Raw genomic sequence first — 144,179 nt, forward strand, 5'->3', positions numbered from 1 at the left:
ACTGATGTTTAGTCTGACCAAGGACTTTGTGAGTCTCATGATCTGCCAGGGAGGAGGGAAAGGGGGAGGAAGCAGAGACAGGACACCTGACCCAAACTAGCCAAAGAGGTATTCTATGCCACTGCGCATCATGCCCAAGATGTAACTGAGAGTTACCCAGAAGGGCTAGGGCACTGCGGGGCTGGAGGAGGTATCGATCAGTGCTTGGGAGGGTGGGGTGAGGTGAGTTATTGGTCGTCGGGTGGTGGGGTGTCTTATTCTCTTCCCTTGTTATTTCCTTCATCATTATTATTACTGGTAGTAGCAGTAGTGATTTGTGTTATACCTTAGTTATTAAATTGTTCTTATCTCAGCCCTTGGGAGCTACATTCTTTTGATTCTCCTCCCCATCTCTCCTGGAGTTGGGGAGGAAGAGGGGGAGAGTGAGTGAATGAGCTGTGTGGCTAGGTTTAAACCATGGCAGTCAGATAATGCTTACAAGCTCGGTCAAAACTAAACAAAAAAAAAATGTTGATGTGTTGACAATCTGATCATCAGGAAAGAAAGGGAAATATGGGATTTATTATCTTAATGCAGATATCAAGGCTGTTATAGAAGAATTGCTTCATTTGGTCTGTAGCATTTTTTTTTTTCTTTCCTAATTCTGTGTGGGTAGATATAATAGAATAGACCACGAAAAACAGAAATTGATTTGTTACAATCCACTGCTGTCAATGCCAAACATAGTGGTAGTGGTCCAGATTCAAGATTTACCAATTTTTCATCTTTTGTGAAAGGGGATCGACATGAAATGCAAGAACAGGCAAGCTATTACTAAAATGGCAGCAGAAGTTTGGAATCACCACCATTCATTCCTTGCACAAAACATTAGAGAAGATGGTAATACCCACTGATTTTGGGCTGACTTCAAGAGCATGGCATGCTCTCTCATTCTTCTTATGTACTTGTGCTTCCTAAGCCTCTGCTGACACCATCAATCTGCAAGCCTTCCAGTACCACAGGCTTTATGGTTCTTTTTCTACCATCACTAGATGTCAGAGTCAACAAGTCACAGCCTGCAAAGCAATTGTGTCTGGCAGCTCTCATAAATATAGCATCTCCTGGACATGTGAGGTACTGCAGACAAGCAAGCAAACTCCTTCATATGGGGATCAACATCTGCACCCAGAAAACTAATCTGACAGGTACAACTCTAGAAGTACAGGGATTTTTTTTTGCTTGTTTTCTGCACAACAGAAAAGAGAGGAAAGGGTATTAATTGCAGTCCCAAATCAGGAGCTGGCTCTCTTTTATTAACTTTTTATCCACTCTTTCCTAATATAAAGGAAATTTTATCTCTGCCTTCTGTTCAGGAGTTCCTGTTTTCCTGATTACTCCTCAAAGAAAAGAAGGATCAGGAAACCCAAAACTTTCCTTTATGAGTGAAAATTCATACACATATGTATTATCATGTTTGAAGCACAGCTCTTCAGAAAAAGGAACAAATATCACAAGACTTGCCATCAATTGAAAATAAATGAAAGCACTACAAGCACCATGACTTGGTGTGTGGTTTTGCCTTAGAAATAACTTTTTGTGTGTGTGCTGAGTTATTCAGATGATGTCAGTATTGAAATCTACCCAATGGGAGCTCTAGAAAAACTTTCCGAGACTCATAACCTCAATTTAGAAAATTAAGATTGATCTGGGGCATGTTCCCTTCATAAGAATGGGATTTCCATTATTTTTTACTTTTGTTGGAAGAAAAATGTATGTGAAAAGAATCTAAGAAATAAAGTTACAAAAATTAGACTGAAGTAGTTACCTTTCAGTTTTTGCTTTCTTTTGCCCTATTTTAGACAATAGCTAATAGAAGTCACGTAGTTCAGGAGCTCATTTTCATGCCAAAAGCTCTAGTGACTGATGTGAATGAGTCATTTTCAGCTAACTGAATCCTAAGCATCCATAAGTTGTTGTTTTTTTTTTTTTTTAATCAAATAACCATGTGGATGTTTAGCTACCAAATATTTTTATTGTTCACAGTGGCAGCACTTTAATTACTGGACAAATGTAGGTTTTTCTACTTGAAAATACAGGTATATTTTGCACATTAATTTCCCCTCACAGTACATTTTGCACACTGGATGTATCATTTCAGTGTAAGAAATATCCAAAACCACAAATCCGGGTGCTTAATCACTTTCTAACTTCATTAATCTAATATATTTTTAATATTACAAAAATGAAAGAAAATATTCTTTAATGTTCATGTTTCATTATTCTGGTCTTTTCAGTTTTAGGAGCCGTACGTTTTGTAAGGATGCTTGCTTTTGATGTGTGTAACTTTATATATAGCTACAGTTCCAAATAATTTTGAGAAGATATTTTATTTCTAAGAATAAACTATTTCAATGCTGCAACTTTTTTTTTCTTTTTTTTTTTCCCCAAGGAGCAATCTCACCCATAACCAATCTTCCAGCAAATTATTTCCCTCTGAACCACAGATCAACCATGTATTAGATTTAATGGTGTAGTTAGATTTAATTCTAAACCAAGTGCAATACCAGAGGCAATCTGGAACTCCTGCCATTAATTGGATGCCGATTTTGTTTAATTTTAGTGAGAGTAAACTGCTGAGTACTGACAGAAGACAGAAACTACTATATGCAACATTAACCTTTCTCTTGACACACAGGAAATGTGCCTTGAGGTAGCCACTTTAAGGTATTGACTTAGAATGTTGTCATTAGAAAGTTGTAGGGGCAAAGTCCAACGCACTGTGTGTGCACAAAAGCCATGGGCTTGTCTTTTTGTTTGATCTGTAGTGGCTGGAAATCTTAACGTTGTTCAAAGAGTTAACCTGCTTAGACACATTTGTGAATTTTAGCCATGAGGGACTTTTGTTTGCATCTAGGCAATTCTTTTAAAAACCTGCTGTCTCTGAAAAGGCTTCAGCCATACAGACTTGCAAACTGTGCAACATGATGACCCACATACCCCTCACTCCAGCTCCTTGTCCTCCTCCTTACTGTTTAAAAGGGAGTGTAAGTCCCATATTTATTTTAAAGACAAGGCTTTATGACTGCTCCTGTACTGCATAGCTTTTTAGCCAATATGCAGTATTGGTCAAAGATATTTCTCCTGTCTAATTTGTCACATAAGCACTACAAAACACTCAGTCCTTCAGAGGGCTGTAGGAGTCTGAGCTGTCTAATAAATTCACCCTTTGCACAGAGAAAATGTTTCAAAATGAAATAATAAAAAGGGGTTTCTGTTAGGAAAAAATGAGATAAACTAGTGTAGCAAATAAGTAAAGATTATACACGTAGGCAACCCACTGATCAAATATTTCTTAGGGCTATCAGGAATCTATCAAGGATACTGAGCCAGTTAGATAAAGAAATTACTGAAGAGTGATTTACTGAGTTGTTTAAGAGTCATGTTAGAAAGATTATTTTGCTCACAGCAATGTGCTGGCTCTGTTTTATTTAATGATTAGTTAAAAGCTGTGGTAGAATATTGCATGTATGTGGAAGCTTCAGCCATTTATTTAACTATTGGTTATGCTTACCTCTATGCTGTCAACCTGAAAATATTAATAATGCTATCAAAAGCTTAGCTTTAGAAATATTTTCTCTACTCAGAGTCAGCATTAAAGCAATACTATACATTAAAGAAATCACCAGCATATTTTAGGACGTTACCATTTTGCTAGGAAGCTTCTATCCTTTGGACATTAGAACCACAGGACATCTGGCCAGAACAGATCTGAGAGGATTGTGCTTTGAGGCCCGGGAACCAAGAAATAAGGATAATTATGATGTTGATTTGTCTTTGACATATTCTGAGCATTTCCAGTGAGCAGGCAAAAGGACTGTGTGCTACAGAGAATAGTCCCCATCTGGTAACTCCCTGTGCAGACAGTTGCCCCTTTCTGCAGATCACTCATCTTCTGAGCTCCACAAACTCAGAACTGTAAGGAATGGCTGCTCTCAAGAATTTCCCTCCTCAGCACTTCCCTGTCTGAAGTCAATACCATCTTCCTCTTTGCTGCTGGACTCAGAGGGGAGGCTTTGGCATTGATTAGAACCTATGAAATTCTGAAATGAATCAGTCTCTTTCCATCACTACTTGGCACTTATTGCTTCCCTTCACTTCTGTGTTTAATTGTGCAAAAGAACAAGTGGAAATTTTCATTTATGTCTATTTTTTAATGGACAGAAGAAGTTATTGAAGTTATTTTTTAATTCTTCTACATCAAAACCTTATAATTTTCCTGATATTTTTTTAAATGAATTTCTCACTGGTTTCCCATAAATGTTAGTTTTCAGTCTTCAGTCTTTCTGTATTCCTTACCAGCATAAGGTGAGACCTGAGCTTATTTAAGACCGTGTTAAAAAACTTCTAACAGACAAATGTAAAAGAAAAAGAGAGAATTAATTTGCCTGTCTGTAAATGTAATTCAGAACTAAGAAGTATTGGCGTGTTTGTGTCCCACAGAGCACTCAAGTAGAAACAGCTGCCAAAGACTCCTAATGGTCTCTGATAAATCATTAAGCGAAATTCTGAATACATTTAATCTTAATTTTCATGATGTGAGTTGCTGGGTTTTCAGGGGTTACACGTGAGGAAGGCATTAACTTAGGAGCCATTTTTCTTCCAACTTCCTTTCTTTTGGCTCAGACTGCAAGGTACAATGAAGCACAGGTACAACTTTCACACTTGCAGGTGTCTGCAATATTAGTTTTTTAACTTTATACAGGTGAACATGCTCATTACTGGTGAAATCATAGGAAGGGATCTCAGAAGTTAATTGACACCAGCATTTCAGCAAATCATCTTAAACAGCAAACATACATAGTATAAGCTCTGGAATGAATGCACTCTAATAACAGATATTTCCAGGGTCTGGATTATGATGGATGTACCCAGCAGGGATAAATTACTTCTCTCCACAGCATGACTGTGCCTAGGAGACACATGCTCTGTCTTGTGTACTTTTATCTTTCACTGTACTTCACAGAATCAGAGCAGCATCAACATAAAAATTTTCTTGTTTGCTTGCCCACATAAAAGACAACATACGTCTACCCTGTTCTTTGCAACACCTGGCTATACCCACTGAACTGTATGCCCATCTTCCCAGGCAAGCACAAAAGTGCATTTCATTTTGCTGTTAGGTTCGCTCTGCTGTGTTTTAGTTATTCCCTTGGGGCTAGTATCTAACACAGGGGAGCCTGACATTTAACGGATGGTGTACATTCTGGCTTCTCAAGTCTGATCCAGCAAGCACATAAGCATAGTGGCTGAGACATTTGAAGGCTAGTGATGGGGAAGGGAAGTTTGAGACATGATGTCTTTCTGCTATTACTGTTACGAAGTAGGTATAGCTATTAAGTGCTTGTGTTTTCTTACCTCTGGTTGGAAGGCTGAGACTAAATTAAGAAAGGAAAAGCATTGCTAAAGGCCAGTGAAAATCTTGCACTTACTGAGGCCTTTTAAGGTGTGCAGTTGTCTCCCAAGAGAAATAACAAAGATCCCTTTGCTTGCAACATTTAGGCTTAGAAACTAGAGACCACAACAAAATGTATAAGAATTAATCATTCTCTATTCTTAGGAAGACATAGGTGCAATTGCAAGCCTTCCCCATCTTCTAGCTTTGTGATGTTAGTTGCTGTTTGTATCTCTAGACTTAAGAATCTTGTTAGCCAAGATAACGTACTTTCTCAGTATTGGTAGGTAGAATGACAAATAATCAGTAATATTAACCTTTCATTTCCCAATACTACATTATTTTTGTGACAAATTCCACTTTGAACAAGCTTCTAACACAAACCCTCAGTGTCTTGGGTCATAAGACATAAACAAACTTCTGTCTCAGTTAAAGAAGAAATTTTCCTGATTGTACAGCAATTATCAACTACAGACATGTTTGAACTTTCTTTTAAAGCATAGGGTAAAACCTGACTTTGCAGAAAAAAAGTAAAAACATTTACAGACATGAACAAGGTGATGCAGCCAGCAAGGAGTCAGTAATACTGATAGAGTCCTCCTCCATTCACACAACAAATAATTCAGTTGTATGTTGAGTTTTTGCAGTGGAAGAATAAAGAAAGAGCTGGTAGAAAATAGCCTAGTAACAAATGATCACCAATTTATTCATCTTAATTAACTGGAAGAGAAGCAGCTTGGGGGTTGAGGGGGTGGGGGGGAGTGTGTCCTCTCCCATTAGCACCACTTGGTGCAGCATTGGCACCAAGCGATGTGCTGGCACAGCAGCTGTACCACGATGCAGCTTCCACCCCCACCAGCACAGCTGCATCCAAGCTTGTAAGGATCTCAATTTCAAAAGGATAAACTTTGAAAAATTAAGGAAACTAGTTAATGAGGTCAACTGGATTAAAGAGCTTAGGGATTTTAATGTGGAGAAGGCGTGAAATTTCTTTAAATCAAAGGTGTGAAAACTGTCTGGAACTTGCATCTTAATCAAGGGGAAAATCTTGTAGGGAAGGACTCCAGAGCAGCCTGGATAAATAACCACTTCTGAAAGGGCAGGAGAAATAAGCAGATAGCCTAGAGGGATAGGGAGTATTTTATGTCTGAAAGGCCAGGAAATAGAGAAGTAGAGATGAGTGCCAAAAGTCAAGTTGAATTAGACCTTATAAATTAAAACAAACAGCATAAAGTTATTTTCCCCCCCTTGCTCCCCAAGCCATGTATGTATAAATATAAAAGAAAGAACAGAAGGAGAAGCTCGACCACAGTGTAATGAATAAGGGGTCAACAATAAAAGTTTCATCTATGGTATTAAATTTAAATCAAATGTATTGTTTTCTGTAAGAACAGAAGTGCTGATTATGGAAAGTGAGGACAGGCAGGAAATTGGAATACCCAGGCTGAAAATAAGGCTAAAATCCCGATGCAATTACATCACATAGGCCTAAACATTTCCATCCCCAAAATAACCAAATAAGTGCATTAAAGTACAGATACGGTGGCAGTGATCTAAGCTCATCTGTCAAGTGGAGTTACAAAGTTCCTGACAAGCAAATAGAACCCTTATATTTTAGATGATGGTGCGGACATAGGACAGCTTAAATGCTGGATGCCCATTAGCTCAATTTCAGTATTTTATAAGGCTATAGTGAAAGTCTTAAAAGGAAAATTAAAGAACACACATAAAATGGAACATGGACTTTCCAAAGGGATATCTTGACAGATTAACTTGATCTGTTTCTTGGATAACTGATTTTCTAGACAAGAGAAATGCAGGAGCTTTAATTCAATTGGAATTCTGTAAAGAATTTGATTTAACACCATTTGCAAAGTGCTTCAATGAACTTTAGTAAAATGCAGGTAATCAGACTCTCCAAAATAAGAAAGAAAAATATCAGTAAGTCTGACACAAAAGCAACCTGCTCTCCATTCCCCCCTCCTGAATCAGTTCATACTACTGGAAAAAGTAAAAGTAAACTAAACCCATCACACTTTAATTCTGTTTTGCACCGTAACACAGAGCTGACTGATACAGAAATGTCTTCTGCATTAACCAATTTCATGTTATATTTATTAATGCACTAGCTAGACACAGTATTGCTTGTTTTTTTTCTGTAGAATTAATGAAACAAATTGAAATTACATAATTAGAAAAACATGTTCACTTTAAGTGCATCATATGGAAAATAGGAGAGAAATGGTTATCTACCCCAGCACCCAAATGAATCAAGCATAGTAATAGATTGCAGAAAATCCATGTTTTTGTTTAAATGTATTAACTAGAGAGGCCAACTGAGATTACTGTAGGCAAACCATCCCTGGACACTGTCTCATTTACAGCACTGCCTTGGAGAATAACGTGCTGGCGCATATTTCTGTGTTGTTGACTATGGTTCCACTCACTCTCCAGCTGGGAACATGTGCTCTATTTTTTATTGTAATGGGTGTTTTTATACTTCTACTTTCCCTGTTTACCTAAGTGTTTGAAAGAAGTCTGTCTAATTTATGGTGGATATGGAGGATTGATTGTGCTCAGAAGAGTTCTAAACCTTTTTGGTGAATCAGTCATGTTCCTTGGTTTGAAAAGAAAAAAAAAAAAGAAAAAAAAAAAGTTTAAAAAGAAAACAGAAAAAAGACAAAGCCTCTGTCTGTGTAATGTCACTTCTCACAAAGTCTTTTCCCTTCCTCTCCCACATTACATAATAGTGTTTGATATACCTGCATTTTTAAGGCCTCAGTTTTGGGAAATAACCAGTGGTATCGTGAAATTTACCTTCTCCAGCAACAATTCCAGAAAACAGATCCCGACAGAGTTTTTCCTCTGCTATGGTCTCCCACATATGGGGACAAAACATGTGATGGGAAATCTTGAATATTTTTGAAGCACTTAAAGCTTGCTAAAACACTTTGTAATTCACTTGCTTGCTGGAGAAGCTTTGATGCAGATTATGTTTTAACAGACAGTGATTTGCAAATAAACACTTGGCAAAGCCTTGGGAGGCAGAGATGTGAAACAATCTATTGCATTAGCCACATTTTAATGATTTTCTTTTCCTGTCAGAGGGAAGCTCAGCAAAATTATAATTTCTTTAATAAATAATTAACAGTGTATTATTTCAATAAATAAATTAGTGTTTATATAGTAAAGAATACAAATGTTTTGTGCATACATTCTGACCTACTTCTCCAGTCCTTCTCGGCTGTTTCCCAAAGAATTATTTTTAAAAATTAATGATGAACATCAAAATATTTCTGTTTATAACATCATATCAATAGTAGTTAAATCTATAAAATAATTCAATCGTTTATCCTTCTTATCTTGGGAATGTTTAATCAAGCTTGATATTTGCTTTAAATTAGCACTGTCAAATGTACATTAGTATAAAATCTCCCAAATCATGAAAGATTTATAATTTGAAATGTATTTGGATTATTCTCTAGTTAATCAGCTAGACAAAAATTAGTGGTACTGTAACTAGAACAATTAATTGGATTTAAAAATTTAAAAATAACTGGCACATGCTACTTCATGTACTGCTTCACTTTGGAAAAACAAATATCTTGACTGCACCAAAGGAGTTTTGCAAACTGTTAACTAAATACTAAATTCTTTACCTTGTCTTCAACAGTTGGGCAGGGACACCTCACACTAGACCATGTCACCCAAGGCTCTTTCCAACCAGGCCTTGAACACTGCCAGAGATGGAGCACCCACAACTTCCCTGGGCAACCCATTCCAGTGCCTCACTACCCTCACAGTAAAGAATTTCTTCCTTATATCCAATCTAAACCTCCCCTGTTTAAGTTTTAACCCGTTACTCCTTGTCCTATTACTACAGTCCCTAATGAATAGTCCCTCCCCAGCATCCCTGTAGGCCCCCTTCAGATACTGGAAGGCTGCTATGAGGTCTCCACACAGCCTTCTCTTCTCCAGGCTGAACAGACCCAACTTTCTCAGCCTGTCTTCATATGGGAGGTGCTCCAGTCCCCTGATCATCCTCGTGGCCCTCCTCTGGACTTGTTCCAACAGTTCCATGTCCTTTTTATGTTGAGGACACCACAATTGCACACAATACTCCAGGTGAGGTCTCACGAGAGCAGAGCAGAGGGGCAGGATCACCTCCTTTGACCTGCTGGTCATGCTCCTTTTGGTGCAGCCCAGGATACATTTGGCTTTCTGTACTGAAGGTGGCTCATGTTCATTTTCTCATTGACCAACACCCCCAAGTTCTTCTCCCCAGGGCTGCTCTGAATCTCTTCTCTGCCCAACCTGTAGCTGTGCCTGGGATTGCTCCCACCCAGGTGTAGGACCTTGCACTTGTCATGGTTAAACTTCATGAGGTTGGTATCAGCCCACCTCACAAGCGTGTCAAGGTCCCTCTGGATGGCATTCCTTCCCACCAGTGTATCAACCGAACCACACAGCTTGGTGTCATCGGCAAACTTGCTGAGGGTGCACTCAATCCCACTGTCCATGTCACTAACCAAGATGTTGAACAAGACCAGTCTCAACACTGATCCCTGAGGGACACCACTTGTTACTGGTCTCCAGCTGGACTTTGAGCCGGTGACCACGACTTTTTGCGTGCGGCCATCCAGCCAGTTCTTTATCCACCGAGTGGTCCATCCATCAAATTGATGTTTCTCCAATTTAGAGACAAGGATGTTGTGTGGGACAGTGTTGAATGCTTTGCACAAGTCCAGGTAGATGACATCAACTGTTCCACCCCTGTCCATCAGTTCCATAGCCCCATCATAGAAAGCCACCAAATTGGTCAGGCAGGATTTCCCCTTAGTGAATCACAGAATCCCAAGGGTTGGAAGGGACCTCAAAAGATCATCTAGTCCAACCCTCCTGCAAGAGCAGGGTAACCTAGAGTACATTGCACAGGAACTTGTCCAGGTGGGCCTTGAATATCTCCAATGTAGGAGACTCCACAAACCCCCTGGGCAACCTGTTCCAGTGCTCTGACATGCTGGCTCTCACCAAGCACCTTGTTTTTCATGTACCTTAGCATGCCTTCCAGGAGAATCTGCTCCAATATTTTGCCAGGCACATAGGTGAGACTGACAGGTCTTCAAGTAATGAATCTATAAAAATATTTATATGCTACAGCTCAGTAAAACACATATGCATCAAACCACAGATGAAACTTTAAGTACAGAGAATTTTATATTTAGTTTAAGTTTAGGGGTGGATACACCTCTATTTGTCATTGTTGCAGAGGTTCCTAGGAGGTGAGTACCATCTACAGAATATGTTAACTTTGCTCTATACGTTATTTAAAAAACCTTATGTGTTTAGCATCATTAATGATCAAAATCTGCTTGTAAGTAAAGCACCAGCAGGTGGACTTCGCTGTACATCCCTGAGAAATGATTGCTGATGACTTGCAGAGTGTGTATTATGATCAGTATTCCCAGTTTCTATGATGCATGAACTGGTAGGATAGTGTCAGCCTGGAAAGGTTCAAAGACAGTGTTATGCATTTCTGAGCTGTCCAGAGGAGTTAGCCATGGAGTAGGGAGCTTGGTGTTTGACAGGCAGGCTCGAGAGAAAGAAGAAGGTTTAGATGGGGGGCACATGGCTGTTCTTGCCTGGGAGAGACTAAAGGAGCTGGAAGGTACTGTAATGGGAGAAAAGAGACCTAAAAATATCCTCTACTCTTCATACATAAGGAATGCCAGATTTTATATGTTCTGGAGGTTTTGGGAAAGATAATGAAGAAAAATACTAGGAGACTAAACAGAATGATCTTACATTTGTACCTTAATACTTGCCCCAGACCCCAGCATCTCTCATGCCAGCCTGTATATCACAGGACAGTGAATATGCTTTTGTCTATCTCACAATGCATTTGTTTAAAGGAAACCATCAGGGGAGCTGCCATTTGGGTGAGTAAGAATTCAGCCTTGGTCAGGGATTCAGGAGACCACTGTGACAGAATTAATCACTGATGTGCCACATCTTTTGTGTTCTTCAGAACTGTTGCTATTTCTTGCTGCTATGAGCAAGTATTATTATCTTTGCTCTTCTCTGAACCCCACAATCTCTTTCCTTGTAATCCAAAATGTTAAACTGATAAAACATAGGTCTCCTCATTCACAGCAGGATGTGCTTTGCTCATTCTAACAGGCTAGATATGCTTTGTGCTTTTAAATTATTTAGACCTGCCAGATAAGTCAGAACCCGTTTCATCTGAACCTTGTCTTGTACACTGTTTTTTTTTCATCTCACAACACTGCCATTAGTCATCACAGGCAATATTACAGCCCTTCATTCACCTCTGGCACTGGAAATGCTGCCTTGGACCTTCTAGAGCACGGGAAATTCTTCAGAGACCTTTTCTAGTCCTCCAAGACAGTTCAGAAAATTCTCTGGAGATCTGGGAAATAAATAAGAAAATACCAGCTGAGATAGATGGAATTTCCTATAATCACTATATGTACAGGGTAAGGCTTCTGCAGTCAGGTCTAGGTTTCAGGATGTAAAAATGACTACAGATTTTCATTTATGAAAGTACGTTAATTATTCACATTGCCAACCAGAAGAGATTTTTCTGAACCCCAAACTAAAAAAGTACCTGTAGTAATAATGGCCTCACACTGTTGAAATGGTGAAAATATGGATCTGGCTTTCCTTTCAATCATCTTCAATCATTTTTAGAACATTAATAATTATTTTTATCTTTTTCCTTGAGTGTAATAATATTGCTTATTGCTTTCTGACATCTAAGGAAGTTTGAAAGAAGTATGTAAAAGGCTGAGTTGTTGAAAGTGAAACCATGTTAGAGCCACAGCAAACTAAAATAAGGCAGAGACTCCACCAGATTCCCTTTGCACTGCCCTAGTAGTGTGCAGGAACTATAAACCTGTCTTACAGTCAGCAAGGAAATATTTTTGGGTTGGGCTGGATGGTGAGGCAATGGGAGGTATCTTACTATTGCTGCTCTCCTCTGCTTGGTGACATGTCTCCCTTAGTTGACCAGTGAAGTCTTCAATATTGAGTGTGCAGTTCAGATCATCTTCCTCTTTCTTGACTAGTGGAATTGTGTCTTGTGCATTTATAATTAATGACAATGCCTTTTTCCTGCTTCTGTGATCTCATGTGTTATCAATAGCTTGTGGACAGATGAAAGATGCCCTGCTAGGTGTCACATCTGCAACTGCAGCCGGGCACACACACCTCTGCCCTCCCTATGGTCCAATTGCAGTTCTTGCTCAGCATTTAGAGCCTTGAAGTCTAGCAAATAGTGTTGTGGATTGCTGTAAGGGCTGAAGTTGTCTCTAAGCAATCTAAACTCCTTAAAAATCCCACAGAAGAACAGAAAATGTCTTCTATTTCCTTCTAGTTCTCTACCCCAGAAAACCTGATTGGCTGTAAGTGCTGCTGCTGCAAAATGGAAAGCTGCAATCTGGCTAACCTGAAGTAGGCATGCCCTGCCTTGGATTGTGCCAACTGAAGGCACACACTTCCAAGGAGCTAGTGAAGGCAGAACTGAGGGCACAGTGTTTGTCCTGCATAATCTGCTCTGCTCACCAGAGGAAATTGTGCCTGCAGAAAGAAAATGGCTTGAAAACATTTTTCAGATTCCTCTAGAAGATGCTTTATTAGTTTTGTGGAAAACTAGTTTATACATGGATCTGCATGAGGTTTCAAAATGATTAAACAGGAAAAACCTAGCGCTAGCATGCTCAGTGCAGACTGTCATGTACTCAGATGTGCTTTTCCTCTCCTTTGCTTTCTTGAGCATGAAGGATTACCCCCTGCAGACAGGCTGCCCTTCAGCCATTTCAGCTTTGAAGGGTCCCCACACATATCCCTTCCCTGCCCTGGGGTCAGCTGCATGTGTCATGCAGGAACTTTGCTGGGTGTCCCATGCTGGCTGATACTGTGGGTGTCACTGGGGTTGGAAGACATGATGAAAGCTGAGGAAAGCTCTGGCTGTCTTATACTTCAGGAGATATACAAATACTCATGTGTATCCTCTACTGCTGGAAAAGAAAAGAAAGCTTTCAAACTATCCTATTGGTAGGATGCCATCTGAGGTCTGCTAATCTGGCAAGCTGTATTTTTCATGGCAGTGAGTTATCACGCATTTTAACAATTTAAGAGTGAAGAATGCTGGAGGTTGGTTTGGGTTCTTTTCTTCATTTTGTTTGTTTTGGCTTCCAAAAATTCAGTGATTTTTTTTAAAGGAAAGATAAAGTTTCATGTTTCTGAGATCAATGGCAAGATACAAGGGTTCAGTTTTCTTCCTTGTGTATGTTCACTCTGTGGTATGGCAAGCACTGCACCACATCTGCTTCCCAGCACTGCTGCTGCTCCTCAGAATTTTCTTATTCCTGGTCCTCTCTTACTAAAAATCTCGTTTTAGTGGGTCCCCAAAATGAGAACATTCCACTGTGTTTATTTTTTATTTTCCATGTAGAGGGAGGGCTGCACATCAGCAGCAAGAGGCTGCAGTAATAGCGGTCAGGAAATACCACAAAGCAGAAATATTTACATATGTTGTAGACACTGGTGCTCTGTCCTCATCTCAATAGCTTGGGCTGAAGACCAGGACATGGCACACATTCTCTCTCTTCCCAGTGGTATTAAGGTCAGAAAGCAAAATAGAAAGTTGAAAGTTAAGCTTTGGAAAGAGGGGCTGAGAGGTGACTTTTGATCTCGTGTTCCCACACTCCCCACTTTACAGTCTGAGCACCCAGATCTGCCGTCCTTCACTGGTGGAAGGGTTCTGTAGACCAGGGAGTTTCTACCACTGTGCTATGTTTCAGGTGCCGCATAAAGTCCAGAGCTTTCAATTGGAACTTATTCATGCTGTGACATTTGTGCTGCAGCCATCGATCAGCTATGGTGTGATTTTCTTAGTGATTTTCTGGTCAAGCAGTCCCTAGATAGTTTAAACACATGACACAGTTGTGCTTCTTTTTGCTGCTTATATGACAAGATTGTTTATTGTCAAGGATAAAATCAACACCCAAACACACAGATCTTCACAAATTTTGGAGATAAAACTTTTTTGGTCTGTGATTTTTTTTATTTCACTACAGTGTCTATAGAGGCAGGATGCTGTGTGTGTTGTCTCTCTATCAGACCAGCAGGTTTATATTACATCTGTGAGTTTGGATCTCAATTCATATTTTAAATATCACTAAAATCCAGGGCCTCAGGGCAAACTTGGGTTTGGGTTTTCCTGGTGGCCTTGCCTGTTTCCTTTTTAAGGAAAGAACAGCTCAAAATCTACATACAACACACACAGTTAGATTTCCCAGCTGAAAGCTTGACTTTCTTTTCCATCTCTATCATAGTGGCATTTTGATACTTGATTCTGTTTCTGTCATAATTAATTCCTGGGCTGTTTGCAGCAGTGAGTAGATCTGTGTGGTGTCTGGGAATAGACTGGACAGTCTGTAGAAGCTTTTGGTACTGACATGTGCTGGAAGAGCAAGTAGGATGAAGAACATCAGCCAAAAAGCTGCAGGGTAGATATCCCTGACATGATTGCTCAGCAAACTCATAAATCAAACTTACCTCAGAGCTCATACAAAACATGCTTAGTTCACAGTTTTCAAAATAAATTACTTCAGATGTTTAATTTGTATTTTGTTATTTCAAAATAATTTATGCAAAGGTTTTCAGCTGAGGAGTATGCACTATCAAATGAAAGCAAAACCTTACTTAGGTGGTTCCAGAGGAGATTGAATGGTTTCCATTTTACAATAGTCCAGTGCTAAAAATGTTTATTTCATAGTACTCTGTTGCCCATAAATTAACAAACACAACCATGGTGTTTCACTTTATTGCTCTGGGTAGACTTGGATAAAAGGCCATATGTTTCTGGCAGGGTGTCCTCAGACCAATAAATGTAATGTTGCTTTGCTCATTTGAAGCAGTGAAATTCAATTGTATAACCATTTCAGTTTTGTACAGAAGCTTTTCTACAGAAGCTTTTACTGTAAAAACACACTTTCATCCATGGGGGTACTTGTTTTGTCTCCATAAAGCTAAGAATGTCTTCCTCCTTTCTCGCAGTCTTAAAGATGATTATTACAGCTGGCTGCACTGCCTCTGAATACCAAAGCCTTCTCAGCCTTCTTAAATATTCTGCACTGGGTATCATTCATTAAGTTTTTAATTATTAGCATTTATATCTGGGTTTATATCTTTTGCATATCACTCAGCTGTTCAAAGGGAGTATTCCCATGCTGCTGGTCTGAAGAGCTTCTTTTTGAAGACACCAGCAGCCTGGGGAATTCTCCCATACGCTGTCGGTGGCCAATCCAAGAGCTGACAATTGGGTTCTGCCAGTGCACATGAAACTGATACCATTTTGGAGTCACTTTATCTGTAATCTTAAAACAATGAGCTCAAAAAGATTATTTCAATGTCTTCCTAACAAATTGTGTTTTCTTTGGTTTTTCTGCTATTTCTTATTTGCATATGCTTCTTTTTCTATTACACATTTACCTATTATGGCCTAATACGCTATATTCAACATAAGCCAAAGGTTGTTGTTATTGCTATGGCTGGGAACCTCTTGTAGAGATTGCTAGTGAAATAAAGTGCAATTACCAGCATTTGACTGGATAACATAGAAGAAACCTGTTAGATGACACCTAGAACATTTTTCAAATGACTAACTCAGAATTTCCACTACCTTCCTTCCTCCCTCCTCCTCTCCCCCCATTTCTTTGCACTCTGAAAATTAACTTAATCTGTACCTTATATGGGAAGTAAACAAATTTTAGTGACTTTTTACCTCAGTTTCAGGGTCAAAATTAAATTCCATTTTGTAAATTGGCCTTTTGATATATATCTATGAATTTAACCTCCACGGATAATCTCTCTGCCAAGTCTTGTTTTCACTGTTCTAGCATATGCAAGCTTCAAGACCCTGCTCACATCTGACATGTTCATGCTACATGTATGGGAAATCCAGGATCTTTAATGCCTACTGAGCTATTTCAATGCATATCTTCAAATATCTGCCATTCTCATCAAAATACTTAAGGCAGATGCTGGCAATTCTATGGCAAAAACAGTTGCATGTTAAACAAAAAAAGTTGTGGGAAAGAGAAAAAACAATATCTAAAAAGGACTTCTATAAAACTGAAGTTTGCACTGTATTACGTTACGATTCTCTGTCCTACGTAGTTTTTATTTTTCATTGGAGATCATACCTTGACATACATTTTTGCTATGATTAAGCCATTTTACTGTTGGATAATTTGATAGCTAGCCTTGGTGTACACTGCAGCCTTAATATAATTAAGTAAAATTGTCAACTGACACAATGTCTTTGGAAAGCAGTCTGTCTTAGTTCCACTGTTCATACAACTCCTCAGGTCCTTCCATTTAGTTTCCAATTTCCTCTAGCTTGACTCCTCAAGCCCTTGGGTATCTTTATATTACATTATCATCTGCAGACTAGAAAACCCTTTCTATATGATGGATATTTTATTCTAGACATGCCATTTGACTTGAAAAGTTAAATCGTTTCTTTGATGTTTAACACAAGGTAAGTTTCTGCATGGATGTTGGTTCAGAGGAGTTGATGAAACACAAATATGCACACCTGTATACCAAACACTCATGTGAACTTACTCTCTCTTGCCCTACTGATTCTGTCTGAGTTCTTCCCATCCTTCTTCCTAATGAAATATATTAAAACCTTAAAATTATGTAATTTTTTTAAAAATGTTTGTCTTGTAGAAAATTTTTGACCAACTACAATTAATGTCTGAGCTTGCAGAGTAGTATACTGCCTGTGTTTTGCTTCTTGCTTTCTTGCAGCTTTTTAATCTATTGATAGAGCATTCTGAGGGACAGAATAGTACTCTGTGATTTCAGGCATTTTTTTGTGGGTGTTACTGCCTGCTGCAATTGCTGTGCCTGCATAATGGAGTGCGAAAGCTCCACTGTGTAGGTGCAGCATAGGTCAGCAGAATTAGATTTTCTGATGATGAAGTTTCACCAGTTTTCTGGAACTAGGCTGAACTTCTGGAAGTATGTTGAATAGCAAGGCTCTGCTGGTTGTGGCACTTCATTTTTTGGATTTTGCTCCTTAAGCACACTGGGAACAGAAGTATAGTCAGGTAGTTTTGCCATTTTTATTTACTGTCATTTAAGTGGATCTATTTATAAAAAGTAAACCTGGATAGAGTAAACATCAGCCATGGTCAATCTTCTATGCATTCCTTTATACTCACAAAAGACACATCATTAGAAACACTCATAAGATCCAAACTTAAAGGCTTTGCATTATGTTACAGATATCTCAGATGGTTTCATGCTGCTTAGAAAGCCCACAGGGGCATCTTGTTGACCCAGTTCACTTTCTGGATTGCAGTGAAAGATGCTTGGGTATCTGGCACATGCCAATGAAATTGTGTAGAACACCATTCTTTCTTTCTTGAGCCAACAATTGCTATTTTTGTCTTCACAGCAGGTAGCTCTTCTGCTTTTTTTGTACATCATAGAGATAATTTTTCAAAAGAAAGATCCCAGTCAGATGCTAATTTCATTATTTTCATTATTACTTGTATCACCCTATGACATTTCAATATAAGTCTGAAATGTTTTGTAACCTTGAGACAACTGACACCGTGTGGCATCTTTCAAAGGAGATAAATAGAAAATTAAGTGTAAGTATTAATTTTGTAAAAATTACTTGAAATGTTGTTTTGTAAAAATGATTTGAAATGTTGTTTTAATTTTGGATCCATGCTGTTGTTTTTACCTGACTGCTTTCAGTGGCTGCAATATTAAGAGGGGAGATGTTGGAATCTTTTTTACAAGTCCTTGACATTTTTGGCAGTTGTTCAAAATCAGATTATGTAGCATAAAAAAAAATATGCACATGTGCTGTATGTTATCTCTGGTACATATAGACATCTAGATATAGTAGAAAAGAATGTATACTTCAAGTCCATACAGCAATGGTTTCCTGAACAGGAGAAATGACAACTACAGAAGCATATGGTCCAATATGTCTACTATTTCCACTTCAATATGTCTAATTCCACTGTGGTAATTAATAGAGAAGAAGTTGGAGAAAGAAAAATTTATGTACCACTCAGGATGGAATATGAACAATACTGGTATATTGGAGTTTAAAAGAGTATTAGAGTACGGGATATTCTTAACATGAAAAAGTAAGAGATATGGTTCAAAGGTAGCAGGAAGGTGAAAGCCAGCAACATATAGGAGAAAAATTTATCTCTAATAGAAACTGATTCAGAAACATCATTTACTGTGCCTAGTTAACTTACTAGTGCTTTGAAAATCTGAAACATGTATGATGCACACCATCAAATAGGGGATTTCTTAAATTACAAATGTATGCTAATTACTCACTTTAGGCAGTGGTTTGTCTGAAGCAGTAAATGATCCTAGACTTTTTGTCTTAGCAAGAAAAAAATCTTACCACTAAAATGTTGGGGACTGTTAGTCACCAGTGCAGGAATTGCCACTTTTCTAAACCTTGAATAGAAATGAATTCAATAAAAAGAGACATAATGACAGATTTATAAAAGCAACGTTCCTTTACAAAATGGATTTTCTATTCTAATGTTTCTTTACTATAATCCTTTAAAATTATGCAAAAAATTATTATTTAAGTGATAGTAAAAAATTCATTAAAAGATTAATAGTTCTGGTTTACCAATTCACTTACCAGGTCACTTAATCATTTAGTTCATTAATTCTGTAAATGTCAGACTTACCATGAACTTTAGTGATTTGCATAAATAAGGTTGTAGTTCTACGAGCAATTGTCGTCTCACAACTTCAAACAAGAACTTGGCATTATTTTTACATTTCAAATGAAAGAAGTTGTCTGTGTCTCCACACACACACACATATGTATATACAAGCTGGGAAAAACAATCTAGCTAATTGATCTAGCAGCATTAAGAATGGCTTGGGGCAGGGGTATTTATTTCCAAAGCATCAAGAAGATAGACTCCAAATAAGATTCTGTAAGTAGGACTTCATTTAGGAGCCACATTTCTGATTGAAAAAAAATAATAAAAAATAAGGAAATATGAAATCTTCTAAATCTTCATTTATTTATTTATTAAAAAGCGTTGCTCATTGGAATAGTGAGATGGTGGTCAATTGCAATAATCAAGATGACTCTAATACTGAAGTGACAGTACAGGTAAAACAAACATCCACCCTTTGCTAATGTGATCCCGACAGTGGTACTTACATGAATAATACATATTTTGTACTATTTGTACATATACACACACATGTATCTGTGTGTAAACATGTCTAGACATACAGGAGAAATACCTGTAGGAATATTGGAATTAGTCTAAGTAGCCATTAGCTGTTATTTAATCTTCAGTAGTAGCCATCAAGGCAAGACACTATACAGTACGACACAATGAACCTTCCTTTTGCATAGGTGAAGTTTTCCATTCCCTTGGTATGCCTGAGCAGAGAACATCAATAGCTGGTCATTATGCACCATGTAAAATAATTTGATGCCCTGTGATGCATACAGGCTAAGTAAGGCCATCTTAAATAATTTTTATTGTGGAATGATTTCTTCCATTACAGATTCTATGCACTGTAAAATAGCATGGGGCTGTAACAGTCACAAGCCAGTGTGTACCCATGTATCTTGCTGCAGTGTATGGTTAAATATGAAAATGAATCCTTTCTGGGAGACTAAACTCACGGCCCTCTGTATTAGTGGCATCTGTTCTGGCATGTGAATCAGCCTTGCTCTTAGTGGGTGCATGCCAAGCAAGTGCAGGTTTCTAGGGACAATACATAATGTGCTCAGACCCACTCCCACAGCCCTTAGGAGTAGATCTATTAAGTACAATTAGTTGTGTAATTAAGGGACACAGTACTAAGCCCTTCTAGCATTTTTTTTTCCTTTTTGACAACACTGAATCAATCCTGTGGCAGCTTCCCTGATATACAATCTTAGATCTATGATAAACAAAGTGCAAGGATTACAGCTAAAATGATGTGAAAACCAGGAAAACATGAGGTGCTCTTACACAAATTAGACTCATTCAGATCTGTAGACTAAATAGGAATAAAAAGGAGAACAGGTCAGTGGTATGTGTACACAAAGGAGGTGTAATGGTGTGAAAACATGGGCTTTAGAGACAAGAATCTGTGGGCATTTTCACCTAAGGCATTTGCATGTGATGTGTATTTTCTGCTGGAATTAATTACGTCTTTTGCAGTGTCAGTAATTTTGGGAGCAGCGATGTGAATTTTTATATGGTTGTGGGAAACACTCAGTGGTTGTAATACCAAGAAATGTAGAGTGGAAGTTTTGTGGATTGATCAGCTACAATGTGACTTAGTGGGGCTGTCTGTGTATTTATGGACAGAGAGGTAGGGACTGGGCTGATCTCAGTGACTCCGGGGCACAAAGGAGCCATAAACCTCCTATGTCCTTTAAAAAGTTTTACTGTGTTAAAACAGGATCTTTAAAAGGAAAAATAGTTGAACAGAAAGAAAAAATAAATAAAAAACCCAGTCAGGTAATGTGAATCCCCACAGAGCTGGCTGTGAACAGGATTGAGAGTTTTTAGACAGTCAAGAACGTTTGCTGACAAAGCAATGTGGTCCTCAAAAAATGGCAGATACCCCATAATCTGACCCTGGTTTACTTCTAGCTAAAAAATCTGGGTTTTGTCTGTTTGGTGCTTTACAATATTTACTCAAATCATTTACTAGATCTGAAACATTTTGAGGAGAAGAATACAAACTCAATCATATCAAAAAGCTTTAAGTGTTCAGTTATAACACTGTTTATAAAATACTGTAGCCAAAATAGTTTTAAATTTTCTTCTATATTTTACAGTTTAATCAATACTTTTATTGCTCAATTGGGTAATTGCCCGATTAATTCTGGAAATCCAAGATTCCAGTCCAGCTTTAAATCATAGTGTAACAAATCTGAAGATCCTGTACAAATCAAGCACAAGAGCAGGCTGTAAAAATCACCACAAAATTTGACTCAGTATGACAGCACTCACAGTTTTGTTTGAGCTTCTGGTGCTTGAGTTCTTTGTGTGTGTTCCACCTGTGTTAGCAAGGAGGTTCTTTATGAAATCATGTGAACAGTAATACAGCTGGTGAATATCACTGAGTTTGTAAATGTCTTATTTCAAATTAAAAAGGCTTAATTTTCTCAGTTCCTCAATCATCAATGAAAAAGCAGGTAGAAAGATGGTCTGACAGCAACTTCTCCTGTTAGGTAAGAGGAAACAAGTTAGACGGGATTGTCGCTTTACCCTACAATAAATACTGGTGGATAATGCCCATATTAGTATACTGGTAAGTAGCAAATTGTTAAAACCTCATGATTTCCCCCTTTTTCTATATGCTTTGAGCAGTGACATGAACATTTCAAACAGAATGGCAGAATACAATGCCAGATCCTCTGCAGTTCAAACTGATAGTTGTGATGTCCTATTGCTAATAAGCATTCATTTTCTGACTTTACAGTTTGCAAACACAGAAATCCTCTAAATTTTCCTGACCCCTGGGGCCTGTAAGAACAGCAGCATTGTACTTAAATCTGTAACTGTTTGTGGTACACTGACTTTAAACACGGCAATGACTGAGGCAATATTGCATATTTAAGAATAGATATAGTCCAGATACAGAGTTTGCACGGGAGCCTCATAGCTGCCTGCAGATGCAGCTGGTTTGGGTTGGAGGCTGCAGCTGAAAATGAAGTGTGGCTGGATGAAGTTTCTAAATATTGAGCCAGAACCCCAGCTGATGTGTACTGGCACAGGTTCACTGATGTAGTTAGGGTAGTTTATGCCAGTTAGGCTCTTACTCAAGACCTCTTCTGATGTGCTAACTTGGTACTATTAGCATTTGCTTTTATTGCTCTTCTGATCTAGGTAAAGTAATCCTGATCTCTTAAAAATGCCTTCCTGATGCAGGGGCTGTTTGTACATGTGACAGTGTCAAAGTAAAAAAATCTGTCAAAACAAAAATGTTACTTCAGTGTGGAAGAAAACTCATGCTGTCATTTTATGTTGAATTATGCAGCTGTGCTGCAAAGAATAGTAGTTTTTGGATTAAGTGAACTGTCACTTGTGGTGTGTGTTTTGAAATATGGTATATTTCGAAGGTGATGGACATAAATGTCATCAGCCTTGTGTTACTGAAAAATTTAGGGATCTCCTAATGACTGTTAATAGCTAATAAGTATGCATTATTCAATAACAATTTGTCAATAGATTATTATGGAAATATGCTTCCATCTATTATGAGATTATAGATCAGATCAAAACTCTTGTCTCTTCTCTTACTGTGGTCAGTATTAGGTCTTTCTGATAAACAACTACTCTGGCTTCCTGATTCTAATAGTGCTTTGAGATGTGAAGATTTAATAATGTTTGTAAATTATGCAGTAAGCAAACTTTGATGTTATAAATTAAAAATTGAGACCATTTACAGTTTTATAAATGTCTGTATGCTGTTTACCTTTTGTTCTTTATCATGTAAAGCATTTATCTCCTCAACATGTATTTCAGGTTGTTGGTATAAAAGGATTTTTTTTTAGTATGAAAACTGAAACTTGAAGAAAAAATGTTTGTTCTGAAGAAATAGAATATCCCACATATTCAATTCTATTTGGAATCATAGTGATACAGTGCTACAAAATAATCGTAGGATTAGAATTCAGCTTGTGACTATTCAGACTATAGCTCAGATGAAATGACAAAAACAAATGTGAAAGTTCTATGAAAAAAACATCCAAGGCTGTGAAAGTCTAAGTGCAGGGGACATATTCTGTAGTATCTGTTCCCCATCTTTCTATGGTTTAATCAAATACCATGTTAATAACTCTGATACTGTAAGACCTTTTACTAGCTTGCTCTGATGTTTTTCTGTCAAGAGCTAACTAATAGTTTTAGCTCTCCAAAGAACAACATAACAAAGATAAGGCAAATGCCAGGAAATGTATTCATTAAATAGTCAAGAGAATGCCAAGGACAAGCTCACTGTATAATGTGTTAGGAGAACATCAATATTTGAGAAAAGGAAGATGCTGCTTTGTTATAACATATTTGTGAAAACTGGAATAAGCATGTTTTAAGCAAGGCCTCTCTTTAATTATTGTCTGAGTTTCACATAAAGTCTGCTTCATCAACTGGATAAATATTTGACTGCTGTTCAGTAAATTGCATTAGTTTACTTTAACTGTATGCTCAGCCTTATTCAGGCATCCTACATTAGGCAATGTAGTGTGTAATGCATCTCTGCAGGTGACCAGAGCTATTCTCTGTATGAGGTAAATGAAAACTCATATTTTAAAAATTAAACATTCTTGCACTTCATGATTTCAATATTTAATTATAACCTGTGTCAGGGCCTAATCTCTGACTGAGTCAGGCATGAAATTAATCAAAAGCGAGGCTAAAGCTTAACAGTTCTACTGCACTGTAAAAATAGTTTTTTCAGCAATTCTGTGATTCTTACAGAAGGTTTATGAGAAAGATGCTGGTGAGCACACAGTTAGGACAACAGTTAAAACGTTAGTAAGTAGCCAAAATAACGATGATTTTTGTTAGTTGACTTGAAAAAAAACCCAGCAAAACAGTTTACTCCTGAGAGGTGAGTATGCTGAGGACATTGTAACATTACAGATGTGATCAGACAAGGAAGGAAATCTTTGACTCTTTCTAAACATCTTTCAGGAAGAAAATCCAACTACATCAACAAAGCACAGCCTTGATATTCTCACGGAAGTTGCATCAGGCACCTAATGCAGGAATAGATTATTTTGTGTGAAGTATACTGCAGCTATAGAGAGTGCAACTGTATTTTACTTTGCAAAGTCCTTGTGCAAATTAATTTGATGTAAATGAACTATTTGTAGTTACACTTTTTTGACTGATGGGTAAAGCTGGCGCATAGCAGTGAGTTTCTTTTCGATTGTGCATAATAACTTTATCTTTCTCTCCTTTTAATCTGCTTTTTTAAACTCTACAAGTTCAGCATCAAACAAAGGAAATGGTGAGGCGCCAAAAAAGGCTGAAAATAATTCTTGAAATTTCACAAAATTCAAGCTTTTTCTACAGAGTCATGAGACCGTGCTTCAGTTTACTTGAAAAACATAGGTCCTGTTGGGTTTGGTTTATTTTGGTGAATCTGTGCATTTTTTTGTGGGCTCAGCGATTCCTGGAATGGATCATCCATAAAAACAGGAAGTGCAGATGCAGCCAACAATAGTGAAAAAATCCCCACACGGGCTTCTAAAATCTGACGGAACAGCTTCTGACATTACAATAAAAAGTATATTAAAATGTTTGAACATAGAGTGTAAACAGTAACTTTTTCCCATGCTGGCAGAAAGCTGACTGGCTTCTGAAGGCAGTCAAATAGAAGGACTCACAATCATTTTATTTAGCTCAGCTCTATGTGCTGCTCAGACACAGGCTGCCTTTGTGGTTTTAGGCTGGTCATGTATAACCTCCTTGGTTTTAACTGTTATAAAACCATTTACACTGCTAATGGTTTGTCTGAGAATTAGACATACAATTTTTCTTATTATTGCTAGAAGAAAGATTTGGAAGGTGGTAGCTATACATGAACCTATCTGCTGGTTTGTTTATCAGGGAGAATGAGCCATTTTAGCAGGCCCAGATCTTGAAGTGGCACATTTTATAAAGAAAAAATAAAATTGCAGGGTTTATTCATATGATCCTGCTGCCCAGGATGGCCAAGAACAATATAGCCCTTAGTGGTAGTTTGAGAACCACCAACTTACCCCTACTTTGTTCTTTAATTAAGAATCTCCCTTGGCCTTGGAATCACACTGGATCCCCTCACTAAGAATATTTTACACTCGTTAAAGCACCTTGGCTAATTGTAACTACAAATCTATTTGCCTTGACCTAACCAAGCTGGTGTTCTCAGGGGAAGCTTCTTGCTCCCCAGACATACACAGTATGAAATAGCTGGTGTTGGTAGTGCACCACTGTCATTACTTTAAATTCAGGTGGGATCACTGCTTGCATTCCCCCAAAATCAAGTAAGTGGGACTAAATATTTTCCTTCTGTATTCAAAATCCAATCCAGTTGTACTTAGGAAGTCAGATCTTGAGAGGCCTGTGATGACTTACCATGTAGACATCACAGCCCCCTCTGCCTTGCTGCGGAGCTTAACCAAACCACGCCACCTAAACAGGATTTGCAGTCACTAACATACCTTCTGGTGAATATACTAATAATTTTAATGCCACATATTCATACTTTACAAGTAATTTAACTTTATGATAACATTTCAAAAATATACAGAAATACTGAATGAAAAACAAGATGGTAAAATAAATTATTACAAAGTATATTTGTTTTTAATAATGTTGGACAGCTTCCATTGCATGACATGAATATTACATTTAGTCATTGAGTTGAATCTGTTAAGAAAGGTTTAGCAGACTTTCTGAGAATATATTTTTAGTACACAGGAGTACAGTATAGAAATTCAGACACTTGTTGATTTAAGAACATTTTGGTCACATCAATATACTTTTCTGGTTTTCTCCAGGCTTTTGGGGGTATTTTGAGGTCTGGAATTTCTGTTGTACAGAAACTCACAGCATGAAATCTGCTTCTCTATAAAATGACTCATTAGCGAATGCAAATGATTTAAAGCAGTTTGGTGGGATTATATAAACTAGAGTAACTGTTGCTGTCACTTGAGCCTCCCCACGTTTTCCTGGAGATGCCTCAGTTGTTGACCAAGCATAGTCCACACAAACTCCTCATAGTCAGAACCACAAATCTCATGCATGCTGCTCCCTTTTCCATGTGGGAGAGATTTAGATCAAGGTCTCATCTCAAAGAAGAGATAATCCTCCATCACATTGAGTAAAAATACCAGCTTAGAACAGGCCCAACATTTAAGTTAACTCAAATAGTTTATTCTTTATTAAAAAGGATTATTATAATTTGGGTTTAACTTTTTTTACAGCTGAGAATTATAGCAGAGCATGTGTGGTTGCATTTGGTGCTCCTTACACAATTACATTTGTTAAAATTTAGTTTCATTTATTTTTATGATTCTGAATGATGTAAAAAATACTGTACTCCAAATGGTAGTTGCTTTGCTTATAACACAAGATTTATGACAACAAGGATATTGTTATACATATTGTTATTATTATGCCATAGAGAAAAAAAGATTAAAAAATAACCACTCTCTTACATTTAATTCAAGAAGGCTTTTCTTAGCAGCTTGAAGTTTATTTGGTGTAATACCCTATTTATTGGGAAACTTTAACAATTTCCTAATATTTTCATTTTTAATAATGGCATATAGGAGTTCTATAGCCCTCACTGCTCTGGAGGTTTTCTAAATATTTTCATTATCTGATAGAAAATGGCTTTCTGCTCAGTATACCATACAAATCTGACCATGAAGTTACTTACTAGGGTAAGTGAAAGGTGTTGGTCTGTGCTTTTATTGCCCTATTTATGGAGTGATTGTTAAACCCAACAGTACCTTATAACCTCATGAATAAATCATGGAATCAGTCACTGTATTTATAAAAATGTCTGATACTTCTTTCCAGTTTCCAGCGTTTGAACATCTTTGGGTGACTGAAATATGTAATTACTAACTGGTGAACAAATAAAGTTATCAGGGCTGGCTTTTGTGGCTCAAAATACTTGCAAGCAAGGGCTCCCCTGAATTAAGGAACTCTGAATGTCAAAGCTTATTAATCTGTGTTTACGCATACACACACATATTCATATTTTCATGCCTGTCTGGTTGGGAAAGAGTTTATGGTTCTTTCTGAATGCAAAGAGCCTTGCACTGAGAGGCAAAAATCTCACATTTGGTGATGTGTCACAGTGCTGTGCCTCATACCTAACCCTCCCCTTCTCCTGTGCAGTTCAGAGGATCAGAGGACATGAAGCTTATACTTATGAGCCGAGCAGGCAGCACTTTGGCAGACTCCTGGAGCAGCGAAGCAGTTCTGCCATGTGGCAGTGACAGCACTGCTGATCTCATACCTGGACCCACTGTACACTGGCTCTGCTGTGGCCCCAGCTCCATCCTGCCTCATGGTGTCAGTAAATGGGAACAAGTGGGGACAGAAGTATGGCTGCTGCATGGCAATACTACACTGAGTTCACGTTCTTCTTGCCCTGCTGAACTTTAAGCCTGGCTCCCTCTGAAGCTTGGGAAGGCAGTGAGATCTTCTTGCTAACTTGTACAGGCAGAATCAGAATTGTATATTTGTTGGGAAATGTAATGGTGCTGCCAGGTCCTGAAAGTTTTACCATGCTCCCCTCAACACTTAAATTGATATTGCAAGCTATTTCCCATTGCATTTTTAAGTACTGCAAGAAATTTACTACAACAGCAAACCTTGTTGGGTGCCACATAAACGTAATGCTGCATTGATATCCCATAGACCACACACTTGCTCTAAGCTGTGTTGGTGCTTTTTGTTTAAAACTCAATCATTCAATCAGTCAGTGATGACTTCCTCGATGTGCTCCACACAACTGGGGCAATGAGTGACAATGTCTCAATTTAAAATAAACTAGCAGTGCTGCCTCTTCCTAGGAGACAGGCCCTGAATACCCAGTGGTCCTGGAGGTCTAACTGAGCCTGGACTTGCTAGTGGGTCTTGCAGGGGGCTGGAAAGATGCTCTAAGAAGTGTCATTGGTACTAGCCCTTAGGCACTAACCAAACAACCAGTGGATCCTGCAGTAGGTACGACAAAGGTAAGACCAAAGCTATTCCTCACAGACTGCATACTCGAGTCAGTGAGAGCCACAACTTATGCTGGCTCTTATTTATTCCAAATATGGTAATGTTGCTCTTGCTTCAGCTCCTTCATACAACTGGGCCAAAGCCCATTCCTGCTGATAGTTTAAAAAGTTGATTTCATTTATTGAAAGCAAGTAAAAAATCTTATGACAGGAATTATTCTACATGTTGCTACTAGTGCAAAGGATTTGAGCTGATTAAATCTTTGTTATATCTGTGTGTGGTGCATGTTTGGTTCTAAATAATCCAGTGCTGTAAATAGGGAAATGATAAATTAGTTTTCATTTTATGTAGTAAAAGGTAAGTTTAGGTGATTTACCTTGAAGGAAGTGTAAACATTTCCATGCAAATTGGGTCAACCTGGGACTTATTTGAAGAGGATATGGGAACATTTATTTCTTTGAAAGCTGAAGATATCTAACCTAAAAAATGTAGATTCAGTGCTTCTGACAGCAACAGGCTGTTCCTTGGAGATCTTGTGAACAGTTTTTTTCTGTGTCTGACTTGCCAAGTATAATTCCTTATCAAGCTCTAGCACTTGCTGCATTGTTTTACTTCTTGTGAAGCACTTGCTCTGATCCTATTTTGAATTGTCTTATGTTTTCTGTACTATTTTGTTGTGTATTTAAGGTACCTCAAGTTAAATCACCAGGACACATCTTTCAATGTATGAAAGACTGTACATATATATGTATATATATATATATATAAGTGCTAAAATTAGCTACAGAGATAGGTAACTGGAACTCAGTCTTTTACACCATGACATTTGTTCTTCAGTTCTGGCCTATTTTCAGTCCTTTTCAGACTTGACCTTCTGTCTTTGTAAGTGAAACAGGTAGAAGTTCAGTGCAAAGTCCATATTTGCCCTCTCCCTCTCCCCACCCTAGTGTGAAATGTGTATACCAATATTAAATATAATGACCAATTGGTTTTGGAAGCATTGACAACATTCATCCTCCATCTGCAGGTATCCTTTCAGTTATAATTAATGTGTTATAAGGATTTTTAAATAGTTCCAAATATCTAAGAACAGAATGAACTCAAAATGTAGACAATATAAAGTGTATGAAAAATGAGTTGCCCTCATTTGTAGCATTCACTTATCAAAACATCAGGAATGTATAAAAGGCACTTTTGCTTTTACTCAAGTAACTGTAATAGGTACTCTAATATATATAGGTACTGTAATATATATAGTTAAAAGTATAATTTTCCATGTAAATGAGGAAAACAAATCTACTGGTAATCTCAAGCTTATTCTTATATAACTGGAAATGCATTTTCATTTAGATAACTTCAATTACTTCTTAATATTTCATTAATATTTGGAGGGCAGAACCAGTATGAGAGGCAAATACATTTTTTCTCAGGGTTCTTCATTATTACTGTCTTTCATCCCATATAAAATACCTGTTAGACAAAGGGAAAGGATGATTCAGAAACCAAGAATGGTTTACACTGTGTTTACCTTAAAATAAAGAACAATTGGGTGACTCAAACGAATATAATTTTCTTTATTAGTTGCTTCACATGGGTCCATATAATGTGGACAGCCTATTACTACTTTCTGTCTGATTGCCACCTACATCTGCAGTGTCAGTGAAAAGGTATTAAAATGAATTAACTTAGGGGCTGAAAAAGTCTCTCCAATTCAGATTTAAGGCTTATTGTCAAGACAATGTGGGTGAACTCCCGAAACTAAATAGATAGTATGTCATATGATGAAAAGAACCCTAGAAGATCTGAGTTTCAGAGAATGTGGAGCAATATTTGGACAGTTAGACACAGGATTGTAGTCTTTTTGGGAATTCCCCAAGACCTCTCAGCCTTTCTGATGTTACCAGACATTTAGAATCTTGAATGAAGTAGCATGAATCCTGTTCAAGCAAAGCTTATGGTAGGAAAATTATCAAAACCAGGGAAGCCCAGACATACAGTAGCCTTATGAAAGTTCAGGGTTTTTTCCCTTCAGAATGCTTCTGGTCACATAGTCTGTTAAGAAAAAAAATGTACTCTGAGAGATTAAGTTTGTGGATAACTTGTATTTTTTCAAACCTGTATTATTTTAAATATCAAATACTTCTCTATATAAAGTTAACATGTGTTACCTGTATTTTAAACTCCTCTGTATTAGCCATAACTGACAAATTTATTTCTCTATGTTTATGTTTTTCCTCATATTTATGGTCGACAGAAAGACAAACATATAGTTAGTTTCTTAAGATGTCTTATTATTCTAAACTGCTCTCAAAATGTATAATTTACATTCATTTTAAATAGCTGAAAGAACATTGAAATGTCTCTTACTCCTAATTTATGGAAGAGATAGCAATCTACAAAACAAACTTACTATGACATGATGTGGTTCTTCACATACTGAGAACATTCAATGAATAGCTTCATAGAGAAGCACTTTTACATCTCTTTAAGCTATGTCCTTTTGCAATGAATTTTGATTAATATTTCTGTGATGACTACAACAATCAAGTTTGGATAAAAAGGTTTTAAGGAAAAGCCTGTAATGTATGTTTAGCTATATTAATGCAGTGGCACTGCAATACATGCAAAGAATCAGGCTAAAAATTGTAAATAGGCATGAAATAGTATTTAAAGTGTGTAGTGGTCAGTCATATTTACTTCAATTTAACTTATATTTGGTCCCTATTTCTTTGACAGTCTCTGTGAGTAACTTGCTTGCCATAGGCAAGTGTTGGCTGGGTTAGAGCAATGACCCTCTGCTGCTGGACAAGGCACAGCAGCTGCTGGGGTCAGTGTTGAAGTTGGAGCTGGTGGCCGCTGCCATCCCTCAGCATGGTGGTGCCCATGCAACTGATTGTAGTTGCTCTCTTACCATTGCAGCAGCTTCTTCCCTTTGCTGCATCATTCCTGGCAGTGTTTTATGCTTTTTCATTTTCTCTAACAAGTCAACAAAGGCAGGCTTACAGACTGGACATGGGACATTTAAAGCAGAATTATGCAGTTTCATCAGTGGCCCCTAATTGGCTCCATTTTATAGCCAAATAGCAAGCAAGTAACATGCTGTGGGCAACGTTTTGCTGTTGGCTTTGGTTTTAGCTTTTTAATATATACTGGCATGAAGCATACCAGAAGACCTTACGGGCTGCCAGACTGCGAATTACTGATCTAATGGTTATAACAGAGATTTCAGAAACAGGACATCTGGTGCTTCTTCCTACCATTTTCATTGGCTTTCTGTGTGACCTTAAGTAGATCATTTTCCTTCTCTCTGTCTTAATTAACTCACCAGCTATATTATAAAGATATTAATTCCTACCCATTTTGGCCTAACTATCAATTGTTATTATGCTGTGGTTTCATACAAATGTGCATTTAATAAGTAAGAGATATTTCATAAATAAAATTATTTGAATGTATTTCTTTTGTTTTGTGCTGTGTCAGTTAGATGCTCTCTTCAAATGCGAGCATGGTTGATTGTCTCCTGTATTTTAAATGATTCTTCTGTCTGACTTAATCAAAAAGAGTTGTTTCAATGATGATTAGAACTCCTTCATTTGTCTCTAATAAGACCATTTTTAAGATTGGAAAAGCTGTTCGCCCCTCTTCCCTGCAATCAAACCTTTATCTGCTATTTGGTATCACAAGTATCAGTTTTCTTTATGTCCAGAATGCACCCAGTCTCTTTTAGTACAAGACAGGAAATGTTATCCTTTTCCTCCATTTTCTCTGCTTCATTTTCACTGAATGAATGGGTGATATATGCTCTTGTTCTCACAAAATAGGTTGTTATGCCTGAACTTTATCCCTTGTATTTCCAAGGGATTGATTGGATCATTTGTTCCGTTCCAGTAAAATTGTACAGTGTACTCAGGTTTTCATAACACCGTAATATAGCCTGGTAAATAAATCACAGGATGCTTATTTTTCTTTTCCTGTTTCAAAGTTACAAGATCGCCAGAAACTCAGGAAAGAACCTTTGCAAGGGGGTTAAGAACATTTTTCAGACTGTTTCTTCAGGAAGATTATCAATAACATCAATTTTTTTCATTTGGTTGTGGGTGGCAAATTATCAAGACCTGTCTTTGGATGAAAGAAGTAGGGAGAATGAGGCACCTGCCTACTTGAATCCACTTTGGACAGAAATATTTTGCACTATGTGGATCCTTGGCCCAGCTAGCTGTTTGCTAGATGTGCAAGTACACAAGTTTCAGCCAGTAAGCATGGTGGCATGCTGATGTTCTGAGTCAAGACACTTACCACCTGCCTAAATACCAGCAGAATTCTCTAGCTTGAGACCAAGACATAAGTTCAGACCTCAGAAATGTTCTCAGACCTTGCAGAAATTGGACACTTTAACAGAAAATATCTGGAAAGAGGCACTGACTTGGCATGTGTCTCAATGTACAGGTCAGGATCTCCTTAAGATGCAGCAGTTAGTGTAATTTGAAACAGGAAACTGAAGCCAAATCCTCCACATCTAATGTGGGAACATCCTAATCACCAGGCTTCTCGAAAAGGGGGTAGAGCTTCCTCAGTATTTCCTGTTAAGGCAATTAAATGCTGTTTGAAATAACTAAATGTGAATTGGGAGAAAGGTTAAGGGGAGAGGAAACAAGGACATTCTTCTGGGGCACAGGAAACATATGTTCACATACCTGTACCAAAGAATGCTCAATTATTTATATGAATGCAGGTCACTTGGTAGAGAGAGTAAGTGTCACCTAACAGCTGTCAGATAAATGTACTGAAAAGGGGAAGATTAACCAGGAGACAAATACATTGCTGTTGTTACTTTAGCCCTTGTGATATTGCATCTGCTTGTTTCGTAGGTGATTTCCTTTTGATAAAATCAATTCTGAAAAATAAGTCTTTTCATATTACCCATTTAAGCTTGAAATGATTTCTCCTCACCCTCTTTTTGTAACAAAGTAGAATGTCAACTTGCTATTGCATGGAGGGGCAGCAGGAGTGATCTGGTAAACTAATTTCATTCCTCTAATTTAGATTTAGTTGCAACCCCTTATTGTGGAACTGGCACTCCCAGTGAGTAATCAGGGAAACACGGTTTACCTTTGAGTTTATACCAGTATGTCTTAGGCTGAATAAATGCTAGGTGTGCACAGTATCATCTAATTGTCTAGTTTTCCCTACAGGGGTCTATCCCTGTTAGGCAAACGCTGCGCCAGCCCAGCAATGGCTTGAACCTAACCTGGGTAATAAGTGCTCATGAAATTTAGTAGCTCAGCAGAACCCAAAGCTTTTGACAATCAAATGGTTAACCCTTTCACAGATCTGTTTCTTGGGAATTGAATAAATGAGGGTATTGTAATGTAAAGAACATTTGTTGGCTGAAGGCCACCATGAGGGAGATTAGTGGGGGGTATTAAAGATGAAATTATAAAGTCTCAGTGAAAGAGATTCAGTTGAATTCAATGATAAATGACAGTGAAAGGAAGAGAGGGATATTTCTGAGATGAGCTGTATTTCCCTAAAGAAAAATACTTGTGAGATCAGATTTTAAAGAAGGAGTATTCTTTTTTTTATTATTGAAAAGGTTAGATTATATCATTTTTGAGAGCTCTGTTCTACTGAATGTAATAAAAATTGACATGAAATGTTTTAAGTTTGTTGATAATTCCATACTATTCTGACCCACTTTATCTGAATATCTTAAAATTCAATTTCACTTGTCGAAGGTATTCTCATATTATCCTGCTATATAGGCTACAAAAGGCTGGTAAATCCATAGATGTTCATGACCACTCATGCAGAAATGAAATATTTAACTACAAGGGTATCTTGTGTTTCAGAAGTTATTTGCTGACACTTCATTCTCTGATCCTTGTAGTCCACACAAAATGATTTGCACATTGGAAATATAAGTAAATGCTTTACAAATTGACTTTTTGAATATTTTTAACTGCTTCTAATAGATTTTATTAAGTGCTTTCTGCTCAAAAATGTTTCAAATGTTGTGAGTTTTTTATCATTTAAAAGCACATTGCACGTATTAATCCTCTTAAAGGATTCCTTGGTTTTCCTCAACAAAAACAATAAGAGGATAGGGGTGTACATTCTCATAACAAGACATATAAAAGCTGATGTGTATTAATTATGCTTATTAATTTAACTTTTGTTGAAACAAATATTAATTATAATGCTTTTATTATAGGGGGAAAAAAATCCATCCATACGTTACCTAAGTCTAAACAGGTAGAAGTTACTGATTTTTTGCATAGCTTGAGTTGTTATTAATATAGAAATCTAACTAATCGTCCTACTTTAACATTTAGAACAAATTACAATGTACATTTCATCAAGTAAAAATGCAGCCTCATGTCATTCTAAATCACATTAAAAATCAGTTGAAGTTGGGGAGGTGGATGTTGAACTGTCAGATTTTCGAAAGAGTGGAAAAACTTGAGATCAGATTTTCAGCCTACGAATTCAGATGGAAGAATTTAATCAGCCACTTTCCGTGTGCTTCACTGACTATCAGAAGTTCTGTCTGTCACATACAGATGTGGATATGAATGTCTGATGTGTGTTTCCCAGCTCTACCTAATTGGATAACTGCAGAACTGCTATTAGAATAGACATTTAGTAGGCAGACCCATAAAGTGGACAACAGCCAAATTTGGAATGGGAAGCTATGTATTTTCAGTGTACCTTCTATGTCAATAAACTGGTAAAAAAAAAAAAAAAAAAACAAACAAAAGCCCAACGCTGGATCAATCTTTTCATATTGGATTGGTTTCTATCATAGAAAATAGGTGTTTGAAAGCATTGCTCATTTATTTCTGTGTGCATTAAATAGCTTTTATTTTTATTTCATACATGCTGGAATGAATGGATAAAAAAAAAAGAAGATCCTTAGCAAACGCTAAGAAATGCGTTTGAACCACCTCACCCCAGAGATTTCCATTCTTAGTCACACGCTCTGGTAACCCGTAGGAAATCCCAGAATGTTACTAGCCACTGCCATGAATGCAAATAACAACGTTACAAATTTTATCACTGTAAAACTTTCTGAGCCTGCTTCTTGTGCTATGCAAAGTCTATTACCTCATCCAAGCTGGCAAACAGACTGTCCTTTATTATGTGTGTGATAGCAGTAGCATCACAGACAGTGCTCGTTTTCTTGCCATTCCCCACTACAGGACATGTAGAAAAAAGATTCATGATAGGAGCAGACACTGTTCAGCGTGATTCGAGCGTTGACAGAACAGGTTGAATAGTAACATACATTTCAAACATTATATTGTAAAATTCCTGTAACACATCTGGTCAGTGCTGTTGCTAGAAGTCCTAGCCTGACTCCACTGGGCACACTGTTTTGCCTCAGTTCAGTTACTTGCATTTAAATACAGCCTAGGCAGAATGGAAAGGCAATGAGATTTTTGAATAATTTGCTGGAGGGCTTAAAATATCTTAGTAGAACAAGATGACTATCTAAAAAAAAAAAATAATATTCTCCTGGGTGGCACATTCATGACTTCATGACTAATTTGAGATGGCATAATTTTAGATATACTAAGAAATCCTGTGACGAGGACAGAGCTGCCTCATCCTAAGATTTCAACCTACTGTCTGAATGTGAGGGTATAATGACTCTAGAAAGGGCACAATACTTGTCAATTAAATGAAAAGTGCCAGGATGGTTGTCCATGTTGCTGAGTTCCGGAAATGGCAACACATCTTGTTTTGTTTCAGATGTTACGGAAATCCAAACTTTCGTCAACTCATCTATGGAGTGTTTCAGAGTCTCTATGGGGAGATACACTTTAAGTAAAGCAGGAGATTAATTGGTTCTGGTTACTGTTTGATTTTGGGTAAAGTGTTGGGTTATGCAACCTTAAACAGTCTGACAACAAATTATTTGTGAGGATTTTATCTCTCTGTGGGATACAGTGCCAAAACTGCAATTGGAAGGATGTTTAAAGCAATGTTTATCGTATGAGCCGGGGATCTGGTACTTGGTGTTCTCCAAAGTAGTTCTTCAAACTGGCTAGCTGCCTTGGTCTAAAATCATTCTAACAGACCAGTTTACAGGAAACACAGAAAAAACAGATCTTACTTAGATTCTGAGGAAGGCAAAGTATGATGTAGAACAGCGCTTTCAGGTATGACAGAAAACTGGTAGGATTTTGTGTGTGTGTGCATGTGTTGGTTTTGGGGTTTCTTTTTTTATGTGTGGGGTTTGGTTTTGTTTGGGTTTTTTTGTTGTTTGTTTTTCTTTTTAGTATTATTTATTGACTTCCTTATACCTGTTTTGGATGAAAGAGATTTTCTTTTGAGGTCAAAACAATGAAGGTAAAAAGATGTCTAAATTAGGTGAGGCCCTCAAGTTAATATATTTAAAGTGAATTTATTGAGAGGAGAGGGGCTAAGTGGGTTGTAGGCCCTCTCCTTACATTTAGTATGACTTAAAGTGTGACTTGAGTGTGACTCACTCAGGTATGACTCATACAGTGACATGGCTGCTTTGCTGTGAGGTCCCTGCATGTCCCCTCCATCTATGCACTTCACCTTTTCAAGCACACTCTGCGTGCATCTTGAACATATTCACACTTTACTAGTTGTAAAACTAAATAAACAATGAGGCTTTTCAGGAATTTCCTGGAAATCCAAAGTGTTTCAGATTCTTAATTATATCATTTGAGAGTAGGGTGTGCCTTTTTAAACTACTGATACTACAGAGTGACATCTTGATACTGTGGCCTTCCAAATTGCAGCTATATTCATACTGTATAATAACGATTTCTAATAACAAAATTTTATGATTTAATAATGATTTAAAAATTCAGCAGCACTGAAATGCTCCTTCTCTGGCAAACAAATCACAAATCCTGGATTTCTGTTGGTTTATTACTGTTGTTCTAGGGGCAAAATGGGTTGAATATATTCTTTTACTGTCTTACCAACCACCAGGACACAGCAATGCCAGATGGTTGGAGTTTATAGCCAGCACTTTATGCACATTAAAAAATATTTAATGACACTCTAATCATGCTCAAGAGTAGCCTGGATTTAGAAATAACGTCTAAGCCGCCAATCACCTGCAAACAATGAATAACCCCCGAGAAAGAGTGCCAGAAAAAACAAGAGATTGTGTATACCTTCCTGGAATTATGAACAGATTTCTGACTTGGTGGAAATTCAAGTAGTGTTGAAAGTTGTGGAAAGGAAAGGTGTAGAAGGGCCGTATATATAATAACTCAGAAACACAGCTATATTATTAGGACAGAAATGTTTAAGTTTAGCATGACAAGAAGTGTGAAGAAATTGAGTTGAAATGTAGCTAGATATGGAGATGGTGTCTCACTGATATTTTTCACCTCACGCCTGGAAAAGGTCTTTAGGAAGTTTAAATAAGAAGAAAATGACACAAATATTATAGTACTTGAGTCACACCAGATTTGAAGATGACATTTTCATGTCTTCTGAAAGCATTAGGGATCTTGAAATTATAAGTAAAGAAACAAGTGCAGAAAAATACAGACAGTAGAGTAAGGATAAAGTGTGGGATGTAGAAAATTAGGCAAAATCAGGTTTGTATCTTTGGGGTTTTTTTAAAAGTTATTTGTGTACAACTTGTTTACATTCAAATAGAGAGAGGTCATCAATCATGGAAATTGCTTCACGTTTCCCAAAATAAGAGCCTGTTTTCTTTACTTGTAATTTTGCCAAGCCTGAAACATCTGTTCTAAAATTTCCCATACAGACCAAATTTTTGGAAAATTTCAATCCCAATAGATAAGTTTCTTCCAAGAACAAGATTAGACTGAAAAATGTGATGACTTATCCATGGCCACAATGGAAAATTGAAAGAGATGAAATAAGCCTGCACCTTAGAAATTATAGTGTAGTGTCTCAGTCACAAGGTAGCTCTTTACAAATCTATGTGATATGTATGTTTTGTAATTCAACATGATTTACTGAAAATCTGTCCTTTTAGAGTAGCACTTGCCAAAGTTCTTTCTTTATATTAACCCCTCCACATTTTAAACATGATAGTCACATAAAATTGAAAGAGCATAACCAAGTATTTATGGTATCTTGGCTATAATATTTTGCTAGTTACCGGGATGAGGTAATATGGAAGGTAGAAAGGAGGGACCTGATTTTGAAGTTTTTTATCATGTATATCTCATTATTATTAATTACGAGATATAATACAAATACATTTTTAATTGTACTGTGTTGAAAAAAGAGAAACTGTCAGAACATGATAGAGCTGCACAATTACAATCAGGCAAGTTTTTACTATTCTCAAAAGAAAGTTACACCAAGACAGTTCAGTTCAGTTGTCAGAAGAGCCATCTAGAGTTCATTGTTAATAAAATTGGAGAGGAGCTTTATGTAAAAACCAAATTTAGCCCCCTCTATTAGAAGGAAACCTGGATCATGAGCGCAGCTTCACACTTTGGGCCCATTTCCATAAAATTCAGAAGTTTCCCTTTCACCATAGGAACTCACTGAGGCAGCAAACCCTGATCATAGTGTCTTTGCAGAAATAACAGTCTCTTGGAACAATATTCTCTTAGCTCCCTTCAGAAGCAATTAACTGCTGCAAGTACACCTGGAGCTTATTAAGTCTGGGAGAGGCCTTAAAGCGACAGTTCACATTTCACTTCAGTCTGGTAAGAAATCACATAAAAGGGTGATTTTAAGAAGTCACGTAATGCTTATTCCATATTTCTGGCAAGCAAAATATTCTATAGGTGCTTGCTTCCTTTGGCAAGAGAAACCCTATTTCCAGCTTAGGAAGGTTCATATTGTATGAATATTTCATTTCCCTTCACTTTAACTGGAGAAAGTGTACAGTAGGACATTTTTAAAGGCTTTTCTGATTTTCCAGCTGTGTGATCTATACAGCCACATAAAGATCTATGACATCTGCTAAGACTGCCTGCTTTTAGAAACGACATAGGTTTAGCTATGATCATGGGCTTGTCAGGACCCTGAGATTGCTGATTACGGGACCACAGTATCAAGCTATTAAGTGATAATGATACTTGATGATATATGTTAATTAAACCAACCAAATTAATGACAGCTGTGTCTCTCTAAATATTCTCCTTTTGGCTTTGAGTCAATTCTCAGAACAAGGGTGATTTGGAGGAAAGTCTACTAAAATTATTTATCAAACCTCTGTTTAGAAAGTGCATGTAAATTCTCTGCTGAAATTTGTGTCCCCCAGACTATACCCATTCACAAAGGGTGGATGTGAATTTCCTCTTCTCTGAGAAAGTGAATAAACCCAGGAAATTCTTTGGAGAAATTAAAAGCAATTAAAGAATAGTGAGGGCTCTAGCTTTCTTTCAAACCAGGATAAGGTTTCTGGATGATCCAGCGAATGGCAGGAGTAAGCACATCTGAGTATCTGGTCTCAAACAGACAGATTTCATATGCTGATCACACCAATGACATTCCTGTCACACTTCATCTGCTCTAGGTAAAATCACAAAGATTGAGATAACCATGTGGTTGAGATAACCATAAAATAAACTTTTTGCTTTGGTAAAGCCGCATGGAGCTGAGACAGCTAGAATCAATCTAACTGAGATCTAGCAGAAAGAATAAAATACTGATTTATAATATTAAAGAACATAGTCTAATATTAAACACTTAAGTGAAAGCATAATGTGTTTCAGAATGAATGTGCCAAATCAATGCGGTTGGCTTTATTAGTTAAGAGAGGTTATAGATAACAAATCAACCTCTTCCTTGAAGATGGATGAGAATTGACTTGTATTTCACTCTTGTTCCATAGTTTCTCTTGCAACTGGCAAGGAGTGTGTATACTTGTTTAAAGACTAGTGATTTTTTTTGGTGGTCTAAAGGCTCCACATAAGGTCCAGACAATGCTCTGTGAAGTGAAAAAAAATCATGATTGAGGAGCCAAGGACACACAGATATATATGAAGTTTGGGTAGATAGCCTTTCATCTGGCATTCCCTAATATGTGAATGTCTGAAACACTGGCAATTCAACTTTAATGTTCTTTGAACATATTTTAAATAGGCACAATATAAATGATATTCCCTTCAATTGGCACTTCTCCTGGGACTTGCATGCCTTAGAGCATTTTTAATAACTTACAGACATTATATGAATGTAATAGAAAACTGACTATTCTTCCACTCACCAAGGAGCATTTACCTTTATAAAAGTACCAGGATGTTTTGTGACTCTTTTTTCCAAAAAGCAGCTCCAGCAGGCTGAGTGCAGAAAGAAAGACTACTCTGACCATGGCATTCTTCCTAGGTAATCTGTCAGACAGGGTGAAGACAGTGAGACAGCTCATAATATACACATATATGTAGAACAAATGAAAATATCAATCTGGCTCAGAGTGAGATACATGTTCCTGTTATCAGTTACTTGGCACGAGATCACTCTGAATCATTTCAGAACACTTTGGACAAAACGGAGTCAGTTTGGGAACACTGGTGGGAGTGACAAAATGGGCCTTAACATTAACATTGGGAGGTTACTATCAGAACATTACTGGTAACTTGAAGAGTAGCATCAGGCCTGTATATAAATGTTTTCTCATCTGTTTATCTGGTGTTTTGATAAGTAGCTGAGCACTGCCTTAACGAAAAGGTCCTGGCAGTAGTGCTATGCTGACTCTTCAATTCACATCTTCTCAATATCTATTGCATCCTAAATTTTGAAAGGATTTTTTGTAGTTCACATTTTTTTTTCAGTGGTGGTGGGTGTTGTTTGTATTGATCCTTGTTACTATTTTTTCTTATTTTGATTGAATCACTTGTGGCACTAAGGGTGGTAAAAGTCTGAGGGTGTTTTGCTTGGTGGCATAGCACAGCACCCATTAGAATTAGGTAAAATAAAACAGGGTAGTAACAACAAGTAAATGATTTCATAGTCTTTTTGGTTTTTATTTATTGAGTAGATAGTTTTTGAGACCTACTTAGTATTTTAAAAGTTCATTGTGATAGTGTAAACAGGAATACAGTATAATACTTATACATAGGATTAAAACCAGAAGTTGTATAGAAAAAAGAATGCCATGCGAATAGCATGAGAGAAATAAGAGAAACTAAAAGAAAAATGCTTTAGAAGCCTGCAAATTTATTTTACTACAATTTTGTGAAAAGTGTGGATTTTTGTGGGATTAGGTATTTTACAATTGAGATAGAAAGCAAGAGCCTAAATATTTGACAATTAACTTTATTGATTGTATATATTTTTATTTATAAGTTTGAAGTGAACTTTTCCTTTTGGATGTGTTCAGCTGCAGTTAATTCTTAGAAAGAAGTTAGGAAAGAACTTAATATTCAACTGTAGCAGTAAGTTTACATTTTCCATGTATATGTTTCTTTCTTTTTGCATTAGGTTTGCTGGAGCCCTTTCTTCCTCCCCCCCCCCCCCCCCCCCCCCCCCCCCCCCCCCCCCCCCCCCCCCCCCCCCCCCCCCCCCCCCCCCCCCCCCCCCCCCCCCCCCGATTAGTTTATTTCTGTTTTTGAAAGAGACTTTAGCAGACAAGAAGAAAGCAGTTAAGATACAGTCTCTGTGAAAGCAGTTTCATGCAGTAAGAAGTTATCTTTTAGCTTGCATTTTTGTACTTATGCCAGGAAGGAAGAGGATGTGGTATTAGGCTTTGAAGATTATTGCATTCATTTTGTCTGCTCCATGCAATGTTTTGTAGCTATCTTGAAAAATCATATACAAAATAAAACTGGTTTAACATTTATTTGGGGTATTATTTTTACATCTAAGAGTGTCTAGCAGACACTCCTTCTGTACCAATGGATTTTCTTCCCCAGTCTTAAGCTTTAATGTTTCTGGAAGATGTTCTCCAGATAAGTATTCAGGCCCTGCTTCTGCAATTACACCCACGTGGGTGATATCATATCAAGGCCCATTCACTTCAAATGACTTGCAGGTTCTTAATATTTTCAGGTAGATGCTCAAAGACATTGCTCTGCTGCTGTTGCATGTGTCCAAGTGCCTGTCTATAAATTACTTGACATGTATTTCTGGATATTACAACCACAGTCCTGGTGGTGCCAAACAGGCCAACAGTTAAATAACTGAAGATTTCACAAATTCATTCTCTTGCCTCTTACATCTAATCATGTTGAAATCACTGAATTGTACTTACCATATAAATCCTTTCATGAAAGTGACCTAAAAGCAGGTTGCTTTTGTTCCATGTTCCTCTAAGCAAGGTGCCATAGGGAATGCTCTCCAAAGACCTGAGAGACTGAAGAGTTTAAATCCTCAGACATGGGATCTGAGTGTGGCTCTCCTGCAGGTGGATGTTTTAGCTGGGCCTAGTGTGTTAGTTATACTCACTACTTACTACTTTTGGCTCTCTGATTAGTCATGGGGATTATCCTGTGTTAAGCACCTAAAATGTGAAGACTGCATACATCTGAGAACCTCAGCAAGGGAAAGAGTCAATCAGTGTCCAGCCACAAGATGAGTGGCTCCCCGCCTGGGAATGCTGGTAGGTATCTTTATTCACATTTCCTACTTTCAGTAATTTCCCTGCTTTTGGTGGATATTATGCTCACAAACCTTTCTTTGGGAGCTTCAAGGCATCAAGAACCAATGTGCCTGTAGCAGGGTTACAGATTCCAGCAGGGTAATTAGGTTCAACATTGCAACTATTTACTTTGAAGTCCATTACATGGACATAGCCTTGTTAGTTTATCTCTGAAGACTGGAGAATGGAATACAAGGGTAATTATCAAGAATGGTAGAAAAGACAGCCCCAACAAATAATGTCAGGAAAATCAGGAGGTCTCAAAATAAGGAATCGACCTTGTACTGTATAAATAATGACAAACAGGGGGAAAAAGGTTGCGCTTTTATTTTGAGAAATGAGACAAAGGACCTGACAATACTCACAGATAAATAGAAGCATAACATCCACAGCAACCCCAACTGTCAGAGGTCATTCTGGAGTCACATTTTACAAGTCACAGGCTTCTAAGCTTTCTTTGGTAATATTTCAGCAAATAAAACAAAACTGAACTTCCAAGATTTCTCACTAACCATAGCAGCTATTCATCATTCTAAACCTCTACCGGCATTTTCAGAGCTTTTCTGTCACAGTCACTGGAGTAGCAGGAAATTCCTGTATGGAGCTTGTCTTTTCACCCAGCAGTTCCAATTACTTCAGTCCTTGACTGCCGCTTTGACAGCATCACTTCTGAGCTATCCAGCAGCGTGATAAAAATTAGGAAACAACAAAAACAATGTGTGGCTTTTGAATAGGCTATTTCTTAAAAACTGCTTGAATATGTTTCAGTTAATTACCATGCTCCATGGTCATAAATGGGAGCAGATTTCACCATTTGTATTTCTTTCATCTGTAGTCAAGCATTTCTTCTCCAAGACCTGTCACAATAAGTGATACAGTTTCCCTGTGTCTTCGTTACAAGGCAGAGTTGGGTTTTTTTAACTATTCTTGGAATTATCCTATACTTTATAATGAGTATAAATGGATTTTTAAAAATAACCAAGTATTGCAGAAATTGCTTGCTGTTTTCATAGACAACACTTTTGTATTTTAAGTGTGAACGACTTCATGTACGTGTATAAAACTCTTTTTAATGTATTAAAAATCAGAAGTTGAAAATAATACAGTTTCTATTAGAAAATACTGTTGTTGTTTCACCACACCTTGCCATTAGTTAATACTCCATATTTTCAGTATAATCATAGTCTTGGTATTTGAAACAGGTCTTTGGGAACAGTTTATACAATAATAAAATTTATTAATGTACTTGTGTCCACTGAGCTTGCAAAGACCAATTTCCAGCAGAGTCTGAATAAAACAATGACAGTTCTGCTGAATTCTGTGAAGCCTTAAGACTGAGTTTCCCTTTGTTAAAAATCAAAATGTGTCAGAAATCTACTGACTCAGAATAAAATTGCAGGTTACAATTTCACCCTTGGGCTTAATCAAACATGTGGTGTAATATCAAATTTATTGTGTACTTTTGCTTTAAGCTTTGCTGACATTTCAATGCCATCAGCTGTAGAAATGTCGAAAAATGTGATTGTCTTTTTCTGCATTTGGATACGGTGCCACAGTTCACCTTGGCTTTAACAAGTTTCATGATATTGTCCATTTTTTTAAGCTGATAGAGGCCATTTTAAAGATCATATTTGTGTATATAAAGAATCTCATATCACTAAGGTTATTATCATGAAAAATACTATACTACTTCACATGCTTCCATATTGTTTATTTTAAAGTCCACAATTCTTGATTACCACATTTATAAATGCAAAGATTATGCTATGGAATACGATAAATATATAAATAATTTACTGGCTATTCCTTTCCTTTCAGATATTTGTTACATTTCAGACCCCAAAGCATGGGGGGGGTTTCATCTTAATCAAACTAAGAAATAAATCCATACAAAATGTATGCATTCAGTGTCATATTGCGAATTTGCTTTGTTTTTCAAGCCGATAAAAAGCTTTCAAGTGACGAGGATACATACATTATGCCCACACATAGAATCATAGAATCATAGAATAGTTAGGGCTGGAAAGGACCTTAAGATCATCTAGTTCCAACCCCCCTGCCATGGGCAGGGACAACTCACACTACATGTACATTGGTTTAGCATATGTGCATATAAAAAGACAAAAAAATAAAGCAGAGGTTTTAAATCTTATTTGCTTTTTATATTAGTTATATTCATCTGCATTTGGAATTATTTTTGAGTTTTCTGTTATTAATTTCTAATTTTTTTTAGGCATCTCAATTTTGTGAAGAAGTCTTAATGGTGCTTTGAAGATTACCATCTTGCATTTGAAACAGAAATACAAAAGTAATTCTTACTCAGCAACCCCCTTTCTTTGAGTACCTCATATGCATTTGAAAAGAATGTTTATACACACTGGTGAAGTAGTGTGTAAACATATTATAACTGTATTTTTAAAACATGAAAGTTGAGACATGGGGGCACTATATGGTTAGATCCACAGATCTAGGTATGTAACTGCATCTCTGTGTTGAAAGTCCTCTCAGCTCACATGTGGAGGCTGTGGCAATAGCAGCCCTCAGAAGTATGGCAAACCCTGCTAGTCCCAGCTGCCACTAGAACAGGGTACACAGGGGTGGTAACTGCTTACACTGGTGTTGCCTCTCAAGACTCTTTGTCATGAAACCATTCACTCACCTGCCATCTAATCAGAGCAGTGTTTATACTCTTTTTAACAGGATTTTACACCACGTAACTTACCTAGGCACCTGTTTTCAAGTATGTCCAGTTATGGTCGTCTCCATACTATTGACTTAGAGGACACCCATCTGCTGCAATATTGCAACTGAAAAAAGTGTTCAAGCACAGTGTTACTATAGAACTGATGCAAAATTTGCTTAAGCGCACAGCATATTATGCCATGACTGAGAAAATGAAGCTCTCAGAAAGCCAGTGATAAAACTTCAAAGCTATGTTTTCCTCATATTTTGTTCCTAATGCCCTTTAGGAAATAAAATGCTTTATTTTCTTTCTGTTACTATGAAGTCCATATGAAATGCTACTTATTCAGTGCCGTGTGAACATCAGTGATTACCTTTTAACATAAGTGCAACTCAAAAGATTATTACACTCTGATTAGTCCTTGTTATTATTGTTTGTTTCTAGGTTCCTGTTTTTCTGTAGACCCTGATCTGCTGCCTACAGAGAATGCTGGATAGCATACAAAACAGAAATGAGCTTTAAGTGACATTCACACCTCCTAATCTGAGCTATTTGCAATTATTTTATAATCTTACAAGAGAAGCATTAACAGCTGATTGAGACTACACATGCTGCAGGTAACAGACACAAGAATAAGTCCTGGAGAGCCAGTGTTGCAGGTCTGGCTGGGATCCTCCAAATTGTAAGCATATTAAATATGCTCCCTGGTTGGCTAAATTCTGAACTGCTTTTAGGTAGTACACCTAAATACTATAATAAATAAATGAATTTGTAGCAGTGAGTACTGATTGCTATCACCTTATCCAACACCTGTGTTCGAATTCTGTCTTACTTATTAAGCAAATAAATGTAACACCCTGTGAGGTACTGATCATACTGTACTTATATTTTATATTTCTTTAAACAAACATTCCTTTTCTTATATATCCCTATAAACAGAAATAACAAGTGCTTAATTGTGCTTCATGTTTTATTTGCTATAGTTTTCTTTGCAAACAAGTTTATTTAAGGTCTTTAGATACGCAAATATACCTCAATTTTCATGCTATGGATGGAGCACAGGACATTACTACCATAGACACAAAGTATAGTGACATTTTGATTTTGAGGTGTTCATTGCAAACATATGTTATTCCTATTAATAGTTAGCTTTTGTTGTGCTAAGATCTTTAAAACCATTCACATTTGAGGAGGCAGGGATTTCTAAACCCTCCTTTCTTTTAAGAAGTCCACTAGCCCCACAGATTAGAATTCAGTGATAAAATGGAGCATGATATATGGGCTACACCTATGTAGCCAAGCTGATCATCCTCTGTTTTGCTTGAGGGTCAAATTTGTCTGATTAGCAACTCTGCATATAATAAGATCCAGCCTCAGCTAAAAGTACTTTTGGCTGAGAAACTCACGTGTGAACAAGAGAGAAGTTTATGCAATTCTCAAAACCTGACCTGCTGTCAGAACATGGAAGCAGTCTGCACTAGCTTGAGCTGAGGGCCACAGGGTCCGTGAGACCCCTTCCTTTCTGCCCTGATGTGTTCTGTGAGGAGTGACAGAGCAAGGAGCTTACAGCCAACAGAGACAAGCAGGCACTTTTTCCTGGACAGTGTGCTAGCAGCACTGTAACTGCTCTTTGCACTTCTGTGACTGAGATTTGTTTCCCAGCACATTTCATATTTCATGTGGCATGCAAATGAATTAATCTTCAGAGTGCTCCTATGCAGTAGGTAAATGTTCCTGTTAAATAAAAAAAAACCCAACCACCCAACCTGTCAGAAGACAGGAGCCAGGCGGTGACAGGAAGGCTTCTGAAATTACACTGCGGCGGGGCTCAGGATTCAGGAATTCTTTTCATTCCTGGTATTGCGTTGAGGTCATCTCACTCTTTGATGTAGCCTAGAAAATGAAATGAGCTATTAAAATCTGGATACATTTCCCCACTAAATTAGAAACATTTACAAGTCCAGCATTGCACATAAAACATAGATAGCACTTCTCGTGATAAAACTATCGCCATTTGTATGTTTTGTATTATGTGGTCTCTCTATTTGGCTTGTGGTTTACTTCATTACATAATTGTTACATCTACTTAAAGGTCAGCCAAAGTAAAATTATATTTTGTTGGAGGTCAGATGTAAACAAATGTTTGATCTTGCCTTGCCATTTTTCTTAGGCTTTCTGCAGGGTTGTAGGGGGGTAAGGCAGTTACAATGTGCCAGTACTCATAAAAGGAGATATATTTTAGAACCTGTATTGTATTATTTATAAATGTTTCAAGGTACCTGAAAACCTAGGTTAAGAGCTATCAGATCTCAGGAAGCTAAAAAGGTAGCTATTTTACACTCATTGAGTTCTGCACAATGCAACCATGTTCATGAGCAACTGGACACATTAATATTTATCTACCATGCCATTTTTCATCACTGCTTCCCCATCCTAGGTTGAAACTAATCAACTAAACTAAGAAAAGAAAGCAAGGAATTCTTGCAAACCTTGCTCTATATCTAAAATCTAACCCCCAAATATAAATTATTGAACACTTTGTTTTAAGAACTTAAGCATTTGTTCACTGCATTTTTACTTTAAACAGATGCTATGGATACAGATGTAGTCTTTTTGCATTTACATAGTGCTCGTGTTATTAAAAATATCCACATGAGAAAAGGTTACAAAGATGATCCTTGTAAGAAGGTGAATCAGATAGCATATATTGTAATATAGAGTACTTTTTGCTGTAGCTGACTGACACGTTTAGAAAAGCCGATACTTTGATGAGAAGATCAACTGCACAATATTCTCCCAGAATCTTCTCCAGAGTCTCAATGCAAACTAACATAAGCATGCAACACATGTGTCAAGAGAAATAAACACACATTAAGCCAGACATTCATTTTCCTCAAACTAAGCTCTGAAAGCATATGCAACAAAATACTGGGAAAAGGTAGAAATGCCAACTTTACAGCAACAGTCACATTTCAGATAAAGAAAAGCATTTATATGAAGTTGTATCCACAATCCCTGGCATAAAATATTAATAGTTCTAGCTATACCACTTTATAACTGAAAGTGTTCCTAGGGGAGAATAATTTGATTAAGAAACCCCTGCTGTTCAACAAGTATATAGTATTTGTAATTAAAAATGTTTATCTGTTGGCTAATACATACGAACATTGGTGATATATGTTTGATGATTGTATTCAAGTGTGTGTACACATCTTAATATAAAGAAGCTTCATATAAAATTGCAAAGGGCTACTGTTGAGCTCATATACCAAGGCTGATTCATGATCTTATTCTTAATAATTTGATTAACTTAAAATACTCTTCCTGTTTTTCGTGTGAGGAGAACTCTAGTTAACGTTGTATTCTTTGCCCTCTTTTCTTAAATTAGCCTGGGAGGAACTGAATAGCATTGTACTTCTCCTCTCTGTAAGCTGGAGGTTAGGGATTTTCGTTTCTTGCAGGGCACCTCTGCTTTACTCTGCCTTACCCCCCTACAACATCCAGAAGAGGTGGCAGAGCTGCTTTTGACAATGTGATCCTTGCTACCTCCAATGTGAAAAGGGAGCTGGTTGTGGTCAGATGTGGGCAGCAAGTTGTGATTTAGAAAATAGTTCCCAACTAATGGATAAAGTATTTTTAAACATGCTCAAATGGCTCTACAGCCAAGCTGTTATAAATGAATAGGTCTTTTGTTGTGAGCCTTGATTTCTTCCCTCCTTCCTCCCTTTCTCTGTCACCCTCCCTCCCCCCTTTGTCAGGATGAGTCAATATCCTTCTAATTGGGTGTCCTTTCTGGACTTTTTTTCCAGGTTTTAGGCATTAAGAAAGTTCAACTCCTTAAACACATAGCCCTGGTGCCCAGGAGCCGTTTTTTTCTTTTACAGATTTATTGCTTCAAGAGGTATTCATTTCAGAAGGCTCAACAGTATTGTTATGGGGTTTTTTACGGCACACAGAAAATGTAAAAGGATCTCAGCTGTACTTCAGTGAAATGGCATTATCATCCCAAGAATGAACAAGCTGATTTGTTATGTCCTTAACAAGAAGCCAGTCAACTTCTAAATAGTGTTGTGGGATTGTTCTGAAACCGTGGCCCAGTATGCTTTCAGAGATAACTACCCTGCTAGCTCAGTGGTAGCTCTTATTTTGTCATCACATCCTTTCTGGCTGCCTACGGAAAGCAAAAGTGGGTAAAGACATCTCTGGCCATATGTGAGATAGGCGAGACTTGAACAATGATAGTTGGGCAAGATTGAAAATCTAGTATTGGTGCCTCTTAATGGAGCCTCCTGACATGGTCCCATGGAAGACAATTGATAGGCATATTTGCTGATTTTCCAAATTCTTGTCCTGAGACTATTAACAAATAATCACTGCTTGGAATTCATTGGTAGCTGCCATCCCAGCATCTCAGGCGAATATAACCTTCTTGGGAAGCAAACATTGACATTCTTCTTTCATAGAAAATGAAAAGAAGACATGCAAAAATTAAGTGTTTTGCCTGTAGACACAGTGAAAGTTTGTGGCAGATTTTAGAAGACAGTTGAGGTTTCCTGCATTAAAAAAAAAAAAAAAGAAAAAAGAAAAAAAGGCAATGGTAGATGCAGAAGAAACTGTGTTCAAAGAAATGCAGCTTGGGCTTGAAATAGAGACGCACTGAGACCGTATTCAGTTTGAGGCTAGAGCGAGAGTGAGATTAGACAGTTCTTTGTGAAGAACAGAATATAATGATTGAACTGTATAAAGCATTTATATTTAGTGATGGTCTCTTATATGAACAAAATCTAGTGTCTGAGTTAAAGAAAAAGAAGTTTTTTTCAAATTAGCATAAAATCTCATCATGTGTGGATGCGAAGGAATAGTCAATGTTTTTTTTACTGACTTTGTGCACTTTTCCCTGATGTTGTCTACTCTCTGAGGCAGACTGCTCTAGGAGAGCCTCCGAAGTGACTCAACATGGCAGTTCCTCAGTTCTGCCTTCCACTGTGTGAGACCACATGTGCAACGAACAGGAGTTACAGAGCATCTGTGAGCAGATGGGAGAGAGAAATCAATGTCCCTTTGTACCACTGTGTTCCTCAGTCTTCCTACATCATTTCTCTCTCCCTTCTGAAGTTGTCCAGGGAGAAGAATCTAGATATTGAAATTAGACATCCAGCCACTGTAAATAAAAATACTCATGTATTTTATTGTGCAGTAATAGTCCATCTCCAGCCATTGCCAGTATGCTATTAAAAAAGACTATTAAGCATGTTAAGCAATTCACATTTCCTTCTTTTCATGTCTGAGAATCATTGCTAGTGGATATAAAGTGAGAACTTCAGAATGCTAAAGACAAAAAACTTCTGGAGCAAATGAGGCCTTCTTTTCTTTTTCTATATAGCAACCAATGAGAAGGAAAAACACATTATATTTCTTTTCTTACAGTTAAGGAAAGGCCAGCTTGCCTGCAGAAGCAAAGTTACCTGCTTTCTGTGTAGTTTATTTGACCAGACTCTCCAAACCTGCCTGCCTAACTCTTCAGTATCTTCCTTCCCCCTACCTTCTTCATTTTCACTAAATGAAAAGAGGGTTGAATTTTATGCAGCTTTAGACTGATACATAGGAGTTCAGATGAACAGGATGAAGGAGAATGATGATTAGAAATGTCACTAGGCATATACCAATTGTTTTCCCCAGTTCTGGAAGTCACAAATTACAGCCTAACATTCTTGGGTTTAGCAGTTCATTTGCAGAAGGCATTACCTGGGTTTTACATGAGTAGTACTGATGCCTTCTTGTTAAAAAATAAAATAACCAAACATGGCTGTTACGTGAATGGTAGATTACTGTAGGGATCTGTGAATGATTTGAGTCTCTTGGTATTCACTCTCTAAATAAATATGAAGTATCACTGCATTGGCCCTTTACATGTGATTCATGGCATTAACTAAAAAAAAAAAAAAAAAAAAAAAAGTCAGAAAAATAATCCCCCAAGCCCTTAACTCCAGCTTCCTCTCCAAGCTCTTACAAGGGTTTTCCACCAGAACCTCAATTTTCTAATCCTGAAGTGGCTTCTTCCGAAGACGTCATTCCTTACTTCAGTTATATTTTTGGAGGTATAAATTAAACAGGCCTATTCCCATGAGACGAGAGAATTGCAGCCACTCTGGACTTGCCTCCAACATGTGTTAACGGGCCAGTTTGGAAGATGGTAATAGTTACTCATTTACAGTAGCAATATGAAAATGAATCATAAATCCTGACTCAAATCATGTACATTCACACCCCAATCTTAGCTCCCTGTTTCTACACAGGTGACTCCATAATGTAATCATTTGCCCTTAGCCCTGCTTTTAGGGAGAGAACCATCTTCCTTCTGAATTCTATATATCCTTTACCTGCCCTTCATGGGACACAAGCAGGGTGTCTTGACCGCAGTTACATACAGAATTTCAAACCTTCTTTTACCTAGAAATATCAGTCCTTTTAATATTGTTTTTTAAACGTACTTCTCCTACTGGCTGATGGGAAAAACGTTCATATGGCTGGAATATTCCAGCAATAAATAGCTCTTGTGATTATCAAATGGTTTGGCTCCACTTCAGCATTTAATCACCCTCAAAAGCCATAAATTGCCTCATATACTCCTCCACTGTGAACACTGTCTCTTAATCAAACTGGATTAATAAGTTTAAGAGACATTATCCATTTATATGTGAATTTTGGTAGGTCATACGAATAATGAGACAGATGTACAGGAGATGTAGAGAGCAATATAAGTTGCAAGTCCATAACTTGAAGCTTATACAACATGCAGAGAACAGAAATATGTGATATTAGCAGAGAAAGTTCATGGTCACTTACATTCAGCATGAAAATGTTTACATTATTTCTTGTTCCTAATGGTGTCAAAGACAAGCTTAGACGTGTTGACAGGGGTAGTTTTCAGTACTGTCTGTTACTTGGTACTGCCTGTATTTTTACTCAAATTATCACAAACCTAAAGGTTGTCTCCAGAAGCCCTTCAAGTATTGATTTTATAGTACTATGAAGGAGACTGCTTAATGGTTTCATTATTTTAATTTCTGAAGTTTTAATTTTGGTATCAATTGCCATCTACATGTTATTTATTCACACTTAAATCGTCCAAATACTTGCTTATTCTAGGTGCTATAAGCACCTGATACCTGATAACTATCCATAAATGTTTATTGTACACATACCTTACCGCTGCTCATTAACTGTATTAGAAGTTTTTAATTGCTCACATATCCCAAAGTACTAAAACTCAACTACATGGACTATCACAAAGTACAACAGAAGCAAACCCTGTCCATGCATGGCAGCGTGGAGTGTGCATATTTGTGTTTTGAATCATAAAGTTGTAATGAAATATTTTATGACAGGATCCTCTCAATCCCAATTCAACAGCTTCAGATCTGTGACACCACGATGCAGTCTCTGCTAAACTAAATATAACACTGACTCGGTACAGTACTGTGTGTATTCACAACTGGAAGCAAAAGAGATAGGTTTTCATGGGTATTGAAGGTGTAGCCTGTGATTTGCAAAGATAAGTGAAGCATCATAAATTGAACAAATTTAAATCTGATTTTGCAGAGTATTAGCACAGGTGACTAGTATAACTTTTGTGGTCTTAATAAAGCCACATCCCCTTTAATTGTTTTAGTTATATTATCAATCTCCTAAATTGTACATGCCATTCAGAAAACTGATTCTCAACCATGATATTTTATGAGATCAGCTGTGGATTTATAAATAGCCAGAATGTTTTAAGATTAAACCAAACCCCAAAGATGGAAAGGACTTTAGTAGAAAGAAATGAGTCAGAAATTAATGAAATTAAATATTCTTCATATATTAAAAAATATATTGTAGTATTGATTAATGAATGGAGCAGCACAACTCTATCCTGTTGCTACCATATTGTCACTTCAACCACCTGAACTTAGAATTTTCACAAGTTTCAGAATTTATCTTTGGAACTGTCATCTGTCATACTTTATGAAACTAAGTGACAACTGTATTTCTTTAAGTACATTGATATAATTACACTTTTTTAAAACCCACTTCAGGGTTAAAATAAGTCCTAAAACTTCATTAAGTATTATAAGGTAAGAACACCAGCTTACTGCTTTGTTTCTAGAGTACCGTAGGTTTGCCTTCCTATTACTTTGTCTCCTTTAATAAATATTGATTAGGATTAAATACTCTCTAATGTATCTTTTTCTATTCACGAACTCTAGGCATCCACCTCCACAAATGAGGATAAATGTATAATCTCATGGTCTACTGTAGCATATCCTTTACGCATGCACATTGTACATTAACTATGGGTGTCTAGACAGATACTTAGACAAACATTAATGTACATGCACAGCAATCTCTTCTGTATTTATAAAAATTCACTTTAATTTGCCAAATTCCCAAATTGTATATTTCCCTGCAAACTACAGAGCAAATAAATGCAATATTTTACAGTTTGCTGTACCCATGAGTCAAGATTCTGATTTTGTTTGCGGCAATGTGATGGAGGCCAAAATCACCCCATTGTTTGCAAGTTCACTCATTTACGTTAAGAAAATGAGATAAAATATTTTCTGCTTTATTTTAAACAGTATTATACTGTCTCCCTTTGTCATGGGAGCTTGTTGGTACTATTTGCCACTTCTCAGTACACAACAAATCTTATCAAGGAGAATTTCAAGTCTAACAATATATCAGAAGCTGTTATAAGAAAGTTGTCCTTTGGCATTAAAAAGAAAAAAGTAGCATACCTTTGTGTTTCATTGTATATTTCCCTGCAAATTACAGAGCAAATAAATGCAATATTTTACATATTGCTCTACCCATGGGCCAAGATTCTGATTTTGTTTGCGTCAATGCACCAAAACTACCCCATTGTTTCCAAGTTCATTCATTTACATTAAGAAAATGAGATCTTTTTCTTCAAAAAGATCGCATTGAGATCTTATTTTTCAAAAATATTTTCTGCTTTATTTTAGAAAATATTACACTGTATCCCTTTGTCATGGGAGCTTGTTGAAGTGCTGATAACTTAGATGTTTTGTCAGATTAAGGGTTTTTGTACTAATTCTTCATATATGGCACCAATGACTACTATAATTTTCACGTACTCGTGAATTATTTAAGATTTTTTTTTAATTCTTAGCATCTTTGGTCCCCTTACAATGTCAAGCAGAAGCAGATACTTAGTGAATATAAGCCTTGAGTGCTCTTTCACATAAATTTCCAGTTGTAAATGTTACTTTTTTCCTCAAGAACATAAGACCTTGGTGATGCTATGGTGTTTTGAGACAGCACTTCAATAATCTTTTTCTAAGTTTTATATGATTCTTTTTCAAAATTATCCACAAATGGTACTACAAAAAAAGCAAGATACAATTCTGAGGAACAGAATTTATTGTTTTGGGCTGAGAGTGTAGGGTGACCATAGGAGCAGCGCTCATATTCCCAGCTTCAGAACAAAGTGGTGCTGAAGAGGAAAAATGGAGCAGGGTGTGATACCTCCTGTCTCCATTGGAAATGACAAATATATGAGACATAATGGCAGTAGCATTTTTGCTACTCCCTTGATTTACTCCTTAATTATGTTTTTGGTGTAAACCAATCAAAAGTATATTTTTTCTCTTAAGAAATGGGTATCAAATCTTCTTGACACCCACAAAAAGTCTGCTTGAAAGTTTAAGCAAACTCTGGAGATTACTGGATCAAGCTCAGGATTGGTTTACCAGAACTCCATTTAATTTTTTTTTTATTTTACTAATATAGCAAAATCAGGCAAAATTCAGGGAACTGGTCAGAGATTCAGGACTGAAAACAACAGAGAATCTGCACTGAAAGCACCCATGCCACAGCTGCTTAAATTTCACTTGGCTGTAGATCACTGTTAGTAGAACTTTTATTATAATAGAACGTATTAAATTGAAAATCCAAATAATTTAATGAGAAGATATGAAACTCACTTTGGAAAACCACAGAAAAGTATTTAATTTGTTTTTGTTGATCACTGGTGATCAAGGTAATTTGCAGGCTGGTGGCATTTGTATCTTGAAACAATCTCTGATAGAGAGCAGCTAATATATTAGAATTATTAAAGAACTGAGTACAAACTATCTTATTTTTATTTGCAATCACAATAGAAAAAAAAGCTCAGACTTAAAAAATAACTGCTCGTATAAGTTTACAAGAGCCTGTTTATAACTCTTATAATGTAAAACAATGTTAAATAAAATTATACTTTAATATTATGACTTTTAAAATATTTGAAATAAACCACAGAAAAAGGAAAAGAGAAATGAAGGAATTTGTTCACTGTAATAGATTTCCTCACTAAACTAAAATGTAACCATTTCTTTTGAAAGGAGAACACTAAAATTCCAGTCATTTTATGCTCACATACACACACTCTCTCCCTCTGATATGTGGCAGATATTACACATATTAATGCAGAATGTAACTATGTCCATCATTCAGTGGGCAGGACTGCATCCCTATATATGTGATACAAAAATACCAGCTACATGGGGGATCTTTTGAATCTAATTTGCGTTTTCTGGTTTTATTAATATTTTAGCTGAGATGTTATTATAGTCGTGCATAAATATTTGCTTCTTGTATGGCTGGTAGTTTATACTTGCCATGAATTGCCAGAATGCCTATCTGAATATTTTTTTGAAGTTAATATCTCTGTGGTGATATCAGAACTATAAAATACATTTCAGTACTAGCTATTAAAATAATACATCTGAAGGTAATTTTAAACTAATAGTCGGTGTGGTCACAAGTAGTCCTTGAAATGGTATGGTGATTTCCTCTTGTGTCTTTCTAGTCATTTCAGCAAATCTATAGGAGCATGGGAACTGGGCAAAAGCCAAGTTGTCCTTAGCTTTCCTTTTGCTTCCTCAGGAAAAAAAAAAAAAAATAAACCTATGTCTGGAGCATAGACGAAGAATGATACTAGACCTGGACCAAAGATTTGGATTACTTTCGTTCAGCTAAACAAGAAACCAAGGCAGAAACTATTCTTAAATTCCCTGCTTTAGACAAGTAAATGTGTCTTTTTCCACCTTTACTTGCACAGGTTGCCAGGATGTTCATCTGTCAGTGTAGAAACACAATAACTTCTTGATCCAAATGAAGTTTTGAGATCATGTTATTTGGTAACTGTAATGGGTAATATTAGCTCTGCCTCATCTAGACGATTGTATGTCCATAGCTGGCAACACTCCTCCCTGCTTCTCCCCTGCTTGTGTCCGTCTCTTCCCTCCCTGCTCTCACACCTTGCTATTTTAGGTAAATATACAAACAAATAAAATCATCATAGTTAAAAATACTAGTACAACTGACTGAGGGTTTTCCTTATGTTTGTTTTTCCAAGGACCTGTATTTTACAGGTAATATCCAAATGAGCATTTAATGCTAAGACTTTTGTCCAGTCATTTATGTGGATTCCAAAATGAAAAACTAAGAGAAAACAACCAATGTTTTCTTTAAATTCAGGTATTAAAAGAGAACACCAATTATGAGATAGAACAAAGAAAGGAAAAAAAGACCTCATGAAATACTTCAAGAAAACTGCAATTCACGGGATTGTTGCAGAACTGTGTATTTTTTAGTTTGTGAGTTGTGAAGATATGGGTGAGAAATGACTCTGCAAGATGGCACAGTTGTAAGAAGCATGAGAAAATAACTTCTGCTTGTACGTATAGCAATGACTTTTTATAAAAGATTTGATTGTGCATTCAGTATTATGGACTCATAATATGAAAATGCATTCTGCTGTTAATACACATTCACAACACACATGTTAGTGGTTCCAAAGGAGCTGTTACAATATATGCTCTGAATATGTGTTAGGAATAATACACAATATGCAACTAAGAGCATTCTATATTGTGTAAATATAATGTAAAATACCCAATATTTTAAATACTCATTCACAGCATATTCTCTTGCAGCTCTAATGGAACAATTACACCGTTTATTATGAACTCATATTGAAGATGCTCAAAATTAACTAATTTTTTTATAGACCTCTGGATGTGACACCATGATATCACACAGCAGTATAACATACAGTCTTCCGTTCTGTCCTGGTTTGAGCAGTAGCAGTCATTTTTCTCCTTCTTGGTAGCTGGTGCAGTGCTGTGTTTTGACTTTCAGGCTGGAAACAGTTGCTGATAGCAAGTATGTTTTGAGTTACTGCTCAAATGTTTGGTTTTGTCCAAGGCCTTTTTCTGAGCTCATGCTCTGCCAGGGAGGAGGGGAGGCCGGGAGGAAGGAGAGACGGGACACCTGACCCAGGCTAGCCAATGAGGTATTCCATACCATAGCACATCATGCCCAGGATGTAACCGGGAGAGACCCGGAAGGGCTGGAGCTCTGGGGGGATGGAGAAGGTATCGGTCGGTGCTCGGTCGGGCAGGGTGGAGTGAGTTATGGGTCGGTGGCTGGTGAGGTGTTGTATTCTCTTCACTTGTTGTTTGCTTTATCATTATTATTTGTAGTAGTAGTGGCAGTAATTATTTGTGTTATGCCTTAGCTATTAAACTGTGCTTATCTCAATCCGTGGGGGCTACACTGTTTGGATTCTCCTTCCTAACTCTCTGGGAGTCGGGGGAGCAAGGGGGGGGATGAGTGAATGAGCTGTGAGGGTTTGGTTCTAAACCACGACACGTTCCGCTGCGTTATATATTCTATTTGTAAAATATGCTTGTTTTAGTAATTTAGTTTTCAATATTTTGGGGAAGGATTATTCCCATTCTTTTAATATGGAAATATTTTTATTTTTGTAGAATTTTAGATAGAATATTTTTTCAAATGTCATTTGATATTGGCAATTAGTTTGATACTGCTGAGAAAAGGTAATGTAAATTTCATGAATACTTACAACCATAAGGAATGTGCATAAAATACTAATGTAGAATAACACCAGATCCAGATACTGCTCAGTTTGCAAAGCAAAAGGAGACTTGTTAGCTTGAAAAGCAAGTGAATTTTTATTTGTTTTTTTTTTGCTTGCCATAAATACAGCCTTTAGGATTGTTATGACTAATTGATTCAGGTAAATTCATTAAGTTATTCTAAATTTACTGTCTCTATATAGTTTGTGTTACAATACTCTGAGTTCAATTAGCCACACTTTTTAATCAATATTTCCTTAAACTTGCTGTCCAGTTAAATTAAAAGATTCTGTCATTCGTCCTTTGCCTTTGCTGATATGAACTTTAATGTCAAGACAAGTTCCAAATGATTATGAATGCAGTAAAAAACAATACATAGTTTGAATTTTTTTTTTGCTGAATTTCAAGATTCTTCTAAAGTCCTAAATAAGTCCTTTATTAAGGTGTAATACTAACTGCAAAGTGAAAAGCTAGGTAACTAAAGGGAAAATATGCAAATAAATTAACTATTGCAATCCAGCACACTTAATTGTAATTGAATACTGGATATTTCTTCTTGACTTATTTGTAGGAAAGTAATGAATTACTAGTTGACACTTTGTTGTGATGAAACGTCACTTTGCATGCCTCAATATATGATCTGTTACTTTTTCATGTGAGATCTATTACCTGCTTGAGTGAGCTACTTGCTTGAGCTTGCTAAGGAATAGATGAAACTACCATAAACCATGCCATGTGATGTGTTTTGTACTAAGCAGGATAAAGCTTGTTGAGCTGAATTCATCTTCATGCAACTCCTTGGACTGCATTGAAGTTACATTAAAATTATTTATGTCAGAATATTTTATTTTGATTTACTTCATAATTTATAAGTTTTAATGAAATCTTTACCATCTGTGTTACAAAATATTTTATAGAAACAAAATATTTCTTATACTATTGTACTCCCAATAAACAGAAAAATAAAACTGGGAAAAATGCCTTGTCATATTTTAAAATTCATGTTTAGACTGAGTTTAATTCTCAATTGCCACTCAAGCCAGCACAAAGCAGTCATTAAGCCTCTTATTCCCTTTCTCCTCACTGTGGATTCCATCCTGTGGCAAAAAAAAAGATAAAAAATCAAACCTAGACAAAAAATCAAACCTAGACAACAATCATATATGGTAGAAAGACTTCTTCTTGTTCCCAGGGCAATACACAGCATTACTAGAAGGAATTGCTGCTCTAAAAGAGTATGTATTTCTTAATTCCATTTCTGGTTATGGGAAGAGTTAAACCTATATGTGTCTAATTTCATTTTAAGCATCCTACTCTTTGTTACTGTTTGTGCTTTCTGGAGGTAGATTTCCTTGGACTAGAGGGGGTTGGTTGCCCTGTTAGGACCAGCTGGTGCCTTAGGCACCATCAATCCCACAGCACTTCAGTGGTTATGCTTCCATAGCTGCGTCCAACTCTGTTCTGGCATGGAAAAATAGATGGTTTGAAACAGGATGTTTTGGAGAGAGTTCATACACAAACTAGGCCGTGAACACCAGGAATCAAAAGTACTCCAAACCAGGCATGGTAGTTACCATCAAATTCCCTTTTACTGTGTTTGATGCATATACTGCATGTATTTCTGCTTTTGATTGAAATTTAAACCAAAACAAATTTGAAAGCTTCACTGTTAATACTGTTATTTTATAATATAATTGGTTTAAACTCCAAGTCTTTTATTTAGCTCTTTCAGCTATGTCTTCCCATCTCAGTATTGCTGCACTATAAAATATTTAGGAAAGAGATCCTGCCTTGATCCTCATACCAAAAAGATCTATGAAGTTTAGAGTAACACACATATGTCAAAAATGTATATTACAAAGTTGAAAATCTTGCTCTTAGACATAGCAGAAGGATAACTTGAACTCACAGGTACTAAGGTAGAAGCAACCAATCACAGATTTACTAAATATTACAGCCCATCTTTCAAAACCATTTAAGTGATCCAGGGTGTTATGAAGGGTGTAAAATATTTCCAGTTTCCTCTGTTCCTGATGCTGGAAGGCAGAAGTGAAAGATAAGATAAGCCTTGGGGAGCGAAAGATAAATGTTATGGTGGGGAAGAAAACTGGGTACTTACCCTTGCACTGATGTGTAAGTAATAGTTACAATCACTTCACTGTGTAAGTAGATTTTTTTTATAAAATCTTTTTATTTGAAGAGTTATGCACAAATTTTCTTCAGCGTTGCTGAGATGACCAACTCTGCTATCCAAAATTTCCTCTGCAAGAATCCATCTGATACCCAAATAAACTTAAAGACTAAAAGTTTGCCTTGAAAAATTCAAGCTAGAAATATACCTCGTGTTTTTAGTAATATGAGTAAATAACCCTTGCATCAGTTAATTTTGTGATATTGTAGGTTTATTTTAAGTAAGTGTCTTGTGCCTTTCTAATACATACTCATGTTCAGTGACAAGTCTATTTTGGTTGGAGGTAATACCTATCATATGGCTTGCATGGGACTTCAGACTAAAAAATAGCGATGACCAAATCTGTCCAGAAGAATATACGATTATATTCTGCATTTTGTGCACTTTTAATAGGAATCTGCTATACAGATTTTATTTTTTTTTTCTTTTTAATAGGGAAAAAAACTCAGAGGTGGTTTTGTTTGTTTGTTTAGTTTTGGTTTGGGGTTTTGTTTTCTTTTTGGTGATGGTTTTGTGTTTTGTTTTGCTTTCTTTCAGAAAATTTCTACTTGCCTACAAACTATATTTATTACCTATTTACCAGTAGTTGAGCTTCTATTCACATCTATCCCCAAATATGCCATTAATTGTCTAGAAGACCATACCTGAATTTTATAATCTAGCAATGATTGAGCATATTGGAATACATATGTGCAACAGCTTGTAACTTCGTTGCTGTAGTAAGATACAGCATATCTCTTATTTATAGCCTGCCTGAAAGGCTGCTGATGTTAACGTCTGAACTACCCACTTCCTAAGAATCTTCAGTAACATTTTAAAATTATATAGATCTTAATGGAAAGTAATAAAACCATTATTTTAGATTAGCTGTGTACTTGCTCAAACTAGGTTGTACTGTCAGGAAGTGCTGCATATTTGGCTTATGTCAATGGACTTTAGTTGTCTATTGTATCTCATTAATAGTGACCACATCTGGACCCATCTTTTTACAATCATCACAGTCATTGTTATGTAATTTTTTTTTGCATTGCATAATATCTTTAATGTACTATTTCAGTGAATTGTGCTTTTTGTATATTGAATTATCTTACCTTTTTCTAATCTGATTTTTCCTGGGTTATCTCCCACTGTATCAGTTGCAATATCAGCTGGATCCTTTTCCATTCACTTAGCTGTTTTAAATTCTATGCAGGCAGCTACGCAGTTGAACTTTGGCAGGGTGAGCTCATCCCATCGTCTTTTTTAAGAAGATAAACTGAATGACATGGATGCAACCATGTGGGTTTCATAGATAAGGTTAAAAAAACACCAAACACCAACCCTGGATGTTATCTGGTCTTCATAGGCATTGATTATCCAATGAAGTATTTTGAAGGCAGGGTGTGGTTGACTAAATTTTTACTCCTCCCACTGTCATCTGCTACGCTTACAGTTTCAGAGGGAAAAATACAAGCTTGGATATTGAGTATGAGTCATAGCCTCACTTCTGCTCCTGACTCACTTGGGAGTTTGAGGTAAGTCATTCTACCTTATGTCTCAATCGCTCTGCCCCAGGACAGCAAGGAGAGAAGGAACTATGGAAAGTTATGCAATGTTTTCGTAGATGAAAAGTGTAGATATTGAGACCAGTTATTATTATGCAGTACAATAATAATTTTGGTTGCCCAAAATGGATTTTTTACATAGCTTCTTCCCCAAATAAAACATTTTTCCCCACTTTGTAATGAAAAAGTTTAAAGAAAGATTATGCTGTACCAAAGAACATCTTAGGTTACTGAAATACTTAAAAATGATTGTATTTCTCGGAGCAAAGCATACGCACCTTTCATCACTCTGTTCTCTTTTGCATCAATAACAACCAGTAATAAAGCTACAGAGTGGTGCAAGTTGATGAGTTATGAAACGAGGCCCTGACGTGTGTGGAGTCTCACACAGAGCTGTAAATTGTCTATAACTTGGCTATTTTGTTTTCCTGCTTTTGTTTATTCAAAAATACTCAGCTGTGCACTTAATAAATACACATAATAAAAAACATAATTAAAAAATCTGCTTGGTAGTTTTAAAGAGTAAGTTTAAACATGGACACACTTCGACAGAGAAAGTAATATACTGTGATAGCATAAGCAAGGTAAAGTTGGCAGCTCATGGTGGGTGGATACCACCACCCACATGAGCAGTAATTGCATTACTCTATGGTGTGGGCAAGAACAGAGCATGATGCTGACAATAAAATCAATCAGTGCCATGGGAAAGAAATACATTTCCCACGTGGAGAAAGCACAGGTACCACCACCACTTGGCAGATGATAGCAGAGGGAGTAGTTTGCACTTCAGAGCTTACTTTTGGAAAATGCTTGTTCTGTTCTTCGTGTTGAATGTTTCAGTACGCTCACTTTAAGTCCATTTTCTAGGCACACTTGCACTCTAAGGTGTAGGTGAGGGTTAGGTTGTCCTGGACCCGGTCTCAGAAGGGGAGTGTCAGGCCGGGGGCCCGAACTCGGGGGCTCTGTCGCTCCCCGTGCCCGCTGCCCCCGCTGCGGAGGCGCAACTGGTTGGCAGCAGTCAGTCGCCGCAGCGGGCAACTTGTGAGCCCGCGGCTGCACGTTTAAGTGCTCCTGCACCGCTGCCAAGCGCTACAGCTGCAAACCCTGTCCAGGCATGAAAGCCTCCCTTTCAGATGGTTTTTTCCTTCTTCCCTGTTTCTGCCTGACGGGTTTCGGCCTCCTGGGGGAATTTCCGTGGCTGGAGGCCCGCCTGGGGGCGGGGGGCAGCGCGGTGCTCGGCCGGCCGTTCTCCCCCAGGACCCGGCCCGGCCCAGCCCAGTCCAGCCCAGTGCAGCCCGTTTGCCTGTCACTGGCGGGCAGCAGGACCTGCGGGACCGCCGCCCCGAGCCGCGCCAGCGGGAGTGGGATGTTTCATTGTCCGGAAATGATGGAGAAGGAGTGACTGTAGCGGCGGGGGGACAGCGGGTGTGAGTGCAGCGTGTGCGCGCCCCTGCACAGGGGGAAGGCCCGCGGGCGCGGCGGCAGAGGCGGCAGCCGCCGGGGAAACAGAGCGGCGGCTGGAGGCGCGGAGGTCCCGCGGTGGGGGCGCGGAGGAGGGCCGGGCAGAGCGGGAGGCCATGCAGAGGTAGGGCGCGCCGCGCTGCCGCTCGGCTCCGACCGGGTCCCCCCCTCCAGGCCCGGCCCCGGACACCCCCGGCCGCCCGGCTGACAGCCGTCGGCCGCCCCCGCCCCGCAGCCGCCGCCCCCCGGCCCCGCGGGTGCTCGCAGCGGGGGGCGGGCGGCTTGCCCGCCGCCGAGCCGCAAAGTTGCCGCCGCTTCGTTGCTGTCCCTGCTCAGTCTCAGTCCCCCGCCCCCGAGCCGCGAGTTTTCATCACGAAATACATTAACGAGTGCTTTCGTTTGCTTGTTCCTTCAGGGTCGCGTGTTAGTTTTGTTGGAGGGGGGTGCAGGCTGTCTGTTACTCGGCGAGAGAGCTGGCAGATGTCCCAAGTGAGAGAACCTCTTCCTCCGGGGCCTGAAGGGCCAGAGCAAGCTCCGACTGAAAACAGCGCTTTGATCTCTCTCCCTCGAGGTAAGTTGCTTTAAAGTTTCTCTGTAATTGTTGCACCTTTTATTTGAGTGATACATTTACGGATTTGTTTTGTGGGTTTTAACCCCTCTCTTTCCCCTCCTCCCCCTCCCTCCTCTCTTCGGTGTAACTCTGTAACACCTCTTTAGAGTTTTAACCAGAAATTCCTATGTAGAAAAAAAAAAGGAATAAATGCCCTGTTGTCAGCGCTGCTTTTCAGTACTTGAAAAACTGCAGTCATTCAGAGGCAGATGCTGCTCCTTAAAAATCACTTTCTTGCTTCTCAGCTCTGTGTTTGCGTTTAGAAGCTCTTTCCTCTAAAGCTCTTCCAGGTCTTGCAGTAGGATGAGAAAGATTCCAGGAGCAAGAGCCTTGTTCAAGTTGGAGGTCACTTTGCTGTTTTGTTCTTAGATTACTTTGTGATGCTGCAGTTGAAGCCAGCTTCTAGCAGTGTAAGCTTGTTTTGTGCCAGCTGTTCAAAAGGTTGTTTGAAAGTACATTCATCTTGAAGAGACGTGCTTTAAGTTATGCCTTGTTTGCATTTGCACAAAATACATTGATATTCTGATCACCTTTATATAGGGAAGCCTGACAAGGTGTAGTATAGGTTATCTGCAAGGTAGGGAAGTGTGTTTGCTTCCTGTGTCCTGGTCTTGAGAGATGAGACTTACTTTTTTTTTTTCAGTTTACAACTACAGTTTTGTTTTCCAGAATTCTGACAGGAGTTTAAAAAGTCTCTGAAGAACAGACAAATAAGCTTGTTCAAAAACTGTGACTTTATTCATAACTGGTTAACTGGAACAGAGCCTGGTAACACAGTTGTGCAACTGTGGATTAAAGATGCAGTCTTGTTTTTGTAACTTGGGAAAGTCAATAGCTATGTGAAATGAAAACTGAAGACTCATTTGAGAAACCAGAAAGTATCCGTAGCTAAATAAAAAATGTTCTGGCAGGGATACATTTTAAATTGGCTTATACTTATCTTATTGTTGTTTGTTTTTTGCCTTAGAGGATGACTCATAACTTCTAAACAGTAAAAAAAAAATATTATTAGATACAGGAGATTAAGCATACAGAACTGATCTGTTAGAATCATGTTTTTGTCAGAAACATCAATGTCTGTGATACATGTTTGTTTTCAGTGTGTTGTTTTTATTTGACATGTGATCAGGTGGCCACCCTGGTTACATTCTGCATGTGGGCCATATATCGAAGTTACTGAAGTTGTAAGTTATCAAGCTAACTAGCCTGGAAAGTGGTCTCATTCTTATAGTGCCACTTTAAACTGAGTTTTCACTATGGAATAGTCTTATTCAGTACTTGCTGTTCTTTTTATGAAAAGTAAGGAAACAAATAGTGATCTGTCCAGAGACAAGTTATGTGCAGAAAATCTCAGTGACACAATTACAGCTCACAGCTGTTGAGGTGGAGGATTCTGAAGTTACTTTCTCAGGGATCAGTAAGGTACAAAAAAGTGTAATAAATTGATTCAGGTTTGCTCATTGGCCACACCTTTCAAGGCACAGGCTCAATTTTAAACCATGTGTGTAGTTCATAGAAAGACAAGGCTGTTTTTACAGAATTCATCATTCAAATATGTAATTTTTATTCTAATGAACTTAAGTTTAAGGATAGCTGTGGTTATTTGTTGCTTTTTTCTAGCTTAAGTCTGTTGGGGAAATGGGGGTGGAAAGAGGAAGAGGTGAGTTCATAACATTTCCAGTCTATATTCCAGCATTTCTGTTGTCAGCTTTGCAGTGTGTGGTTACAGAGTAAGGTAGTCCAGATATTCCAGGACTGGAGATCTAAGATAGCATGTCTGGCACTTTCAACAACCCCTACTCTCCCTATACTATCCCCAGAACATCTAAAACTACACTGACTTTTCTAGAATTCAGCAATAATTTTAAAAGATGTGGTTGAAATTCATAGTATTTCTGGAAATAGGCTAGGGGTATTTGGAAAATTCTGCAATAATTTAAAATAATTGCTACTTTACTTAGATTTACCTCCTATTTATGTGATGACTCCATATATTTACGGTGAGGTACTTCAAATCTGTGTCCACCTAGAAATAAAGATTACTTAATCAGAAAAAACTGGCTTATGTTGTAAGTATAATAAAGTATTTATTGCATTCTAGTGAGAAAGAATTTTTGATTGATACCAGCATGCTGTAGTATGCTTTCTATATTTGTTTAAATGGTGTAGATACCTGAGAACAAACTTCCCTTCTGTAGTTCTGTGAGGTATCATCAAAACTTCCAGAACTTCAAAGTGCTTCTTTTGTTTGCTATCATATAAATTCAGATGCTGAAGCCAAACTGTATTCTTCTGTGAAAGGAAAAGACACTTCAGTTGAATTTTAAATATCCAACAAATAGCTGTCCCACAACCTAATAAAAATCAGACAAAAGTAATAGGACTTAGGCAGATTGCAGGGATATGCATCAGTTGTGGATATAGTGAAAATTCTGGGTTGAGACATAGTTTGGTCTACAGATGTGGCGTGCTCTGGCTTTCGCAACTTAAAAGACTTTTCTACTTTAACCAGCATGCCCTCTCAACATATGCACTGTCACTGTTATTTGTTAGTTCATTATTGAATTAATGCATAAATATTCCTGAGATGATTGGATTTTGTCCCACCACAATTATGTGTGCTATGAGAGAGATCAAATGAAATCATGGTGTCTTCTTTTGCGGCAATATCAGTACTCAGTTTCAGTCTTTAAACCATTATCTGTGCCAATGGAGACTGTTGCTCTAAGGTACAGGCTACAGGTTTAACCTGAAGTTTAACCTAATTTCTGCAAACATTTAGTTAGCTTTTTCACAAACTTCCAAAAGTGTAGCTCTACTTGTGCACCCTTGTTCAAGACCCTGGTCATGCCGTTTCTCTTCTATAGCTCCATAGGCCTTGAAATCAAATTACGACTAGTTCATTGCAAACCTGTGTGCTGTGCAGTGTAGTCAGTGAATAGTGTCATCTCTACATTCAGACCACTTCAGTTTTGCTGTAATCAAGTATTTTCTTCACTGGTAGGTACCAAAAAACAAATGTCCCTAAGCAAGGAATTTGACAATTAGTGACTTAGCCTCTCTGCTTTGCAGAAAATGTTTCACATGTTAGAGGTAGTATCATGATTATTGCCTGGACTATGGGTAGACTTTTTTCATTAAGTCTTCTGTTTTTGAATAATCTGTGGAATACAAGAGAGAAATTCAGTGAACATGGAACTATTTAGAGAATCAGGCCATATTTTTGACAATGGAGGACTGTCATCTCTAAAGTGTTGGAAATGCTTTTACCTTTGCTTGTATGTAACTGAGTGTAACCTAGAATAATAAGTGAATAATATTTAGCTTTCTCACTACTATTTACTAGTACTACAGCTACTACCCTCTGTTAATGAAATTGAGCCTGATGATTGCACTTTAAGAACTTCCTGATAACTCAGTGATGGAAATCCAGTAGATTTTTTTTTTTTAAGTGGTGTGGGGAGGAGGATGGAGAAGTCCAGTAGAAATATTAAGTGTCAAGTTCTGTAAGTGACAGTTCTCTTTAGTACAAATCATGTCACTGATGCTGGAGGGAGATGCAGTTCAGATTTGGTGTCTGAAGAAACCATATTCAGCAACTAATACTTCCATTCAGAAAAGTACAAAAAGCATGTACTCCTCTTCAAAAATGTGATTCAAACCTCTTCATGTTTTCTTTGCTTAGCTGTTTTCAACATGAGGAGCACTAAAGGAACATACTGACTAGATGAGATGGGGTGACAGAGGACTTACTGCAATGCACATTTGGGCATTCTTGAGGCAACGATTACTATCACCATAATTACTGCACTTTACCAGCAGTGCCTCAGTGTTATGAGTAATGGATTTTTATTTTAACGGTTAACCAGTGCACTCACATTGCCCAAACTTACTAAATACTTCCTCTATATTTGTCTTACTACTTGCAATTTGACAAGTAGTTCAGTTGTCTTACTACTTGCAATCTGACAAGTAGTCAGTTCAGTGAATCTGTTTTAATTTGTTTCATCACTGTCTCAGTACTGAGAGGTTTATTGAACGTTACTGACTAAAATACCTAAAACTTGCATAAATATCTAACTCTGGTTTGTCATAAAAATACACTTCTGCTTTCAGTTTCACGTTCATGCTGTTCCAGTTAAGTGATTCATGTCCACATGGGTGTGATAGACTTGTATTTCATCGAGTTGACTGTAAAGGTCTTGCATCAAATTTGAAATATTTCTGTTCCATCTCATAGGCTAATTTTTTACCAGAATAATTCTTCTCAAATTCCATTCCAGTCCTTCAGAAGTTAGATTTCTCTTTGTTTTAAACACTTGTTTTTACCTAGTAAGTTGCATCCAGCAAAGAGTGTGTTATGCTAGTGTTTTCATTTAGATCAGCAATGCAGTTTTTAAGTGAATCTCCTGTTCGCCCCCGGTTTGGTTTGTATTGTGGAGTGATCCTGGGGAGTGACCTGGACTGGATTCCTTTTGGACAATATTATCTGAAAGATGCACTGCAGAAATGTGCCTAATGCACTCCAGCCACTAATAAGCCTGCAGCCTTTAAGATTAAATCTGAGAGCTAGTCCAAAGAAGAAAATCCCCTGTATAATATGGAATGTGTCCTTAAAATCAACTCTTACTGTACAGGCCCACTTTTATTGGGCCATGCTGTTGCTAATACCAAATATTAGCATGCTAATATTGAGCCAAGTGTTGCTTAGAATTTAATGAGCAACTAGTTTTGTATACATGTGAAACATTTTGGATGATTAACATAAATTTATAACTGACCACATGACAATTAGTGTGATTATTTGTGAAGTTTTTGCTTCTGTATTTTACTTTCTTACTGCTTTTAATCAATTAATGCAGAGTACCTGTGTACATATTGCTAGTAATTTTTAATTTATCGTGAGTGAAATTTGTCTAGGGCTGTCAAACCTGTAGTACATTCATAGTTGTTGCATATCTTGCACCTGGAAAATTCGGTGTGAGGAAGGGCTTTCCAAGAAGTTCAGTTGAATTGCTCTAATTTTAAGAGACTGATCTTTTTTCAGTGGTATTTTGAGGCCACTGAAAGTTGCACTAAGACATTTAAGTGAAAGTCATTGAAATAAACCAAATTAGTTTTAAACCAAGCAAACATCTAAATGGATGCTTTCAACTCCATAATTTATAGATTATTAGTATTAATTAGTTTGTACAATCAGTCATTAATGAAATGAGAACATTTCCAGCAGATCATGAGCTGCAATAGTTAACTCTGTTGCATGAACAGTGCAGCTGAACCTGTTATGTGAAATGCCTAAAAGTTTTAGGTTGCTGGTGGGTGTTGCTGTTAGTGGTTGCATTGTGAAACCTGGTATTACTGTGATTCTTTTGTGCTGCTACTGTGAACAGTGGAATTTTCGGTAGGAAAGAGCATCCTCAGTGGTTCCTTGCCAGCGAGGTTATTAATGGACAAAGGAAGTGTTAGAAGTGCAGTGTTTGTCACGTGCTCTTCAGTCCCTCCCAACTGCTTCTACGCTTGAGACAGAGAACCATACTGCTTCCTTTTGGAAATATTCCTCAACTTCGTTCCTCATAGGTCTACTTTTATGTTTGTTTGGGGGTTTTTGTGTGTGTTTTTTGTTGTTGTTGTTTGGTTTGTTTTTTTTTTCTTCCTGGGTTTTGTGGGTTTTTTTGGGAGGGGTTTTGGTTGGTTTTGTTTTCGCTGTGATTTCTGTGCTTTGAAGGACAAAATTCCATTTGGGATGGTTTGAACTTTGCCCATGTATATTTAAATCTGCCTCTGCTTGTTCAGGGACAACTCAGGCCTTCTGAGGATTCATGTTACATTCCAGCAGCTGGGTCAAATTTAGGTGCATAAATAAGCTTTGCCCTGTGCCTCAGCCATTCCTTCACCCTTGAGCAGTAAAACTCTTGGGCTGTTTCTGATTCTGCATGTTTGCAGATCACAATGACTACGCTGTCATTCTTCTTATTCCTGTCTCCTTGATGAGAATGATGCACTCAGGTTTCCAGAAGCCTTTGCCAGCAGTTACTTTTGATTTACTTGTTTGGTGCTGTCCACCACGTTTTTGGTGAACAGAAGATGAATGTATCATAGCAACAGAGCTTTCTATTGTTGCAGTGACAGGATTTTTAACTCATTTTACATTCACAGTTTCCCTGTGTCAATAGACAAACTCTAAACCTGTTTCTCAAGTCCAGTTTATCATGTTCCTAGTCAAGCAGTCTTATAGTTCACATGCTTGGAAGAGATGGCCGAGTCAGTACATAGGCTTATGTGTTGTGTAATGAATATAAATCAGCTGCCGATCATACTCTGCGGACATGCAACCCATTTATTGTGGGCACTTGTTTCCATTTTTTTGTGTGTTCAGAGATTGAATATTACATAATTACTGATGCATTATGATATGTTTCAACACTGAGACCCATGTCTGAGTCAGCTCAAGAGACGTAGTGAGGTATTTGTCTCTCCAAGTGCTTGTCCATTCATACTTCAGTTTCCCCCAAAGACCTGAGCTCTTCCAGGTGTGTCCTGCAAGTGTATATCCATTACCTATATATTTTGTACTTTCTATCAATTTTGTTTGTTAATTTGACATCCACTCAACGTCCCTGCAACTTTATAAAAGCATAGCAGAAAGGGTTGGAAAGGATCTAGAGAGATTGCCTTGTATACTCTTCTTGCCTAACTGTATCTTTCTTAACAATTCTGGCTATTTGTTAAATTTTCTTTTTGAGAGGGCTATTGCAATAGTAGGCTTGTTGCTGACCCAGACTACCGACAACGTTCTGTTAGTCCAGTCTTATAGAATGTATCTGTCATGATGCAAAGAATTGTATGTTACAAGAAGCATATGCTCTAAACTAAAATGGGAGCTAACAAGCAATGCTACAATAGTCTCAACAGTGAAAACAAATTTTGATTCTATGAAATACATGTATTGCTGTGTAACTTTAAAAACAAATATAACAAGATTATTGTAAAATGAATGCATGTACTTTAGAAGTGATTTATATATACTTTAATAATTCCAAATAAAAAAAATAGTTCACTTATTTAATGAAATAGTAATTTTGAGATGTGATTAAATTCTTTTTTTTTTTTCACTAAGTAGCTTATGAGTTGTCTGTAAATGATTTGGGCTGTTAACCATCTCAGTTCTATACTTTGCCACCATGTTGTATCTCTTCCTTATTGAAACCTTAAACTTGCATTAATCTGTATACAGGCAGAGTTTGTGCTCCTGCTAACCTTCAGGATAAGTACTCTATGTGGGTGTACACCACTTCTGCGGGTTTTTTGGCTAGAAGGTCTGTTAGTTTAGGAGTGGTATGTAGCCACATGGGTTACTGGTCTGGGGGTGATACCGTGGTAGGTAAAAAGACTATGTTGCTTTTGTGACGTGACTTGCGGTTTTGAAGAGAGATTGTATTTCTGCTTCAAGCACTGCCAGACTCAGAACATAATGAGTCTTTTCTTTCCATTATTTGAACTGCTAGGAAGAGCATCTCTTTTTCTTCTTGGCTCTCAGTTTTGGAGGTTAATCACATGAGAGTGGAGGGGTGTACTAAAGGAAGCAGAAGCTAAAATACTAAGGAAGTATTACATAAAAATCCATAAGGTTAAGCTTGATTAAAACAGAGAAGTGGTGTAGGTTTCTGTTATGCACATTCATGGGGAAATCTTCATGTGAATTACATAGATCAAAGAATTAGGTATTCAATTAATGTTGATTGTTATAAACTTCCTATCAAAATGGGTTGGTGTTCAGTTGAAGCATTGGGTTTTTTTTACTTTTTAATGGTGCCATTTACTACTTTCTTGCTAACTGTTAGTATAATGTACAATTGCATGTAAATTAAATAATTATACCTGTCTGTTTACCATATCGGGCTAGAATAATAAAAGTACACATGAAGAATACATGTACAACCTTTAAGAAAAAAAAAAGAGAAAGATACTGAACCAAAACCAAGTAACCAAGCAAAGGAATGAAAACTAAGTCCCTGTGAATAATGACTGTATTCTGCACTCCTTTAGATTTCTTGGATAAAAATGTAATCTGGAACGCTGAAAGACCCATAACATTAACATTAACATTAATGTTTCCTTAGGGCTATTTGTTGTTTACTACATGAAATAGTATGGCTCTGCAAAGTCATATCCAAACTGTCCAGTAACTGCAGTTTTTGTACTACCACTGTCTAGAAGATATTGTGGTAATCTTTGTGACGTTACTGCAGTAAAGTAATTTGAGAGCAAAATCCCTTAAAACAGCTCATTTAAACTTTCTCTATGTGGAAAACAGAGAGTTTTTACAATAACTCTCTCCAGGACACTGCTTATTTTCATTCAGTCTATTTCAACACACTTTTCAGATATTTTTATATCTCATTTACACCTAGTACATAACTGCACAGGGAGAATCATCATACTTCAATCCAGTTGGATTTGTATCTGATGCCTGTCACAGAGCTTGAAAACATTTCTTAGGTTTTTAGTTTGTTTTTTTCGGGTTTTTGTTTGAGTTTTTTGGTTTGTTTGTTTTGGGTTGTTTTTTTTTTTTGGTAGGATGAGTATCTATGTATCAGCAGGGCAAGATGCAAAGCTCACTGAAGTCAATGGGTATCTTCCCAACTGCTTTAGTAACTACGCCAATCCCAGTGAAACCATTCATTTCAGGACAGGCTTGAGGAAATATAGACAAGTTGTTGAAGAAATGGTGAGGGGAGGGAGGGGTGAGATAGAAGTACCACAGAGGTAGCTGGGTCACACATTTCAGAGGTGGAAATTAATAGAAGGGGAGCATCAGTGCTTGAAGGCACATGCTACTATACATACAATATGGCATATATTATTTTGAGTGATGTTCAATGCTTCAATTTAATAGGGTGGATAACAAAGACAGAAAGTTAGGATTTAAAATCAAACTGCTGTTGGCTATATAAAGAAACTAATCTTCAATATGTCGCAGTAGCAGTGTTTTTCCTGGGTCTCAGGACTGGAATAATTGCTTTGTTAGAGGATGTGGTGTCATTATGTTGTGATAAGTGATTTATAAACACATTCTTGTTTGAAACAAATAAATAGACCTGACAGACTTTTTCAACAGTTGCTCATTTAGATATACTGTAACTATCAAATGTTGCAAGTATATTAGAAAAAAAGCTTAAGACCAAATATTTAGTGTTTTACAGATCCCTCGAGTAAGTGATATAAACTGATAATCTGTCACTGTGAATAATGAACAAATTCCAGATTTGGAAGTGTTTCTTTGAATGCCCATAGGAAAAACCTGTAGCAATCAAGATCAGAAAGATTTGTGTATGTGAATTTGAGTGTTAAAACATTAATGACAGTCAGAATGAAAACTGTCACTTACCTTGGTTTGAGAAAATGCAGGTCTGTGTGTGTTGACTGATGAAATCATCAAAACAACAAGATCTGCTATCTTGTGAAAAAAAGTTGAAGAATCCCTCAAATAACCTTACCATGGAAATTTCCCTGCATCTTGTATGTACTTGGAGAGAAGAAACAATTTTTCCTTTCATCATAGGCTAAATGTTGACTTTTATTCAGAAATGATTTTAAAGGCTATTTTTTCAACAAAAAAAAAGTGATTGTGTTACAATAAATTTTCTGAATATTTGTACTTAGCAGTTTTGAAGTTTCAACAATATTTGTCTTTAATTATATTTCCAATTTTAAATAATTGAAAACAGATGTTTGTGAAATTTTTGAAGATTTTATATGCCAGAGCCACATGTATGTGGGCAAAAAAAAATAATGGGTTTTTTTGGGGTTTTTTTGTTTGTTTGTTTGTTTTTTTTATGTGGCAAAGCAATTCAAATTTTTATCTGAAAATTTTGTGGAAGGTAACTCAACATAAAGAAACTGAACCATAGCATGTGGTGGCAAATGCTGGTATTATTTTACATGATTAGACATGACTAAAAGACTTTCTTATAGAAAATTTGCTTTGATCTAGACAAGAAAACAAATGGAAAATAAGCTTTATTAGGAATTATTTCTAAGGAAGCTACATGAGGGGCTGAGATGAGTTATATTTTATTCTTTCTTGGTTTAAATTTCCAAAGATGAGTTTTGTTCACATAGAGGAAAAATACCATAGAAACTAAAACCTTAAAATTTCTTTTGACTTAGAAAAAACAGACCAAGAGAATACTGCGGCAGGAGATAAAGACGTAAGCCAGCCTTCCAGTAACCAAAGTATACAGCCAGAGATACAAGACCAGTCCATCTGGGGAAATCGCACTGATGGTGACCTCATCAGAAGTAAGTGTTTCCAGAGCAAATTGCTGCCACTTAGGCTTGCTTTTGCAGTGTAAGGGGATACTGCCTGTTGACTCTGTTAAATGTGTGTCAAATGCAATTGTGTTGCAACTATAATGCATGCCTACTGAATTTATTTCCCAGAATGACTCCTGTCAGCATGCATAAACAGAGAGTTAAAAGAAAGGTGTGATTTGAGTGGTCCAGTAGAATGTAGGCCTCTGTAGCATCTACATTTTAAAGTCTTATTGTTATAATCTTCTCTTATTATTCATCAAGGGATCTGTGTATTTAGTAGGCACATGAACTGCAGAATGCAGCTGTGCTGGGTGTCACCGCCCTTGATTTGTCAGGTTATACATTTAAGTGGCAGAGTAAACTATGCTGAGAGCAGTTGCTTCCAGATGCACTCGATACTGGTCAGGTGTAAGTTTAGGAAGAGTTTTTAATCCTAAAGCAATTATTAATTTCAAAACTAAAGAATGCTGCAAGACAAGGTTTAGGCCTAAGATACGGAACTGTTTTTTTAATTAGTTTTTGAAAGTCCATGTTCCTAGTGTATGTCTTAAATGCTTTAAAACATGAAAAGGGATGCAAGATTGTTCTCAATTTTGTCTTGACTTGAAGATCTTATGTTGTCCCAAAGATCATCCACAATTGCACCCTCCCAAATCAAAAATATTTCTGTCAACTGCCAGAGCTAATGCTGTTTTGAAATTCTGTGAATGCTTGAATGTTAGTAGCTCAAGGGAGGGGCTGCATGAGAAATTGTTCTGTAATTATAGGGTGTATTCAGAAAACAAATGGACTAAATGCTGAGCAGTGAGCCAGCTCTTGGAGATCATTGTCTGACCACACACTTTGGGGTCAGTATGTCTTTACACTGCACATGTACTACACTGTACGCAGCAGGGTGAATTCGTATTTCTGAACCTGCTGTTGTCAATACTGGTGATTTTCTATGGAATCAGCTTTTTCTTTTTAGGTTTGTTTTGTTTGTTCAGTTTTTAGTCTTACCTACACATTCAACATGTGAACTTTGTGTTAGCATTTGGAGTTCTTTTCAAACATTAGTTAATCCTTTTTTTCTAAATAATCCTCATAAATACTTATACCCTTAATGTATTGAATACTTATCTGAACACTCTACAGGAAATTAATTTAGCCTGTCAGATATTTATCTCACAATTTAAGAATAATTCTTAAAGTACTCTAAAAGAGGGAGAATTGTCCTGAACAACTTCAGAGTTTACTTAATCCCAAAAAGTTATTGTTTTAAACCTAACTGCCCCTGAACAAACAATTGAGTTGTGCTTGTGTTGAGGACATGGGAAGGTGCATATATAGAATCTGCTGCTTTTGGAGTGGCTTCTTTCTCCTTCCCTCTTCCTAGAACCTTCCTTATTTCCGGAACAATGGGAAAGCAGATTTATTTTGTAAAAGCTAGCAGCATACCTGAACTATCGAGGAAAGAACCAAGGATAGTAGGATAGTGCTGTGCTTTCTCTAACCCATTCACCACAAGAACATATTGTAGTGGCTCTACCGGGAAAGAGGGAGAGGAAAAGATCATGTTTTTCAAGGTGTAGTAGAAGTGGTAAAGTGACTTGACAGTTCTATGCAGTTGTATGTGTCTTGTGGTGTCTGTGATGGGAGACTTATCTGCTGCTGTATTGAAAAAAATATCAGGAGTAAGGGCAAAGGCAGGGTAAAACTGAAGTGTAATGTACTGCTCCAGTGTGTACAGCTATGCTCCTCCTGGAGTCACTAGTAGTTTTACCTTTGATTTTATGAAAAGCAAGTTTAAGTGAAAGCTGGAAGTTTCTATACCTCCTGGTCTTAATAACTAAGTTTTGTGTAGTAGTGGCTTTATTATGAGATATGTATGAGTAGCTTCTATGATGCAATCCTGTCTTTGTTTCAAATTAATGATTTCTTTTAACCTTTAATGTTAATGTTTTCTAGATGGAAGAAAAAAATGATAAGCTTAAAACAGCTTCTTCTTTTTTGGAGGCTGTGGCTATGAGTCGGGAAGTCTGTTCTGCTTAAAAGAACTGAGGAACACTGGCTCAATTACAAGTACTTCTTGTAGTTTGCAGGAGTTTTACAACTCAATCTACTACATAACTCAAGTTTGAAAGATAGAGCAAGTAGAGCAAAGAGAAGCTTGTTTATCACAATATTACTTAGGCATTTCATCTAAAATAACAAGTATCATAGCTCAGAATGGCTGTGATTCAACCTGATCTATTACCCCACTAGACTAAAGTTTGCAAAATGCTGCATATTGAAAGAAGCTTGAGGTTAGAAACAAAATGTTTTGATCATTATGGTCTATTTAAAAACCCTTTAAATTGTTTTAGAGAAGGCATACTTAAATTTTCTCAGGTATTGACAACCATCCACTGACCTAATGAGTCAGTTTCTTTTTTTCCCATACAGATTGTTTTCCACCCCCACAGTTGATACATATGCCATTTGTTAGCCTTATTTTTCACTTTATAAATATTTCCAGTATTTTATTTCCAAGGTTTTCCTTGTTTGCAGCTGTTTTATCCTGCTGTTATATGGAAGTAGATTAATCAGTCAGTTTTATTGGCACACCAACAACGAAGTCCAGTGTTAGAGGCTCTGTAATGACTTCATTATGTATGATTTCTCATTTGTACTTGTGAACTCAGTTTACCGGGCAACATCAATAAAATAAAATGCTGCTCCCGTTTTCCACAGTAAGATGTTTTCAGTTCACCTTGCCCTGCCCTTGCAGTCATTTTTTCAACCCCCCTTTTTAAATTTCTAGATTATGAGATTTCTCCAGATTAGCCCTTTCCCTCCTCCTTTAGGGCACCCCTTCTCTGCCCCCAAACGGAAAAGCTCGTAATACCCTGGGTAAATGGGTAATCTTACGGGAAGCTTCAACCAAGGAATTAATTGTTTTTGAAGAGAGCTTGAGAGTCAAAAGGTTACAGTATACTACTATATAGGCAGGGAATAGCTAAATGAGAAGAAACTGTTATATTACCTTTCTGTATTAATTGTTAATGCACTTGCATGACTGTTACTGGAATACTGTGTTCAGTTGGAGAAGGGTCAGGGGAGAACCACAAATATCTCAGGAATGACTGGAGTAGTTGAAAACATGCCTTATTGTGGAAAACCTCCTAGAATTAAATCTGTTTAGTGTTAACAAGGGAGTAAAGAGGCCCTTGTCTAGTCTTTAAGAAGCATGATACCACAAAACACAGAAATATGTTAAGACAACTCATCAACTGAAGCAGACAAAGGGAGAACTAGATGTAATGCCTGGAAGTTCAGTTAGACTAGAAATCAGGTGTACATTTTTTAACAGAGAAATTAAGTGCAGGAAGACCTGCCAAATATGTTGTGGTCTTAGATGTGTTAAATTGGCTTTATTCTTCACAAGGTGGCTGCTGTTATCCATATCCTTCAATTTTAGAATCTGAGTAAGGGAGATTCTCTTTGTCAGAGTGATTCCTCCAAACTGGTATAACCTCTACATTTTTCAGCTTAGGTATTCAAGGCAACATTGAAACCTATTCCTTTCCATTCACAGATACACAGATATTTTGTATTTTATTGCAGGCTGTAGAGGTTCTGCTTTTCAAAAGAGCTCAGCCTTAGAATCACTCCATCTGCTTTTCCTTCTTTGTCAATGCATTTTAAATATCTGCAAACACCTTCTGTTTATTTTCATTGGATGATCTGGTGGCTTGTAGTGGAGATGTTTCCTTTTGTTATCACTCAGATTTGGCAAGTGAGGAAGTGTGGATGTTAAAAGATGCAGTTGAGTAACTAGTGGCTATAGAAATGAAGCCATAGGTGGTTTTGCTTCTACATGCCCTGCTTTATTCTTTGGGAAAGGTTAGGGATCATTTTTGCTCCTTTTTTCTAAAAAAAAAAAAAAAGCTATAAAGGTGGGTTTCAGAATACTTAGGCAGAATTTTTACAGAGGGTACTAGGTTATTGTCAGTGTGTGCTGTTATGCAGGGGAAGAAATGTTTAGGAGGGAAGAAAATGCCAGTCTTGAACACTATTTGCTTGTGAGGATTTAATCTCCTTTCTGGTTTTCAAGCAGGACCTTAGCTATGTGATATTTAAGAAAACAAAAAACATCTACCATAGATTCAAATTGTCATTAATAATTGATTAATAATAATCCAATTCTCAAGATTAAATACCTAAAATATGCCCATGTTTTACAGATAGAAAGGTCATTGCTATCCATCATTTCCTAGCTTCAATTGCCTCTCTCTCCTCCATGAAACACCCGCCTGATAAGAGTGGTTCTTCAGAGAGAGGGATGCTTCATTCAGATCAGTGAGGATTAAACAATTTTACGTGTTCTTGTGCCCACTATTTTATTATGTTCTTCCTTGAGTTTTGTTTTATTTAAATGTAAAATTAGATATTCTAATATTTTTATGTTTTAATTTTTGCTTTTAATTTACTATTAAATAAATAATGACTTTATTTAGTTTTAACATCTGGAGATTCCCTTTTCCCTTTGGCTAAGTGACTGATTTCTGTAGCTTAAATTACACAGTTTGGTTTTGGGACTTTTTTTCCAAGAAAATGAAGATAATCTGCTGTTAGAACAGTTCTTTTTGTTTGATATTAATCCATATTTATCTTCTTGGCTAATTTATGGTGCAGAGTCATCTTATAGTTATTGTGATTTCAGTTGCCTTTTTTAATTCTATCTATAAAATATTGCCCAGAGCTTGAAGTAACTTAAATGGTTCTCTTGAAAATTAGAATGTATGATAGTCTTCTTGCAGTTTTACTGAGAGTGTGAGTACAGAAATTGTGCAGAATAGATGGATGGAAATTACTCAAAATATATTGCTAAATTTGAAAGGTGTATTCTTTTAGTTAAAAAAGTGATTTGTGTACAATGTTCCAAATATGCCCAGGTATAAAAAACTACAAACCTATGAATGTAAAAAAGTTTAATCAGTTCAATACTTAACTACAGGAATTCAGTATTTGATATTTAGATCCTTCTTTTAAAAGGATAAATCTTTGAGGAATCTGGCCATTAGAAGAAAGAGAGGTGTGAAGGTTTTCCCTAAGTACTCCTCCCAGAGAGATTTGCAAATCCTCTCCCAAGCGTAGAACTAGCTTGTGTTACTTCTGTTTCTCCCTCTGACCTGGCAGATCTCATACTACTTCTGTTCCAAAAGTCCTCAGATAACTCCACTCATGTCTCCTGAGGAGCCCGATGCTTTTAACTTCTTCCCAACCAGCTGTAAATGACAACACAAGCATTTTTGGAAACATTCTCTGAAAATACTGTGCATGAGCCTAGTCCCTTAGCACAACACAGGACATAGAATGTGATTTATTATAATAGTTTTGATACTGATTTTGCTGGGAAAGAAAGAGTTAATTTTCTTCATAGCTGCCTACCAGGGTTATGCCGGGGCAAGTTTTTAGCCACTAAATAGTGAACTGAGTTTGATTATATAAACTGGAAGAAAGTTACCTGTGTTGTAGAGCATATTCAGAGTATTCATATTCATGCCAGTCAAGATAAAGCATCTCATAAAGGTGGCAGTGAAAATTATGCTGTTTAACAAAATTTTGGAATTCAGTTGGCTTACAGGCAGGTCAGTGTGTTGTGCATCAGAAGCACTAAGGCCCGTGAAAGACCTATGGATTTACTCCTACTGATGATACACCAGTTGAAGCTGAGGAGAAAAATGAGCAACAGTACTTTGACAGTGGGCTGAGAAATACAATTGAAAGATCAGAAGCTAGTGTTGTCAGAATACCAAGAGACTAAACATTTTCAGTATTCCAGATAGACTAATCAGGGTTTGCAGCTGGTGCACACATACTCAACTGGAGCTTGTGTTTGCTACTGTTCATCTGAGTCTTGATGATTCAGTTGGGCTTGTTTAGATTTCCCTCCTCTTTTTTTTAATGGATAAAGATGACACACTCTTTCCAGTGTCTGCCTGGAAGACTTCTGCAGAAAGGTAGGCCTTTTCTGGTTGAAAGTGTATCCATCTCACCACTTTCACTTCCCCTAGGAATTTCTGGGATCAAACCTCTCAGCTGAGAGGGAATTTCACGCCTTATTGTTGCACAACCATAGCATTTTAATTTAATTTTCATTTCACCATCTCCTGGGCAAAGGGGCTTTTTCACAGAGAGCTGTGTCCTTACAGTTAGTCTTCAAAGACTTGGTCTTCAGTGTTTGCAGAAGATGTCTGTGGAAAGACCCACGTGTTGCTGAATTAGTAGCCCCTTATAAACAGAGCTGCTGCGGGACGCAGATGTTTTCTGTGTAACCTCTTCCCTTCAACTTTGGGTTGAATGTTTTGAAGCAATACAGTTAATGATGGACTCCAAAGGGTGAGGAATTTGTATACTCTGAGGTGACTCCGTGTGGAGAAATAAACTTACTGTTGTTGATCCATGTACAGAACAGAAAGACTTCAGTGAGAATTGCACCAGATGACCGTAAGATAGGTGCATGTCTTCTGCATATCACTAGTAGCTAGAATTACCTGAAGCCTTTCATTTTCTGTGTTACCTTACTTCTGACTTTCAGAACATCATCTGAATTTATGGTCTGACGGTGGGGAAGTCTGAATGGCAATAATCATTGGTAGCAGAAAAAGGCCAAATTCTTAAAGTAGTATGAAGATTACTGTGCTTGCTGTGTTTGAGCCTGAACTGTATCTTAATTTCAGAATGTTTTCCTTTGTTGTATTGGTACTGTCTCAGAATTAATGTGCTGCTTGGCCTACATTGGAAAGAATATTTATGTTCTTTTCCTGATTAGTTCCTCTTATATGGGAAAAAGTACAATACATTTGTAGTAGTTTCTTAAAAAGAAAGAGTAATAAAATTCTGACTGTGTTCTATGTGAAATATTACCCTACAAAACCAATGAGTCAGTGCGGTTTCTGTCTGCTATTTTCTGTGCTAACGGTATTCAGTAAGCCATTTTTAGCAAAGAAAACACCAAATTACAAAGTGTGCAAAAGTATCATCATGCAACTTGTACTTTTAGGAACCTACTTCTGGCAAGGATGTCTTAAACTTATAACATGACAAAAACTCTCTTAGTTTTTCTTAGAATTTTATTTTACATTTGCTGTTGTGTGTGTGGAAACACCTGGAGTAGTTTATACAGCTGAAAAGTAGTAGTGTATATTCTGTGTACATCAAAATGATTAATTCCTCAAAATTTAGAGCATCAAAATAGTTTTTAATCTTTCAAATATTGTATTTGCTGGTAAAAAAAAAGTAAAAGATGAAGAGGGGCTTATGGTCACAGCAGAAGGCTTAGTCAAGTAATTATGGTTAAATATTTTTCTTCTTTAAATAGCTATCCAGAGGAAAGAAAGGTCTGAATACTACTTGTTCTGCATTCTGGTAGTATCTGCAGTGCCAAAGTACCCACAAGTACCTTTCCCTGAAGGTATTTTTGTAAAGGACAAGGAAAAACAGGAGCTTATGACCTATTTGTGTGGTGTTGTGGTGCTAGTGCTGGTGTTTTTTTGTTTTCCCTAAAAAAAAATTATTCATTATCCAAACCCAAAGAATCCCTTTGAAAAACATTCAAATGTCAAACAGCTGTGGTCACTTGGGCTACTTCTAATACTGGTTTTGTTAACTCATTATACTGATGAGGTAGGCCTCCAGAAATAGAGGTTTGATTTAAGAGAATAATGAATTATTTGCCACCTGAGTCTTAACTATTTTTAATTAAATAGTAGTGTTTTGGCATATGAGAAACAGGTTTTTGCATGGAAACTATGCTTGTAATTTTTGATCATGAATTGCAAACCCATGGTATTCTGACATGAGAGGTTTCAAATTTGGAAATTTATGTCGACCCATAAAATTTAGAGGCTCACATTTTTCCTTTTAAACCTGTTTCCCTCAAATTCTATGCAATATCTCAACCGTCATGTTATTAATCTGAAGCTATAAATATTATGATACTTGTTTAGAGAAAATTGTAAGATTTAGCAACGCTAATGTTAATTAGAGCAGAATTTCAACTAAGAGGTTATTTCCTCTTGCAGAAGTTCCTCAAGCTTAAGTGAGTTTTATTGATTTATAGCTCAGACTTAAGGTGGTATAATGTTTGCATAAAATGTCACGAAGTTTACTTTTGAGACAAATCAAGTAGAGCAACCTGTTAGGCAAGCCTATAAGCTATGTGGCCTATGAGTCAGATTTAACTTTCAGGACAAGTTTTTTGCCCCTGAGAGACAGCATAAGCTGTTTGCCCATTCCTCAGCAGAGCAAGAGCAAGTCTGCCTTCAAGTATGGGTAGCTCTGAGATACATCTTTCTTCAGAATGTAAAGCTCTTAGCCAGGTAGAAGGCATGTACCCTTTTTTCTTTATTAGGACAAATTCATGATTTAACACTGCCAAGTTAAAATAAAACTCACATTTTAACAGAAAAGCAATGAAAGATTATTATGTTTACCAAAATTGGCCGTAAGAGCAGTGTCAAACCAGACTGAACATCTTTTTGGTCTGCACAACTCAGACAATCAGGAGATGAATGAAGAATACTCTTTTTGCTTGAATTTCAAAATAAAGGAAGCAGTAAGCTTTGATGAGAAGATTTGAGATCATCCTGATTGGGAAGGATTGTCTGAATGATTAAACTGAGTTTTTCACAAGGTGATATAAAAAAAATATATATTTGGATGGCACAGCGGGATATGCAGCTAACTTTGGGGTAATGCACATGTACTTGTCATATATGTGATTTTATTAAATTACATCAGCTTAACTAACGATTTAGTATTTCCTAGCTCACTTTGTAACTATAGCTTTATAAAGTATTTCCCTACCTTGGTATATATTCTTTTTATTGTGTGCTGACTTTTTAGTGATAATAGTCCATAGCATATTTGTGATGTAAAATCAGTATTGAGAAATATTTTTATATGGGAATAGGTCTTTCAGTGGGGCTATGCACTAATCATTCTATAAAGTAGTAGAGTATGTTCATGCACCTGAGTAAGTTAGAAAGGTTGACATGTTTCAAAGCAGTCCTCATCACAGCCATTTTGTGAACTGTTCTGTCCTGGATCGAAGACTTAGGAATTTGAAACTAGTATGAGTTTTGTATTTGCAACAAATAAGACAGTGTTTGCGTTTGGAAAGGTATCAAAGGGAACAACCAACACACAACACCATTTTAAAGGAGGAATTCTAATAGGAGTTACCTTCCCCCCCACCTCCTCTTCCTGTTCCTTTCCTTTGACTGTTACTTCTTCTATTTCTCTATCTGCTTGATTTTCTGATTTCCATCAGTAGGGTAGTGTTATACCTGAAGAATCTTTTCCCTACAATTTAATCAATAAATTCAATCTTAATTTTAAATAATTTATTGTTTGTTTTCGTCCATTTGTGTATTGCATAGTATCCACTACTCTAGCTCTGTGAGAAGAGCAGCATAATGGAGAGACCTCACTTGCTGTTCTGTGCTCCCTCCTTGAACCTGGCAAAACAACCTCTTTGAAAATAACCTGGCAAAAGCTCTCTTTTGTTATAAGGTCTGCATCCACACCAGGGATTCTGCTAGGACAGCTGCAATAGGATAAGAAATTTAGGTCTCATTATCAATAGTTCATTGGATATTAGTGGAACAGGTCCTTATGGAAAAGGTGAGAAAAGTTGTCTGGTAGCACAGACAAGGTTCCTGTAGAATAATCCATTTTGCTCTGGAAACTTGAAGGCAGAGTTAGATACCCATTTCACAATGACTGTAACATAATGGCATGTGAAGGTTTTGATCAGTAAATAAAGAATTCTTTTGAAATTATGGTAATTTTGGAATAAAGTATATGGATTGCTGATATAATAGAAAGGGAAGTGGTGGTTATCTTGGTAGAGTCAAACTTGGAAGAGTGTTTATTTGATCCCATTCACAATAAATGGTTCTACATCCCCTTCCCCATATTTATTTTATAAAGTAAAAAGAGAAGACTGACCCATCCCTAATATAGTTACTATCTCAAAGCCATCTTTTTCTTTTCTGTTTGCATAATTTTCTGTAGTCCCCCTTTCCCTCTTTTTTTGTTTGTTTGAACAGTCCTTTTTCCTGTTTCCCCACTTTTTACTCTATTACAGTTATGTACTTGCAAGCAATGACAGCAGGGTTGTTTTTAGAGGCTGACTGGAAATGTTTTTAAAGTGCCTCAGTATAAAGGACTGTTCAGCTTCTGTGTGTTAACATCAACATTTAAGTTATTTTGTAAGTAGCAGTGAACCTTCTTATTAGAATGATTATTTTGACTACTGGAAAATTAACAGTAAATTAAACATTATGAAAAGAAACTGTGTATTCAGGGAAAACAAAACAACTGTTAAATCTTAGCTTCTGGAGTTGTGATAATGTGAGATTTAAATTTTTATAAAATAAACAAAAAATTAACTTGGTCTTAGTCTGTAGTACTGCCAAAAGCTGACAGTTAAGGACTCGAAATTGACAATGCCAATAAAAAGGATATATTTAAAAAGAAACTTTTGAAGTTTTTTGAGTAGTTTGGCTTGGCAGTACCGTACTAATCAGAAACAAGGAATTTTGCCTTAATTTATATATCACTAATTAAATAGGGAGATGTTTCCATTGTGAGCTGTTAATTCTAGCAGACTGAGAAAATGATATTGCCTAATAAAATATACCTAGTTATGCTAAAGGAACAGTAAAGAAAAAGGTGCTGGAATTAACTGCAAGTGTCAGGGCTATCATAGCAGTGCAAATAAAATGGCAAATGGCATGAATCTTTAGTAGAGTGGATAAGGGTGTATAAAAACCAGTGCAGTTCTGTCCTTTTGGCAGTTATTTGAATGATTTCCTAAGGGCTTTTTTGTTCAGGGCCAAGAAATGCAAGAAGTGAGGCTGAGATGTTTCCCAAGCATGGAACAGCTGCGTAGCACAAAGGGATGGAGGCAGCAGTTTGGCTCACCCATAGCCAGCTTGTCGAGCTGCTGTTGCTCATGGTGACATGAATGCTTTTGTAGGGCTGAAGGCTTGTGTAAGCAGTGACGAAAGGTTGTTTGCATGTGATGTAGTTGCTGTCTTTGCTATAAGACAAGGTTTGCTGCTGCACTTCGGATCTTTTTTGGGTAAGAGGAGCTTGTTGCCTCAGCTGTGACTTTTTAAAGCTTTTGAATTGTAAAAAGACAAAAAAAGTAACTGTAAATTCTAAAGGTTGTTTCTTTCCTATAAAATCCTTAAGCTTATTTGCAAAGTGGTTTTATATGTAGAAATTGATACTTGTCAGTATTATGAGTAACATTAACATAGCACAGATTTCACTGCTGTGTCTGTACTCCATTTATTTAAAGAAATAAGTAATGGTGATTAGTGGAGAAGGATTGTCTTTACCTCTGCAAAAAAAGGGATGTCTTCTAAATAAGACAAAACAAGGTTTTCAGAAAAAAAGATACCTGTTGCAAGAAGCACTGATTCAAAGCATGGGCCTTGTCCAAGTGTAAATGCTACTCAACTCTTTTAAACAGAGGGTGAACTAAATAAAAATTCAGTGGGCCAAATTGCATGGTTTTATAAGTTAGAAGAAATATTTTTCATATTTTTAGTATAGAATTAAAATTATTCCATATGTAATGTTGAACGCCTTTAAGCATGTTGAAATAAGAATACTCCCTTTCTGTATGTTAGAGATAACCACTTTTCTGCTGCTATTCAGGCGGTTCTGCAGTATAAGGACTTGCAGGTACTACTTGCCTCTATTGAAATAGTTTGGGCATAATAATTTCATAGAGATTTTTATCTTGTTTCATGAGTGGAGTGGAGAATCAGAATTTTAACTCAGTTGTGGGTGAAAGAAAATGGTTTTACAGATAATTTCTTCCCTTTAAGACAATTTACCTCTCTTCAGATAATTCGGTGCTTTTTCCTTTGCATTAGTGCATTTGTTTCTCTGAATTTTCATGCTTGTAGCTGTTGGTCACTGATGTGACACTGTATTTTTGTAGCAGGGCAGATTTGTAACTGTGTGGCTCAGATATCAGAATTTTCTTGTGAATTGTTTGAGCAGCTTATGCTTTGCTTCCTTTCAGGAAACTAAGTGCATCATTTTTACAGGAAGTTCGGTCTTCACCAGGCACAGACAGCAATCTGACTCTTGCACTGCTCTAAGGGATGTGCGCGTGAGCAGCAGGCAAAAACTCATTTAGCATTTTTTGTTGTTTTTTTTTTTTTACTATATTCATGTAATGGAGGTCATGTATGAAAGCTTGGCCAGGATGGGTGGGTTTGTCCAGCTGAGTCAGAAAGAGGACTTCCTGTGTCATTTTGGTAGAATACAGTAAATAAGAAGTAAGTAGAAAACATTTTCCTGTGTGCTAAGTCTTGGTGACAATGATTAGGTGTTAAGCACATTCAGCTTTGAATTGAACACACTAATCCCTTAGTTGATAAATTTTTGCATTCTGAAATACAACATTCCCTTTCTTCTCAGTATATGAAGCTACTGTTTCAGTGTAAAACTGTTTGTGGGGTGGGGAAGGGAAAGGGCAGTGAGCTGTGATGCAGAGATGCAGCCTTCAGTCCATGGTTGCTTGCAATTTTGAATCTAAGTAAGGAAAAAAGAGAATTTAGGTTTCTTAAGGACTCTAATAAGAAGACTTTGAAGGTGTATTCTCAAGAATCTGCTTTGTACAGCTTGCACAAAAACATTTGGGGTGAGATTGTAACATATCTCTTCAAGTCACGCCAAAACAGTTTGAAAAAATGAAAAAGAGCTCTCCATTCATCTTAATGCCAAGCTGGTGCATTAGTGGCATAAAGCAGCCCAAGACCCAGCTTATGATAGCTTTGCCTGGACTTCCTGTGTGTTCAAAGTCCTCTGGTGACCTGGGGTCTCTGCAGTGCTTTGGGATGGGAAAGCCCCATTCATCCCACTTGTGGGCATAGCAGCCGGGTGGATCGGTGACAGGACTCCTGCACCCATCTCCTAGACCCTGTTTGCTATGAGGGAATTCCCTTAGCTGAAGGACATCCATAGCAGAGACTAACCCTTCTCAGTGTGTTTAATGTTACTGGTGCAGATGCATGTTGCTTCTCTTTCTGATCATCCTTTGCTTTTTCAGGATGGGGAAATAGCTGGACACTTGCTGCACTCTCTGCTACATTTCCACATCGTTTTTCTCCTACTGACAATCAGTCTGTGAGCTGTCCTGTCTCTAATAATGACAAGCTGGGTCATGAAGAGTTATTGTTATGGACCTGAGGTCCTCGCCCTGTTTTCTGACACAGAATTTCCATTTTCCATCATGCTGCTATTGCTGCATGTGGCTGATTTTTGGCTTAGGCTTCAGGAGCCTCTCTGACCTCAAGCAGAAGGGGAACTATTACTTCAGTGCTACATCACTGTATAAGTATAATGTGTTTATTTTATTTCATTGCTTATCAACTAATGATTTCTTATTTAATCATTTTCTTCTGTAAAAATTAAGAAAATGCTTCTGCTTGAATGGTATTTTACTTGTTATTTTTTGGTTCTTCTTCTCTTTTCTGCCCTCACAGACTGAAAGTGGCTCAGCTCACTGTGGGGATTTTTTTTCCCTTTCTGTCTCCTTCCCCTCCAGTGCTGTCTTCTTCTGGGTGGTTGCTATCTGCTCTTTTTTCTTTTGATGTTTTTGCCCTACTCTTGTTTTAATAATGTAAAATCCCAAGTTTTAGCCTGTTCCTTGTGGTTACTGCCCATTTGCTTCTCCTGTTCAATTTTCCTTGCAGCTGTGCTTTCTGTCTTTCTTTCTTTGGTTTTCCGATACTTGATGTCAGTGGATGCCAAACTTAAGCATCAGCTCTAGGTTGCAAGAAAGAATACTAGAGAGAAAACAAATACAGCAAAGGGATCAGAAACTCAGTTATCAATGTATGTATTATTATTTTTGTACTGGTATTCTGTATTTTCCTGCTACCTTTTTATATTACCCACTCTTTGTTGCTGTCATTCTGATTTTACTCCTTTTTTTAATTTTATTTCTGCATCTTGTTAGTTTTGTTAATAGCAGCTATTGGTTATTACTTAGAATTATAGAGATGACAAAAGGCAGAGCACTGAGAGCAGGTGGTCAGATTCACACATGAAGTTGAACAGTTTTTGGAATCTTCTGTGAGTGGAGGACTAGAAATCAAGGGAGCTGTGAACCCGAAGGGAAATGCTCATTCCAGCATTTCCTTTTATGTTCTTCTAAAAGCCAAGTAGAGCCAATGTTTATGTATATTTGTATGAGTTTAACTGAACACTGTAATCTCATCATCTGAAAACTCAGTGTATACGGTCAGTGGAGAATGAATCTGACCTTTGAGTATTTTCTGACTCAGAGGCAAGCAGTGAACTGGTTAGGCTGAGAAGCTATTTGAATCACCATCTGATGCTCTTTACTGCAGTGAAACAGTGCCCGTTTTGTCAGTGGTGGCTGGGGTTTTGAGGAAGGGAGCAGGAGGTGCTGGGGCTAAGAGGACATGTTTGTGCACTTGCCCATGTTAAGGCTGTTAATGACATTGAGGTTATCTCTCCTGCCTGGTACATCCTGCTGTGCTGCTTATGAGGCAGTACCCAGCAAGTGATATCCTGTTGTTTGTAGCTTCTCTTTGATGTTTGTTATTTGATTTGGGAACCAGTAACACAATGGTGAGGGGCATCAAACCTGATCCAAATATCTGACTTAATGTCTTAAATTCCATGAGACACCAGTGTGTCTTTATGCAGTTGTATAACCATATGTTGTAATAGGTACTAATTGCATAACTGCTGTAATTGTCATGCCAGCAGCTTGGATTACCTTTTTTACGTCTAGTGGCTAATTAACCTTCCTTTGAAAATCAGAGCTCCAAAAGCAAAGCATTCTGCTACTCGGTGAGATGTGATTGTATTGGATTGGCACCCCTTTGTATCCTCTACTGTTTGGGGGACTTTCTTCCCATTTATTAAATTACTGATTATATGTGTTAAAGAAATAGATAAAATTCAGCACTTTAGAAATTAAAAAAAAATTCTCTGATTCTTAATGTGTTTATTATTTTGTTCTCAAATCCAACTTCTACAAGCCACTGTATACTATAAAGCAAGATTTAACAAAAAAATCCAGTAGATTAAGATGCCTTTTAATAAGCTACCTGTGTAGAAAACGTAGGAAGTAATAGCTAGGCATTTCACCTTAAATAAAAAAAAAATCAGCTTCAGTAGTAATTAACTGTGTAAGCCAACCTAAATATGCCAGTGGAATGTTGGAATGGTGACCATGAGTTAATCTGTGGTTGCATATCTCTGTGCAATGATCACTGCTGTAGTTAGTTGTAATGCTATAAGAGATAACAGCAAATATACTACAATTTTTTTTTTCTAGTCCTCTAGCAGAATGTATGAGGAGAAAAAAGGACAGACAAATTTGCAAGCAAAAAGCTTGTGGTAAAATTTCCCGCTTCTGAATGCACTTTTATATAGAAATTTATTTCCCAGGTGTCTAGGTGCCTATTACCTATAATGTTCTATTTTGTGTTTGGCTCTTTTCTTGGATTTTTCATGGCGAGCTACTACTGTTTGTTCTCAAGAATTGAAAACTGTATCCTAGAGTAAGAGCTATACACTACTTTATGTAGATGTGGCTTAAAAAATCATTGCATTGTGTGAAACATCTTTATTTCTAATTATATTGTGATCTAGCAAGAATTTCCAAATTATCTGCAAAGTTTATCATAGATGGCAATATTTGCAGTCTCACAAAAAACATTGCTAATGATGGCAAGATTTGTGTATGATAAAGAGGGAGAATTCACTGATAGTCTAATGGTAATTAGAAGACAAAAGGATATTTGGATTTTGAGATAGTTGTTAAGAGATAGGTAATTAAAAATGTTAAGCATTTGTTCAGTTCAGCAATGATTAAAAATTTGCTGTTGATAATCATGAAGAAAAATCAGCAGGCATCTCTTCCTTTTGCAAAAGCATGTCAGGAAAGAGGATTTGTAAATAGAGAAATTCGCTCCACATTTTCAATGGGAATGCCTATCAACTTTGTAAACCTCTGGCTACCAGCGCTTTTCATGCTTCACTGTGGTAACTGCTTCTTTCTGGGTATGTCAAAGACATCTTTATACAATTCGTGCAACCCTTCAAACAGCGTGTAAGGTCCTGCGGTGCTTCCAAAGGAAGGCACTGCAGGTGTCTTTGCACAGATTTAAGAGTAGTCTTGGCACCTTTTTGTGCACTTGCATTGCCTTCTCAGCCCATAAACACACACGAACACAGGCGTTTGCCACCCGCATCAGCCCTTCACCAACTGAGAGCTGACGGGATAAAATGTCTTTTCCCTTTGTCCCCTGCCAGCCCCCTATCTGTTATAGCCAGTGTTCTCTGGATGTGTTCTCAGACATATTTTAACAAAGTGTTCTCAGTGTGGGTCCTGTAAAACTTGTACCAGCAATTTTACTACAGTATTTTCATTACAAAAGACATCCTGTTTCATAATAATATTTTGTATTCATTTTGAAGGTGTCCTCATGTCTTACAAGAAGCAATTCTAAAAGGGTGGTTGATGCTGTTAGTTGGTACTTTGTTTTCCTTGTAAAGTCAGCATGGTATAAAAAATTCAGTGTAAAAAATTGATTTTAAAAGATAGATTGTACCTTGATGGTACCTTGTTATTTAGTTAATGTATGCCTTCTGTGATATAGAAGCTGCAATATATGCTATTTATGTCCTAGAAAATATTCAAAAATAATTGCTGACAAAAGCCACTTCACAGGTTGACTCAGAGCTACATCTTGTAATCTGAATGTTAATATTCGGGATAGGTAGGCAGAGAAAACTATTGATGTAGTTTGAAGATCACGTAGAGACTAGTCAGGATTTTGGTTAGAAAAGTGGGGAGGGAGAGAGATTGAGATATTTGAGTTCTCTCAGCTTCACTGAAATTTTATGCTTATTGAGTGTATGAATGCATATGATTTGTAGTATTTTTGAAAAGGTAAGATTTTTTGCTAGTCATTTGGAAATGTTGCCTTTTATATCTCAGAAATTGATATCTTTTCCAGAAGCAATTTGGAATCACCTTAATTTTACTCTAGAATCCAGGCAGCCCCTGGTTTTACTGTGCAATCCACAACTGTCATTTGCGTTCTTTTTCCCCTCAAGCTTAGGTTGGTGTTATGAAGAAGCACTGATAAAAACCAGAGGCCTGATTCCTGCTTCCCTTGCACATGGTCTCCTCTGTGTGATCCATGCAGAGGGAGTAGGAGCAGCTACCACTGAGATCAAACAATTTCCCCAGGTCAAATTAGCATGTAGATCTTGGCTTTCAACATTAATGGACCCAAACAGGACCTCTATATTTCCTAAAAAGAGCTCACACCCTTACTGTGGTTTCAGCTGTTTTGGGAGGCAGAGGAGGTTTGAGGATATTTTCAAATTAAATGATACTTTGAATTTTCTCAATATTTGAAAATATCAAAGTTTGTAGTTTGTTGGGTTTTTTACACCCAGGATTTGTGGATTTTATTCCTCCCTAGTCCACCTGTAAAAACATTGCTTCTGTGGCCTGATCTGATGTCATAAACTATTGTGTCATAAGTGAAGGAAAACAGTGTTTGTACCTTTCTGGGTGTACACTCAGATGACTCAGGTTGTAAACTGGAAAGTATTTTCTCCACTGGTGGCATTGGCCAGACTAGCAAGCTCCAGGGGCATCTGTTTCAGCTGCCTTGGATTTGCTTTTCATGTGATTAGGCTACTAATTAGCTGTCTCAATTCTTCTCTCCCTCCTGATGTTTTCTTTTGATTCACTTTGACTCTGAGGAGTCTGTATTGCACTATGTTTGTTTTCGTGTTTTGTATAGAATCCCTAATGATAGCTTAGACTGTCCTCTTTTGGTTGAGAGTTTCCATGTGTTGACATATATTTTTCTATTAAATGCCTGCATCAGGATTTTTTTCCTAAGAATAGCTTTTGAAAGGTGTAAATAATGTATTGTCAATGTGGATACATATGTGCATATTCATTTAAACTGTGCTAAGAATTTTACAGTCTGAATGGGAATGTGCAGAGTTACTTTAAAACCGTCAAGTGAATATTTGGTACTCGAATATTTTTTACCAGATAGTAACCTCACAATTAAATTACTATGTAAAGTCAGTTAAATAACAGCAAAAGTTATTGTATTAAGGCCCACTTTGCAAGGAAACCAATGACAGGGAAGCAGTGAAACACGCTAATAGATTATATGCTATAGCAATATATTGCCTTTTTATTGCTTTTCCACAGGCAGCAGATTCATGTACAGTTATTACTAGCTACATTATCTGCTAGTTTTCTATCAAAAAAGATTCAGTCTATTGAATCATTAATCCAATATTTATCATTCTTATTGAAAATTCACTAGTGTTAGCACTGTATAAAATATTGACTTAAATCTACTGGTTTTGCTAAAGATTAAAAACATATTAACCTAAAAAGCACAGTATTTCTTAGGACATTTGGAACTATTCATTGTGGATGTTTGAAATGGCAATTTTTCTGTGTTGCATGAGGAATGATTTTTTTTTTAAATCTCCAACATACAGTAAGTGACCAGTGCCATCCTGATTTGAAGATGCTGAATGTTCATCCAACTCATATTTTAAATTTTGATGTGTATTGCATTAGTTACTGAATATCAAGAATAAATTTTTTGCTCATACATAGAGTATAAAATGGGATCTTTTGTACCAGCACACGGCCTGTTTAGAATGATATAACAGGCGCTGAATGTTCACATATCAAACAAAATGCCATCTTTCTGTAGAAAAGAGGTGTCAAAAAGTTTCTTTGTACCTTTAACGCATGTGATTATGTAGTACAAAATGCAGAGTTTGTAAAATTTCTTGAATATACAGGCAAAAAATGAATAATTCAAAACAACTCATAAGTTCTACATTCTATTGTATCTTTTATAACGCAGGCAGAAGATAGCATTGTGTTCCCAGTAGAGCTGAATTTGCACAAGTTACACCTCGGAAAATGCCAGATGGTCTATGGTCTACTTTTGAGAGCTGTCACATATGTAAAGATTTGAAAAAAGAAAGACAGCTGAATGAGAGCAGTGGATCATTAAAGAGAGAGTGAGAGTCCCTGGGTATCACTGTGTTTTAAGAATCATTGTGTCGTTCCCCATATTACACCCTTTTTTTTTTTTTAAGATATACACAACCTTTAAAAAATAAGGTAAAAATATTTCTGTTTTAAACGGAGTGGTTGGGGCTTAATCTTGGAACTGTCAATTGCTTTTGTTCTTTATGCTAGAATGCAGTCATATGGTTCCTAATTGGTTTCAAGTGTGTTTTAACCATAAGATTCAAGTCTCCCTAGTGCAAAATTATCAATAAAGTTAAAATAAATTTAAATTGAGATAACTAATCCATTTGGGGTTTTATTCCATTTTGATTTGACCTGCATATCACATGTGAATACTGTAAAGCCAGTCAGCTAAAAAGTTGTATGTTAATGCTAAAAGACTAAAGTAAGAGTACTTTGGGAACAGGATTATTTAATAAAAGGATTAAAAAGAATCCTCACCAAAACACCAAAAATATCCCCCAAACCTTTAGTAAAAATAATAATAAAATCAAAAGCATACAACTGTTTAGGTTCCCCAAGACTTCCCATTCACCCATAGTTTGACAGAAACACACCTAATTTTGGAGACTGTATTTTGGATAATTTGTCACGTAACTGTATTGTAGCAAAGCACCAAAAATACACAAACAATTGTAAGCTGTCACCACCAATTTAGCTGGCTTGGAAAAGGTCATAACTGTCAGTTTTAGAAACTTATGTCCAGACATGCAGAATTTTTAGTATGAGCTATTGTTTTTATTTATTGAGGAAGGTTAATCCCTCCCCAGTAATGCCAGGTTATTGGTATAACTGCAGCACTCCACAGCTGGGAATCAGGCAGTGCAGTGTAAGGAAACATAATTTCATGCAATGTGAGGAAAAACTGTTCTAAATAGTACATTTTACATTTGAGTGGGGTAATGAAAAAAAAGCTATAGGGAACTATGAGTATGAACACTGAATTTCAGAGCAAAAGTTTTATTCCTGATGTTGCCAAAGTATTAATTTTTCACTGTGGTTAAGTCTACATTGACTATTTTTAAAATGGAATGAAAACCTTTTTAATTTTAACAAAATTGGTTGTGCACATATGTGGAAAGAACCTACACAAAGGGTTCCTGATAGTATTCTTTTAATGAATCCTATTCAGGTAAGTGAAAACTCCCTAAAAATCTGATTTGGGGCTTTTACAAAAGTCAGGAAAAGTGAACAGAATATATACTACAAATCAAATTCCAGAGTGAAGAAAGTGCCTTGCTTCTGCTTCTCTTTGTGAGTTCTGCAAACACTAATGCAAAAGTGGAAGGAAGGAGGAGCAGTTTCAGTTTTGGCAATAAAAAACTTTTTGGGCAGCAGTTAGTTGTTCAGGTGTCAGATAGCATTGTGCTCCTGCTTGGTTAGATTGGAGGTTCATGAGCAATTACTTCTGGTAATGGATGGGAGTAATCTTTGTCTTCCCTGCAACATTTTTTGAAAGATTAAACCAAAAATGTTTTTCCCAGCCCTTCCTTTCTTTCCTGCAACACAAGATTATCACTTTTATAAAGTTCTATCAGGGTTCCTCTGACCTAGATAGATGTGGTTAGTCTAGATTATTTTCTCAAAATCCTAATTTGTATTTAAACTGTTATGAAAAGTATCTCTTATTGTCTGTCAATGCAACCAGGACCTAAAGTTTAAGATTCATATGAAGATTAATCTAGACAAGTTTATGATAGTTGGAGGAAGCAGTCTGAGAATGGTGTCAGCCTCCTTGATAAAAGGGAAGCATTTAGAGTTTGAAGGCAAAATCAGAACTCAGAGTCTTTTTAAAGACCATGTTGGTTTGCATGTCCCAATAGTATTTGTTAAAAAGTTTTGTAACTTTTACCTGAAGTGATCAGTGGAGATGTTTATTTTAGAGGAAGGCAAGTATAGTTATCTGTACATATTGTTTTCTTGGACACAGTGTAATATACATTCAAAGCTATACTGTGAAATCACCTGAAAATGGATGCAAATCATTTGAAAAGAGAATGAACTGCAGCATTGTTTTTCTTTACTGCTGGCACTATTCAATCTCTCTTCATCTGGGTGTCAGTAGTATCTGTACTTCTTCCTTGACATTAGATTTATAAGTAGTTGAAGATTGGGCTGTCTGAAAAGACCATGCCCAAGCATGATGCAGTGGTGATTAAGAGAGGTCATTGGGATGAGCCTTTGTTTATAAAATATTATTGTGTTACTATGTGTATAGTTGAATTAGTTTTCAAAATCTGTTTTTTTCTTTTCTTTTTTTTTTTTTTAATATGAATCTTCAAGTTGAATCCTGCATCTTTTCTTTAGATGCGGACTTCAAATATATAAACAATGTATTTTTTTCCATTCTCCTTTATGATACGGTACCTCAACAAAGAACAGCTATGTTTCATTCTCTCTCTTTGAAATGGATTATATACTCTTGGAGTCTTAGCCAGGCCACCACAGATTCCTGCTTTGACTGGTTTTGTACTTTTTTCCTTTAACCATTTCGGTTTGTTGCCATTAAAAGCCCTAACTGGCCCATTAATGCAATTTTAAAAATTGTCATTCTGAACTGAGCTCTGGCTTGCCACAGCTGTGTGGTGTTTGAATGTGTGTTTCTTCTGGTTACTCATTCTCTCTTCCACAAAACCATATTTAGATTTGTTCTGTTCTTCTCAGCAATCCATGAGAGGCTTTTTAGCCTGTTGCAATAGGACAAGGAGTGATGGTTCTAAGCTAAAAGGGGGAGGTTCGTGCTGGATGCAAGCAATAAAATTCTTTAAAATGAGGATGGTAAAATACTGGAACAGATTGCTCACAGAGGTGGTGGATACCCCATCCCTGGAGACATTCAAGGCCAGGCTGGATGTCGTTCTGAGCAACTGATCTATTGAAGAAGTCCCTACTCACTGCAGGGGGGTTGGACTAGATGACCTTTGAAGGTCCCTTCCAACCGAAACTATTCTATGATTCTATGATTCAACACCTTTTTCTCTCATTCTGTTGCATTTCCCCCATTCTTTGTTTGTCTTCCCTAAAGAAAATTTATCTCAGTTTTGCTACTTTTCTCCTATTCTTGTTTTTTTCCTTCTTCAAATTGCTTGCCTCATTCTCCCTGTGTAATTCAGAGTCTTGCAAACCTTCTGTGTGGTGCTGAACTTAAATTAACCCTTTCTTTCTTTTATTTTAAGCACAACCTCAACGCTTGCCTCAGCCGAATACTTCAGCACTGGAAAGGGGTGAGGAAGAAAGTGGCAAAATTCAAAATGGCCACGCGGGTCTGAGTAATGGAAGTGGAATTCACAACGGGATCAAGCACATGCCTGCGGACAACAGAAAACATTCGGCTCCTGTTTCAGAAAAAATGCACAGAAAAATTCAGTCCACCTTGTCTGTCAACAGCAGTGGCAGCAAAAAAAGTAAAATAAGCTCTGCATTTTCTCCAAAGCCAGGTGCTTCACCTGAAGGTAAGCAGAAATTCTTGTTAAAAAACCCAAACTGAATAAAAACTAGCCAAACCGTGTTCTCACTAATAGTTACACAATCAACCAAAAATAATTGAAGAGCATGACTCATGCTCCAGAAGCAAATAGAAATCATTATGATAAAATACAAGTTACTTCCTCAAAGGAAAATATTGAGTATCTGAAGGAATTTGAAGCAATGGGAGATTTCTTGCATTCAAACACTTGGACAACATAATCTGATAATGTTTTGATCACTGTAGTTAGTATCCTGAACTGATAGACACTCTTGTCAACATTGTCACATATATACCAGAAAAACAGAAAAGCACTAGTTCAAAGCATAGGAAATGTTTAAATCCATTCATGGCAGGATCCATGCAGGCAGAGTTTGCTTTTAAAAATGTTGTGTTTTGAAAATGTTATATTAGCAGATATTCTGACTAGCCATGGGGTCTGAACATTACATTTGGAAATGTGCTTCAGTGTTTTACATGCGTTATGCCATATTTAGGCAGTAAATAATTTGCATGAAAAAGCTTTTTACTCCACATGCACAACTTAAATAAGCAAAAGTAAATAATTTCCTGTCATGCAAAAAGCTGTGGTCAATGGCTTAATGTCCAGCTGGAGACCAGTAACAAGTGGTGTCACTCAGGGATCAGTGCTAGGACTGGTGCTGTTCAACATCTTTGTCACTGACATGGGCAGTGGGATTGAGTGCATCCGCAGCAAGTTTGCTGATGACACCAAGCTGTCTGATTCGGTGGATACGCTGGAGAAAAGGAATGCCATCCAGAGGGACCTTGACACGCTTGTGAGGTGGGCTGATGCCAACCTCATGAAGTTTAACCATGACAAGTGCAAGGTCCTACACCTGGGTGGGAGCAATCCCAGGCACAGCTACAGGTTGGGCAGAGAAGAAATTCAGAGCAGCCCTGCAGATAAGGGCTTGGGGGTGTTGGTTGATGAGAAGGAAAATGAACATGAGTTGGTAGTGTGTGCTTGCAGCCCAGAAAGCCAACCGTATCCTGGGCTTCATCAAAAGAAGTGTGACCAGCAGGTCAAAGGAGGTCATCCTGCCCCTCTACTCTGCTCTTGTGAGACCTCACTTGGAGTATTGTGTGCAGTTCTGGTGTCCTCAACATAAAAAGGACATGGAACTGTTGGAACAAGTCCAGAGGAGGGCCACGAGGATGATCAGGGGACTGGAGCACCTCGTGTATGAAGACAGGTTGAGAAAGTTGGGTCTGTTCAGCCTGGAGAAGAGAAGGCTGCGTGGAGACCTCATAGCAGCCTTCCAGTATCTGAAGGGGGCCTATAGGGATGTTGGTGAGGGACTCTTCTTTAGAGACTGTAGTGATAGGACATGGGGTAATGGATTAAAACTTAAACAGGGCAAGTTTAGATTGGATCTAAGGAAGAAATTCTTTACTGTAAGGGTAGTGAGGCACTGGAATGGGTTGCCCAGGGAAGTTGTGAATGCTCCATCTCTGGCGGTGTTTCAGGCCTGGTTGGACGAAGCCTTGGATGGTTTAGTGTGAGGTGTCCCTGCCCATGGCAGGGGGGTTGGAACTAGATGATCTTAAGGTCCTTTCCAATCCACTACTCTATGATTCTATGTTTTAGCTATGTGTGTGTTTTCACTGCTTGCAGTTACCATAATGGTCCCAGAGTTACTGAGCCTCCCCTCAGTCTTCCCATTAGCACTAATACACTGAATGGGCTTTGCTCCTGCATGTCACAAGAAATGTGCAGAGGCTTTACAAATTTTATTGGTTTGAGGCAGGCATAGATGCAACTGCTTACAAAAAAACCTCTGGGAGGTGGGTACTGACACCGTTTCTTAGAGAACTGGGAGATGGTATTGTTCTGTGAAATGAGGAGGATTCTTTGCCGAGATAAAAAGGAAGAAGGGTCATGACTGCACATGGTGGCCTGAATGAAGCCTACTGATGTCAGTGGAGTGACTTATTTTGACTTCAACTACTTCAGTCAAACCTACTCAGTGAATTTATGTAGTAATGTCAAGAACAGCTTCACTCAGACAGTGCCATGGGCTGGTCCTCCTTGCTGTGGTTTATTTTTGTATCTTCAAGAACCTACTGTTATTTTTCTGTTGCACTTGCAGTCCTCTAACATTTCTTTCCAAAATCAAAACTTCATACATCCTATATTCCCCTTATCTCTTTCTGTTATGTGAAAACCAGTTTGCCCTCCAGCCTCCAGATATTTTTGTTACATATTGCTCCTTCATGCAGTATCAAAAAACTGTAAGTGAAGAGACCTAGATCTGCTCACAGGACTGGTACAAAGTGCAGGCCTCTGAATTTAAGAAATTCAGCCTCTGAAAAAAATATTACAGAGCTCTAAAGAGATGGTGCCTGCCCTGTTCGTGCCACTGTACAGTTATATATAAGAAACACTTTTTCTTCTAAAATTATAGTGGACTAAATACAGTCAGTGAGGTTTTTTGTTTGTTTGCTTGTTTGTTTTACAACCTTGGCAATGATTATGTCAACTTGCCAAATGATTGAGGAGAAAATTAAGATACCTTCATTTTAGCTCTAAATTCTCATGTCTTATTTTAATAACCAGCACATGATTGTGTTAGTTGCTGAAACTGTTAGTATATTATTTTCTATATACAATAAGAAGTTATATTTTTAAGGCATATCTGATTACAGTATAAATAATTAAATTGTATTGTCACGCTAACTTACACTTCCAAAGTACAGAAATGCAGGGTAATCCTTACTTTAACAGGTATTTTCTTGAGTCACCTAATAGCTAAAATTTAATATATTCAATGTTATACATCTAGCTTTACAGTGTTTTCATTTTTGAATGGGGGAACTTGGATATATACTCTGAATAGCTTGGCTGATAATGTCTGCTGCTCTGAGTTTTCTGTTAACCAGTGTAGTGAAGGACAAGTTCTATCATGCAACAATTGAAGTATATTTAGAGTATTTTGATATGACTATAAAGGAATATTTGTTTTAAAAAAATATCTATTTTTTTACACTTATGTTTACTTTACTGTTCTCTGGCAGTTGTATATTTGTGTCTGCACATGTGCATGCAAACATGTACATGCACAGTTTCTTCAGCTTTTCGGTAATTTACCCTGTTGGGCTGCATGAGGGAACAATAGGCTATAAGTAGTGTTCTTATCAAATCATTACCTTTCAGGAAGTATCAATATATACGTAATTTGTTCTGTCATCCCTCAGTTTTTTGTTAGATGCACAATCAGTGACTGGCAATGGTCAGTTGAAATATGTAAAATAACACAAAGAAGAGCACTAAGGAAAAAATAATGTCGATTTATCTGTAGCTTAAAAATAATTTATTAATCTAAGAAATGTTAAATCTTTATGACTACTTCTGGATGGCTACACTTTAAAAACTTGTTATAATTAGCCAGGTTATTTGTTCAAAGGAGCTCATTTGCATTTAAACCAGCTATATATATGTACTTGAAGAATGCATCTAACTATACTAAACCAGAAGAATACCTTAGTAAGTCCCATGACTGAGGATTGCGTAGACATTATTTCAAAATGATGCACATATTAATTTGAACCTAACTTCGAAAGCTTTCTTGTATTATAAATTATAATTCTGTGACCAAAGAGGCATTTTTCTGAGCAGTTGTCTCTTCTGATCCAATGACGTTTCTGTAGAAACTAACAAAAAGGTTTGCAGGAGTATAGAAAAGATAAGAAATTGTTGGAAATTATTTGCAGTGTTGCTTTACTTAGCTTTGCTTTAACTTGTACCATGTTAACCTCAGAAGCTGAAGAGTTACTGGGTTAAAGTTTACTTGAAGGTATGCATTTCTGTGCACATCTCTACAGTATAATAACTTCCTTGCGGGTTCTTATGTAACCTTATGCAGAAAGAGAAAAGTTATGTTCATTTTTATACTGTGAGTACTGAATAATCAATCACCTGAATTAACTCAGCTACTTCCATTTACTCTAGTGTCCAAATTATTTTAGTAGAAAGAAATACAGATAAACCTTGACCCTTGCAGTTATTCCAGTTCGCTTGTAATTTTGCTGTTCCTTATGCATGACCTTAGATTTTACAATCTTAATTTTTAGGGGGTGGGGTGTTGTTTGTTTGGGGTGGATTTTTTTTTGGGGGGGTTGTTTGTTTGTTTGTTCCTAATAACCAAACCTGAAAACACATGACATATTTTTACTTCATCTGCCTGCTCTTCCACCATGAGTGCTCTGCACTCTTGCCAGTCAGGAGAATAACTGGTTTTAAGTGAAACAAAACAGACAGAAAAAAGAAATAGATTATGCCCTCAGAAGGAAGAAAAGTGAAAATTATGGTTGTCAAGCTGACTATAGAAAACATAAAGTATTTTTCACTTTCTTGTTCCCTTCCAACAACTGAATTCTTCCTGTATCTTCTTAAAAGACAAGATTTCTGGAGCACTACACTTATTTGTAATGCAAAGTAAGTCCAGGTCTCGTAGTTCGTGTTTGTTTGAAAGGTTAGCAAATAGAATCGTAGAATGGTTAGGATTGAAAAGGACCTTAAAATCATCAAGTTCCAACCCCCTTGCCATGGCCAGGGATGCCTCACCCTAGACCATAGCGCCCAAGGCTCTGTCCAGCCTGGCCTAGAACACTGCCAGGGATGGAGCATTTACCACTTCTCTGGGCAGCCTTTTCCACTGCCTCACCACCCTCACAGCAATGAACTTGTTTCTTATATCTAACCTGAACTTCCTCCGTAGAAGTTTAAATCCAGTATCCCTTGTCCTTCTGCCACAGTCCCTGATGAAGAGTCTTTCTTCGACATGCAAAAGCATGTTGTTTCATATACTGCAGTCTTGAGGATATATATCAGAAAGCTAAGTGTTCAGTATTATTTTACCCAGGATAGCACATCTTCTCATGAAGGTTAGTACTTCTGTTGGTTTTCAGAGTGCTAGACAGCCCTAATGCAAGCTTGAAAAACTCCCAGGACCCCACCCTATCAAAATCCCCCACCATAGTTAGCAACTCTTATACTAATTGTTCCAGCTGCAAACTCTTCCAAGTGTTGTGAGCTTTTGGAATTGAAGTTGCATTGGAAGTGCTTAAAATGTAACAGGAATTTTGGTACCAGTAGTATTGAAACTTTGAAAAATCCCTTTTTAAATGAGCCTGTAGTGTATGGAACTGTGTCAGCATTCCAGAATATGCTGTTTAGAAACACTTTCACATCCAGTGAAGTTTAGGAGGGTGTGAATGCACTCACCAACTCTTCTCTTCCTCTGCGTTAATCCATATTGTCCCTGAAGAACTCTTACTCAGCTCCATAACTTACATTAGAAAATTCCAAAGGAATTATGAATAGTAGGAGTGTCTCTCCTGAAAAAACAGTTTTTAAACACTGTTTCAGTTCTAGCAATTTTTCAAAGGGACTGGATAGGTTTTAGTGCATATTGGGAATAATTATTTTTTTTTTTTTATTCAAGGAAATTTTAAAAATTTTAACTATTTATGTTGGAGGTGTCACAGTTCTTCCAGAACTCTGGCTGGTAAGACCTCTAGGAGAGAATTGTCACTCCATGGCACCTGCCATGTGTAGTGCAGAGAAGCACCTTGAAACCTGCAAAAGCAGTTGTAAACAAGTTAAAAGGTGGCAGTCTACCTGCTGTGTTTGGAAGCGGTGGAACCTCTCTGAAGCAACTTTAACAGGGGAGGAGTTCTAAAGGAGATAGCAGCGTAGCAGCTAATAGTAAATCTACATGTTAGGAAATTAAGAAAAATGGGTAGCTGAATTACATACATATACGTATTTGAGTAGTGGAAGGTATAAGTAGTAATGACATGCAGAGTTGGAGGAGCAAATGGAAGAAACTGGGAGTGGGACAAATGGAAGAGGTATTTAAATGGGTGGAAGGGACAAAATGAAATAGGTGCTAATAGTTTTATAAAAATGAAAAAAAGTTTTCCTACCAAAACCTTTTGAAGCTTGATGTTACGCATTTTTATAACAAAAGTAATCATTTATTAAGGTTAGTGATGGAAAGAGGGAACACAGATTTTAATAGTTTTGAAAAAGCTCTTGTTTCTTCTGGTCATGTTGCTGTGACCTCACAAGTTTAGTTATCAGGATAGTTCCCACCACTCCAGTAATTTGTGATAATTTAAGTTTAGGGTGGTACTTCACATATTCAAAAAACTGAGAGCATACACAATTGTTGTATTCATCTGCAAATGGTAGCTTGTTAAACTACTATGAGCAGATCGTGAGCCTGCCTCCTGTATGTACAGAGAGTTCTCCACTTTATTCCTTCCAAGACTCTCTAAACCAGACAGACGTTAGAAGACATCTTTGTTCCAAGGATTTTTTTTTAAGATAGGTCTTAGGAAGTGTACTAAGGCTAGATGCAGAATGTGTGAGGTAGATAAAAGAAAGCCTGCAGTGTAGGGGTGATGTTCTGGGGAAGGACAGGCAGTGAAGGCTTGCAGCCAGATTGAAGATGCCACCTGTGCTTTTCCAGGAGCAAGTCCTGAAGCAACTTTCCTCAACCTGCTGGACTGTGTATCTTGTGCTGCTGAACTTAGAGATGCAATGAACCATCTCACCCAACTTGTAGGGGTTTTTAAAATCCATTGCTTAAAATTCAACTTTTCAGGGTGCATTTGAATAAGACATTTTTTTCCCCTTTTTAGTATAATGCAACTTCATCTGTTCTAAATGTTGAATCCAAGCATGAGGTTGGTGGGCACTATTTAACTCACGGTGCTGACTACATTCATTTATTAGAGTATCCCAAGTGATATTGATGGCTTAACTGAAGACGAAGCAAGTCCACCAAATAGCCTTTGTGTTAAGCCACAGTCTTAAGAACCACTAGGTGCATATAGATGGCAAGTAATGGATAGTTATCTTAGCAAGGCAGCAGACCTCTGTTTGAAATAGGAGCATCTTATTTTGGTTTATGTAACTTTGTATAAACTCAAAAATAGTTTTCAGTCAACTTTCCTTTTAGACCTATGATTTTTTTTAATTACTTTTTTCCTTCTTGAGTGCCACAAGAGCAGCAGTAGGGTTTTTTTATATACTATTCTGTCATTGTACTGGTATTATTTACTGAAATTTGGTATAACTGCGTTATACCACGTGTCGCCTAACATTGCAGAAGTATCTGCTGATCATTTCTCTGTCTGTTTTTTTTTTTTTAACATATATACACTTCTGAAGTCTATCCCATAGCATTAAGTAGCATTTAGGCAGCTACCTAGTATCCTGCAAATCGCTCTATTTGGGCCAAAATTTCCACTGTTATCTTTTAGAAATTGATTCAAAGTGGATTTGTATCTAAGCATGAATTGCTACACGGGTTTTATTGTGGGACAAGATTGTATCAGTACACAGCTGTCAATCAGGCAGTGGGCAGATAACATTATAATATGGTCAAACCTGTGATTTTTAAGAAGGCGTTTTGAGGAGTTGTATGTTTTAAGCCTGGCTAATATTTTTGTTTGCACAGAGGTCTTGGGAGGTGATTTTCATGTTGTGTAACAAAAGTGAGTGGAAAACAGGGACTGTAACATAAAAAGGTCTTCTCACAGTATCCAGTCTGTAAGGTCTAGCTAGCACCTAACTAGTCTCAGTATTTGCAGTGATGAGCAATGGCAAAGAAAGCTTCTAAGGAAGTCGTAGATGCTGGAAATTGGCCATTTTTTTTAGTATATTTGTATGTTTGAACTGGATAATTTTACTCCTGAAGTTATAGCTGCATTGAGAATTTGGTGAAAGTTTCCACGTGTTTTGTGGTGCAATTTGCCTCTTCAGGCAACATTCTAATTTTCATGATCAGTAGAGATATTCTATTTTAAAATACCAAAATCTCACATACACTATACTTTGTAAGTGTATTTTCCTCTGTCTAAATAGATGTAGCTCTGTTATCTAGAGGTAAGTGTACTCTATATGACATGTCAGTTTATTCTTTCTGCATTTCTTACTTTTCCTTGAGCATTTTCCTGGGTGGGAATGGGTAGCAGACACTGCATGCAAACCCTGTACATTACAGGAGCAGTGGTGTGATGGTGTGTGGACTGCTGCTTGGGAAGTTTAGGCCTCACCTCAGTGCAATGCACACCTTTAAGTCACTTGTTTGGGATGATTCCTTGTACGCTGGCTGTGCCACTCTGGCTGTGGACTCTCCACTGTCGGTGCGGCATGTTCATCCCTGCTGCTGCTGCCTGTAGCACCTGCTGGGGCTTCTGTTCTGGGCTCTGCAGGGGCTCGCAGTAAACCGCCGCTGAGGACCTCAGGTGCCACTTTGATTGTGGTTCTGCCCTTCCTGGTTCTTGCTGTGAGACAGCAGAGAGCCTGGAGATTTGTTTTGAGTTGTCTGAACTCGGTGAATACAGTTAGTAAGAAGCTGACCAGGGTCACCATCCTGTAAGTGAGCTTATTTACTGTTGCAGACATGAAAACCTTTTATCATATGTGACCTGCCTGCTTGGTATTGAAAGCTCATTGGGTCAGTTTGTGACAGTTTGGTGTCAAACATTACAAAAGCAGCACAAATCAGCCTGTGCGTGTGTTTCTCTGTACATTTTTCAGTTTAACTTCCTTGTCCCTTGTACAGTTTCGATGGTCAATAGTTCTCGTGAAAGTCTGTTTCTTAAGTAGAGCTACACCTTTTCATAAAAATGAAGAGGAGGTGATGAAAGGGAAGTTGGAATAAAAGAGATGCTCATCTTGGTATTTAAAAGGAGTTAGAGATCAGGGTAATGTCTGTGCAAAAATTTTGGAACTAAAGAGTGGTGTGCACAAGCAAATATTGAAGGACATGGACAAGATTTAAATTTAGTTGTTTAGATTGTTTCTTTTGCTTAAATGAGCATAGCTGTCACAGCTGAGTGTCCTGGGTTCAGCTGTAACAGTTATTTTTCTCCTTCTTAGTAGCTGGTGCAGTGCTCTGTTTTCAACTTAAATCTTTGAGCCATGACACTGGAATAGACTGGGGCCCTCTGGACTTTGATTAAATGTGTGAAAACAGTTTTAAGGGATTTTAGCTTATTTCTTGTCTGGATGTTGTGTGTCATAATATTTATAACCCAAAGTAGATGTTATGTGTACTGTATATATACTCTTTGGTTAAATCAGAACAAAGTAGCTGGATATGTATCCAATATAAGCAGGAAAACCTTGTACAAGCAGATGTACTATTTTGGGGTTATAAAATCTACACTGTTTGACACCGCTTATCTTTACTTTTGTATAGTGCTGGTCTGTAGTGCAGCATTCCTCCATTCACTAGAGAAAAGTGTAATAATAGAAGAATTGAAAGACTATGGAAATTTGAGACTTGTGGTGTAGTATGGAAGTCCTAAGGAAAAGCTTATCTTCATTAATGCTAGGCTTAGACTAAGTTCTTTCTCTATGGAAGTATTTAATGTTATCAACAGTACTGCATCATGAACATCAAGGCAGATGGAGTTTGGTCCTTGATAAAGGCACACCTGTAATTCTTAATTACATTGGTATATCTAATGGGAAAAGAAATATGATTCTTCTAACTAATTAAAAAAAAGAATGCAAAGAAATTAATAATTTTAAGCTAGCATCTCTTTATAGTTTCTTTATCAGAAAATATTAAAATACACTCAGAGTTTACAGAAAACATGTTGTCAGACATTAAGATCACCTAATTTACTTTTTTTTTCCCAAATACAGAAATTAAGTTTAGTTCCAGTTGGGTTAATGTGTTCCACCACTCAGTCATGTGCAAAGGCTATTAGAATTTTGATATGGCAAGGTCAAAGAGTGGAAGTTAAGTATAGTCTTTATTCTTAATATGTTAAAATAGTGTAGAAATTTAATCTGTAATTTAAAATAGACTCTTTGGTCTTAGAAGCAGGAAAGAATTATCAGAAAGTCTTGTAAAAGCAGTGAAATATATTTTAGGGGTCTCCAACATGGTAATGAAAAACCTGAGATTATCTTTTTTGGAGTGAGGTTTATAAAGCAACTTCTGTGTGGTTGGATTCCACTGATCATGATGCTCTGCAACAGCAATGAAAGGAAGTGTGGTTTAGCTGCATAATTTTTCCTGTGGAACTGACAGGTTTCTGTAAGAATATGGATACTAGAGAAGGATGTGAGTTTTGTGTAGCATGTAGATTGGTTATTATTACAAAAAAAAAACCCAAACAAAAGCCAGCAGTGACTATCTTTTCCTTATAATTGCTGCTGTAGATAAGAAGCTAAGAAGTAAGAGTCATACGTGGAAGAAATTATTCTTCCACCCATTGTATCCAAATATTTAGACCTTTAAAGTCATTATTCTAAATTCAGCAAGTTAGGCAGGACTAGGTAACTATGCTTTGTCATGGGTTAAAAAATGACTACCTGGATAGCTGTTAAAAGTCAGTAACATGAAGAACATAAAAACAATATTATTTTGGGTTTGTCCTTGAAATGTGGATCAAAGTTTATGTTCATTGTAGAAATGAGTCATTGCAAGAATGAAGAAAGCAGTGAATGGCATCTTTACTTTCTGTTAAGTATTTGTGTGGGTTAAGTCAAGTATTGTTGTATAAAGATTTCCTGAATGTAAAATTAGTTTTGCCATCTGGGGAGAAGGAAACAAAATAAACAGTTGGTAAATGAATCCTTTTAGTGTTTCAGTCAGTGAAGAAGAGATGGAAGGAAAGACCTACTGCAGTTTTCATCATAGCACTAATGGCCAAAATTTCTTTCTCTGTCTTGGGCCAGTTTTCATAGTTTTTACCTTTGAAATACCTTTATTTAAACCAGCACAACCTCTCTTGTAAGTATTGATTTTGTTGGCTTTTTAGATTAGGAAGGTAAAGTTTTTTTTGGGGTCCAGAAAGTGCTTTCTGAGTGCAGTCCCATTCATTTAATCTATAATTCTTTCTCTTGCCCAATAATAAATATGTGCATTATAATTTTTGTGACCATTTATTTCTCTCCCTGCAATTTTACATATCCCTGCATGAAGCAGTCAATGTTTGCTGAACATAATTTTCAGTACTAATACACATGAAGTTTTTTTTATGGTCCTTTGTTTAAAAACAATATTTGTAGAACAAAATTTGTTGTGGCATTGTCTTCTTTTAGCTGTATTTTAAAGATGCAGAATAGTAAAAATCTCAGTTCCTCAAATATGAAGGCTTCTTACATAGAACTCTTGGCTTCTTTATCTTTTTCCTTCATATTAAAAGAAAATCTGAAAGGAGATTGTACCTGAACAAATTTAACACCATCTCCATGACAACCAGCTAATTAATCGCTATCACTCTGGCTTTGGTCCTCTTCAGTGAACTGATACTCCTCAGCTTTATTTCATATCTTCTGCATTTGCTATGAAGGTCATTTATTTAGTGACAGTATTTCTTTGGGAAAATCAGCCTTTTAATACAAGCAACAACTTTCTTTAAAAACAGCTCAGTCTTACCTGTAGTTTCCTCTCAGTTCTGATGCTGCACAGTAGTGTGGAGTTTCTGAGGTTTGTTTGTTTCTGTGGGGGTTTTGTGGTTTGTTTTTTTGGTTGTGGGGTTTGTTTTTGTTTGATTTTGGGGGTTTTCTCCATAGTTTTGTTGTGGCTTTGTTTTTTTTCTTTGCTTTTCCTGACATTCCCATTTTTTTTTCAGTTGGACATAAGTGCTCATTTTGCATATTGTGACTGTGAGCACATTTTGCAGTAAAGGTATTCCCAAGGTAACCTGTGATCTCAGTGATCTAAGTAATGTGGGAAGTAAAGAAATGAATCCTCAATAGTGTGATGTTTCGAGTGGGCTAAGATCTCAGGTAGTTATTTTGCTGTTTAGGACACATTTTGCATGTCTGAGACTATCACTGCATTACTTTAGTAGTTGTGCTTGCTCATATAAAGTCATTGATACGCTATCCTGCAGTGAGAGTTTCTGTAATGTTAGAGGTACTTTGAATCAATCAAGTTACTTGCCACAGCTACTGCATCATTTTTTGACATTTATAAATCTGTTTAGGAGTCCTGGTAATTGTATTACTGTTGCAAGTAATTGCAACCCTTCCCCTATGATAACAGTCTCTATCCAGCCTGTGAACTGTAAAGTCAGACCAATTACCCACATAGCTCAATAGGCTCTTTCCTACTGGCCTCTCATAGGAGATACCTTTGACAGACTGTAGGGACAGGGAAAGGATGAGCATGGTGCAGAATATTTTCCCCTGCACATTTTCCCAATCTTCAACTGTCTATGGCTAAAAGTTAAATGCTAGTAAGCAGTAAAAAGAGGGAAAGCTGATGCTAGGGAAGAGCAGTAATTCTCTATCCTGAACATTTCTTGTATTTTTAAGTTTTCATTTTCTTTCTGGAGGACTGTTCACTGCCTCTTACAGATTAAATATGTTTATACATGCAAATTTATACATATTATGAGCTTACTAGTGAAGGAGAGTGAAAATAACTGAGTATATCCCTTACTCCTGCAGTTTCCTTTTCAGTGGCATATGTTTAGTTGCAATCTTTCTGTTTTCTTGTCTTGTGAATGTATTAATTATTCGAAGTTATTTTATATATTTACTCTTTTGGTGCAGACAGTTTGTGAGTCACCTCAATTATCCCACATAATTTAATAGTACTTATGACAGGTGGATGTTGATGTTCAAGTGTAGTTATTGAAGATTCTAGTACATTAAAAGAATTACTAAGAGATTTATGTTGAAAAGCAATAGAAAAATCTGTTTTGATTGAATGTTTTACATATTGTTGAAAGTACAGAAATACATATAGCATGTTGTTATGCTGGTTTAAGGTGTGCAAAAAATGTGGCAACTCCCTTATTTTCGTCGTAAGTTGCAAAAGAGATTCAGAAGAGCAAGATGTACTGGGAGAGTTTGGAAATATTTTAGATAGATTCCTTCATAAGCTGATATTTTTTTTAATCACTTTGTGGGCCTGCAGAAGTTACAACTGAAGATAACAGATATGGATATTTTACATAACAAATGACTGGAGAAACAGACCTTAGCTGATGCTTAATACTTGAGATTTGCATAAAGTGAAGTGGCAAAAGGAAACTCACACCAAAACTGAACTGGGAGATGAGTTAGGCTGCGAAAGTGACCTTGGAGATGGGAAACATCTTTGTGGTGCTAGATTATGTCTATTCTGAAACATTGTTTTTCAGCTACTTATTTTCTATATTGTTCTATATCTGGATTTAGAATAACATGTTAATGATTTATTTTTTCCCCCCTTTTTTGTTTTGTTTTTTTTTTTTTTGTTCTGCTTGTTTGTTTGTATATGACATGCTACTGAACTGGAACATATGAAGATTGCTGTGTTCACTGTATCCTGGCTTGCTTGTTCTGTGAATTTCTCACCCTCTGTAACATTGTTCTCGGACAAGCATCCTGTGGCATCTGCACATCGGAGGCCTGCTGCTGCTGCTGTGGGGACGAGATGGGAGATGACTGTAACTGCCCATGTGATATGGATTGTGGTATAATGGACGCATGTTGTGAATCTTCAGATTGCTTAGAGATCTGCATGGAATGCTGTGGGATCTGCTTCCCATCATGAAATATTTATCCCTTTTTATTCTCTATAAAACTGGAGAGCTTTTCTTTAAATACATTTGAGGAAAGACAAGGTAAGATTTTCACACAACCAACTGGTATTGCACTGTTAATTCCCTATATATATTTTTTTTTTAAACCAGTCCTCAAATCGGTATTCTAACACAAATCATATAGTTTTGTATGTGAAACTCAAGCTACATTCCAGCTTCCTTTTGGCTTTGCAAGTGGAAGACTTTATTGAAACCGAATTATAGGCCTGATACCACAGGCTGCATGAGGGCAAAATTGCCATTTGAATAAAATGACAGATTTTAGTCAGAGAAGAGATTACAGGGCAAAGACTTAAATATTTGCCTTTACGTAGCTTAATGTTTTAACGCGCAAATGCCTCCATGCATAACATGCCTTTACGGGCATTCTGAAAAGCAAAATAACTTTATTTCAATCTCTTTGGGTTGAAATCAACTTTGCTCTCTTCTTTTAAAATTAATCCAGATGTCAACAACAGAAATCTACTGTTGGTTTTGCTTCAGTAGTCACGTTAGCAATATTTCTTTTGGTTTGAATATCTCAGTATTGATACTATGGGAAGATTTGGCAAACTAAAGTCAATGTAAGTTTTGCCATGGGCTAGAGTAACAAGATTTCATTGTTATAAATCAAGACAGAACAGAGAACTTATGTTTTTCTTCACTACTAATATTACTTGAAATGCTTCTTTTTACAAAGAGTCTTTGTAAATCTGTATAGACGTGAAATATATCCTTAGACTAACAGACTAACCAATAGACTAACAAATCTGCAAGTTTTGGATATTAAAAGGAAATTATATAAGGTCTTTTCCAACCCTAACTATTCTATGATTCTATGATTATCAGAATTTAACTCAAGAATCTAAGCTTGATGTTAAGTGGCCCTGTCAGTGTTTGGGGTATTAGAGCCCGTCACATAATGTAGTATTTATTTCTTCACTCTTTGAGAAAGATCTGCAGAAGATGGCAGAATTTAAATGGGGTATAAAGACCAAACTAAACTGACTTGATCAAGAAATTCTGTCATTGAACATAAAAAGCAAATACAAAAATGTTTATTCTCAGATATGTTTAAAGTGTTATTTTAAAATAACTGTGAAAAAAGAAAGAATGCTAAAAAATGTATGCTATCCTTTCAAAATAAAAGGATTGGGTTTTAAAATGTTTGAAAAATACAGTTAGGATCTGATGGCAACTTTTTCCCTGTATATGATTAAGGTTTTATGTGAAAGATCTCTGCTTGTTATTGTAATTGTGAAAAGAACTTGGTCCAACACAGAAAGAGGTTTATGTCATTCCCAGATTTAGGGAATAATGGTACCATTTTCTTTACCACTTGCTAGTTTCTTAAATCTATGTCTGTAGCTCTTCAACTTTTCAGTGTGAATCACCTGCACATCTTGATCTCACATACTTAAACTTTCTGTCTATACTCCAGATGTCCCATTTGTAGATTGTTGGATCTCATAAATTTAGGCCTTGTTACAAGAGTCATCAAGAGCCAATAGCATATTTCTGTAGAGTGAATTGACCATAAATGTCTCTTTCCACTGTAGTGAATTCAGTTTATGCAAATGTGACAAGCTAAAGATCACAGGAGTGTGAAGCTAAGTCAACAAATGGTCTGGTATGAACCAAAGCTTCTCTCCCTGTGAACACTGACTAGTAGTGCCTACTACTGCAAGTTATCACTGAAGGTAACATAGCCGAATCCTCAACTATACTAGGGAGCTGGGAGGTGTTACATTTTGCCTTATCATCTGCAATATTGTGATGTATTCTCATACAATGCAGACTTACTTAGAGGGTTTCTTACCTGTTTTTTCTTAGTTACTCCAAGAATTGATTCTTACTATGGTGTTTTGGTTCAGTTTTTTTTGTTTGTTTTGTTTTTTATATACTGGGCCAGATTCAGATCTATGTTGCATAAACTAAGTGCATTTTCATTAATGTCAGAATTTTCCATTGGTTTAGCTCCAGCTAGAGAGCACAAAGATATTATGGTAATAGGCAGGCTAATAAGGAATCATATAGTTAAATTGATAAATTCCCTAAGCTCAGAATCAGGCCCACAGGGCTCAATTATGACTCCTAAAAGTCTGAACCACACTGGGAAGGGGGAAGAGGTGCCTTGGTTGAGTGGCAGTGCCTGGAGGCATTTCGCCTTTGTAAGGCATAATGCCTCTGGGGAAATTGGGGGCATCACAGTGAGCACTGGGACTTGATGCACCTTGGAAAAAGTGAAGAGAGTGCTTCACCCAGTGTAGTTCTGTGGTTGACACCGTGGTGGTGGAGATGTGCTCTCTGGGGCTAGGCAGCAGCATAAACTGTCCTTCCTCATGTCCTTCTGGTCATGGAGAGATGAATTATGGCTGTCCAGTTGTGCTTTTGAGGATGGGGAAGAAGATTTCAAGTGTCCTGTCCTGCCCCAATACCTGTGCCCTGCCAGAGCAGTTTCATTTTTGTGCTTGGAAAACTGCACGGTTGCATCAAGCTTTTAATGAATACCAGATGCGAATAAAAATATTTTTACCACAAAAAGATACAGTTAAGAAAAAATGAAAATGCCAATCTTTGTAAAAGTTTATCTATACAATTTGCCCTGCACAAACCCTTGTTTTTACTTACAGGAATTCAGAGGGTTTTTTGATCTATTGAAATTATGAAAACCTTGGAAATGTCTTTGCTATTAAGCATTTACTTCCAGTACTGTTAAAATACAAACAATTACAGGAACTTTATTGATGCCTATATGTGTATGTGTACAGCCTCTCTCTCACACACATGCACACTCACATATGCAGATATATTACTTTTCCCACTTCATTTGTGAAATACTAGGAAGTGAAAATAGTGTTGTTTAACCCTCATAGTGAATAGAAGTATCAAAGTGTTACAGACAATTGAAAAAAAAAAAAAATATGTGATTTCTTTGACATTTAAATGTAGTCTGCTACTGTTTGTCATAGAGATATTAGCAGTTTTGTAAAATGTATCTTTGTAGCAGAGAATATTAGTATGTAGTTTAAGTAATTCCTTTCTATATTTATATTCTTAAATGCTGTTTTGTGATTTTCACTCTATAGGCAATCTTGTAAGCACCTTGTGTAATTAAATCAAGCAGAATTAGAAGGAGTCAAATGTGAAAATATAGTTTGAATAAAATTTAAACATCAGAACTTAACTGTCTATTTTATGATAGTTCTTGTGAACTTGTACAGTGTTTCAGTAAATAGTTCTGTAAACTGGCCCATTTGAAAAAATGGTAACTTGCTATTTGTATTGTATATCAACTGGATGTGCTATTCTCAAACACTATTTTGAAATAAAGATCTTTATTTTGAAACTTTGAGAGATCTTCTAGTCTTGCCCTGTTACTTGTCTGAATTATAATTTCATGTCTTATTTGTGATTCTATTTTTTTCCTGTTACAACGTTTCCTGGAGGCTTTGGTCTTTGGTGGTTTGCACAGATCATGAGCCAGTGTACGTGAGTTGTCTTACAGGTGGAGCCAACTCAGGTACTAGAAGATGTGCTAGTATGAATCACCAATAGTAAAATACTTTGTCAGTAAAAGGGCAGAGTCATTCCTTAGTGAAGTTGTGTTAGTGAGGTGAAATTCCAGCCATGATTGCATTTTATCAAAATTAATATTATTTTAATACATCTGCAGCAACAGTATTCAGTTTACTAAAAACAAGCTGAGCAACATTGTAGTCAGTATTGCAGTAGACCTGTTAAGGTCTAATGGCCTATGCGGCCTATGAAATGAAGACTTACACACAGTACCACTCTTTTAAAGTAAGGTTTGTTTTTAAAATTGGCTAATTTAGACACTGAGTAGACTGTTTCAACTGTGATTTAAGCAAAAGGTTGGTTTGGGGTTTTTTTTTCGATGTTGGTTTAAGCCATGTGTGAATATTATGCTACTTTCAAGCTGCAGAAAATGCATGTTTACAGTCTTTTGCACTAATTTGTCTGTGTCTTTTTAAAAAAGTTATTGACCGTTCTACCATGACTGTATATACATGGGTGCTTATGGGGTCTAAAAGCATTCTGATATTTCCCCTCTGGGCATTACAGAGGTAAGATATTAAAACTGATAGAACTTTTGCTTGAGTGCATACCGTGAAGTCTTGCCATTGAGATTGTGTGCCAAAATTATTGTGTAAGAGAACTAACAAATGCATAGGCAAATAGCACCATTTGAGACGACTTATAGGTGTCCAAGCCAGTATCAATAACATGTAATATTTCTATAAAAAAATGGCATCTGTGAAGAAGGATCAGGAGCATTTGGGAGCTTTTTGAATAAACAATGACTCTATTTCAGCCATACTACTCGTGTTAAGAACTGTTTGTTGAATTTGGTGAATCACTGCTTTTCCAATCTTTACTGAAGTTTTTCTGAACTTTTTTTTCCACACTTTTTATTTTTTTTTAAATTGTCTTAGTGACTGCAATAGTTGATGCATGTTCTGTGGAAGCAATGCCAACTGAATTGGTGTTTTTCCACAGTAAACTTCATTTTGTTACCAGTCTTGTAACTTTATGAAAGGCAACACATGTATCATAGAATGAATCATATATCTGAAGTCTTACTCTTGGTCCCAAACTTAGATTAGAGAAATATCCCCCTGGTATCTTCTGTCCTTCTCTTTGTCTATATATGAGTGTATACACCCTGTGTTGAAAGACTTCAGGTAGTGAAAATGTTGACAGTAGTAACTCTACAGTCCTGCTGACATTAATCTTTATTTCCTATCTCATAACCTTTCTGCCAGTTCTTATCACTTCCAAAGAGAGCAAGGGGAACTTAACTCGATTTTAGCATCAGGATATTGAAAGAAGTTCAATCAAAATAATACCCTGCACCCACTTCCATGATGCACTTGTTCACTGTGCTCAGAACACTCGAATACGAAGTTGATTGATTATATTATATTCAGCCCCCTCATAAGCACTTGCTTATGCTATTTACCAGTGATTTGGTGCTAGTGACATAAAAGGGTGGCCTTTCTCTTCTTTACAAGTCTTTGATATGATGGGCTATTTCTGCGATAGTTGGAAAGAGAGAACTTTTTCTGATTTGCCATTCTGCAAAACAGGCAAATGTTAGTTTGATTAGGTGATCTTTATATGGTTTTAGTATATCAGTTCCCCTCACTTAAAACTTAATTTAATAAAACACTGTATGCAATTCTGGTTGTCTCCTTTATGTATGTATATTATAGCAATTGTTAGTACATTACTATACAATGCTCATTAAAATGGGATGTTAGATGAAAAAAATGTATATCTTTTGTACCTGTAATAGTATCTTGCTAATTTTTATTCTGATATGCATATGCTATTTTAACTGACAAAATACTCCACTATAATTGAGGTAATTGAGGCTCTTTATATCATCTCAGTAGGCTATGTAATTGGTGCCCAAGCACTATACAATTCCTCTTCAATCAGTGGTGTAGGCTTCTGCAATTTGTCTCATCTCCAAGTTGCACGAAGTGACCACACTGTGAATGCACTGCACTCCAACTTGCGTTTCAAGTGGAACACAAACTCCAAAGTGTTTCACATTATAGTATTTTTCCACTATGCCTACCTTTGTTTCTTAAGCTTTATCACAAGGTGGTTTGTTTGTTTGTTTAGTTGGGTTTTTTAAATCTTTGGTGTTCAAAGGGCTTTCATTATGGACATCTAGAACAATGCAAAGATGTATATTACACTGCATGTTATTTCTCCATCTTTTCTGTGTTCACGGCTATATGCGACTCCTAGGTCAAACAGACTTGTTAAAGTGATACCTTTGGATCATTAGAATATATCTAAGTAACTGTAGCTCAACAGTGGTTTATATCTGAATATATGCAGTTCAAAATATATTCATTCTGTCTTGCTCATTCAAATAAAAACCTCAAAATTTCTGCTGAGATGGACTCTGCAGAGTCTTGGAAACTGGCAATCTTCAAAATAGTTCAACTCACAAGACTGGTACATTAGTTTAATACGTTTTACAGTGGCATATATATTGCTAGTTCTACATTATCTGCTACTGATAAGAACAAGCCGGGAAAAAGAAATGTATTACACAACATGAATTTGCTTTCCTCCCTAGGAAACACAACTCCATTTGTCTGTTTCCTCATGTGAGGAGGAGACACCTTGATTACATATTTAATGTAGACTAACAGCAGTGGTTCAGAATCCACAATAACTTCAAGGTCATTACAAGTAGCGTGTGAAGGATAAAGGGAAATACGGTGCAAGTATTCTGTTACTGTTGACAACTGCTGTCTCTGCATCAGTAATCTGCTTTGCAGCTACCAAGCTTTCTTGGGGTTAAGTTTAAAAAAATGAAGGTATCCATGACTGAAATTTTATATTCAGTCTTGTTTCTTCAGAAAGCATAATTAGACATATTTACACAATTACATTTTAGTAAACTATTATGCCAGTTTGACTGTAACACATATTCCAGTAAAAGTACATTAAACAGCAATCCAAAAGTAATTTAGCTGCTGAAAGCATTATTTTCTATCTAATTATTCACAAATTAATGAATAAAATTATATTCCAATCACTGAAAAAATGAAGCAATGGTGAGAATCAGAACTACAGATTAGTTAAAGCTATGCAATGCATAACAGAATTAAAGCTTTCTTTTATTCAAATTCAATGCTTAAAAAAGAACAAATCCATCATCTTGAAATTTGACTTGTAGCTTGACATTAAAAATAATATGAGTAGAATTTTCAGTGGGGTAAGCACAAAACTAGTTCAAGTAGTGTCACTCTCAATTAATGTACTCAGGTGGTGTGCCCATTAAAATTCCCACTTGTGGGTTCAGCTCTCTATGCAAATGGGGTCATTACCTGGAGAATTTAATTGGGTATGACACTGGGAGTAGGAATTTTCCTTTCAAAATAAACCTACTTGCACACATTTTCACTAGAAATTTGATTGTTACATATACTTCATATTGTTTGGCTCTATAAATATTTACCAAAATTGAGAATGTCTTCACTTATTTATTTTTTTACAGGTGATTCATAATGCATCAAAATGACTTTTAAATTGTTCCATGTATTGGGTATGCAAGTCTTGTTACAAAAACCTGTGGTGAAAATGTATGTTTTGGTGTTAAAATTATATTTTCACATGTTTCAATTCCTTTTTAAGCTGATATTTTTATAGTATCTGAAACCAGGACTGTAGTATTTTTGTAGTTAATATACATGTAAATGAAAAAAATGGCTATATTATACTGAACTTGTATCTCACATTCTGTTTTGAAAGGACAAAAACATACTGTGTTTCTTATTAATACTAACTTCTAAATTTTTCTGGAAATTATTTTGCAGAATCATTTGTATAAATAAGTCTAATACTGAAAGATATTATTTCCAAAATGCATACACAAATATTCTGGCAACACAAGTACATTGTTGGAAGGAACTTCCAGAGAACTTCTAGTTCAAAAGTCTAAGCTCCAATAGTGTCTAAAAGCATATTCTTGAAAACCTACAGTGAAGGGGATTTGGGACCCTATCTTGAGATAGTCTGCACTAGTGCTACGGTAATCTTACAGATAGTTTTTGTCCTAACATCCCATTTAATCTTATGTTCATTTCTACAAGTAAGACCGATGTATTCCCAGTGGATGTGTAGGACAGTCACTGTTCCCTTGTCATGATTTTTCATAACCTTTCATACAGATTGTGTAGTCCTACCTAATTTTGTCTTACTTAGTCCAAAGAAATACAGCCCAGTTTCTTCAACCTGTCTTCTTCAGTATGACATTCATTTCAGCCATTATAGACTGTGTGAGATATGCTTCTCATTTTAAAGTATCACAAGACTGAGGAAATAACTTGTGAAGCAACTTTCTCTGCTAGTAAGAAACGTCGGTGTTAGACTTTTGTAAAGGAAACAGTCCAAGGAATCAGCATCATGATCCCCTACATAAACACTTGAAAGATTTTAATGGGATTTGTACAACACTTTTTAAAATTTCCCAGGTGGAGAACCATAAGTGTTGTCTTAACAAACAAACACACAAATTAAATCTACCATGTCATTAACACTTATCTCCATTTGTTACTCCTGTATTTTTACTCTGTCTCAGCTTTCGGCTTCTTGTCACTTTTGTTCAGAACTCTGTTTACTAATCCAGTGTCCTCTGTGTTTTCACTAAAACTTCCTTTCCAGTTATATTGTTTCTCATTGCTTCTTTGATGCCTATGTTCATAAATATATGTTAATAAATATGTTTTTCTCTCTGGTGAAAAAATCCCTCCAAAACACCAGAAACAAACAAACAAACAACAACAAAAAACCCTAAAACCTAAGGCCCTGCACAACAGTGGGGCATTTTGCTTATTGAACTTCCCTGAAATTTGTGGTAGCCTTATAAAATGGTTTTAAGACCTTGGGCAAGAGGAGATTTAATTTAACTGTATTTCCAAATGTTGATGCTACCTTATTACTCTTCAGTCTAGAAGTATTTCTGGCAGAACTTTCAGATGAATCAGTAGCTGATGGAACAATAAATTAAATATGTCCCTTGTTAATAGCAGGTTATTTAGAGAAATCCAGATCTTATAGGATGGACCTCTTCTAAGCAAATATTTTTTCATGCTATGAAAGGGAAAGGAAATACTTAAGAGTTTAATTCATAGGAAAAGTATTAATTTTAAACACTTTGAAAAGATTTATGATGATGAACGTACTGAACAATAGTTTTCGGCAGAAATTCTGTGGCCTTTCCTGGTGACCTTCTGATTTTTAAATAGATATGCAGTGAGTGGAATGAGGGGAGAGTGTACTTAGGAAACCAGTTTCAGAAGACTGCTTTCAGAATTTCTTGTTCTGAAAAACAGAAATAGTCCAAAACAGAGCCACAGAAGTTACTTAGAGGCATAAAATTGCTTTTAAAAGTGAGAATTGCAGAGCTTATTCTACTCAAGTATATCCAGCAGAAGACTGAGTTGTGACTTCATCACGCTGTACCAGTAACTTCACAGGCACAAATTATAGTGTTCTGAAGCACCAGACAGATGCAGAAAGAGCTAAAATCCAAGGCTGAACAAAAACTTATGTCTAGTTTCTTACCCAAATATTAAGTGTGAGGATAGTAACGAATAGGGCAAAGTACAAAACCCAACATTTGATGACCAACCTCCTGATAGTCTTAGCTCACAACTGAATGCTTTTCTGCTTACCTTTCAAAGGCTGTGGCTATATGCATACATACATATATATAGCATGTATAGAAAAAATTAAATCTAATAAATATGTACAAAATATAGAAAATATATATAATCAATAAGCATTGAACTGGATGGAATTTTATTTATGAATATATGAATCTGATTATATGAATATTTCTTCCGTATATGAAATTGTGAAGTAGTACCTCATGGTTTTGTTGTCTGACAGCAGTAATAAACAATTTTAATCGTTTGAGTGAGGTTTGTAAAATTCTTATTTCTGTCAAATATTAAAAAAATAGAAGGAAATGTTTTTCCATAAAATTCTCATTGGCAAAGTATCTCTATATACTCTAGGTATATAAGAAAAGTTACAACATTCTGGGCTATTTTTATCACCGGTGTTTAGAGAGATTATCTAATCAGGAAGTGACGTTTTCAGATCTGTGCTCGGCAAGTAGGATACATGCATCAGATAATGCAGGGACAGATCTCATGGGCCTACAAGGTGGACTGCTCCTGTAACAGATTCTACAACATCTCTGTGGGTTGGGATTTTATTTGGTGGGGTTTTTTTTTCTTTCTTTCTTTCTTTCCTTCCACTTACTGGTGGGAGCATGAGAAGTATCAGTATATGTGTCTAATCCATTGAAACAGACTTAGAATTATAAAATAGTTATGGGTTAGAAGATCATCTAGTTCTAACTCCCCTGCCATAGGCAGGGACACCTCACCCTAGACCATGTCAGTCTTGACTGAAATGGTGCTTTTTCTTTGCTAGTGCACGTTCTCCACAACACAAAGGTATATGTCCTCTGTCATGATAGCTCTCTGGGTTGATGTGACAGTCATGGATGTTTCCCATACCAACATTCGGGTATGGTGAATGTAGGTTATAGTTCTGGACTAATAATTCAAATAAAGATTAATTTCTATTGTAAAAATGTAAAAAAACATTAAATGTTAATTTCAAGGGCAAAGCTAAATTGAGGTTCTTAAGAAAACACTTTAAATTAGATGAATTACCTGTAAAACAAACATCATGCATAAAAAGTGAATTTACTTAGCATAAAAAAGTTAATAAAATAGGCTGTGAAAGGAAGATGAACAGCGGTGTTATGATAAATAGTCCACTCACACTGAAATAAAGCAGGAAAGTTCATCTATGATATAGAAGTTTATAGAAAATTTACAAGACAAAATGCATTCCAGTGTCTTAAACGAAGGACGACTGGGGCTTGTGTATTGTGAGCTGTCAGTAGGCTCATCATAACCATTACAGATCTACTCTGAAATATTAAAAGAGCAAAAATATAGAACTATAAGGTCCCGTTCCTCTGGGCTGGGGGGAAGAAGTGGATACTGACTTTTTTTGTATGCTATCCTTTCCCATGCTGCAATGCAGGAAATTATAGAGTAGGTAGAAGGGTCAGGCGTGTGTAGAGACTTTACTGCGTATTTCTCTTCCCCACACCTTAGTTAGAGGCTAATGCAATGCTGTGTTACATAAATACAGCAATAGTTTTGCATTCCCTAACTCCAGGAGAAATTTAACTCACAAACTATACCATTTGGTTTGTTTTCCTGTTTGTTTTTTTCCCTCAGGCTACTCCCTCTTGTGCTTCTGTGGTGTATTTGAGAGAGTCAAATGATACAATGAAAAATGACCCCTGTGGAAATCATAAGTAGTTTGTTAGACTGTATTGTGAGACATATGTGGATTTCTCCAATGACAGAAATGAATTTTCCCCATTTTATACTGTTTTCCAGAGAGAAAAGGGATTACTAATCCACTGTGATGTATATACTCGCATGTGTGCTTATCTATTTTCTTATTCCCTGCTAATAACTTTTAGACCTGTTGTTCCCATTTATGCCATGAGAAAAATGAGAACAATTTATAAAAAGAAAAACCTAACAAAGGAGAATGAGGCTATTCTTACCTCACTGAGGGGGCACTTGCAGAGTTTTCTCAGGTTTTATAAGCTGTCAGAGAATACACATAAGGGAGAGTTACTGAAAACGTTTAATTGTGGAAAAACCTATAGCTGAAGTTCCCATTTTATTAAATGCAAGGAAATCAAGCTGAGAGACTGAAATCACACAAATAAAAATTAATTCTGCTCATGAAACAACTTGGTTTTTGTGATATAAGCTTGACTTCTGTAAATAGGAATAGTTTAAATTGCTTACAAAATAATTGCTCATTCTTTGTCTCCTGTTTTCTAATGTTTGCTTTCAAAAAAGTGGTGGTATTCCCTTTTAATGATTATGGGGTTTCCCCACCAAATAGCTTTCTAAATCCATTGCTCCAGAGCTGACTCCAGGAAGAAAACTAAAAATGACTGAAAAAAATAATTTGATATTGGCTGAGAAAAAAAGTTTGAGGGGTTGCTAAAGAAAGCATGTTTTTATTAGTGAATGCATTTGTTTATTTTCTTTTTAAAAATAACAACTTTTGACTCAAGACTAAATTTTTAAAGTTTTAATTCCATGTAATATACTGAAACAACTTCTTGCAATAAAAAATCTCTAATAAGAAAAGAAAAATATATGCTGCATAATTACGCTCCCAGTTAGCATCAATAAATATTATATGCGTAATTTTTACAAGTAGAAGTAACACTGTGGTTGTCACATTTCACTGCACACATAGCTTGATTGTTACAGAGTAGACATCTAACAGAAACGTTTCAGTTTAACATGATGAGTTTACTGTATCCCTGTCAGAAATCACATAACAATGCCAAAGAATCTCTTTGAATATAGGTTGAAAACCAGAAATAAGTGTTTGATGAAAGTTTTCAAATTCTCTCAAAATCCAGTCATTACTGGTTTTACAGCTGGGCACATAGGAATGCTGCTGCTCTGTGGGGGATTCTTGGAAAGTGAACATTACTTACTTAATCAGGGTAGTGAAAAGCAGATCCTGTTGACTGTAGGTGCCCTGAGTAGTCTATCAGCACCCCAGCGAGGATGCTGGCGTACAAAGGGCAGGCAATTTGCACAGAAGTGTAAAGACTCTTTGAAGCCTTTTGTTAAAATGGGAAGGGCACAATTTGTTTGCACTGTCTGTGCTGACTGTACATCAGATGCTTGATGTTTTGCTAATGATGTATGAAACACTGTATGTGGCACTGCTTGGGTTAATGTGCTTGTTGAAGCCTTGTGTCTGAATTATTGGGGCCCAGTTCTGAGCTCCGATAAACAATAGAGGAGAAAATCAAAGAAAGCACATGCTGTCTGGAGGCTTAATGGAAATTCTCTAGGATCCTGACATTTCAAGAAATAGTGTATCAGGAAAGGTAAGTACTCCTGCATCTTTGGTAAAAGATTCTTCAGTGTTGTATGTGGTTTAAATAAATGTAGGATATCTCACTTTTTTCTCAGGTTAGATCTTTTTGTATTTTCAATAGAGGGCAAAGGTGTTCCAGCATATTTCAAGCAGAAGATAAGATATGATCCTGGGATATAATTCAAACACCTAATTTGTATATTTTATAAAACTATTATTTATGAAATGGAATTACAAATGTGCATCTGCACTGGCATAGGCCCTCTGTCTGCCTACCTGTATGAATATTACCATAGCCTTCAGGTAAATCCTGGAATTAAGGAGGTTGTATCATTACATAGTCTTCTGTAGTGGATTTTTAAACCATGAACAATGGAACTGATTGCTCATGTAGATACAATTAGTGTGAATGGCTACTTCCTGACATTAATATGTTAACAGACATGCATTGTTTGTTCCATTATAATTTTCTATTGCTAAGCTTATTTCAAACACTGAATATAAAGTTTTGACAGTAGAGCAGCAGCCTGCTATGGCATGGGAACTTCTGCCTTTGCTGATTTGTATAAAGAACTTCAGTGTTGAAACCAACGTTAAAGGATTTATTTTTTTATTAAGGTGTTGTTTTTTTTTTTTTTCTCTCCTATTACAGGAGGAACCTGAAACTCCCTCTTCCTTTCCCAGCTCAGAAATATGCCTCTGAGTGCTGGGACAGATGGTGTCAGGCAGTTGAAGAGGAAAAAAACCCAAATTAAACCAAACCAACCAAACAAACAAAAAAGACGCACCAAATAATGCAAAACAGAAACCAAAACCAAAAGAAAACCCTCAAAACCTCCTGAGAGGTGGTAGCCTAGAAAACCGGAAACCATGTTCAAAAAGAGCCACAGGGAGAATATTTTTTGTTCCTTCAGTGAGATATGTGGAAAAGCACCTGTCCTGCGAACTTTGAATATCTACAGTCACTGAATTTATCTCCACAAAATGTATTGCTATGTGTCTGTAAATGTTAATATTTGTACATGCATATGCCTTCCTCTCTAACTAAATATTCTTGCTTGGAGTGCCTATGGTTCATGTCCTACACTGTCCTGCTTGTGTGAATAACCCAATGTGCTGACAGACTGACAAGACGCCCTGTTCTGCTAGAGCTGAATTAGGGCTGATACACACAGTGTTGCCTGACAAATTGAGTCAGCTACTCTAAGTGATTTTGCCTGTTTCAGAGTACTGGGAAACTCAAAGGGCATCAAGTCAAATTGCACATTGATCGCAGTTTGCCCTGTAGCCTTTGCACACAGAAAGAATCACACACAACATTTAGAAGATTAATGGAAGAGACTGCATCAAGGGAATATCACATGTAAGCATGGAGAGGTTGGACATCTCTGGATCATAGTAACATTGCAACTCTAACCATCCAGGAAAGAGCAAAATTTATTTTAATTTGTGCTTCCTAAATGAAAGACATAGATTTCATCACCCAGTCTGTAGACTTTGTAATTCCCAGCTTAGACAGACCGTAATTCGCATTTGGTTTGGGGTTATTTTTTCCTCTTCAAATAAACAAAATGTCAAAAAGTATCACAAATTAGAGTGGTCTAGAATTTTTATATATGGAAATACAAATCTATATGTACTAATGTTAATGAATTGTCATATATTAGATTATCTTGAATCAGGGAGATCACTGATTTATTACTTTATGATATGTAACTATGTAGAGTTTGGATGATAAACCAGTAGCTGGATACCTGAAAACACAGCTTTTATTTTTGTGCTTTGGAACCACAGAGGCTTCTTCCTTAAAAAGCAGTAGCAAAAAATAACTTTAAAAGTCAAAAAACAAAGATTCTCATATGAACTCTTCTGATATCTGACATTTAAAAGACAATACAAGGTACTGTGCAACTTACAATGATATGCCATTATTTCATTTGCACTGCTTGCCCTAGCTGAGGCCTCCTCCTCCTCCTAGTTTTGCTGATCAGCAAATTTTGCACCAACTTGCAGCATGTTTCTCAGACGTGTACCATAAGCATCACGAAAATAATTTTTAATAGCCTCCATGTACTGGATCTCAGTTTATTGATCAGTAACTTATATACAAAGTAATCAAGTTCAGCACAAATTGCATTTCAGCTTTTCTGAATGGTCTCCCTAGTCATTTAGTCCACTAAATGATCTGATTTCTGTCTGTTGTCAGGTAGATTCCTTACTTGTTCCACATTTTCTTCCAGGTAGTTATTAAAAGCATTTTTCTCAATTTCATTTCTATTTCTAAAAAAACAGCCACTTGGTTTCTATTCTTGGTGTTCTCTAACATGAAACGTGTTCTATCACTTCTGTAACAAGAGGCAACAACAAATGAAACTGAGGGATTTATATTGTTGTGTATGTACAGACTTAAGGGTTGTTTCCTTAACACAGCAGTGTTTTGGACACATTCATTCTCTCACCAAATGTTTACAACTTGTCACAGTAAATATTTCTGGGAGAATATGCTGCTCTAAACTCTTTCTAAAGCAATTTCTGTTTGTTTTCTTAGGCTGAAAGATTTTTTTGTTTGGTTGGTCGTTTCAGTGAATTCCTTCCACAGTAGGAAATAAAAATATGCGATTTTTAGTAGCTTTCTTCACAAGATATAGAGGTGGTTTGGATTCAAGGACTGATAGTCTTTTTTTCTGGACTTAAAAATCTAATGTATCCATTGTTTAAGGTCAAATGTCTCAATAAAATCTTTCTGTTGAAGTGGCTCATTAGATTTTACTTTCATCAGGTCCCTTCTGCATCTTTTTCCCCCCCAGCTTTCTAGATTTCAAAAATCCCAGTGATGGTATTTGAGTTTTCTGGGAATTTCTGCACTGTGATGCCTATTGTGAACCTATTTTTTTTTGTAGTTCTGCTTCTGAGCTCCCTCTGATCTCTCTAATGTACAGTGCAGTACTGTCTTCCCTAGTCACTTCTCTTACCATTTTCTTAACTTCTGTTCCTTATACAAGAGTAGCTTGTGGAGCTATGCAAGGGAATCATTCACAATAGTAGCTAAAGTGCAGAAAAACATTTCTAAGGATTCCACATAAATGAAGGATTATGAACATTTGTCCTTTCAAAGCTCAAAATGAGGAAAAATGAAGATCTCACCAAGCCTCCAAAAAAGCCTTCCACCTTGACCTGCCAAGGCAACACATAAATACAGAAGTTTTACCCATCATAAATGCAACGTTCTTCTGCAGGAACTGCTTTACTTAGGAATTTATTAAGGTCACGGTGTGTAAACAAAAGGACTATTGGACCAAAGCCAAGCACTTGTAGATAACTGTGTATTTTAAACTTGAACACCTTTTCTTTCCTTACCCTCCCTGCATGCACCAGCAAATCACTGTCTTTCATACAAAGCAAATACACAGCAGAAGTAAATTGCCGTTCTCCCTAGGAAAAATTATATCTTAGTTTTGAATAAACATCCAATTGAATTGCTGAATTTGATCCTTTTGTTCAAAGTTTTTTGAAGTTTTGCTTTTTGCCTTCAATCGCAGTTGTGGCTGCTGAAGCTTCTGTGAGCCAGGGGACCTGTCTCCTCATGGGCCTTATAGCATGCATCCTACCAGCTGGCACGCAGAGAAAACCTATTTTTTCTTATCCTTCTTTTCCCCCTTTGGTTTCCTTGGTACATGTGCTTCGAAATATTTACTTTAGATGTTGTTTTGATTTCTTGTTGTGGTTGCTTTTGGCTTGAGCCAGTTCACTTGCAAGGCAAAAAAGAGATATTCAAAGAGATTATAAAAGAGGAAATATTTCATCTTGAAAAGTAACCAGTGCGCCTCTTCAAGTATTTGAATCGTGCTTGCAGACACAAGAAACAGCTTATATTCCTGCTTGTATCTGTCTGCAGGTCTGTCTCCATAAGCTTGATCATAAAAGGAGAATTCACTTTGTTTTCTGTTTAATACCAAACATTTGTTTCTTAACACAAAATTAGTACAACCTAATACTGAACCTGCAACTTTGTTTTGCTAGATGACCTTAAGGTCCTTTCCAACCCTAACTATTCTATGATTCTTTAATGTTGTATTCACATATTAAACTGTGTTAACTTGGTAAGACCAAATCAGCCGATACTTAGAGATGAAATTTTAACCTGCTACCTCCTGTTTTCTTGTGTCTTGAGATAGAGATTTAAATTGCAGAAGTACTATAAGAGGTAGCCAAAAGAAGAATCCATCAAAACCCGGGAAATTGTCCAAATTCTTTGATTTTACAGGTGATTTTAACAGGAATATTTGTACTATTTTGACACCAGAGAAATTACATGTGTGAAGCAGCCACATTAATCTTTCCACAGCACATGAAAAGTACCTTTCCCACTAATGTTTTAACAGTGATTTTGGTTTTGCTTTTTCCAATGTAATGTTGCTGTGTCTCTGTCTCTAATTTGTCCTTATGTATTTATTTCTCAATCCCCTTTATCACACTGTGAAGTGTTTTGGCCTGTCTTTTTCATGGCTGTTTATGACAGTCTCTTGTTGAATTGGATACCACTTCTGTCCTTGTTCTTTTCAGCACAGCACAGCACAGCCAGTCAGCCAGTCTTGCCAGCAGGAGTTAACTGGATGTTGGGTACATTTCCAGTTGAACAAAAAAAACCCTGTTCTTCCTGCAGCCTGCATTTCAACAATGAGTAAAGAGAAGCTTCATAGTCAGCACTAAATAAAAACACATGGTTTCCTGCAGCTGGAGTCTTAATCTTGCATTAGAGTTCCCACAGCCAGTGCTGCAACGGGCAGCTTTTAGAAAGCTAGTGGTACTTCAATTGCAAAACGCTCAGTTAAACCTGAGTTTATGGCTGCTCATCACAAAACTACTGAAAGAGAAAGAGCTTTTGCAGCTTCTTGCTTTTGGAACGCTGCTGGAAATCAGAGGAGCACAGTCCTGTTATTTTATGGGAGACTACAGTTTCTTTAATGAAGGTAGAAAACCAGTCTAGACTTTATTTAGCAGCTTTGCACTCCATTTAGGTAGCTCTTCCATCCGTCTGTCCTTGATATCTTCCTTTCTGAAATTAGCTGAGCTCTCCAATAGTGGAGTTATAGCTTGTAAAAATTATGCTAATCTTGTTGTATTAACAGCTGCATGTTTTGGTGTTCATTTCCTATGTTGTTCTTGCGGAAGGTGTCATAATCTTAAATTCTCATCTGAAAATGTTATGATCCTGTCACTTTTTTTTTCTCTTGACTCACATTTCAAAGAGATCTGCTTCTTTTTATCATCCTGTCTGCCTTCCCATTGCAATCTTACATTACTATATTGAGGCAGACTTTGATTGTTTTGTAGTTTGCATAGGTCCTTGTGTAATATGTTCACTTGCTTGTCTAGTAGCATGTTCACTTGGTTGTCTAGAATGCTGCATGTCAGTGAGACAACCTGCACAAGCCTAATCTCATCTGCCTTGGTTTTTTTTAATAGCTTGCATATTTTTTCTGATGTGCTTATAAATTGTCTGAGTGTTTGGCTGAGCCCTTTCTGATAATATGTTGTTCACCAGGGATTTTTATAAATACATTTCCCCTTTCTCTTCTTTCTTTTTCTGAAGAATAATAATTGTATAGAACAATCTTCCCCAATCTTCTACATCTTCCCAGTTGCTCCCTAGCCCCTCCACTGACATGATTTTACCACAATGATAAAAAATTTGGTGTTTGTTATACTACTGATAGTTGGCATACAACAGTGAAAGTTATTTTACTGTTGCCAACAATGTACACTCTCTTTAACGACTTGTGTTAAGTTTCAGCATCTCTGTGTACGGATTTATAGATCTTTTGAAAATGAACGTGTGCTTGTTGTATTGACAGAAGTGAATTAAACTTTTTTTTCAGCTTTGCTAAAATGAAGAAATCTAAAAACTGAGAAACAAGCGTGAATGGCAGAATCTGTTTCACTGTTTTTATGGGCAAATACAGAGGACTGTCTCCTTGTTGAACCCATTAAACTGACTTTTGGGGATTGAAGACTGGTGAAGTTTATTTCTGATCACACAGTCTGATGATTTTGAGACTTGTTCTTTATCAGAAACATGAGTGAAATGAATTTACATGTATTTCCATGAGTATTTGGAAGGAATTTTTGAATTATATAAATAAGAAACAACAGTGCAAGCTTCCAAGAAAATATTTTATTATTTTATTTTATTTTCATTTTCCTCTATTTTCTTTATTTTTGTTTTATAGTATTACCTTGCAAAAAAAAAGGGCAGAATTTCTGGTTGCTGTGTTATACTTGGGGCTACTGATGGGAAATGGGGAACAGTCAGCAAAGTTCCTGTAAGGAGAGGAAGGAGAGGAAAAAGACCTAAACTTTCATTTTGGCTGCATTCTGCATAGCCTGAAAGCCTCGGGGAAACTTGCAAGTGTTATGGTAGGTAGGCTACAATGTACTGATCCAGTCTGAAGATAACCAAAGCACAGCTGAGGGTGGGGAGTCTTGAAACTGATTAAAAGTAATCACAGCCCTGTGGCCCGAGGCATGCAGAAAACAGAACCATTAATGCTATCCGGGAATCCATATAATGTCCTACATAGCAATTGCCAGTAAAGAGAAGAATAAATTTCTCTAGTCTTCTTCTTGAAGCCAGGGAATTTCTTATTTCTGCTGGTGTGGCGAATGAGAGTGTTACTCTGAAGTGTCTCAAGTGTCAGCCCTGATGCTGGTGGGGGAAGTGATGTCTCCGCTACAGAGAGAGCTTTCTATATCCAATAGGTGCCTTGACTTTCATGTTTCTTAATTTATAATCCAGTGTATACCTATCTTAATTCATAATCCAATAGGAGCTATACTGAGAGATACCAACACCTTATTTTTTTGTCCAATATATTGTAATATATAGAATAACAGTGGGAAGATATTGCTGAAAAGTAATTGCAGTAAGATATTTCTATAATGGTTATACAGCACCTGCTGAGAATAGCTCATACGCTATTGATTTCAGTAAGAATATTTGCTGTAATAAACACAGTAGAGCTCTATTTTTAGTTTAATGTAAAAATTTATATAAAAAAAAGATGAGTTACATTATTCAGTTGTATCTCTTGAATTATCTTAACCATGTGTGGTTGCTCTTAAAATTAACCAATTTAGTATTTTCTAAAGAGCATCTGGGGAACTGTTTAATATATACAAATGAAAGCAATGTAATTGCAAACAGGCAGAAGTAATATTATGTAGTCACAGTTTAGAAACTGAGCCTTGAGTATCTTAATATATGCCTACATAAATTACTAGTATTAGTTTGCTTCAGCACTTATCTCAATGGGATGTTTTTGCTTCAGCACTTTTATCCCACCTGTTGGTAAACCTGTAAACCACCTCCTTCACATTTCCTCTGTGATGTTTTTTCCTTCTCATTTACATCAGTTTCAACATGTTTTTAATAAAATCCCTCGTTTCATGCAAGCATGAAAATGGACAAAATCACAAAGGAAGATGAGAGCATTTGGAATAGAATTTAAGAAATAAAATTATTAGAAAATAATAGGAAAGATATTTCAGGAATCTTAAAACTAAGCATGTTTATGTATGCATTTAAAATTATAAAGCTCAGTCCCTGTGAAAGGTGTTTCAGCACTAAAACATGCATACATGTACACTATACGTAGGTCTATGCATTGTGCTTGGTACACAATGTAATTCTGTGTGTGCTGGGATGCAACCATTTCTAGTGGCTTTAACTGACTTTCATAGATGCTGTAGGTAGTATTTAACCACTTATTTTTAAGGGTTAAAATTATAGAGAACAATATCTTTTCAACATACGTGACCACTGGTTTTAAAATAATGGTCATATTCATAGAAATCAGGGTTTATAAACACTTAGCAGTCATAATTCCCATACAAGTGTCATAAATTGTTACTTTTTTACATTATTGGGGGTAGCTCAGATAAGGGGTTTCAGACTAGAAATTTTTTTTTTCTCACTTTATTAAAAATACTGAATTTTCCTTAGTTTTTCAGTGTCATACATTTTATAGTGCTTCCTTATTAATGCCTTTGTTTTAAAAATGGGGCAGAGAGACTCCTGATCTCAGCAAATATCTTAGTGAGTATACTTTTGCTTTGGGGCAAGCACAACTTAATATTCATAAATCTTGGAATGCAGAGGCGGAACGTGAAGAGAATCGATGTAGATTCTGAGGCATTAGGTATTGGGGCTAAATATCTGATGTGAACAACTTATCAGAGGATTGGCAACATTATTAAAGTATCATGTAAGAGCCAAGCTATTTCTAAGTTTCAAAAAAACATAGAAAGATCTCTAGTACTAGTTGACATTTCAATAAAATATGGCTAAGATGAAAATACCTCACATAAAGAGATTTCAACAGAGTAGCATAAAATGAAACAATAAAGTTGAAACCATTGCAATAAAATAAAAACAGGTCTTTCTAATGATGCTTGAAATCTGAAAATCAATTAAAGCTAATTTTTAAAATGACAAGCAATAGTTCATGTAATAGCAAATTGAGTGTTGCATGTGGGGTTTAAAAAATATTTATTTTTGATTGATGAAAAAGTCTCAGTAGATGCCCATTCCATGCACTTCTTGCTCAATAGCTGTATTAACAGGCATTGTCTCATTTTGTAACATGGATAAAAACTTGAAGGTAAACATAATAGAAAATAGTCCATAAAAATACACATCCCTTTAGCTGAAGCTCTGAATTGTACTAAAGATGACTCAAGAGGAAAACAGGCTTTGTTACATATCAAAGACTAGGAAGTCAATGCTGTGGCAGATCAATGGCAAAAGCCAGTTCCCGTGTCAATAGACCTTTGTAAAAAGCATTCTGCCATCAGTTCTCTCTCTTCGATAATAAGGGGAGTCTGTATTCAGCATTGTGGGTGATAAGGACATGGGATGGTATGGAGATGGTGTGGGGCAGCCTGGACACCAGAACCTGGTCTAGAGTTGTGCACAGGACACTTGATTACGAGGTTGCCTCGGCTGCTTCAAGAGCCACTGGGATTTTGTCTGGAAAAAGCTGATGATTGCATTTCAGTGACTTTGGGAATGTAAGCTGGTTTTTAGTGCATGATGTGTGTCCCCTATGATGTTTGATTCAGAGAAGATATGTATTAATTCCAAGTCATTTATGAGGCACCTGTCCTGCAAGCCTATATGTAGGTGCAGCTATTAGCTTTAGCACAGTTCATGCCTGGGAACTTCTGCATTTAATGACCTATGACAGCTAGGCATTTTTTTTTCATTGGCATTTTAAAGAATTGTATTGAAGATGAAGAAGAAGGAACAGAATCCATCTTATCTGTGCTCATTTTGCAGGTCTAGATGCAATGAAAACATTAAAACCTTTAATTTTCTCCTTACTGAAGTCAGCAGATCCTGCTCAGAATGCTCAAAAGGTCTGGCTCTGTGGAATAAAACTGTGCTGTTTTTACTCAGATATTTCAGAGTAGGGGTAAAAAAACAAGACTTCTGCGAAGTGCAGGACTACTGTATTTTACCTATGGCTCATTGATGCTAGCTAGTGTAAAGTTTGCCAAATTTCTGTTCTTTTGGTCATCACTGGTGATCTTTTTCTAGTAATATCAGGCTTTTATTTCTTTTCTTTGTGCTGATATCTCCTCTTTTTAATTTACTTGAACTTTATAAAATAATATTTGAATACATGTATACAAAATAAAGGATTTTTTTCATGTTACCTACCCCTCAGAGATTTATAGTTTTAAGATAATAAACTGTAATTACTCTAGCGAAAGCTGTAAATCACTGAAAATATATAGGTGAAACATGACACTTAAATGTGTGCAGATAGCTGTTTCACAACATCAGTAAAGATCTTTTTGCACTTATCTCCAAACAGGGAAAGCAAAACCTACAAAGTCTGTTCTCATCGGATTTGTTCTCATAGGGCACAGCTAGTGATACTGGAACTATGACTTCATCATGTTTTTGCAGCACACTAGGAGTATACCTGTCCTGAACACTTCTAAAACTTAAAGTGTTAGTAGATTATGTATGTATAATTTGGTTTTAAAAATACTGTCTAATGGAGTGAATACTGTAAAATTTGTGAAGGAATTTGAGAGTGGTTGAAGATCTCTGCTTTAAACAATTTACTGATAACTAAGGTGAAATTTTGTGCCGTGTCTTTAAGGTGCAACTCTCAAACCAAAATGTGAGAAAAAAATCTTTACATCAACACTGGGCTCTGCTGGGTTAAGAGTGTGGACACAGAAACTGAAAGCTTTGGAGTTACGGTAGCAATGTATTGCCTCTCAGCTAGAGGCAGTGGTCATTGGGCCATAGGTATGATTTTTGTCCCACCTCAGCTACTACTGAAAACCAGTTAGTATTAAATCTATTACTATTGATCATATACTAATTTATAAGTGTTTAAGAGCAGGTATGACCTCTAAAGACTGTCCCCACTTCCCTGAGAAATAATTATAGCTGAAATCCCTTATGGACTTTGTTCCTGCCCCTTCATTAGAGGCCTCCATCTTTGAGTCCTCCACCAGTGTTTATATACTACAGTAGCAGTTGTCTTACACAGTCTGCATCACAGGCTTTCCCTTGTAGACTTATTTAAGGCTATAAAGCTCTTTCATCCTGTCACAACAACATTAAAGAAAAAAAAAAGAATAATCTGTGCACATTGAAATTTCCACAGGTGTATTTTAAAGAGAGAATAAAACATACTAAAGTTGTCCTCAGTCTATAATTTTTAAACCTCCCTAAAGTGAGTATAATCACATGAGAGCACTCTGGAAGAAACAATTTTTTCTTTGTGAGACGAATTATCTGTATTTTTACAAATGTATTCCGTATTCTCACTGTGGGCAGAATCTCACAAGAATTATAACATGAGATTTCACAGAATTTAGAATTACATGGGGAAGAATTTAGAAAAAGTGTATGAGGAACACAGGCTAAAATTCTTGATATTTCCACTGCAATCAAATGAATGCATGTATGATAGAAGAATAGTAAACTTCTTCAGTACTCTGGTCAAGATGATAACAACAGGCTTTCTGCTTTTTTGCAAGTAATTTGAACAGTGCTTGAGTTGTTTGTTGATGAATACTTGTTAGAATAATAGCTGCTTACTGAATTTAACCCTTGAATATATAACAGAATTAATAATTCAACAAACATGGTCACACCTCTCCAAACCAGTTAAACTTTTCTGAGAAAAAAAAAAACCAACCAAACCACCACACAAGTTTCAGTAGCTTCATTTTCATGTATACTGTCACAGGTTATAAAATCAAGTATTTTTTATGTTTTCAGCAGTGTTTGGTTACAAAATCTCTTATTAAAATGCAGTCTTCTCAGCTTCAGGAATACTTCAGATATCCTCTGAAGAAGAGCAAGAAATTCCCTTAGTGGCTCCATAAAGATGAGGACAGGGAACACTGTGCAGTTCAAATAGCAGATTACCAAATGGACAAATGACAAATAAATTACTTAAATTATTATTATTATTATTATTGTTGTTGTTGTTGTTCCTTTTTAGAAACTTGAGCTACCTGCACATGTGAACACAATTTTGTAAGGTAAAGAGTGACTTCTTGGTTTATCAGAAAAGCTCATGTGGGCAAGAACGACTTGCATAGAATCATAGAATCATAGAATGCTTAGGATTGGAAAGGACCTTAAGGTCATCTAGTTGCATGTTTATATAGAAAGAATTTAGCAGTAAATTTCTAGTGAAACATTTATATTTGTTAATAAAACTTGTTTTTCTGATATTAAGAAGATGTTTTTCACTATGTGGGAGGTTATAGGATTTTTACTGTTCCTTTAATTTTTTTTCTGTTTTCACCTGTATTGTTAACAAAATTCAATCTTTAAATGGATTACCAGACTAATCAAAATGAAGCAATAATGAGTAACAAAGTAGGGTAGTATCCATAGCTGTCTGAGAAATTTGGCGTACATCTTCATATATTTTTTTTAATACATAACAAAATATATTTTTCTTCTAGAGGTTAGCAAGAAAAGGTATATAAAATCAGTTCAGCTTGTCACATTGTAACGTGTAATAGCTTAAATAGCCAAAACATGGCTTTTTGGACCATCAAGTTTCCTGACAAAGATACTGGTTTTACACTAGTTCAACATGACTTACACGTATGTGTATTGTGTTGTAATGTATGCTTATCTCTTATGCAGTATTTTTTTTTAAGTGTTAATTTGGAGCTGTGAAGATTTAAGGTGTTTGTGGGCTATTTTTTATTATTGACTTTTTTTTTTTTTAATTTTGAATAACATATCTTTTGACCAATCTTTGTTATGCGTGCTGTGAAAAACATCATGACCTAGTAAATAAAAGATTTCTATGCCTCGTATTTCCTGTACATGCTTGTGTAGGTTATTTAAACTTTTTGGTCATCCTAGTATGGTCTGGTCTACCAGCAAAATTCAGAGCTTAGTTTGTAAAACCACGATTTGTGTGAGGGAAATTCTATGACATTTTAGCGTCACTGAGGTGTTAAGTGTGTTTATGAAAAACACTAATCTTATTCTCTTCAAAAAGTATCATTCCCAGGATGCACGTATTTATTTAGCAGATAGAAAAGTGTAGAAGACTTTCAGAACAGGGCCAGTGAGACAAGTACTGCGACAAGAAAAGCTTTTGGTCTGGAGAGTGCAGGAGGAAATAAAGACCTGTCAGTCAACGCCGGACTGCCACCTGGTGCTCACAGGGGTAGGAGCTGCCTGCCTGGGCTCTTATCCCTCACCTTCCAAATTAATTGAAGTCAGCATGAGAACTTACCCATTTACTTAATTGTTCATAACTTTAGGACTGTGTGATCCAAATTATCACATTTCTTAACAGTGTAATAATGTAAAATGACAAACTTTGTTAAGATTAAATTGTATCTTTAAATTATTTAGAGGTCTTAACTGTTGATTAAAAAAATCACCTTCATAAAACATGTAATTGCGTTTTTACACAAGAAAATATGTACATTCTGACTGTGGCAACACTCTAGAAGCTAATTAACTGTTTCTGGACAATTCTTTTGAAGAAATACGTGTGGGCATGATTTTACTTGGTATTAGCTGTCTCAAATTGTTTTCTACAAAATGGATAAATTAATAGACTAAATCCTGTATATATTTCAGATTTTTTTTGTTCCTTTCAGAATCCCATGGGCCAGATGGATACATCAAATCTTATTCTTTTCACATAAGCTGGGGTTCTTATTGTTTAACTTCAGCCACTCTGGTAAGGCAGAAGGGATATTTCTGTGGTCTTCAGAAGCAGTGGGACACTTCCAGTGGGCAATGTATCCTACCCAAGACTGGTCTCCTAAGACAGAGGAAAGATTAAATCAACTCTAGAAATGTCAATTTCTTGTCATTGATTATAGCCTGAGAAGTCAGATTAGGAAAGTAAAGTTAATGAGAGGAATTTCACTTGAACTTTCTTATTTGGCAAATTCTACTTTTTTGACACAAAGAGCATGTCTCAGCTTTCAGCCATGACTGGCTGATGCTGCATATTAATTTTCAATGGATTTCCCTCCATGCTGTGAAATAATCATTTAATAAAGCTTCCAGGGGCAGTGTGAACCTTAGTAATATAGCTTTAATAGATCTGTTGCCTGGGAACTTAAATCAAGGCTTAGGCCCAATGCCAGTATTAAGGTAAAGACCCCCATAGGCAGCCTTGTCCCCTGTGTAGGACTTAGACAATCCAAATCTGTTCTGGTAGTATTCTTCTTAGTGGGAATGTTGACAGTAGAGCTTAGTACAGACCTCTGCCAGAGACAAAAAACAACATCCCAGTTTGGAAGATAAATAAAATGTGCCAAATGATAATATTTTCCACTGCTGAAATCTTTCTTGTACGATTTGGTCCCAGACATTGGAAGAACTTATGGAAACGTACTCTATTAATTGCTTGCAATATTTTTCAAAGAATACATTATTGTTTTTTTAAAGCACTCTCACCATTATATTATGTAAAAATTGTATATATATATATGTTAAAAATCTACATGTCCACAATTAAATGTATCTAAAATTAGTTCGTAATAGTTCACTCTATAAAAAAGAATCTGGTAATCATATGCTGGACAGAATGAATAGTTATTACATTCTCCCATACAAAACATGAGATAGGCACAAGAGGGTTGTGTCCTTCACCTTTAACTAATCTTCTAGCTCTGCTCCTGTTGTTACTTAATAATTTTGAAAATTCTAATGTAAATTCAAGTAATATGTAGTATGCTTTAACCCTGCAAATACTAAAGTGCTTTTCTAAGTTATGACCTTGGTACAGCTTCTAGCCAAGGAACCAGCCTTTGCTACCTAAAAGGCCTGGAAACAGGTCACTCTGAGATTTGGAGGGTATTATGTAAAAACAGCTGTAGTACCACACTAGGAGTTGATACTTTGTGCTTACCTGGTGCCAAGGCCTATGCTGGAGAGAACATTTATTTCACTGCTCCATTTTAAAACAAGAAAAATAGTTGAATCTTTGGGCTCCCTGAATATCAGCAGTTCCTCTGTGATGAGATTTTGTGCAGTGGCTGCAAATAGATTAGAAAGATACATTAAAAGATTATTATATGCTTTCCAGCATTTCTGCAATGTAAAGAGGTAGCCAAAGAGTTCATCACAAGTTTTTGATGGAATAGGTCCCTTAATAGTGAGGCTTTGAATCAGTGACTAGGTCCACCTTTGCTTAAAAGGAATTTTGCACCTGTATTGCAAGGTGGTAATCATCTTTAAATTCTTTATGTAATATTTAATTTAGTCATTAGGATACATATGAAAGTACAAAACCAGAAAAAATAAAATCCATTGTTATTTTTAGCACTATATTTTAAAATATTTGGACAAAATATTTCCTGGTCATATGCATCTATAATAACAATTGATTTGAGCAGCATGTAAACAATTAAAAGTTCAATAGTGTGTCTAGAATGCCCAGTCTAACATAATTAACTAACATAATTAGTCTGTATTTCTTGTGGAAACACAAATTCAATAGCAGTTGTTAGAAAAGTATAAACCTTGGAAGAAGTTTCTAATAGGAGAAATTTTAAGATCTAATGGTATCATCTTGAAAGACTGTACAATTAGATTTGAGGTGTAGGACTGTCCTATTGTTGACAGTCCATCAATTACAAAATACTTTAGTGACATTTTAATCAATGACAGATAAATTTTAAAAGTCCCCATGACCTTACTGGTCTTTCAAATCTTGGGGAAAAAAAAGAGCTAATCTTAATCCTTGATTTCCCTTTTGGCAGCTTCTGCAAGTGAGCTGGAAAGTGTCTGTTAAAAAGGAATAGCTCAACTGAAACAAATTCCTCTTGCTTTTGTCTCCAAGTGAACTGCACTGTGGAAGAACATGAAATGTAAATGCACTGCCTAAGAGGTTTACAGTAAGGTACAGTCTAAGGGTGACTATTAACATCTCCATTGTGTAGCAAATACTCAGAATGGTAAAAGGCTGTTGTTCAAGAAACAACAAGTAAAACAAAGCTCTAGTGTTTTTTAAAGATTCTCTACAGAGATCTCTAAATTTTTCATGTGAGTTGTCCTTGTAGCCTTGTTAAGAGCTTATTAGAACTGCATGAAGAAACTGCTAGTTATTCAGGTGTATGAAGTTATATGCAACAAAAGTATGCAAGAAGAGGGGGAAACATCCATATATTCTATAGTGTTATATATAGAATATAATTGATATGCTCTGATCTACAGAATAATGCTTCAATTTAGCTGGAGAATTTTTCTTCAAACCTTTATGCTGATTTGTACCCGTTTATGGATCAAACTTTCAAGTGAATGAGCCTTATGTAGTCATGTTTGTATAAAACATTGTATGTTTACAATTTTGCAAATAAATATTCCATTTAAGGGGTTGGATAAGGGGTTCCTCTAAAGCCCATGAAGTTAATGGTAAAGTAATCCATATCAGTTTTAGTGGATATTAGGTGAGGCCTTATGTGCAAATATAAATAATATCCAGCTGAAGTTGAGCATACAAACATTTAGGTAACTCTTATTTCATTTGCCTTTATATATCTGGGTTCCTGGACTGGACTTCCGAAAATATTGCAGATGGGATATTCTGAGTACTTCATATTGTGGTAGATAAAAACAAAGCTATATTGCGTATCCTGGTTAATCTCTCAAGTGCTTTACCTTTGGGGTAAAGGATGAGCTGGATGATCTGTCCAGATCTTTGCTACCATTTTCTATTCTTTTTTAATTGTATAGATGTAGGAATAGCTGATTCATTATATTGAAAGGTTTTAAAACATAATTGCTGACTTACACTTGTGAAATTTGATTCATTCATCTCTTTTATTCATATTTTGATGGGAAAATACGACAAAATTCTTTCACTAAGGTTGCAATTTAAAGAAAACACAGTTCAAAAGTGAGTTTCTGCAAGAAATTTGTATGTCTACACTGCAATGTGGCTTAAAGAACAATTACAGATGGAGTCTTTCTACTAGGAGAATTTTAGGGTCATAAAGTAGACTTTGTTGTCATTTACACTAAATCGATTTCATTGACTTCAAAGAAGTCAGCATAAATTTAAAGTGTTTTATTTGAGATGTGAATGCAGACCACAGGCTTGAAATTTCACATATGATTTCAGATAAATTAATTAGAATTGCAGGAGTATATCAAAAAGTACATACATAATTTTGTTATTTACTTCACTGAGCTGAACATGGAAAGTGAATCAAAAACCCTATTCAGAGCAAGATTGTTGTGTTGTTTTCTTTAAAAAAACATAACTTTAGCTTTGATAGCTGCAATTCTGTGGGAGCTACATGGAAGTACAGAGAACAGGACAAAAAATTTCAATTTCTTCACTCTTCAGAAAATGGTGTGAAAGTCTCCTAAATGAGATCCAGCAATCAATCTGTGAAATAGCATGGAGGTGTGGACAAAAGAGAGAAAACACAACTTCCTAGGCCAAGGGAAGGCTTTTTTTCATTTCTTTCCTTCCACTAGAACAGCATGCGGCTGAAGACCAGAGTAGACATTGGTCTCACCTAGTATTGGAGAACTATATCTGAATGAGCTACCCCAACATCTCTGGGAGTCCATGGAGACAAATATGTGCTTTTGGGTGCAGTATATGCAACCTATTTTAGAAGATGGAACTCCTGCTCTCACTATGAAGAGTGTCTTTGGTTAGAGGAGTGTGAGAAGTTGTGTTTCACTATTTGTTTTTGTTTTCAGCGGCCAGCTGAGTTTGTGACCTAAAGCCATTTCTTTATTCATGGAAGAGATCTTTTTTTTTCCTAGTAAAACCAGTGTTTGAACCACATGCCAGAAAGCTGGAATTCTGCCACTCTGGTGCTTTTAGTGTGGAAATCATCTTTCCTGTCTCTGTAGTAAGAAATGAGTAACTGGATTGCCCAGATACATTACATATTACATTTTCTAGGGATTTTCTTTACCCAGATTAACTAAGAAAGGCTACTATTTTGTGTATAATATCTTGATAGTGCAATCCTGCATTCCTGGTGAAGGAGACTTGGAACACAGTTCTTGTCAGATATTATGATAGGATTTCCAAATAAAAAATATTTCCATTTCTTACATTTTACTTCCTTTTTGAAACTTTCCATTGGAGAAATTTTCTGAGAATTCTGACCACAAATGTATTTCAATGATTTTGTTACAGTATCCTGATCCGTGTTGTATCGTAATCCCAAGGGTAAAAGTCATATGTGTTTTAATCGAGTAGAAAATAAATGACAAATGAAACTTCAAACCTAATTTATATAATAAAAAATGCTAAATTCAGCCAACAACAATGATTTTATTGTAAACATTGATTGTTTTGTACAAATGTTTTGTTCAAGAAAAGCAACTCTTAAAATAAAATTTAATATACTTAAATTTCTTCTGATGGAAAAAGCAGTGCATTGTTTAAATAACTGTTTCATGCTTGCAAGACGAAGTTTTGAATTTTCAATGGAAACTCAGAGTATTTTAATGAAAATTATTCTCCCAAAGGATGAGAAACACTTTCCACTTGTCTGTAAATTTCTATTTTCTAAATAAAAAGAGAAGCCATTGTACAGTTTATACGAAGTGTGAAACAATTTTCTTCTTTTCTAACCCACTCAGACTTCACTGCTGGAAAAGTAAGTAGTTTATTAGGCTAGGTTAATTTAGATTAATCAGACTATTTTACAGTTAAAGCTGTATAACACATCTCAGGTCTTAACTATCCCTCCTGGTTATCACAGAATTTTAACAAATTTGCAGTTATTATCTCTTCCAGAAAATCTGATCTACCTATCTTCTCAGCTCAGAAGAACAGAAGGTTGTGGATACTACATACCTGTTCATGACTGGGTTATGTTTCTGGTTTGTGTTGCCTCCCTGCTACTGACTGCTGCCATTTACATTCTTCCGGGCACATCAATTAGGCCATGTTTTGCCACAGACATGTTGCAGACTGGAAGTTTTTAGAGGCCCTGTGCTATTCAAGCCAACGGGTCTCTTTCTTTAGGAGAAACACTGCACTTTCTGTTCATTAAGTACCTACCACACTTTGATACCGGACAATTGGGTGATGATAAAACCACAAATTTCACTAGGCTCAGTGAGGAAGGAAAAAGATGGTTCTATAGTATAAAAACAAAGGACACACTGGAAATATATAAAAGACATACTCCAAGAAATATGGAGGCCAATAAGAAGATAGCCATGGGTTTCAATTTCTTTTAGATATGGCTTAGGCAGATACCATAGTATTGTACATTGTGTGTTTTTTATTATGCTAAACATGGATTTAATATAGATGACACAATGTAAAAATGTATATTATTGCCTGACGTTGCTATTTCTTTTTTTTTTTGCTTTGGTGTGGGTGCAGTATTGTCCTCTTCCTTTAAAGCTAGGATGGCTTATAATCACTAATGCACATATATCTTTAACAAAACTGAAGCACATCTCAAATGTGGTTATACATGAAATCTAAAAGCCCAACTAGTACTTTGACCATGAAGGCAGGGCTTGTGTGGAAATTTCTATTGTCAAAGAAGTGTGCAACCAAACACAATTGTTCCAAAAAGCCTTTGAATAAAAATGGTATAGATAATGTTTTAAATTTTTAAATAGTTTGGGGTGTCTTTTCTGTGATAGATCTATTCTTTTTGATGTTAGTGATAACATACATTCCATCAATCATTCTCCCCAGTGACCTGCTGAAGTTTGGTAGTATATCTATTAAAATGTTGCTTAAGTTCATCCACCTTGTTTTTTTTCTACACCAGTTTTCCCTTCACAAATTATACCTTGTTGAGAGGCAGGGGAAAAATAAAGCCCCACTGTGTGTGTGAGGAATATTTTCCACTGGTCTTGAAAAAGCAATTAAGGAATGTTCCATTTATTCTTCCAAAGCCAATGTTTACCTTTTTGAATACTTTTATTTTTCCCTCTCAACTCATGATATTTTTCGAATTTTATTTATTGCTTTTAAAATAATTCTGTGCTTGCTTGTGTTAGATATTTATCACTTGCAGTGAATGCTAGATTTCTCATGAGATTGAGGCAAATCACTGGAAAACAGAGGAAAAATCAGAATCCTTGGAATATCTTTCACATTTTCACACTCTGCCTTGTAGTGTTTTAAAGAATACTTATAAGAAAATACACCAATAAAAACTATATTATTGTTTCAGATATTAATGTAATATGAACCAATTTTTACTGAAATCAACTACATAGTCCTGAATAATTTTTTATAATTCTCAAATAAAAATGAGAACAATGTTACTTTTTTTGTACATTTAATTGTGCTGTAATAGACCAAAAATGTCCAAATCTCTTAGAATAAAAATGTTTTAAAATTCAAAAGACATACAAATTATTTCATTTTTCATTGTTTACTCTGATTACAAATCCACTTACTCTCACTATGTAACATTCAGACAGATTTTTGCTTTCTGTCCTCATATCTATAGGAGGTGAGCATATTTATTGTATTGCAAAACAAAAATCCCATTGCAGGTTAATCAACACTGGAAATTTTTTAAAGATTTGTTGCATGAAAAATTAATTTCCACTGTAATTTATGCAATGGACATTTGCATTTTAAATTATATTTATGTAGGTGTGAACAACATCTAGAAAACCTTTTCATGCACTATAAAATATTGTAAACCTTTAGTGACAGACTATGTAAAGTAGATATTTTTTTTGGAATCATGATGATTAAGAAAAAAATCCCAAACATAAAATGCATACGTACGAAACCTTTAGTATTATAAGCATTGTAATAAGTAAATTCTGCAAATTCAAAGTCTCAAACAGTTCTATAACTCATCCTATTCAAACCTAATACAGCACAACGCAATTTTTACAGTGCCCTTTGTGCTAGTATCCTCGAGCACTTTAAAATGAATAAAGTTAAAATTAGCAATGTAGCACTCAATTTCCTAAAGGAGTTACTTTAGAAAAACTAAGTAAAATCAATGCCTTAAATGTTTGGATTTAAAACCGTGCCAATTGTAGTTCTTTTTATTTCAAGTAGCAAAGCATTCCAAATCTCCTGAACAAAATGTCTGAAGGCTCTATAGGTTTAGGATATCAAAAAAGTATTTAAGAATTATAAAACCATCATCTATCAATCTCTGAGTGCATACTGATAGGCATGGAAAGTAAATGTAATGGCTAGGTATAGCTATACAGCAGCCTTTGCATGAAATAAGCTAGTAGTTTATTTTCATTTCTATAGTATGTTTCACCTGACGGTCTCAAAGTGATCCCTCTGTTAATTCCAGAGAGCAATATAAGCCACTTACAAAATACAACAGTGAACTGCAGTAGTGTGCTGAAAAAAAAGGAGTTTTGTTTGAGCAGCAGGAGTTGCAACCCTCCAATAGACCATGGGGTCAATTGCACATCAGGAGGCATCACTTGTGTAACAGGGCTGTTTGTGATTTTATTGAACACTATTCCAAA

The 144,179-nt window shown here is 36.6% G+C and overlaps 1 protein-coding gene across 3 annotated transcripts; it reads left to right on the forward strand.

Annotated features, from left to right (window-relative positions):
* The first annotated feature begins 62,022 nt into the window (after positions 1-62,022).
* On the forward strand, positions 62,023-114,041 carry MDFIC (MyoD family inhibitor domain containing). 3 transcript variants are annotated; one of them, XM_031046310.2, is made up of 5 exons: positions 62,023-62,092; positions 63,999-64,154; positions 74,364-74,495; positions 96,819-97,094; positions 110,411-114,041. In XM_031046310.2, exons 2-5 carry the CDS (start codon positions 64,064-64,066, stop codon positions 110,656-110,658), a joined length of 747 nt encoding a protein of 248 aa, XP_030902170.1. In that variant the 5' UTR covers positions 62,023-62,092; positions 63,999-64,063; the 3' UTR covers positions 110,659-114,041. The 3 variants fall into 3 exon arrangements, with proteins under 3 accessions (XP_030902170.1, XP_005146123.1, XP_033919003.1); XM_005146066.4 differs by lacking the exon at positions 62,023-62,092 and adding an exon at positions 63,354-63,549; XM_034063112.1 differs by lacking the exon at positions 62,023-62,092 and adding an exon at positions 63,574-63,707.
* Positions 114,042-144,179: the final 30,138 nt, after the last annotated feature.

Source organism: Melopsittacus undulatus, chromosome 5 (assembly GCF_012275295.1).
Source record: "Melopsittacus undulatus isolate bMelUnd1 chromosome 5, bMelUnd1.mat.Z, whole genome shotgun sequence".
Taxonomy (NCBI): Eukaryota; Metazoa; Chordata; class Aves; order Psittaciformes; family Psittaculidae; genus Melopsittacus; species Melopsittacus undulatus.

Excerpts from the sequence above, each read along its gene's own strand:
- MDFIC (XM_031046310.2), top strand. The coding sequence starts at position 64,064 with ATGTCCCAAGTGAGAGAACCTCTTCCTCCGGGGCCTGAAGGGCCAGAG. Across the intron at positions 64,155-74,363 it reads TTTGATCTCTCTCCCTCGAG|AAAAAACAGACCAAGAGAAT; the intron begins GTAAGTTGCTTT and ends CTTTTGACTTAG. Across the intron at positions 97,095-110,410 it reads GCCAGGTGCTTCACCTGAAG|ATTGCTGTGTTCACTGTATC; the intron begins GTAAGCAGAAAT and ends GAACATATGAAG.